Source organism: Platichthys flesus, chromosome 5 (genome assembly GCF_949316205.1).
Source record: "Platichthys flesus chromosome 5, fPlaFle2.1, whole genome shotgun sequence".
NCBI lineage: Eukaryota > Metazoa > Chordata > Actinopteri > Pleuronectiformes > Pleuronectidae > Platichthys > Platichthys flesus.
Window position 1 is genome coordinate 11,160,489 of NC_084949.1, and position 106,379 is coordinate 11,266,867.

The 106,379-nt window shown below is 40.5% G+C and overlaps 8 protein-coding genes and 5 non-coding genes across 18 annotated transcripts; 4 read left to right on the plus strand and 9 right to left on the minus strand.

The window, feature by feature from the left end:
* Positions 1-25,557: 25,557 nt before the first annotated feature.
* Positions 25,558-33,725, minus strand: caly (calcyon neuron-specific vesicular protein). 3 transcript variants are annotated; one of them, XM_062386995.1, is made up of 6 exons: positions 32,881-32,994; positions 30,593-30,736; positions 30,037-30,156; positions 29,395-29,508; positions 27,234-27,507; positions 25,558-25,667 (listed from the first exon to the last, which is right to left on the minus strand). In XM_062386995.1, exons 1-5 carry the CDS (start codon positions 32,959-32,961, stop codon positions 27,250-27,252), a joined length of 717 nt encoding a protein of 238 aa, XP_062242979.1. In that variant the 5' UTR covers positions 32,962-32,994; the 3' UTR covers positions 25,558-25,667; positions 27,234-27,249. The 3 variants fall into 3 exon arrangements, with proteins under 3 accessions (XP_062242979.1, XP_062242981.1, XP_062242980.1); XM_062386997.1 differs by lacking the exon at positions 32,881-32,994 and adding an exon at positions 33,486-33,725 and having other exon boundaries at positions 25,558-27,507; XM_062386996.1 differs by having other exon boundaries at positions 25,558-27,504; positions 32,881-32,995.
* A 6,650-nt stretch (positions 33,726-40,375) lies between these two features.
* On the plus strand, positions 40,376-42,252 carry LOC133953416 (trace amine-associated receptor 8b-like). The gene is made up of 2 exons (XM_062387334.1): positions 40,376-41,703; positions 42,242-42,252. Exons 1-2 carry the CDS (start codon positions 40,689-40,691, stop codon positions 42,250-42,252), a joined length of 1,026 nt encoding a protein of 341 aa, XP_062243318.1. The 5' UTR covers positions 40,376-40,688.
* Positions 42,253-44,819: 2,567 nt separating this feature from the next.
* On the plus strand, positions 44,820-46,422 carry LOC133953417 (trace amine-associated receptor 8b-like). The gene is made up of 2 exons (XM_062387335.1): positions 44,820-45,873; positions 46,412-46,422. The coding sequence occupies exons 1-2, from the start codon at positions 44,859-44,861 to the stop codon at positions 46,420-46,422; spliced, it is 1,026 nt and encodes a 341-aa protein (XP_062243319.1). The 5' UTR covers positions 44,820-44,858.
* Positions 46,423-48,833: 2,411 nt separating this feature from the next.
* On the plus strand, positions 48,834-50,584 carry LOC133953418 (trace amine-associated receptor 8b-like). The gene is made up of 2 exons (XM_062387336.1): positions 48,834-50,035; positions 50,574-50,584. The coding sequence occupies exons 1-2, from the start codon at positions 49,021-49,023 to the stop codon at positions 50,582-50,584; spliced, it is 1,026 nt and encodes a 341-aa protein (XP_062243320.1). The 5' UTR covers positions 48,834-49,020.
* A 2,611-nt stretch (positions 50,585-53,195) lies between these two features.
* Positions 53,196-54,233, plus strand: LOC133953419 (trace amine-associated receptor 13c-like). The gene has a single exon (XM_062387337.1). It carries the CDS (start codon positions 53,196-53,198, stop codon positions 54,231-54,233), a length of 1,038 nt encoding a protein of 345 aa, XP_062243321.1.
* Positions 54,234-55,191: 958 nt separating this feature from the next.
* nsmce1 (NSE1 homolog, SMC5-SMC6 complex component) lies at positions 55,192-60,318 on the minus strand. Of its 2 annotated transcripts, XM_062388708.1 has the most exons (9): positions 60,300-60,318; positions 59,610-59,739; positions 58,370-58,496; positions 57,785-57,906; positions 57,542-57,619; positions 57,025-57,171; positions 56,187-56,303; positions 55,506-55,632; positions 55,192-55,336 (listed from the first exon to the last, which is right to left on the minus strand). In XM_062388708.1, exons 2-9 carry the CDS (start codon positions 59,610-59,612, stop codon positions 55,302-55,304), a joined length of 756 nt encoding a protein of 251 aa, XP_062244692.1. In that variant the 5' UTR covers positions 59,613-59,739; positions 60,300-60,318; the 3' UTR covers positions 55,192-55,301. The 2 variants fall into 2 exon arrangements, with proteins under 2 accessions (XP_062244692.1, XP_062244693.1); XM_062388709.1 differs by lacking the exon at positions 60,300-60,318 and having other exon boundaries at positions 59,484-59,610.
* A 2,815-nt stretch (positions 60,319-63,133) lies between these two features.
* Positions 63,134-70,149, minus strand: vps37a (VPS37A subunit of ESCRT-I). Its single transcript, XM_062388001.1, has 12 exons — positions 69,672-70,149; positions 68,760-68,834; positions 67,766-67,883; positions 66,580-66,683; positions 66,153-66,360; positions 65,887-65,957; positions 65,664-65,791; positions 65,520-65,578; positions 65,341-65,409; positions 64,740-64,883; positions 64,523-64,611; positions 63,134-64,333 (listed from the first exon to the last, which is right to left on the minus strand). Exons 1-11 carry the CDS (start codon positions 69,779-69,781, stop codon positions 64,531-64,533), a joined length of 1,167 nt encoding a protein of 388 aa, XP_062243985.1. The 5' UTR covers positions 69,782-70,149; the 3' UTR covers positions 63,134-64,333; positions 64,523-64,530.
* A 1,525-nt stretch (positions 70,150-71,674) lies between these two features.
* Positions 71,675-71,890, minus strand: LOC133954543 (small nucleolar RNA U3). Its single transcript, XR_009920803.1, has one exon. It is a non-coding gene; the product is annotated as a small nucleolar RNA U3 (small nucleolar RNA).
* Positions 71,891-72,578: 688 nt separating this feature from the next.
* Positions 72,579-72,794, minus strand: LOC133954540 (small nucleolar RNA U3). The gene has a single exon (XR_009920800.1). It is a non-coding gene; the product is annotated as a small nucleolar RNA U3 (small nucleolar RNA).
* A 967-nt stretch (positions 72,795-73,761) lies between these two features.
* Positions 73,762-73,977, minus strand: LOC133954541 (small nucleolar RNA U3). Its single transcript, XR_009920801.1, has one exon. It is a non-coding gene; the product is annotated as a small nucleolar RNA U3 (small nucleolar RNA).
* Positions 73,978-74,661: 684 nt separating this feature from the next.
* LOC133954542 (small nucleolar RNA U3) lies at positions 74,662-74,877 on the minus strand. Its single transcript, XR_009920802.1, has one exon. It is a non-coding gene; the product is annotated as a small nucleolar RNA U3 (small nucleolar RNA).
* Positions 74,878-75,770: 893 nt separating this feature from the next.
* On the minus strand, positions 75,771-75,986 carry LOC133954530 (small nucleolar RNA U3). The gene has a single exon (XR_009920791.1). It is a non-coding gene; the product is annotated as a small nucleolar RNA U3 (small nucleolar RNA).
* Positions 75,987-77,018: 1,032 nt separating this feature from the next.
* micu3a (mitochondrial calcium uptake family, member 3a) lies at positions 77,019-105,695 on the minus strand. Of its 3 annotated transcripts, XM_062388989.1 has the most exons (15): positions 105,361-105,695; positions 101,026-101,173; positions 99,610-99,641; positions 98,986-99,064; positions 96,258-96,305; positions 95,115-95,197; positions 94,005-94,076; positions 92,371-92,412; positions 89,881-89,976; positions 83,019-83,113; positions 82,527-82,698; positions 81,134-81,242; positions 80,874-81,031; positions 79,496-79,560; positions 77,019-78,844 (listed from the first exon to the last, which is right to left on the minus strand). In XM_062388989.1, exons 1-15 carry the CDS (start codon positions 105,622-105,624, stop codon positions 78,838-78,840), a joined length of 1,470 nt encoding a protein of 489 aa, XP_062244973.1. In that variant the 5' UTR covers positions 105,625-105,695; the 3' UTR covers positions 77,019-78,837. The 3 variants fall into 3 exon arrangements, with proteins under 3 accessions (XP_062244973.1, XP_062244976.1, XP_062244974.1); XM_062388990.1 differs by lacking the exon at positions 77,019-78,844 and having other exon boundaries at positions 79,492-79,560; XM_062388992.1 differs by lacking the exons at positions 89,881-89,976; positions 92,371-92,412 and having other exon boundaries at positions 77,020-78,844.
* Between the last annotated feature and the right edge of the window lie 684 nt (positions 105,696-106,379).

Consider the following 106,379-nt stretch of genomic DNA (forward strand, 5'->3'; position numbering starts at 1 on the left):
AGAGGCTCCAAACTTCTGGTTAAGTTGCTGAACACTTCAACATTTCTGCAGGAAATTTTAGAAGCAGTCAAATTTCCATCTTAATAATTATTATTTAAATGTTCTGCTTCTGTCTACACCCTCTAGTCGTTCACCTTTCCTCCCATGAGGTGACTGGCACTCTCCATCTAACAGCAGTTTAAATAGCAGCTCTTTGGGTCGCTTCAGCGCTGTGGAAAAATATCTTTGACCTTTCATTTGACTTAACAAGTTGATCCAATCCACATCAGACTGGCTTCAATCCTGCACTTAAACGCTGGTTTGACATTCTCTGCCAAAGCCACTTCCTCTTGTGGCATCAGAGTGCTCAGTGTTGGATCGCCGGGTAATGAGGGAAATATTCTTGCCACGCTGAAGCGAAATGCCTTCATCATGGCTTCGCCTTTGGATCGTGTAAAAAAGCAATCAGAGGACGGAGTGTCCTGCGGCCTCACAGCTGTTGTTTTTTTTTAAACTCAAACCTAAACACAACAAGAGTTTATTTAACTTGTCTGTGATGGTTGAATTTGCATTTCAGACTGAAATCAATGATTGCTTATACACTGGTATATAACTTCAACAGTGTTACCCTCTTAAAGCGTCTTCAAAAACAGATGTTCCTCCTGAACTCTGCTTGCCAACAGAAATCGTTCAGAGGAAAAAACCACGAGAGGTGACAATGCAATTGGCAATCCCGTCTGGCTCGCGATCGGCCATAGAAATCCACATTCTTGAGGAAAGTCTAGAGACAATGCGAGTGGGCGAGTTAGGGTTGAGGGCTGGGGATGAGGAACTTTGTGTGGCTACTCCGCGGTCTCATTCACAAACCGAAGAATGTCACCGCAATCTCATACGCTCTTTGCAGCCAAAGCCCTGATACAGTGTACTTGAAAGAAAAGAAAAAAGAAAACCCAAAGCAGCAGCATCACTTTTCAATATTTTTTCACTGCTGGCTTCAATCCCGGCAATATGACTTACAGCAATTTACTAGGCATTATATGAAGTCTGTGCTTTTTTCACATCATAAAAATACATTAAGTGGTATTTAAACTATTTGAGGAAAAATTAAAATTGAATAATCACCTATATTCAGACTATAACTGAGATGATCCTCGACTCTTCAAAGTACTCACATTATCAGATTCCACTGAGTGACTCATGCATTAGTGATTTTTTAAGATTTGAAGATTTGCCTCAGAAAATACACGAAAAAAATAATCATCAGAATCAAAATGACAAAAATCTAGTTCCACATGATATACTTGTATTACAAGCTAAATCCTGCTCTCACACACACATTTAAATATACGACAATCTGAATTTTTTTTTTTTTTTCGAGAATCAGTTCCAGCTACAAAGCACATCTGAAAAATCCAATCAATTGATGTTATTTGTTACAGGACTCCCATATCTGGAGCACATGGAGTTTAAATTTGCTCAGACCACAACTTCCTCTAATTATTTTTATGTCAACAACTATAAGTCATTCGTTTCAGGCCTCATTTCTAAGTCTCACTCGTCACATACATCTCACAAGGGGATGAAAGCACTGTATGGACCCGGACTGGCAGTGCTTGTCCCATAGCAATAATGTTATTGCATGCACCAGAGGTCAGAACAAATGTGTGTGTTTGAATGTCCTGAGATTACAATTTCAAAGTTCTCCCCATGAGAGGTCGAACAATGGAGAGGGTGGGAAGTTAAAAAAGCGGGGTCTCTTTCAAATAAACAAGCATGGGTCGATCCTGAATGGAGCTGCGACCGAGCAGCCGGATTGGTTCTCAGAAGAGTGAGTGCTCTTCTCCTCCTCCACCCGGCTCCCAAACAAACTGATGTAGTAAACACAGCCAACCTGATAGAGCCTCACGACTGTAATTTAGCACTCTGCTCCATTTCACTGTCCCACCTTTTATCTCCTCTTGTGCTCGCCTTTCTCTCCGGCTGAACAGAGCGTGGACGGGAAAGTAGATGGGGGGTAAGAGCTCCCCTTTTTGTGCCATTGCTTAATGAGCCTGAAAATACAATTGCAGTGTTCTGACTGTGAAGGTAGCCTGCAGGCTGTAGTGTAAATTAGCAGCGCGAGGAAGCCCAGAGGGTTGAGTCTTGCTGAGCGGCCAGAATGGAGGGATGCGGTGAGAGGGGGAAAATCCTGTTAGGGCCGTGCCTGTGGAGGAATCGCGGTGGGGTTGTGAGCCGGTCGGAGCCGACAGGGCCACTTGTTGCCGCGGTGGACCTGCAGATCCATGGCAATCCCACTGCTGATGTGTCTGAACCACAGCCACGAGCAGTGGCACCCTTTATGTGACATGTCAGTTGTTTGTCACATCTCAAACCCATAATTCCAGTTAGCTCCACACAATGGCCCTTTTGTGCCGCTACTACAATCATCATTCAATTTAATTTTCTATTCTTCTGTAGGTGGCGAGGCGAGGCGGCGGCAGCGTGAGTCTCCCACATTGCATATGTCCTCTCACGAGCTCGAGGTGCTCTTTTGACCGCTCCGCTAGGCATCTGTTGCCCATAGCCTGCCCATATCTGCATTCTAATGCACATATCCTGCTGGGATGTTAACTTTAGGCCCTCAGTAATTGATGGCTTCCACACTTCAGCCGAGTCCCCCCTTTCTCCCTTCTCCCTGCCGATTGTTGGTATATCTCTGTGGTTTGGGGGTCTTTCAGTCACCTATTGTTCTTTTATGGGGGAATTATAATAGACTAAAGGAGAAGAAGAAAAGAGAAAGAGAGGAGGGGGCACAAGAGGGGAGGGGGAAGACTCGCTGCTGATATTTAGTGAACTCCGAAGGGGGAGTTTTCATTCTCATTCTGCAAGTTTGGCACATGCCTTCTGTTACTAAGTGGCAGTGCACTGAAAGAGCGCCTTGCATTTTCCATTCTGCGGCTCCGCTAGGTGCCTAGACTTACAACCCTGGCAGCTGTTGGGCCTTCTATGCAGCTATAGACTCCTCTCCACAGGTGAGCTCCCCTACCAAACTCCCAGTCTCCACTTCACTCAATAGGACCTTTTTCAAGTCCTTTATCAGTGGGGAGAAGGCTGACTTAATGTGTGTGCCACTCACAGAAGTGCAATTCATGCTCCTCAAGATTGCAAATAACGTTATCCATTGTGTTACACACGCAGTTCAATTTGGCGTCAGCGTGATTTAGATCTTGTTTGGGCAACGTTGTCTAAAGCTCATTTGGATCCAAGATGTTCACAAATTTAGTTTTTTTTAAATTTGTGTATACAGTTATTACAATATCCACAAACAAACACAAGCCTCACAGAAACAAACTCATTTTGTGGCAGGAGAGACTGTACATTTTCTGAGGCGTATCTGCAATAAACAAAAAGCTAATTTGTAGAAAAAGAGGAGCACAATTAAATACACACTTTTTGTAATTTCTTTCAAATTTGTCATGCTATATTGCTGTATACAGTTTGTGTTTATGTGATAGGCCAGTGGTTGAGGGTGTATTTCTATAAGGCCACAATTACTTTGAAAACTATGGGTTGGATCGGTAAACCGCTCTGAATGATGTTGTTGTTTTGGTTTGGGCATGTTTCAGCATCTTTCTTCCTTCGGAAATCAGTGGCAGAATACGCTCTTGTTTATTTTCTTCTTCTCTCCGTTTTTACTCTCTGTGATGTGAGCTGTTACATATTACTCCTGAGGTGTGGTGCCTCTTCCCTCAAAGGCCTCCACTGTTTCCCCCAAACTGCTGCCAAGCTGGGCTATCTATTCATTTGGTTACTTAAGTGTAATTGCTCCCCTTTGAAGCCTCAGAGAGGCAAATCATTTGCTTTGGCCCCGGGGCAGTAATGGTCACCGAGCCAGCGACCCCCTCCCAGTCCGAGAGCGTCGGAGGGACCGCGAGAGGCCAGCTCCCATACGGAGAAGAAATAATATGGCCAGGGCCGCTCAATTTCACCTCCCTTTTCATCCCATTCTTTGAAAACTTTTTATTAACAACAGCTTTCTCTCTCATACCGGGGCGCCAGGAGAGGGGAGGAGAGGAGGCAGGGAGGTGGGGGAGGGAGGGGGGGGTGATGGTGATGGTGGCATGAGAGGATATCGGCAGCAGGGGAGGGGAGGAGGGCGGAGGGGGTGCCTGTCCCCCTGTAGATGCCTGCTGGATTCTCACACACTCGCATGCACACACACTTACACGCACGTACACACACATGCACCCATACACACATCATCAATAGTGACAGGTCAAGGAGGCATTGAGAAAACAGCCTCCCCCTTCCCTCTCCCCCATGGTTCACACTGCTAAACAGGGACTCATGTTTCATATGCCACAGGCCTCAGTGCTCTCTCTCTCTCTCGCTCTCTCCACACGCACACAAACGCACACACATACACACACACACACACACACACACACACACACACACACACGCAGGGATGATCCCTTCTCCATCGCAGCATGTCATATTAAAAAAACTCCAGCTTGACTTGTATATATATACTGCTGTTTATATTGTATGTATCCATATACCTGCTTATCTCGTAATACATATGAGAATGTATCTGACTCGTTGCCAGGCCGCCCTCTTTCAACCTATGACAGGCCATGGTAACAAACAGCAACATGGTACACAAAGAGCCCATTTAATGCCGAAAATTACTCCACCACTTACTGTAATTGTCACAATTCTGAGCACATTGACATAGTAATCTCATAATAAGGTAATGGAGGCTGAAACTGTGTACAGGAGTGCGATTAGAAGAGTGAAGGAAAGTGAAAAAAGGGTTTAAAATGTCAGGGGATAACATTTCCCTGTCAGACAGACGGATGTTGCATATTGTGTGTTTGGGTTCTTGGAAGGTTGCGCTGATGAAACCAACCAGATGTATTTCACACCGATACCAGACCTTTGCTTTCTACTTTATGTCTGTGACTGAAAGGCTGGAAGTCACTTTTTTAAGAACAAGAATAGCACATTTCACAAAGAATGTATATAAGATTGTATTTGGACGCCACAGTGTGTAGAAAGAAAAAAAGATTGCTTCTAAACGTTGTCTTCAGGACGTCGTGGAGCCAAATCTATGTGGACAGGCGTCCATAAAAAGCCAACCTGCTTATGAATGCCGCATTTTCCTTGTATCATTTTGACTTTGAGGTTTTTAAGAGAGTAGCATTCCCTGCAGTCAAGCCAGATGGTAACAATTCTTAGACATATTACGAGCTGCTCTCTGCCAAATAGCATACCTTTGGGCTATGTTTTCAGTGGGCTATAAAAGCCAATAATGTAATTTTGATCTATTTTATCAGATATCACCCCGGCCTCGCTACGTTTATATAACACAAGGTTTAAAACGGGACAAGAATTCTCTCTGTTTTGCTTTTCACTCTGTAAGTGCACCGTTTTCAATATCCGACCCGCTGCGTGGCTTTGCTTGTTTGACTTCTGCGTCGGACTGAAATGTGCAGCGGGCCAAAACTGTGAGGTTAGCCTCCGTGTAGTCAGGCATATGGCACTGCGGCACGTGTAAAAATACACTTTACTATAGGTGCGTGGTTGTCCACAAAACGACTCGTGCAGCTCAGCGCGGAGAGAATAGGGGATTCTTTGTGCAGGCAGTTAAAAAGCTGCAGCCTTGACATCTCTTAATGTAACGATGACACGGTAGCAAACTACCTGCACCACACTCCCCAGCGGTCTCTCATCAGCTGCATGACTCAACGATGACCTTGAAATAACTTTCCAGCACTCCTCCAGACCCATTTAGGAAATCTTAAGGGACTGTCACATGTTTCAGTGTTCCATATGAGCTCCTATAACGCTAAACACACCTGAAATTCTGCATGAGCCTGCATAAACACACACACAAACACACACGCACACGCACACACACGCACACACACACACACACACACACACACAAACACAAACACACACTATAACACACGCACACACTCCACAGCAACAGGGCCAAGGGATTATAACCCATCTGCGGGCATTTCTCTCCCATAATGTCTCAAGAATGTAATTGCCCCAGAAAACAACCACAACAAGGTGGACAATCAAGGACATTAGCTCAGGTTTTCCATGGTGAAGCCTGTTGTTTTCCTCTCGTCCGATCACATGCACAACTGGAGGCCTGCTGTGGGGAATTACTCGCGCTAATGGCGCTACACACTTTTGTTGCAGGAAATCGGACAGCCGCACTGTAACTGCTAAAACGGTGATTAAAAAACCCAAATTGCATCATGATGTTGGGCAATTTAGCAGAGCGTGAGTAAAAAAAAAAAAGGGGAAAAAAAGGGTTCCAAATGAAGCGAAGGGGATTATTGACCAGTTATGGGGATGTGTAAACTTGTCTCATGCAGCTACAGCCCGGGCCTATTGGATTTCTGTTGGAAAATTATCAGACTTTAAAATAGCTTATCCGAATCCGACGTCAGCCAGTAAAGATTAATTAAAGATCGCAGTATTAACTCTGTAATTTGCTCGTCTGTGGGGTCATTAAGTGTCTCCCTGGTTCACTTTAATTGGATACAAACTGTAGTTAATGAGACAATAGTTAGCTGTAGTTACGCCTGGCTGGCTGTTGGCTGTCGACACATGCGAAGACAACACCGAGTCAATTTGAGATTTCTTTGTACTCTGCAGCTGAGAAGCAGCGGCAGAATCCTGTGTGCGATGAGTGTTTTACTTTGCTGTAAATTTCATGTAATTGAAGGTGGATTATGAATACCAAAGAGCTGAGGTACAAGAGATGATACGCTTGATGAAAAAGAGAGAATAGCTGATGTTGAATCAGTTAGGTGCCAGGGGTGAAAACAGAGGAAAACTGTTTGTGAGCTGCAGCAGCTTTTAATCATATCTGACCTCTTTGTAAAAACATGGCCTTAATTTAGAATCAGAGAGGGAAAAGTACAGCACTTTTATCTCTGTACAGTCATATCCCCTTGTTGCTTGCGGTGCTTGTTAAAAGCCATTTTCGATAACAAACATAATTTCCCTGTGATAAACTGAGTAAGACGAGGGGGGGGGGGGGGGGGGCCTTATTGAGTAGACTGCACAGAACTGTCTTTGTCTCTCGTCTTAAGCGGACAGTTACAAAGCCAAGCTTTCCCCCCGACGGCTGAAGTCGGAGTTAACTAAACAATTTTTTCCTCTTTTATCCCCCTTCTCTCTCTCTGTGAATTTGTGGTTGTGTGCAATCCTTTAACGAGCTCCATCTTTGACCTGGGTTGTATGTTTCCAGAGATGTCATGTCTTGTAAGTCAGGGAAAGACTTTAATGTCCACATGATTTAACATTAAAGCGAGGGATTCCAAAAGCGGGGCACGGTGCCAGGGAGGTAATAATATCTCCATAAATGAGAAATTGCAAATGCTAAATACATCCTACAGATCATGGGAACCGACTGGGAGCAGGGATATCAATCCACATCCAGGAGGCTTCTGTGTTTTTTACATATAAAAGCAGAATAACAGCATTGGCTCCACATTGCTGAGTCTTTCTTGTCTCACTTTCCTTCTGTCACGTGATTACTAAATGTGAACTTTCAAATGTGGATCTAAACAAGAAAAACATGATGTAATTGCCCAACAGGGATTTCAGTAACTCTATCCAAAATTAAAGCCACTATATTCAGCTTTTTTGTTTATATCAGGATTTTTCCTCCATGCAGCCCAGCTCCTTTTTTTTCTTTTACTGTAAATTTGTTCTGCGTGCTTCCTGTTAAAACACATGACTTAAGTCTTTATTCGTAAATTCAGATCATAAGGATGAAAAGAAATAGAAGGGAAGGAAAGAAAAGGGAAAAAAAAAAGGACTCTTAGAGACGGACTTTGGCTTGGGACCATAAGTGACATGCTTGCCACGGCATTGTTTGAGGTTTTTTTGACCTGTAATCAAATTTGGGAAGGTTTGGAAACCTATCGTCATGGTGTGCTCTCCAAGACAAAATGATGTCCAGTAAAAAAAAAAAACAAGGGGGGGGGGGGGGGGGGTAGAAGAAATAGTTTTGTATACATGTGCTTGTCCCGGAGAAAAAGCTCCTTTAAAAGAAATACGCTTCACAGAAAAAGCAATTTCCATGCACCATGAAAAACGTTCCTATTACAAATACAGTTGTTATGTCCTTAAATCTGTTTGTTTTGTCACAATGCTCCGGGGCTGTTTCTCTTTCAGGAACCCTGCTTCAATTAAGAGTGATGGAACACATGTGTCCCTTATCGGGGGCCAACATCTTCTACCGTTGGCCTTTGAAACGACACCGGCTCCGCGGGATAATTGGGTTTTGAAGGGGGGGGGGGGTTCTCCCGGGGTGCCGCTTCTCGTGCCTGTTGGCGAGGCTCAGCTGACACCCGTAGTGTCTATAGATTTGTTATAAGTGATCATAAGTGGTTGTGCATGTAGTGGTATAGCTGCGGGGATGAGAGTCTTCCCGCAGACCACGCAGCCCTCTTTTATGTGAGGCCCCTGGCACACAGGCAGAGACAGGCGCGGCCCCTCGTAGGTGTGCGGGTCTGATCAAATTATACGGTTGTGACTAAGTGCAGGTTCATCGCTGAAGGTTTACACTTTGTGCCGAATGGATGCGTGTGACGGTTGTGACTGAGTTTTTGTCAAAATGTCGACCTCACGTTAAAAAATGCACCGTTACAGAAGTATTACATATTTGTAAACATTGATTTTGATTTGATTTTGATGATTAAAGTAAAAATTACACAGCAAGAGCTCGATGCCTACTTGTACGATATACTCTGACACACACACACACACACACAAATGACTCAGCTGCTGCCCTTCATAAAGACATGATCCCCAAACCTCTGTCGACTTCCCACAATGGGCCAGTGTTTACTGTTCTGCTCCGTTTGAGTCACGTCAGGAAAACAACAATTTGCAGCCGTACTTGAACAAAAGACTTCATAATAAAAGCTTGTGACAGCGGGAAAACTGTTTTTTCTCTTGGCTTGCCGACTAAGAAGTGCAGGGGGAAAAAGATAAAAGTTTATCCTCCCCGTCGCAGAGGAGCCTATTGTGACAAGGCAGGCCGAGCAGAGTGGAAAAACCGATTCCCTGCAATCATCTCCTGTCGTCTTTTGTCTCCGCTTGGCACCACCTTGGCCCACACCCCAATCATCGCTGCGTGGATTCGCTCCTTTGAACAGACAAACTCATTTTAACCCTTTTTGACTTTGTTTATTTTCTTTCATATGCTGTGTTTATCTTCTTGCATATGCTTTACGGCGACTTAAAAGCTGCAAATTAGAAACTCAATCGCCGCGCTGTACCGAATAACCCGTGTGTGCGAGTCACTCACAAATACGCACGCTTTGACTTTTTTTCAAAGTCAGTTCAGCTAACTATGGAAACATCCTAAAGCGCTCTCATAATAGCTCGAGACTTAGAATAAGGTTTTACACCAGCAGAGCGAGGAGCTGCCCGGGGCTCAGAATAACTGCGTGAGCCATCAACAGGAAGAGGCTGCTTCATGACTACAGGCCCACAGCTTTAATTGGCCGTCTGCAGGAATTTCTGCTGTGGCAAAGTAATTGACCCACAGCTCCCTGGTGCTTTATCAACGCGGGGGAAATGCCACTGGGCCGATAACCAGCCAGCCTTGTAAACCAATCTATAACCAATGGCCAATTTGAAACACGTGTTATTGGCTATTTTACGACGGGTTCCGTCATCTACCTGACGGAGACGTTCTGGTGTAATGTACAAACCCTCTCAGGTTCACACGGCAACGCTCTCTCATTGACAAGCACCGACATGGTGGTAAGATGTAAGCCAGTTTGAGATAAAATGCAACCAATCATAATAATGTGTGGATGTGTATGTGTGTGTGTGTGTGTGTGTGTGTGTGTGTGTGTGTGGAGATAGTTTGTCTTTGCTGTGCCACTAGTGTTTGGTCTGGTGCTTTCTCATCCCAATAAAATAGAGATGAACACAGCAATGATAAAATAATTCTCTTAAAGTTCTAAGAGTGGCATTTTGTCACTTCTTTCCAGTAACTGCCTGCTCATATGATAATCCCCAGAACTCAATGTCAACTATTTACATGGGGGACAATTTCTTCTATAGTGTAGTAGTTGTTGTTACAGTTAGTAGTAATTAAAACACAACAATAAAATGTGTATATCTTCTTTTTTTAAAGTGTTTGGACAAAGACATTTTTTAAAAGAGAGTAATTAAATTGTGTTTTTGCCACAGTCAACAAATACTATGACATAGGTCAATGTCAAATGTTTCCTTCTCTTGATACTTTGTCTACTGCCAAGAGGTCTTGAGTCTGTTTCATATTTGCATTGGTGAGTGGTATTTTGTTCAGCAGGTACATTGACCTATAAATGGATCGAGAATTTGAGGTTTTTCATTATCGGAATGATGTGTTGTTGTGTGGAGGTAAAAAATATTGAGCAGCAACCAACATAATGTCAATAACTTGAGATTAAACTATGGTGATTTGTTTTTTTACACTGAATAAACAAAATACTTACATCATATATGTTTATTGCAATTGCAAACCTAACAAAAATAACCTGAAGATGATAAAGACAACTACTCCACAAACATCTGTCTGTCTCTTTGTCTGTCTTTATGTACGTATGAATATGTATGTATGTATGTACCTGTATGTACCTGTATGTATGTATGTATGTTTTTTTTACACTATCAGGCAATACAAGTTATGTCACTTGTGAGCGTTATCCAGTGAAACCAAAAGATCACAAGTGGTGTCTTAGGCATTCATGGTGGTTTAGTCAAATGTTTATTTATGGAAGCAGGATGACTAAAGACGGGATTGACTGGAGGTCTATAGATAAATATAATAAAGGCCATCATGCTTGATTGTTGTTGCTTTTTTGTGGTATTTCTGACAATAAGTTACATCTCACCAGTCTTGTCGCATGATATTCAATTGGTTGATTTCCTTTTAAGTGAATAATTAAAGATAATACCAAAGTTAATTGGAAAAATATGGACATGGTTTGCTAAACTAACACATTAAGTTAACAGAAGCTGTAAATGGCCTGCACCTGACCCGCTGCTCCGTGTCACCTTCGCGTCAACAGCGACACGTTGGGCCGACACGTGCTGCGAACACGATGTGATGAAAAGTCACGGCCGAGAGGGTCCGGCCCGCTCTCACAGACCAGCTATTCACTGAGCTTTCCCAGTTCGCCTGCGAAAAATGATGCCATCAAATCTCTGAGTGAGTGTGACAGGTCCTGATCGAAGCCAGCTGCCAATTAACTTAATGACGGGATCTATCACATTCAATTAGAGGGAGTCTATGAGTTGTCAATCCAGCTCGTTAAACAAAAACACAGGCAGAGAATGATCACTTTAGGAGGCATGTCTCTGTCTCTGTGATCCTTATCTGACGGGCCCTGCGTCCTATTTGAGGCAGTCGGCCCTGACAGGTCCCACGGATAAACTGCCGTATGAAAGGGGGTCACCTCAACCTCTGGAATCCATCGTCAACTTTCTGTCTCGCACAACTGACAAATGGTCTCCAGCAGCTTTAGAAAGGTATTCCCTGACGTGTGTCTGCAGATAGAACAAGGGAGAGAAACAAAGAGATGAAGCGAGAGAGTGAGAGGGAGAGAGAGAGCAAGAGAGAAAGAGAAAAAATGAGATAGAAGAGAGAGATGTTTAAGTGAGATAAGTGAACCAAAACAAAAAAAAAAGAATGGGAACCACTTTCCCTCAATTGGCTCCTTACTTTGGCAAAGGGCCTACTGTAATCCCCCAGAGGAGCTGCTATCTGGCAGGAGTTTGCTCCATGGTCAGTGTCTTTAACCCCAGATGATAACACTTAGCCCAGCCATAAAGAATAGGCCCTTTAACTGATCCATTAGCGTCCGATCCCCGAGAGTGAACCCACTGGTGTCTACTGAAACTTACCAGGAAGCCTTGAAGGAAAACAGCATGGCAGACATGCAGTGAGATCAAAGGCAAACCTCCCCCTTTCTCCTCCCGCGCCTCCCTCTTCTCCTCCCCCCTGGATCCAGCGCTCTCTCCCTCTCTCTGCCTATATCCTCCAGGAGTTTATCCACTTTATGCTTAAAAATGCATCTTTTCATCTCCCCCTCCACTAACCCGATGTTGTTCTAACTTGGGAATTAAGCATTTAATACAATTGTCTCGCCAATGTGCATGAATCAGGAAACACAAGCATTGCATTTTAGTGTGTGGACATGGGAAACAAGAGCTGGCTGCACCAGACGCACAATAGTTAGAACATAAGTTGGAGATTCATGCATCACAGGCTCCACTGTAAAAACTAGTTAATATGTAGAAATGAGCTGTTACAAAATAATGAAACACAGTAATAGGAGCAGCAGTAAAAGGTATGTAGATAGTCCAGCTGACAGAAGTATTCTCAGGTGCCAATACACCCCCCCACACACACACACAAACACACCAATTGTAGTTTTGTCTCTTTGTAATTATTTTATGTTTCCTTTCAGTTGTTATGTCCTCATTTAATTTACTTTCCTACAATAAATAATGACAGTATCCCCACAGGTTCATGGTCCCCTGTAAGTCTATTCTGATATGACCTCGTAACAGTGAAGGTAAGAAAGCTGTCACAACACAGCTGATGAGACGATTCAGGTGTTGTCATCAACCTGTACTCATTTGTCAACTACGTTCACAATCATGAAAAATTGGTTTGATCAGTGTCTCTGCACATGTTCAAGTAAAATAATGTTTGACAAAGTTTTCCCTTGGCCGGGTCGGACCAGTGTTTTTTGGGCCTAAACTGAACCAAATGTAAGCATAGTGATCACAAAACAATATCAAAGGTAATTACTGAAAATGCAATAACAGTTTTGGAAGGAACTAACATGGTTTAGTTTGGACCACTTGTCCTGAGCCATGATCGACAAACATCATCAATTTGTTTACTTTTTACTTTTTTATTTTTTTCATGTTCAGTTGTACAAGAACAGAAAATGAGGTCGAAAAAGACGAGATAACTTTTTCAGTGTTTTGAGGAAAAAAAACTTTTGAAAATTAAAGCTGAAATGTAGTTTTCACACATAAACTACCCTACACTAGTCTGACTCTCTTTCCCTCTCTATCACCTTCATACTGCCCCACCTCCCTCTCCTCCCTCTCTTTCACTCTATCTATGCGCTTCTCCTTGAAATTCCTCCTTAGCCTTTCCTCCCTTTTCTCCCATCGGCATCCTCTTTACTCCGTCTTTTCCTCTCCTGCCTCTATCATCAAAACTTCTTCCTCTCCCTCCCTAGGCCTCCCCCTACACACACAGCCCCCCCTTGCTCAGTCTGTCTCCTCAAAGGCCTCTTTCCTCCCTCTCTTTACTACCAACATCCCCCTGTCTTCCTCCCCCGATGTTTTCAATTTAGCGCCACTATGAACCAGTTCAGATTGTAACGCTATCAATTAGTCAGCGACCCCAGCACATTTATTTAATGGGGCCGGGAGTGAGCTTTGGTGATTTACAGGCTGCCAGGGAGATGTAAGGGAGAGATGTGCAGACAGGGGCTGATATGGTTTTTTTGGGGGTCTGTGGGAACAGAGCCTGTGTACTGTACACCTTAAGTATTTGGTCCTGCGGTGGAAGGTCCCTGTAGTAATGCGGTGAAACCTCCATAAGATGAAAAGGCTCAGAGAGGAGGAAAAGAAATGCAAATGAAAACGAGAAAATGCTCTTGAAGGCTAAATGCCTCTTTTCATATGTATTGGATTTCAACCACAGGCTTCTCTGTGCAAACTCTGCATTCTTCTGTTACACTACGAAATTGCTTTAAGATAAAAAATCAAACATACATGAGATATAAATACAACAAGAGGATTTTAAAAGAGAAAATACAACTCAAATCAAATTTGCTACATTTCTGACTTGTGGATGATGTGATGATTCTTTTGTAAACTCACCATTTTACTCCAACAATTTTAAAACCAGAAATTCATCATGGAAGATATCAATCTGATCATATAATGATGCTACCAGACAAGTTGTACATGCCAACTATTATTCTTAATATGAGCAAATCTCCTTTTTCTCTTGATATATAATATTTGTTAATTTGTCCACAAATTCGAAAATATAGTTGAGGATGAGTCGTGGTAGTCTCCTCCCATAAGATCAGACCTTTACGTATTCAGTGGGTTCATATTGCAATGTATTTACATGCAAACACACACACACACACACACACTCATGTCAGCGTTACCTGGTTTGTTAAAAAGATGGGTGTGTGTTTATCAGACGGCTGCAGGTAACACAAGGCCTTTTATCTTTTAGTATGTCCATCATCCAGCTTCATACAAAAGCTTCTTTTGTGGCCACAGTCCCACAAACAGACAGAGACAGTGTGGACAAAGCTAGGGAGTCGATAGTGATGTTTACAATAAATTACTGTAGTGTACTGTTTAGTACCAATACACAATGATGTGTAGATTTTTGTTAAGCTATTGCCATTAAGAAATTTTAAGTTTAATTTACATTTTTTATTCTAACTATTGACAACAGTCACACACACTTAGCAGTTTATTAGGTCCACATAGCTACTCTGAAATGGGGAAGACAAAGAAACAGTCCTCAGTAGGATACATGACTGTCAACAGGCAAAATGGTCAATGAATGAACACCTCTTCAAAACTGTTTCAATAAGACTGAATTTGGCAGAGGTTCAAATTAATTGAAGGGCTGTTAAATAACTCTGTGTTTGTTATACAGACCTAAAAAAGTGACAACTGAGTATGTTTCAATTATTTCCAGATGCAAAAACATAATTTCTTCAGTTATCTATTGCATTATGCAATAATATTTTGATGATTCAACATAAAAATGGAAATATTGAAGAGCAAATACCTCCATCAAGGGGGTTATTTTTCTCCCCTGGCCATTTGTTTGTTGTTTTCTTGCTGGTGTGGATCTGGATCAGCAGATGGATTCAGGAATTTGTAAGATTATTTTGTAAGAAAACATTGTAAGATGGGGCATTTTTTTCTTCGCCCGTTAAAATGTCAATCTATCATCAGTCCTATTTGTAATATTAATATTGTGCTGAACAAGTCTATTGCTAAGATCTCCCATTGGCAGCAGCGCTAACAGAAACAGACCTCAGTTGAGCAAACAAACATGTCAGACAATCAGATGTTCAAGATTTGTTAAATCTATTAAGATAAAATAATACTGAACTGTAGAATTATTGCAATAACTGTGACCATCCATCACATATCCCAATCCTGATACAGTTTTGAACCTCAGTGTTTGCAGAATTCACCAAACAGTTTTCTCTGTGCATTCAGGACTATTAGTTACTTTTCATGTACATTCTGTAAATGATTGTTACAAAGTCACTGTGATGTAATTTGGACAATTTTAGCAGAACTATTAGAACCAAAACTGTGAACATAGTTGCTATAAACTATTTGTGTGTGTGCAAGTGTGTGAGTGTGTGCGTGTGCCTGCGTGCATGTGCATGCGTGTGTGTGTGTGTTTTTGAATGCAGCAGTGCGGGGGACCAGCCTGGAATGGGAGAACCAGAGAGGGGTTTGTTGGCTTGTCAGTGCACACAGCCAATGACCTGTCGCCTGTCACCAAGTCCCCACCGTGTCTCTCAGTGTCTTCCTCTTAATTACCCATCATTCCTCTCGTGGCAAGGCCCCTCACAAATTACAGTGCATTGTCCCCCGGCGATCGGCCTGTCATCATGCGGCTCCACGTTTCAGAGCGAGGTTCATTGTGGACGGAGAGCAAAGCTGGGGGGCAGGGGAGGGACAACTACACACACACACATGCACAAACACACACAACGCATGCACAGGACCACTAATGTGTATCTGCCTGCACACTCACCGATTAATTTGAATAGATGTGCATGCAACAAAACCATTAGTGTGTTCACAGATACACACACATACACGCACACACACACACACACACACACACACACATACACACACACACACATAAAACACAGACACACAGACACACACACAGAGGCCAGGCCCATTAACTCTGGTGCCAGCTGACTCTGTGACCCAGACGGTTTTCTGCCATGTCAGCACGACCAAATGACAGTGCGAGGGTCCTAATATGTCCTGTCTCTCTCTCTCTCTCGCTCTCTCTCTTTCCCACACACACACACACACACACACACACACACACACACACACACACACACACACACACACACACGCATTAGATGTCTTCTCTGTCGATCAGCTACATGAGAACAGTGTCCATGTTCAGTGCAATGAAAGAACACGTCAGCCAGTGTGACAGTATCTCCCTGATGTGTTTTCATGGTTTTCGGTCGGTCACACAGACAGAGACAGACCTGTTAGCAGATTTATTTATCCTTGATATGAAAGTTCAATTCCTCATTTAATTGAGTTATTGGGTTTCCCGTTTCTAAAGATGCAGGAAGCTGCCTCGCATAAGACTGAGGAAGATATTCACCGTCCTCCATTGGGCCTCGCTGCAGCTCGGTTTATCTTGCACGACGAACCTCTGTGTCTGCCAAGCTGTTGCATCAGTCCAACGTTAAAAAGCCTTTTGAAAAACAAACACATAGTAAACTTTAATTGTAGGCATTTGCCTTGAGTACGACGGCTCGCAGTTTTACTGGTTCTCTATTATAACCCAAAATGCAGGCAAAAACACTAATTAATAATCACAAGCATATGCTGGCTGAAGTGTGGAATTCTTTTACTGTGGCATTAGGTGCAAATGAGATTAAAAGTGCAGTAATGGCAGCACAGACCCTGCATCCAGCACGATCCCTTCTCACTGCCCCTCGGCCTGTTTCTCTTGAAATACAGACCAAAATCGTTCCTTCCTAATCTCTGAGAAACCTAAGAACGTATGGTGCTTTTGGTCAGTTTTTCACTCAGGAGATTTTTTTTTGCCCTGCAGCGCTTCTGACATGACAAAGAAAAAGTGCCATGTGCATGAGGAGTTTAGCACCCCACAGCTCCCAAACAAATACCTCTTAATTAAAAGCAATTGGCCCTCCTTCCCCTCCGACCGCTGACTGGGACACATGAAAGCGTCGGTAATTGTAAGAGCTGCTGCGTTTATGGGGGGGTGGGGGGGGGAGATGAGTGAATATGAGGTGGCCGTAAAAAATAAAAATGGAATGCTCTCATTGAATTCAATGACTTCCTTCCTCTCGTTCCCTCTCTCTCTAGCTGCCTATGACGCCCGAGCTGGGAAGGAGAGGAGAGAAGAAAAAAAATCTCTCCATTTGGCACTGATTAGGGAAGACGCAAATTTGAAGGAGGGAGTTTGGAGACCACAGGGGTTACACACATGTATCTGAAGCCGCGACACTCCAGGCCCCCTCTAATTTAGATGTCTAAGAATTTGCCGTATGTGCTGCCTCATGCCAGTAAGTCTCAGCCTCACTGTAAATAAATGGCACAGGGCAGTGTGCAGTCACCCCCATTTGTAAGTCATTAAAATATTTCCTTTGTGACATATTAATTTGGCTGTAGCATCTGTGTCTCCTCGCCTGCGTGTGCGTGAAGGGAACTGAAGCTCTGCATGCTTGCTAACAATAGTTGTGAGTTTTTGTGTGGAATAGTTCCTGTTAAGATTCTGTGCTAAACGAGGATAAGATAGTGCAACACTTATTTTAACCATCTCCAACTGGCTCATTGGTGCAGAGAGGCTCATGTAGCAGTTCTTGATTAAAATAGCTACTTGCTTCTCTCAACTGGAGCTGCTTTCAGACGTGAACGCCAGAAAGAAACTGGGTCTAGACATTTCTCATTCGCACAAATAAAACACCAAAAAATATATCCAGCACAATCAAGTGAGGAGTGGCGTCTGGTTAGAGGACACGGGAGGCAGCACATTAAGCACAAGTTTTCTTTCTGTCTTCCTAAAATGACATCATCGTCCGTGTCGTTTACCTTTTTGCTTTCTTTTTTAATCCTGAAATATTTGTATGTTACTAGTTTAGCTTCATTTGCTTTTGAAACGTCATAAACAAGCCGATTCGCTCACTGCACATTTTCCAGATATTTTCCTGCTGTATTCTCACATGGGCTTACATTTTCTGGACATTTTACTAGGGGGCTGGCAAGAGATGTTCTGAAAAAGGTCTGCAGCAGCTGCCTCATACATTTAAGTTGCTGTTCATTGATTGATCAATTAATTGATTGATTGATTTTTTAAATCGTGTCATTTTGTGCTTTTGTCCTTTTTCTTAAGACGCCTTAAGAAAAAGGAAAAGGAAAAAAAGTAGGTTTTTAATTCTTGAAAAGGAAAGTTAAGAATGTTTAAACAGCAAAATTTGCATTATAGTAGACACATTTTTATGATAAGAATTTTTAGAAACATTTTAGAAAGTTAAGATTTTTCTCTAGATGGTTGAATACTGGATGTCGCAAAGAGACATATACTATTTATATTCTGTTATCGAGGTCCCTCTTGGGAAATATACTGCAAATATATATTTATTATTTTCCTAATCCACCTTGTTGAAGAGAAGAAAATCGTGGGAGATTAAAGTGTGCCACAGTTGGCAAACTATCTAGCTGAGCAAAAGCAAATCGATTTCAGCTTTACCTCTTTAAACTGGAACTAATTGAAATAGAATTCCTAGATCTCACAATCTCTTTCTGTCTGAGCTACAAACACGATGCTGATTTCCCTCTGTCTCTCTCTCTCTCTCTCTTCATGACCCTTATCTCTGTATCTTTTGGCCCCGCTGGGAGAATTATGGCCTTAATAACTTTCATTCGAAGCCCCTGTAGCATCAGTAAAATGTTTACTACGAGAACACAGCGAGGTCCTCTGGTGAAGCCATGCGTTCGTTACTGGGCCTTTGACTCAATTCAGTGTGTATAAATATATCCATTTCATTATGGAGGCCAAATATTTGTTTCAGCGGTTTTCCCCCCATATAATGTAAATTGCTGCAAGCTGTTGCATTTGGAAAATGTTTTCTCATAATGCTTTTCGGCCTTCACATAAATCACAGCTAAATGTTGCATTCAAATGACTACAGACAGGCAATTTATTCTTGGCTTCCCCTCGTCCCCCCTGAGAGAGGCTTGTGGCGAGCGGGTCGCTCCGGTTTTTAATAGCGACTGTCATTATTTGTTGACAGTTGCTCATCATCGTCTCCAAATTTATGGAGTTCTCCTGAAAGTATTCCATTGTTTTCTCCGCTACAGTCAAGTGAAGTGAGGGGTGAAAACATGTCAGGAATTGGGCCACTGTGAGGCAACGAGCACATGACATGACATCTTTTTTTACAGTGAGGTTAAGCGGGATTCTTATACTAACCGTCCTCTGGAGAATCTTCCTCAAGAGACATTCCTATAAATATCAATAACCTTTAAACAGAACTTATTTCCCTTTTTTCTTCACCGCTCCACCATTTAACAAGAAGCAGAGACGTGGAACACCACCTCTAATCAACAGTGACATTTTCATTAGCCTTTATAAAGCGGAGTAACGTAAATGGTTAATCATGTTAAGAAGATCCAGTGGAGTAGCTGTTGCCATCTAATAACAGAAAACCACGACTGTCCCGCGCAGTGTGAGTTATCGGTGCAGCTCTGTGTGTCAGGTTTAACTGAATCTCAGTGGGGTTCGCTGAGGATCGGCTCGGGGAGCGAGTGACCCAGAGTTTCCCCCTCTCAGGGAATCTGGGGAATCTGGGGAATCTGTCAGCTGAGTTAATCCTGCAAAAAGTCCTGCCTGTTAGGAGAAGTTCTGCATGATAATGACAATGTGGAGCAGAGGTGCAACCGATGATGTGTTTTCCAAAGTGCAACCACTTCTGATCGTGGCGTGGAGAAGTGGACCCACCTGCTGATGTGGGAAAAGCTTTTAATACAAGCTGCAGGTGGGGGAAAGACCTTTAAGTCCGGCTCCTTGTAGCAATTACATGCAGGATCTGTGGGATTTAAACGCACCTCCAATAAAGGTTGAGGACAGCACGCACTGCCTTTGAGCTCTTTACGGGAAGTAACTGTGGAAAAGTGAAAACACTTTAGGACAACAAGTTCTCAGCGATGTGATCAGAAAATTAGAACGTTGAAAAAATGAATTTGCATACTTACACGGAAACTAGATTAAAAAGTCTTACAATTTAGAAATGGCTCTAATCCGAATGTAGTGCAAACTAATTTAAAGACAATACAGCAAAAAAAACGTGTTTGTTTTCACTATAATGTGGATTAAATATATTAAATTAAATATATTTAACTTGTCGAGATTAGCAGCTGGTTCTGCATTAAAGCATTGCAGATGAAAGTGATGTCATTATGAGAGCATAACTCAAGACTTAAGAAAACTGTTTAGAAAAACATTGTTGAAATGTGTTGTTGTTGTGTAATGAATTAATCATGGGACAAACTAAGATACCATTGTGAGAGTCGTCTCATCGATCCTCACACAACAGATGTTTTTCTCCAGCTGCTGCTCTCTACTCAGTTGACCTATTTGTCGCGCCCATAATGTCGGGCTCACGATTTATTTGTGTGTTTGTTGAGCCTGTTTCAATTTCACTCGCATTTTACTTTTTGCATTAGTAAAGTAGACAGATAAACATACACAATTCAAAAGAGGAAAATTGTATTTATTATAGTGGGTAACCGGATTAGCATTAAAATTAGCAAAGAAAGACTAAATTACACTGAATGTATTTGCGGAGTCAATGAAAGGAAGAATTTGTTTGGTCACACATGTCATGACACTGGGAGTTTAACAATGTCGGCTACACAACAGCTGCCATAGAAGCTTTAAACTGCACTTTTCTTTTAAATGGCATTTGAAACAGCCTTTAAAGTGACATTAAAAAAAGTTAAACAAACAAATGATCATTGATGGTTTTCAGTGATTCCTTTTTTATGGGTTATGATGATATATGTCTTTTTTTTTTTCTTCTTTTTGTTTTTGGGAAGCCCAGATCCTGGACCGGGTCCCTGGAACATGTCAAGGATTAGAAACTCGTTGGGGGTTGTGAGATGTTGTCAGAGGTCCCAGAATCTGCAGCTGCACCCCGCCCTGCCCACTGGAACTGGTAAACTTGTCACATCCCTCAAAACTCTTCTTGAATTAACAGGCAGGAAGAAAAAGCATGAGAAACTTGATTCATTTTAAAGATTAAATTTCAGTTTTTCAACACAAATGTTTAGCCGAGGAGTTTAGTGTCAGTTTGTAAAGGACATTAGATGCAGACAAGTGGTCAATATTTGGAGGGAATGAAAGAGTAATATTATTTATTTGTTATTGCTACAGTCAAACAACTGTTGTGTATTTTCAGTCAGAGAGGAGATAAAGGGGGAACATGAGAGAACAGGAGATGTGATGATGATAATGAAGCAAAATAAATGTTCTCTAAACTGTGCGATAGAAACTAAACAATAGAAACTCACAATACATAAACAATATTCTAAACAGTATAGTCACTGGTCAAATATATATATATATATATATACTGTATATATAAATTATGTTATTTAGACAAATCCTCTATTTCAGACAATCATTTTTCATCAGTAAACTTCACGTTATATTATATATTTGATCAGTGGTGGCATCATAAATAGCTGTAATGCAGACAACAGATCAAATTAAATAATTGATTATCTTGTAGTGGAAGTATTAAAATAATGAATTAGCTGAATACCAGAAAACAAGAACAATATCATCAGAAAAGAGGATCTATATGTTGATTATAAATGCAAAATATTTCCAAAGTTCCGGCGGCTCAAATGAGAGGATTTGCTGCTATTCTTCATCTTATTAAAAACTGAATATTTGTCTGTTTATCCTAAAAAAGTATTTTAAGACATCAGCTTGGACACAGGAATCAACAGTCCTCACTACCATCTAATCCTTTATAGATCAAAACAGTAAGTGACAAAAAACAAGTCATGTTTCCTCTTTAGATGCTTTAAATGTCTGCTGATGAGTTCACTAATTTCCATGTGTAAAATCACATTAAGTCATATGAGCCATCTATCAACTCAATAAAAAGAAATCCCTCAACGTTATAGAAATGTTTTTGCACTCCCGTCACAATGATGTCAACATAGTGCAATAAAAAGTGGTGATGTTGATTAGCAGTGTGCTCACAGACAGTATATTCATCTTCATAAAAACACTTATACCACAACTCTGGTGTTACATGACACACGAACCAGAGCTCATGTCTGGATACATTTACAAACCATGTTGTTTCACAACTAAATGTGAAAACTCTTAGTAAATTTAACTTTGGTTTGAGTGAAAGTTTGAGATTTTTGTATTATTATTTTCTTAGAGTTCCCATCACTCAAACTGCATTTCTGCTCTATCACCTTCTGCATTTTGCTTCACATGCGAATCAGCTGATCAGTCATCCCCTGCTACGTCTTCGTCGGCCAATTCATAGATTCAACCGATCGCCATTAATCACCCTGTGACCTCCCTCTCAACCGGGCCCATCTAAAGCTCATTCATCCCCATTTGCCATGCAGCTCTGCGGGTCGATAATTGCCAAAGCAAAACACAGATTAAACCCAATTTGGAGGGTTTCGACTTGAAGCAGAGCAGAGACAACCAAGCTCTGGCTAGACTTGAGTTCACTGCGCTCTGGTCCACTCTGCCTGTCTGAGGCTGCTCCGGGAGGGGACCGCAAAAACTAAATCAAACCAGTCTGTTCTCTGTTTGTGTTTGCACGACTGTGTGTATATGTGTGTGTGTATGTGTGTGTGTATGTGTGTGTGTGTAAAACCCTGCAACAGTGCACATCTCCTTGCAATGCCATCACTAATAGAAACCAACTTCCAGCGATCAAACTCCATTTGTCTCATTAACCTATTAGCTTAGAGTTTAATTGCAGGATGTCGTAAAATGATTTGGTCTCTGAGTAATGACAATATTTCGGCTCCATAATGGCCAGAACAAAGCAAACAAAAGCTTAGCTAAGCACAGCCGCCCTTTTTTTCCTTCCCCACGGCAGGTCTGGGCCGCAGCTCTGGGCCTGTACCTCGCCTTGTCTGTCAGATAATTGTTTACTGGCGTGGTTTTCTTTGCGTGAGGGCGACATCACTGCAGGATAACAAACTAATAACCAATTTCATGGCTTTTGAGTCATTTAAAAAAGACCATTGCGAGGACCGACTTTGAAGAGCAACTGGGGACTGTGTGAACCAGAAAGTGTCAGTCCCTTGTGAAGTGAAAAAAAAAGGATATTAAGAAAACTCCCTCTGAAGGAGTTTAAGAAAACGTGATCCATTTAAACTCTGCTTATCAAACTCGTGGTTTCAAAAAGAAGTGAGAGGGGGATCACATTCCTCTCTGCAACCGTGGGAGATTTCCCCTAGGTGGCAGCGTAACTCATGAAACCTCCACCACTCTAACAACAACACAACATCACTCCAATTACAAACCCCATCAGTTATTCGTGCTTTTATTTGCTGTGCACGGCAACTAGTCTGGATGTCAGTGCGTCCAGGCGCTCTGTAAGTTATGATCAGCGGCTCTCGCTGCCCGCCCTTTAAACAGCAGCTCGATAGGATCTGTGAGGCGCGCTGGGCATGTATAGTGTTACTCCCATCAAAGGGGCCTGAATGGAGGATGATGTGTGTACTGCCTCTGCTTAGTGGAGGCATTTCCAGCTGGCGCCAGGGCAGAGGAAACCCACTGAGACACACAACAACACACACAGACACTGGGGTCAGCCTGGATTCACCCTCCTCCTCCTCCTCCTCCTCCTCCTCCATGCCTCTTGGCCTCCTCCTCTTCCTCTACTGAACTTCCTCTACTCGGCTTCTACCTTCACAATTTTCAGGGGGAGTTCAGGGGAAGGGGGACAACCTGCTATTTTACTGTTCAGATCTATTGTGCCATAAAGCAGGAAAATGGGGCTTGGCGGCTTTTACGTGACTACTCAAGTGATTTTACGTGATTTCCCCCCGGCCTTGAATCCAAGCCTTTCTGGCCCAACATGCGATGCCTTGACCAAGCATGGGATCTGTAAATGCTCTAATAAATATTTCTTAGCACTTTATTTAGTTCCATGCCCTGGGCCAACCGCGTCTAAAGCATGTCACCCAGTAACAGAGAAGGGAAGAATAAAACCCAACGGCTGCACAGGGCGTAATGTAGATTTAATTAACAAGCCAAGCATGGGCACGCAAACACACACACAAAAGGCATAAATACACACTCTAAAAGACACAGAAGCTCTAAGATGTGTGTGTGTGTTGAAACAAAGAAACTCGCACACTAACTTTCATGGCTCCAGGTTAATGATTTCATAGCCCCACTCACACACACATGCACACACACACTTCTAACAAGGCACCACTCACTGGCACAAACCCCTCCAGCCACACATCCCTGGGTTTGGAGCAATGGTGTGAAAATATGTGAGTGTAAATGAGATGCAGACAGGCTCACAGCAGTGAACCCAGCAAACAGCGAGAGGATGTGGCTTGGCTTTGAATTGCTAAACTAAAGTCGGAGAAGAAGGAAGGAATCATATTTTGAATTCTACGCATACTGATGATCTCCGAGCGACTTAGTGTAAAAGGAGTTTTTTCTTTGGCCGGTGATCCAAGATAAAAATCTATACTAAATAGAAAATGTCCCACAAGAACGCATGCATTGCCATCTTTGTCTTGTGTAGATCTGAGCACAGGAATCCACATCCTTAAACCAGTGCGGCACATACCTCCCCTTCCATGGCAGCTCAAATTCAATAAAGCCACATCAAACTGCACACGCTCACTGGTATCAGTCGGCTGATAATGTTTCTTTCACTCTAAAAATTCACCAAAGTGTTGAAGGTAAAAAAAGTAGCAGCTAAAGATTATACAAATACTCCACTATATGTTAAAGTCATGTTTTAAAAAATTTGACAGAGCAAAAGTATATTTTTTAAAGTTTTGTAATGAAAACATGTAGAAATATTCACTATGCAGAGCAGCCCCTGTCACTGTTATACAGATAAAGCTCAACTATATTAAACACAGTACCTCAAGAACGAGTGAGGTGAAAAACAAGTCAGGAACTAATTGATCATGACTCCTGCTGTCAATTTATTTGGATTTTTTGTAAATGTTAATCAAAAATGTAAATATTAATAAAATAACCAATTAATAATAAGTAATGATGGACTAGATGTAACTTCTGAGAATAATGTATCCCTTTATCTGTAAGGGCAGAAACAAGTTAATTAGTGATGAATTAGTAATTACTGAGTCAATTCACCGACCTCATTGACATACTGCACAGAGATAGTACCTCCTGCTGTTTTCATAAAACTTAAATTATCAACCAATTTCTCCATTCATTTCTGAAATACTGGAAAGTACTCGTCGCCCTAAGTGAACATAAGCAGTAAATATTTTTACAACCTGCCTTTATACTGTTAAATTAATTCACGTATATGTCATATAATGAGCTTATGTCCTTAGCTTCATTCAGCTACTGATGCTATGCTGAGGTGAGTTGTCAGGTTCCTATGAATCATTCTCATGAATCATCAGCCATCATTGAATCATTAAGTCATTACCGAGGCAGTGAATCTAAATCAATAGGGCTGATAGTGAACAACAGAAGTCAACACTTCAGGCTTTTATTTGTGTTCAGTCGGTGACATCAGAGCAGATGGGTCTGATGTAAGCGTTTGGCACTTGGACCCAGGGGGACAGGCTGTGCTGCACATTCATCTCTTCTCACATGAAGAGTTTGGTTTGTTAAAACATGGTAAGACAAAGAGAAGAGGTCAAAAGGCGTGAATCAAGACTTGCCAGGTTATATCATGTTATATCTGATAAGTTAAAAAAAATGCATGTTTAAAAGTTGTTCAAAAGAAGAATTTCACATGATAGGCTGGAACAGAATACTTTACAACATTTGCAAACACAGGTTTTCAATTGAAAAGACACTAAAATCAAAACACATGAATAGAAATAAATAGAACATTGTAACACTGTTGGTCGTACATTATAAGCAATGACTATAGTAGATCCTGCATGATTAAAGACGCTTCTTCATACATTCATATAAGGACCATAGTAACCCTGTGATCATTTAATTTACACATACTTAATAAAACTAGTAACTAAACGTGGACGGAGCTTCATTTGCTAGTTTTACACATAAGTTCACACATTAATATTATTTAGATATTTTTGTGACAATACATTAATGTCTCAAGTTTTATCCATAATTACAGTAGGCAGCAAACACATTATGTAAAAGAAGCTTCAAATGGAGTCTTGTACAGTGGCTTTGGAAAGTATATGCAGGCCTCTTTAATTACTGCACACTTTATCATTTAGTAGATTTAATTAAAAATTGATTAGATTTACTAGTGGATACTTTCCAGAGTCACTGTGTGAGTCTGCTTTAACGCACACAGACCGCTTGTGGTTGTGTAACTCGAGTCGCTCGGTATGTAAGAGCAGTACTTTCACTTGACTTTCATTTCACAGGACTGTAATTTGCAGTCGTGGGCTGATAAGATGTAGGATCAAATCATTTCAGCAAATATTAAAATCAACGGTTATGGCTCCTTGTTTTAATGGCTGAGGTGTGAGCACATTCCCGGCTGATCTCATATACACTCCCCTCCAAGACTAAATGAACAGACAGTGAGATAACAAGATGGAGCGATGAGGACAAACTCCGAGCGATCTCATTAAAAACTTGTTATCTTCACTTCTCGCTCGGAGCTCTCGCCTCGCTTCTCTTCTCGCACTTCCAAGTTTCTCCAACAAGCACACAAATCATGCAGTGTATTCACACACACTCGCACACTGCATATGAATGTAATGTGCATTGACAGTGTGTATATGTGCACACACACACACACACACAATGCAGATGGAGGCGTTTACACATGACTCAGTAACACTGCAAAAGTCAGCCACATTCTCCAACACTTTAATAACATGCCTGCCTCTAACCACAGCAACTCACAACACACACATACACACAGACACACAGTTACACACACACACACACACACGCACATGCACACACGTCGGGTATTAGCTTTTAAATATCATCTACTAGCTATTAAACCGATATTAGCTATTAAATATCAACATAACATAACTGGAATGAAGCTAAGTAAATTTGTGCTTTACGTTGTTGATTCAAAATTCTGACAGATATTCAAACATTTTTAAGGTGTAGGAGCACTACACACACACATTCACACACACATACACACACACACAAACACACACACGGCACTGCCCATCCTCATACGTCCTCCTCTAACACCTACATCTCCATCAGACCCTTCACTCCTCTCCCTCCAGTCCTCTTTTCAGCGGCTCGCTGCCTCGCTTCGCCACCTCGGCCTCCTTTAGAGAGCTGATGACTGGTAACCACGGTGATGGCAGCTCGGGTCCAGGCCTCTTGAGTTGACTGAGGGCAGCGTACAGCGTACAGCGGCTGGTGCCACTGGTGACGCCGGGCTCGTCCTGCTGCTGCTGCTGCTGCTGCTGCTGCTGCTCTGGGAAGTACATCTCCAGAGCTGTCGGGGAGCAGTGCTTCTGCTGTTACGACAGAAAGACAAGAATAACTTCATTTGTTGTCGTCAAGGGGACACACTGCTCTGAGATGAACAACACATGTCCACCACCGAATCAACAAAGAGTGCAGAACAGCTCCTGGTTTCAATTTGTGAGCAGTAATGATGATCAAACATGGAGATTACATTAGAAAATCTGACATAGTTTATGAAGCTCTAAGATGCAACACTTACTGAGCTCTCAATCTGCATAGAATATATTGTATCCTTGTGTATATGTCAGGGTCAGAACTTCAAAAAAGTCCCAGGGTAATAATTCCTGAAGCAGGAGCTTTGGTCTGTGCCGTTTACCTTGTTCACATTTTATACAGCAGCGTGCGCTCTCGAGAGCAGACTGGTTTTCCTTGACAAGGCCGTAGTAGAAATTTAACGCAGCATGTAAAAACTCTGACAGACTTTGTTTATCTTTGGTCACTTTACAGAAAAAAGTTCCAGAAAATAATTTTCAGCCGTGCTCAGGAGGTGATACAGATGAGAGAGGAAAAAGAAATCAAAAGATCAGACAACTGAAGCGTACGTCAAGGTTTACTGATGTTTTTCAAGAGCTTTGAATTGTGTCTCCTCAGCAGATTGAGTTTGCTCAGTCGCCCTGGGCTCAGCTCATTTCCAACGTCAAGAGTTAATTGTTGACTTCAGTTTCCTCTGTCAAACGATCTCCAAGGGCAAGAACGACCTTTCACCCTCAAATTAAAAGTTGATCCAGAAGATAACACACACGTCTGAAATCCACGTGGACGCATCACAGTGCAAGGAAAACGTCAACTGACTTGTATTTCCAGGTTTTTGAAGGTTTCACTTTGAAGTTCCTCTAATGGATCACTGACTGAGGTGACAGTGAAGTGAAAGATGCTCTGAGAAAACACATTCTAAAAACATACGGCTCATCAGAACACAACCAGTGGGAAACAAATGAGAACAAATGTTAAGATGTACAAGTTCTTCTCGTGAAAATCTCCTCAGATGACCAACACAATGTCCAGTCTGTTGTTGTTGTGTTTTGGAAAGAGCCCACTAACTCTGAGAGTTTCCCCCCCTCCGAGGATCCACTCAGGTCAGGTGACCTTGCCTCAGCAGCGAGCGGCCGGACCTCTCAAAAGCACAGCAGTGACTGAACGCCACCCTGCGTCCTCCATCCTCACTTCTCTCTCTCTCTCTTTTTATGTCTCCAACAACACATTAACAGGAAAGGAAAAAATGCTGAAAGCCACTGTAACCGGCAAAAACTTCAAAAGCCTTTGCCGGAAGGCCCCCTCCGCTCCCTCCCCCTTCCCTTCCTCGCTTCCCCCCTTACTGCTAGGCCTTTAATCACAGTTTAGTCACGCTCGGTCCTAATTAAAGACCCCTCCGCTTCACAGGCAGGCGTCCCAATCTCTGCCTGACCAGAAAGCGGGCTACGTCGCTCCCTCTCTCTTCTCCCTCTTCCTTCCCTCCCTATGTGTCTCCCAGTCTCTCATGTTCCTCTGCGAGACCGACTCTTCAGCTGCGATGCATGGCAGCGTCGACTCCGTACGCCATGTCGACAAGGTGTCAGTTGGAGATAATGAGTGTTGGTCTTCCTGAATCCTCCTGTACGTGACTGATGTGAGGGCGTGTGGAGAACCAAGCACCAGAAGAGCTGCATTGTGGGCTGTTAAAGTACTTTTATAGTAGGTGCTGCAGTGGGTGCTGCACAGACGCGATCTGGTTGATGTAATAAGAAGAAGTTTGACCACATGAGAGCAAAGTAGCCAAAAGATATTTAGATTAACTGTCTTTGCATTAAAACCCGCATATATATATTTTATGTGTGTGTGTGTGTGTGTGTGTGTGTGTGTGTGTATGTGTGTGCGTATTTGTGTGCGTGTGTGTATACCTTCAGGATAAAACCCTCTGGGCAGGTAAGTTGGTCGTACCACATTGCCTTGTACATGAGCAGGAGGAGCAGGCTGGTCAAGAAGGCCAGAGTGATGAGGATCAGACCTGTGATCTGGACGACAACAACAGACAAATGAACACACACATACATAAAATATAGATACATAAACAACACTCCAGTAAAAAGCACCATCAATGCTGGAAGTATATAAGTATATATATATAAGTATATATATATATGTATATGTATATGTATATATATATATATATATATATATATATATACATATGTATATATATATATTTGTCATTGTCAATAAATGCCAAAAGACAAGATCCTGCACTTTCTGATTACCCTACCTTGTCTAAGTCCTGACTCCAGTTGTCCCTTACATTGATGTAATTCTCAAAAAAAGGCAATTCATATAATTTTTTTATTTAAAAACATCTGGACATTGTTCTATTCTGCAAATGTTAGTCAAGCAGAAGAAAACTTTATGTTTGCTGGGGACTATTTCAGGTACAGATGAATTTGGTGCCTCAGTGAGTATATAAGGATTAATTTTTCATGGCACTGACAATGCCAAAATTTAGGATTATCCTTAAATAAGAATTGTGTAGATATCCTGTTGTTCGTCACCTTAATTTTCTCTGAAACATCACTGTAGAAGTTAATGTTCAGTTTCTTGATGTTCGGCAGGTACAGCTTGTTTTTCTTCTCCTGCTGCAGCTGGTACTGTGTCGTCGTCTTCACAATGATCTGAACAGGAAACAATGGACTGTCAATGACTACTGGTAAAAAACAACTCTGAACTCCTGATCAGGATTAATTCATTCGACATTACAGTCGCAAAGCGTTCACCACAGATCGAGTGAGCTCCGACCCACTGAAACCACTGCTCTGCATGTTGAGAAGTTCATGTGCATCATTTGTAAAAGGATGGAGATTAAGTCAACACTTTAAAAACATAAAAAGAAAGTGTTTATTATTTGCTTTCTTTATCCAATTTGCATTCAAAGAGGAGCTCACACTGTGTGGGCTGATGCTACCGTTTTTACATTACATAAGGAAAAGGTGAGTATACCCACAGCAATTTTATTATGTTAGTCATTTCTGTAATGTAATGGATGGTATTTCAGAGGAAACATGGTGGGCAGGCACATTTAAGAACACACAACCAACAGGCTGTATTTACCTTGTCCGCGAACGGCTTCTGTAGCTGGTTGACCTCCAGGGGCGTGATGAGCGGAATGTTATCAAAGCCGTCGTCCGCAGACGGCTGCTTCTCCAGCTTCTCAGGCTTCTCAGACAGATTGCTGCCCAGCTTCACCATGGCTGCCTGGAAACAGAAAGCAGGGATGGAACAGACTGATTGGGTCAGACTGACTCAGACTCTGTTTAATGAAATGTGACAGCAGTGTGTGTAGAGCTGAAGATTCTGCCAGGACATGGAGGAAAGAGGAGAATCGAAAAGGCGAAAATATTTCTGAAAACAACATTTTGGTCTGAGCCATCATAGGAGAAATGTTACATGGAATGGCATGAAGTTGTGTGCAGGCATTTTTCATATGATCTCATATGGATTAAACAAATAATATATATCATTGTTAATAAGTGAGCTTTGTAAAGTAAGAGTTGTTTTTTGTTACAAGCTAGCAGACCCAGGCTATTTTCCCTAGTTTTCACGCCAAACTAAGCTAATGGCAATATTGATCATTGAGACCAAAAAATGTAATTTAGCAAACAAGCAAATTTTTAGGTATTTCTTTAATAAACTGTCTTGTATATAATTCAATGAGTTTGTGTTGAGCAGAATTCCAATTATGCAACTTAAAATAATAAAAACTTTAAGTTTGGAGCCATAGTGGAGCCTGTTGGCTCCTCTGACCAATCATGGTCAGAGGAGCGTTTTCAGTGGCAGTCTCCTGTCATTGTCATGCTCATCGGAAAGGCTGAGGAGGTCCTTTGTCCCCAGAGCCATTCGGCTTCATAACGCCACACAGAGGGAGAGTGGGGGGGAGAGATCTTCCCGGCATGAAATGACAATATTCGTGGCACCTATTGCACTTCTGTCCGTCCTGGGAGAGGGATCCCTCACATGTGGCTCTCTCTGAGGTTTCTACGTATTTTTACCTGTTAAAGGGTTTTTTCGTAGTTTTTCCTTACTCTTGTTGAGGGTTAAGGACAGAGGGTCTCACGCCCTGTCACGCCCTGTTATAGCCCATGAGAAGAATTGTAACTTGTGAATATGGGCTATACAGGTAAAATTTGATTGATTGATTGATTGATTGATTGATTGATATTCCTATATATTTATATATATATATATATTTCTGCTGTTTTTATAATATAGATACAGTTTATATTTTGTTGTACTATCCACTCCAGCACAAAATCACTTTAAATACTAGACACTGACACAATCACATCATTGCGTTCCATACCTGTATCTGTATATATGCTCTCCGTATGTGATATATGTGATTTATGTGATTTATGTATATATGTCAGTGATGTGTTAAGTGTACAAGCTACTGGATGATCTGAATTTCCCTCGGGATTAATAAAGTATCCATCTATCTATCTATCTATATATGTTTATGTATAATATGAATAGAATCCATCTTGCAACTAAGCCCCAAACTCTTTCACCAATGTCTTTTAATGTTTTGACGCACTCCCCCATCTCTGCTCCGAACGCCTATTTACTTTATTCTATTTTGTCTCCTCCATCGAATGATCATCTAAAAGTGGAGGGAAGAGGTGAGGAGCCACTTATCTCATTCACACAGTGGAACACAACACCTTCCCCCAGCCAAGGACCCCACGGGCCCACTGACGCCAATGACTCACAATGATGACACACACACCAGCAGAGCTACAGTCTTTATGCAGAGGGAGAAATCCCAGGTGAACAGGAGATGTGCTTTTGATAAAGGAGATAGGATCATTATCACAGGCCACCGGACAGATGCAGTACATAACTACTGTATATGTGTGAGTGTGATAGGCTCTGTTTAAGTTGAATGGGCTTTTTGATGATGTTATCATTCAAGAATAATCCCCTCTATGTTGGAAAACACTCTTAATCTATTATACAAGATTATTTTGCTAAAACCCGTATCTTTATTAATTTTTCACAAGTTAGAGAGCAGCTTGTGTCAGTTGAATCCAAAGTACATTACTCAAGACAACACTGTCCTTGGCCAGTGGGCGTTTGAAGTGGTCATCTGCGCAGACCCCCCCCCCCCCCCACACACACACACACATTTGTGGTGTGGGTACGATGAATCATCCTGAATCTGGGATGAACAGGCGAGCGCTGCTGCTGTCACTCAGACAGGAAACAGGTCCGGCAGCGGAAAGAGCTGCACGATGATGACATCTTTCAAAATGCTCAGCCACTGACTTTGCATCACATTGCATCCACTGTCAAATACTGATGATATCAGAATGACGCATGATTTGACGAGGTTAACCCACCTTGATACCTTCACATGTATTCCTACCCAGGCACAGCTTTCTGAAGAGGAACATATGAACGGCTGTAGGAGCTGTTTGCATTCTGCACTTCCCAAGTTCCTCATGCTTCACTGCCCATGCATATTTGAACTTGCTGCATTGAGGACTGCTGCAACAACACACACAGGCTGTGTGAGCAGAGAGCCACACAGAAACACACACAGAAACACAAACACACACACACTAACACACACACACAGCAGCAACAGCAGTCTTTCATGAAAAAGGGTAAAACCACATCATTGTGCGTCTGAAATAAAGTAAGAACCCATTTTAGAACATGCAGTCCACACAGGGGGGGGGGGGGGGGGGGGGTTTGAGACTTGTGGAATCAATCACATCAACTTACAGCTCGACATCCAAAATGTGAAATCGGTGAATAACCTCTCAGTTAATGTGAGATGCGTGTATTCTCTAAAGTAGATGACAAAATAACGAGTGGCTGCATGAGATCCCTTCATGACATCCTGCACAGAAACACCTCACTCGGTCAAACGCTGCGCAGCTGTCCGCGCTCTTCACGTCTGCAGCACAATCCACGAAGAAAACATTCGAGACGAACTTACTGTGGCTTTGCTCTCCGCTTCCTCTCTGCTTCTTCTCTGCTTCCTCTCTCCTTCCTCTCGCCTGTGGATGGTAGGGTCGCCGCGCACGGATGCTGCTGCCGCGGGGACGCGCTGTGAACGTCGGTTGCCGTGGTGATGCGAGATCCGCGGCAGGCCCGCGCATGTGATCGCGCCCGGAGCGGCTCCGTCCTGCGGCGGAGGAGCGGCGGCGCAGCGCGGACGGATGCGCGTCTCGTCCACGGCTCCAGCGACGGGACCGCGTGGCCCCGCAGGAAATTTGCGTTTCGTCAGCGGGACACGATCACGCGGGTGTTTATCGCCGCGGAGAGTTTGTCGTCAGCAGTGAGGCTCGACGGCGCGGTGTGTGTCTTTAAATGGAAACACACACACACACACACCAGTCCAATACTTAGAATAAGTTATCAAACAATTTATTTATCAGCTGCAAAGTATTCAAGTGTTGTGAATTTATACTGGAATATAGAAACCCATGGGGCATAGATTAAAAGTAATGCAAGACAAAAGGTTAGGCCATATTTAAACTGTATAGAGGAGAAATGGTGGTTGGATTTATTTAATACTATAAATTTGAAACTGTCAACACAAATCTTGTGTTTTGAATTATTTATGGATATAAGAGCCCACCTTTCCTGATAGTTTGTTTAGTGACGTCCAAACTGAGTTCAACCTTTTATTCAACGCAAATATCTGGACGGTTCAAATTTGTTAATGTTCGATTTTTTTTAATCCACAGCATCACGTTTATTTTTGAGTCTGCTCACCTGCAAAGTGCTGGAAAGCAACTTAACTCAGCTTTGAAGTACTTTTACTTTAGTTTACTTTACTTGTCTATTTACTCTCTACTCCAATAATTTTCTGATTTATTTCAGTGTACCTTCTACTTTATTATTACTAAGTTCCCTTAACCACGGATACATTTAAAAATGCTATTGTTTAGCTGTGTGCAGAAAGGAAGGCTTTTCTTCCAACTACATTGAATGACATGTTTGTTAAATGTAGGATTAAAAGTGAAGTGTTGCCCTCATATTTATTAATGTCTAACATTGTTTATAATATGAAATCAATCTCATTAATTATTACAATTTACATAAACTATATGATCTACGTATACATTAAACGGCTACTGAGAGAGTATAGTGAATATTTAAAAATAACATTTACATTCAGCCAAAATATTAAAGTGTAGACTACATAATAACAATTCATTAATATAATTCTGCACAGGGGCCATTTAGCATAGTGAGAGTGACTAAATTTAACTTTTTAACATTTTCCTGCTTATACCTCAGTTTTTTTCCTAAAGTAGAGTTATGAATTGTATTTTTACTCTGAGTTATTGTTTATTTTGCTCAAGTCAAAGACGCCCGATGCTTTGGTTGACTAAAGTTTTCACACCAAAACTCATGTGATGTTTTGAGAAAGTGATACCTTCTGGCACAAACAAAATTATCTAGACGTCTTGGAGTATTATTTTACACACATTTACCTGCAAGTCAAAATCCCAGAGAGGTTAAAATAAAGTTCTGAGGTTTCAAAACAAGAGTTTGTAATTATGGACAGAGGTCAAAGGTCAGCAATAACAGCTATCACAGGACCTCGATGACCTGAGGATTTTTCAAAGATGCGTTAAAGCATCGGCGTGTTTCTGGGTTATTCACCCCTGAACGAGGAATGGATGAGCTGTGAGAAAGGGTGAGGTGGAGCAGCTCATCGAGGGGGTTTTAAATGCACGATGAAGTAAGAGACATTTCTGAGCACGTATTCATGTGTATGCGAGTGTGAGACAAGCCTGTGTTCCAGAGAGAAAGGATGTGTCGGAGAATGAGTGGGAAGACGGAGCCAGGCTCGTCTGCAGATTCAGATCAACCTTTTCATGGAAAGAGGAGTCACGCTGTTTCCCTCTTTGGCCGTGACTGACTGTATGAATTCATTATGCCTTAAGGGGAGCACTCGTCCAAAAATCAGCACAGAAACCCCCGCGCCCCCCTGCCAACCCATCAATTGGGCCTACATTTATTATTTTGACCTTTCCTTTGGGGGGTGGGGGGTAGGGGGGACATCAAAGTAGATCCTCGCCCCGTTCCTCTGTGAGGAGACGGACGTGTCATCCTCACAGTGTGAGCGGCAGACTGCTGGCCTGCACTCGTTTTGTTGTCAGTGAAGACTAGAGACTAGAGAGTCTGGGTCAACATAATTAAAATGAGAATCAATTAGGCCGTAGTGTGTGGAACAAAAAAAACACTGGATGAAACCAGGCATGTTTCTATTTGTGGGCATGCAAGTGTTTACTTGTGTGTGACCCTGTGTTTATTAAACTTTTCCTGATCATACTCCCTGATGATATTCCACATTTTCATTTAGATAAGCATCAGTCAACTTTCTGTCAAAAACGTAAGCCTTCCACACTGTGATATTTTTTCCTGTTCTTTATTATAAAAAAAAAGAATGAATCACATTTGTTCTAGAGAGTCAAAGAGAACTTTCATTACTGGTAATTCAATTTTCTGAGGAAGGACGGATGAAGAAGTTTCTGTTGGTCCAGTTCCCCACAGGCTCCACATGTATTTAGCTTTAAAGTGTGGCAAAGCGATTTTTTGACATTTGAAGGTGAGTTCATTATAAAATAAAATAGAGAAAAGGTTATAGCTTTAAAACACAAAAATCAGATCATATTATATAAATGTATTCCTACGATATAATTTAAAATTGTATAGTGTGACAAAGCTTATAGTTTTGCTCAATTTAAAGAGTGAATTTTATGAAGTGAATTAAATTGCTTGTTTTGACCTCGAGCAAACTGTGGATTAAGAGAGTTTGTGTAGTTTTATTTGAGGCAGAGCAGTGACAATGTGGTGAAATGAAAAAGAAGATCAGACGTTGGGGTTCACCATAAAATAATAAAGACACAGTGCTTCCTTGTGTCTCCAGTGTTTGAGCAACACATAGTGAAAGACTTGTTTTCATACACAGGATACAAATATGAAAAGACCTCCCCTTGAACACAAATTTATTTATTTAAAAAATATTTTACATCAGGTTGGTGTTAGTTATTTTGGTTATGCTGAAGTTTTGCTCATGTTTATTTTTGCTTAACAGTTACCCTGGGGCCTCCTCCTCCATATAGGACCTATTAGATGATATTCATTTTCATACAAATATTCTTCCTGGAGATGAGATGTATTGATTGGTTGACTGCAGCTTCTATGTTATCAAAATGCCCAGTGCTCATGACCTGGGAGGAAACTGGGTGAAGTAAGAGGAACATCTATGACACTGCTCAGCAGAAAAAAGGTTGAGAAAACCAAACAGTACAGATACAATCTAGACCCTCATTATTAGACCACATCTGTACATGTCAGTGAATTAGACTTTAAGTGAAGTAAGGTACACATATCAACATTTTAGGAGTCTCTAAGCTGTAATTCTGGAAACATAAGACACTGGAGCATGATCTGCCCATTGCATCAAGAGTAAGATATAGAGTCCCTTCCCCTGTGGCCCCTTCCCTGTTTACATTTCTCCTCTGCCATCCACCCTTCAATCTTCTTCTCTCAGCCACAGCACTCATCATCTATGCCTTCCCTGCTGGACGGAAATCTTCTAAACAGCATCGTCCTCTTCCCACAGAACATTTCTCCTCTCTTTAAATATCCCATCTGTCTCTCTTCCTCCGTGTCCCTCTCAGCATTCACTCCTCCTCATCTTCCTCACTCCGGTACAAGGACACCACGGCTCATTGCTTTCCCAATTTAAGGCTTAGATAAGTGAAACTGTAGCAGTGGCCGAACACAGTATATGAATGAGCTGAATGCCTGAAATGGAGTCATGGAGACACATATGCTTGACGGGCCTTCACATGCTTTTACGTGAAGTGATACTTTATACTGGTAATGTTTCTAAACTGTCCTCTAAATATTATCAGTTATTTTAACCTCACACTTTGAATTTTACAGTATTACAGTTTTTCTTTTAGCTTCACGACGCTGATGGCTCTAACCGGTTTTCTTTCTGCTTCCTGTTCGCCGCACAGGTTGCAACAAACATCATAATGTGATTATTAACTGTGGATTATATAAGATGGGACCACTTAGTAAAATATACAAAATAGATTACGGAAAAATGCACAAATTAATCTTGGGCAGAAATGTAACTATATATTAATCAAAGTGGTTGACATGCTGGAGCAGATGTGTCTTAAAAAGTTGGTTTCTTTTAAATAGAGGAGCACATTTCAAGAAGTTGTCAAAGCTAATTAGATCAGTTTCAACTGCTTTACCAACAGGGCCATCTAGTGTCTGAATATTAAAATGACAGCCTTCAGTTCATCCATGTGAGAAGGGCCCTGGCGTTTTCTTCTTCAGCAGATGGCAACACAACATCAGTAATAACAGTGATCCAGCATGTTACCATAGTGTATAATGGGACAATGTGAAAATAATAGTAAGTTATCTTTGCAACACTTAAAATAAGGATATTAATATGATTGGCCAATTTATTATTAAGATTTTTTATTAAGACCCATTTATTCATCCCAAACACATGCACAGACACGCAAAGGCACACTCATGCAGGTAGGGAAATTTAATCTCTGCTTTTGACCCATCTGGTGCAGGACACACAGAGCAGTGAGCGACCATGTACGGCGCTCGGGGAGCAGATGTTGGGGGAGTAAGGTGCCTTGCTCAGGGGCACTAGACAGGGTAGGGAGAGTCTTGGATTTTTGGACAGATCAATCCAGGTTCGTCTTTTGTTGAGATTATAATTATAAGATTGACAAACTAATTCATTTCAAACTAAAATGTCTCTCTTCTGTATCTTCACCAAGGCCCACCAGTCCCTCTATGAGACATTTAAATCTGTAACGTGTGCATTTTTGTTGGGTCCGCACCAAATTGTATCAAATGTGTTAAACTAGTTTAAGTTAAAGTAATTGGCCAAACTTGTAGCCACATTAATATCAGGGTAGACGTTGGTACCTCAGAGGATAAATTAGTTTCAACAAAGAAAAACAAACATTGAGGCTGATGGCTGTGTTCTTTACCACAGGGGCATGTTCACACATCAAACCACAGGTGAATTCCAATCAAAGCTGTGAAAAAACACAAGTTAACATCAACACATGATGCAACTATCTCCTTTGCAGATGTGAGCCAAGAGCACAGCCAGCTCCGAAAACAACAATTTACTTTTTGATCTATTACTTATGTTTCTTTAATCCATTTCTTTTGCCATCGATTTCAAATGAAGTTGTATTTTTGTCCTTTGTATTATATTTTGTATTATATCAACAGCTGTATATGATTTTAATGCAACTGATAATTCTGCTTGTTGCCTTTGATGTTTTGTTTTCTTGTTTCTATTTGTCCTTTTAATGAGGCACTTTGTAACAACCGTTTTGGAAAGGTGCTTTACAAATAAAGTTATCATTTGGGCCCGAGCACTGACAGGCCCTGACAGACAGTGAGGCCCTATTGAAATTGTAAGGATTATTATTATTATTTTTCAGGCAAATGAATTGGCTTTTTTTTGCAAGGATCAAATTCTTGCAAAAATTTGCAGATATTAGAAAGTGCTGAAAAGACACAAACACAAAGTTGATGCCAAAATACTCATTTACTGGCTGATGCGACCCACATAAGCAGAAACATATACAGGTCGCCTGTTCATTAGGTGAATTCTCTACATAAAGAGACTCAATAAAAGCCGCCAGAGCTGAAGCTCACATCTGAACCAATCTGTGTCGAGATAGATAAACATCCTGGTTACTAATTAGATGGTAACTGGATTGAATTCATACCACACTTCTCTGGTGGTGTAGTCCACTCAAAGCACTATGCAGTACAAGCCATATTCTACAATTCACATGAATTCATACAGTGTTACTTTATGCTGAGCTTTTTCTATCACAGACACCATTCACACACCACTCACTTAGCTGACAGGGATAATTTGTGGATCACTATAGTATCACTAAGAAAACTTGTACACTGGAGCAGCGGGTAATAGACACACCAACAAATACACACACATCAGTGCCTTGCTGAATGCTCATATTTCCTCGGATCTTTGTACCTGGCCTGTGAGGGTCGTCTTGAAGCCTGAGACCTTTCCTACAGCGCCCAAGCTGCCATTCAATAGGCATCTGTAACACAGACTATATATGCAGCTGCCTTATTTGAGACACAAGGGTGAAAAAGTCAAGGTCTGCAGTCAAACATGATTCCTGAGGCTTCTCTATGGTTTGGACTGGACTGGTGTGGAAGGAGTCAGTGACGGTTGTGGACAAAGAGGTGTGAAGCATCTGTAAAACCACCAGAGCTATGAATACACCTCCTGACTGTTTTGTTGGGTCACCTGGGCCTTTCTTGGTGAAACATCTCATGTAGTGGAACCAATCAAAAGTGGACAACTTTTCCAGACTGGCCCTGAATGCTGACCGCTTAAATCAGTGCATTTGTTCATTTCTTTGCGTGTCTCTGTCTGTTAATTATCAGGATTACGCAAAACCTACTTAAAGGATTACCCTGGAAATTAAACCAATAAAATGTTGTTGTGGATCTAAATCACTGTGATATCGTTTCATTGAGGGATAGGGCCTTTTTCAACATTTTGTAGTATTTGTCAAGAATTTGTACAGAAAATATTCATTGATTCGTACTATAATCTGTGTATTTAATCAATCAAATAAGATCAGACGCAAATCCACAGATTTATCTAGTTGGTAAGAGCCTCAACAATTCATCAAGATTGTCTACAAAGAACAGTGGATCTGATTTTAAAATCCTACTTTTGAAAAACTGTTTAAAATGAAAACATATATCTTAAAACAAAGAAAGGTTTTCCATCAGTTAAAAGAAAAACACTCCAGGTTGCATCAAGAGACAGGGTGGCCAGAGGAGAGCAGGAAAAGGAAGGAGGGAGGGTGGAACAAAACAAGAGGTGATGAAGAAGAGGGGGATGATGAGGAACGTAAGAAACAAATAAGCTGACAGTGGAGGGAGGAGAAATAAGGAGGATGTTTGAGTGAAAGTTGACAGACTCGAGTGAGGAGAGGCCGAAAAGAAGAGTGATGAAGAGGAGGAGCACAGGGTGTTGTCACAGATAAAGGAGCTGCACAATGGTGCGATGAGAGAAGCTGCTTGAGCCCAGCAGCATCAGGTCACCAGCTCTCCTCAGCTCTGGATGATGGATGGTCTGGAGGCTGCAGAGCTCTGCTACCCTCAGCTCCTCAACTCCTCCTGCAGGCGATCTACTCGTCCTCGCACGGAGGCCCTCCTCCTCTACGCGCTGCTCTCCTCCATCACCGTGCTCACGATAGCCCTCAACCTGCTGGTCATCATCTCCATCTCTCACTTCCGCCAGCTCCACACCCCCACCAACCTGCTCCTGCTCTCCCTGGCCGTCTCAGACCTCCTCGTGGGGCTGCTGGTGATGCCGGTGGAGATGGTGAGAGTCATAGAAAGCTGCTGGCGGCTGGGCGAGGTCATGTGCGCCCTGATCGACATCATCAGCTTCACTCTCACCTCGGCCTCGGTGGGGAACATGGTGCTCATCTCCATCGACCGCTACGTGGCCATTTGTCACCCTCTGCACTACAACAACAAGATCACCCGCAGCAGGATCGAGGTGTGTGTGTGTCTGTGCTGGGCCTGCTCGCTCCTCTACAGCGGGCTGATCCTGAAGGACCACCTCAGGCAGCCAGACAGACACAGCTCCTGCTACGGGGAGTGTGTGGTGGTGATCAACTTTGTCTCCGGTGCGGTCGACCTGGTGATCACTTTCATCGGCCCGAGCTCGGCCATCGTCCTACTGTACATGAGAGTGTTTGTTGTGGCGGTGTCTCAGGCGCGTGCCCTGCGGTCTCATATTACAGCTGTTGCAGGCGGTTCAGTGACGGTCACGGCCAAGAGGTCAGAGAGGAAAGCAGCCAGGACTCTGGGTGTGGTCATACTGGTGTTTTTGATTACCTTCTGTCCGTACTATTACCCGTCTCTTGCGGGAGAGGACACCACAAACAGTGCGTTAGCTTGGCCCATCGTGTCCTGGCTACTGTATTTTAATTCCTGTTTGAATCCACTCATTTATGCCTTTTTCTATCCCTGGTTTAGAAAATCAATCAAAATTATTGTCACCCTAAAGATATTGAAACAGCATTCCTCTCAGGAAAGTGTACTATTAAGTCAGAGCATAAACACAGGTTGTGATTTAGGTTGTTTGCTTCCACTGACATTTTGCATGAATATAAATTGAAAAAAGATGGTACTTTCCTAAGAGCATCTCAGTGTCAGAAATAGATTGTAACTGTCGTCCAGAAAATGAGTCAGCAATCAGAAGTGTACGTCATTCAAGAAATAACATTTGGTGATTCATTAGAACAAAACTTGAGATTTGAATGAGAAAAGAGTCACTGATTGAATTATTCAGAAATAGAACGTGTTTATTACAGCAAAAAATCTGTCGATCATTATCACGATAAATTTTACGTTATTTATTTAAAGACTAAAGACAGATTTTTGCTCCTGAGTGAAGGTGGTGATTTTAAATTCTTCTTTACGACCAGAGTATAACAAACACTTGATTAACAGCAAAACAAACAGAGGTATAATTAGGTGTTGTACCCCCTGACTGCGCTAACATAATAATGAGCTTTATAACGTTATATATGTTGGATTTTTGTTATATTGCTTTTGAGGAAATTTGTGTTACAATAATTGTGCATATTGTTTATTGCCCAGCCCAGGTGTGATTATATATGTTTTTGAGTATATGTAATACAGCCACTATTGACTTTAAAGATAATGTATAATATATATAATGTGTGAACATGCTCTTAATACGTATTATCTGCAGTGGTTTGAATGTGTCATGTTGTTGCATTTAATTGTATAACAAATATTGAGTTTAGCAACATGAAAACAGCAAATAGTAATTTTTTCTTAAAAGTTGAGTTCTGTAAAATAAAATCTCATCAAATAAAACATGGAGAAAATGTTCTCCTACCCTTTAAGGAAAATGTATTTAATAATCATGTCAGCAATTCTACACAGGATTGTCAAATGAATCACCATAATTCAGTAGAAATGCAAAACTGATATCAAAACAAGTTTTAGATTTATTTTTTTAGCTGCATTTCTAAATCTAGTTTAACAGCAGATTATCTGTTGCATCTCTTCTGGTTTCGTAAAAATATCTCTTTATAATACGACCAGATTTTTTGTCTGATCAAGAGTCTAGTAAGAAGGTGTGACAAGTGCACACCTTACAGTTATAGTTGCAATTACAGTTGTGTGTTAATATATATATAATAAAGACATTTCCAAGGAACACATTGTCACTTATTTTTGTAAAAATAAAGGAAAAACCTTTATTATATCACTCTGGTTTATTATAAAATTATAAAAATATAACACATTTAATAACAGAAATACAATCGGATGTTTGAGCCCTTATTTCCTGGATTGAGACCTGGGTCGTCTGATGTCTGTGAAGAACAGAATAATTTGTGATTTTAAGTATTATGTCTTTCTTAAAAATTCAAATAAATAATAATGTGAAATCTCCTGGGTATGGATCAGGGTGAGGCAGGTGTGTAACAATAAAATATATTGGAACATGCAACAACATTCACAAGTAAATGTAAATGCAAATACCAGGGATTTCATGAGGCCAGAATTCATCACAAGCTGGACACCGCGGCTCGGATCTTCCTTTAAAGTATCTGGCCACACACGGGGTGTGGATCTTTATGCCACAGACAGGATTTTCACAGATTTGGCTCTGAAAAACACACAAACCAGATTATAATAATTCAGTGAGTAAACCCATGGCAAATAAGATAAGGTTTTACAAATTGAAGTAAAACAATTTTTTATTTAACTTTCTTTTTAAATCGGCTTTATATGAATGAGTTTTTCTGTTTCTCAGAATGTGCACCGAGTTAGACTCCTCCATTTATCATCACACCCAAAATAAGGTTATTAATGTCCAAAAATATAATCTGTGAATATAATCATGTAACTATAATATAAGAAAAATTAATTCTCAGCAGTTTCAATAGGCATCTGTAACAGACTATATATATGCAGCTGCCTTATTTGAGACACAAGGGTGAAAAAGTCAAGGTCTGCAGTCAAACATGATTCCTGAGGCTTCTCTATGGTTTGGACTGGACTGGTGTGGAAGGAGTCAGTGACGGTTGTGGACAAAGAGGTGTGAAGCATCTGTAAAACCACCAGAGCTATGAATACACATCCTGACTGTTTTGTTGGGTCACCTGGGCCTTTCTTGGTGAAACATCTCGTGTTGGTACAGGGGATCCAATCCAAAGTGGACAACTTTTCCAGACAGGCCCTGAATGCTGACCGCTCAAATCAGTGAGTTTGTTAATTTGTTTGCTTGTCTGTTCGTTAATTATCAGGATTACGCAAAACCTACTTAAAGGATTACCCTGGAAATTAAACCAATAAAATGTTGTTGTGGATCTAAATCACTGTGATATTGTTTCATTGAGAGATAGGGCCTTTTTCAACATTGTTGTAGTATTTGTCAAGAATTTAGCTGCAGGGGACAAACACTCACCTGTGAAGTCTGGAATGAAATAGCTTCTGCTACTGCTACTGCTACTGCTACCTTAATGAAATAATCAAATGTTTGGTTTATAAATGGCTAAAAATTATGAGAAATAACCACTTCTAAGAGCAATAGTTGAAATTATCAAATTGGTAGTTTTGTGTCATCAGCAGAAATCAATGTTTGAGGTATATTCATTTAAAATAGAAAAAAAGCAGCAAATTTTACTTGTACAGAAAATATTTATTGATTCGTACTATAATCTGTGTATTTAATCAATCAAATAAGATCAGACGCAAATCCACAGATTTATCTATTTGGTAAGAGCCTCGACAATTCATCAAAATTGTCTACAAAGAACAGTGAATCTGATTTTTCAAAATCCTACTTTTGAAAAACTGTTTAAAATGAAAACATATATCTTAAAACAAAGAAAAGTTTTCCATCAGTTAAAAGAAAAACACTCCAGGTTGCATCAAGAGACAGGGTGGCCAGAGGAGAGCAGGACAAAGAAGGAGGGAGGGTGGAACAAAACAAGAGGTGATGAAGAAGAGGGGGATGACGAGAAACATAAGAAACAAATAAGCTGACAGTGGAGGGAGGAGAAATAAGGAGGAGGTTTGAGTGAAAGTTGACAGACTCGAGTGAGCAGTGGCCGAAAAGAAGAGTGATGAAGAGGAGGAGCACAGGGTGTTGTCACAGATAAAGGAGCTGCACAATGGTGCGATGAGAGAAGCTGCTTGAGCCCAGCAGCATCAGGTCACCAGCTCTCCTCAGCGCTGGATGATGGATGGTCTGGAGGCTGCAGAGCTCTGCTACCCTCAGCTCCTCAACTCCTCCTGCAGGCGATCTCCTAGTCCTCGCACGGAGGCCCTCCTCCTCTACGCGCTGCTCTCCTCCATCACCTTGCTTACGATAGCCCTCAACCTGCTGGTCGTCATCTCCATCTCTCACTTCCGCCAGCTCCACACCCCCACCAACCTGCTCCTGCTCTCCCTGGCCGTCTCAGACCTCCTCGTGGGGCTGCTGGTGATGCCGGTGGAGATGGTGAGAGTCATAGAAAGCTGCTGGCGGCTGGGCGAGGTCATGTGCGCCCTGATCGACATCATCAGCTTCACTCTCACCTCGGCCTCGGTGGGGAACATGGTGCTCATCTCCATCGACCGCTACGTGGCCATTTGTCACCCTCTGCACTACAACAACAAGATCACCTGCAGCAGGATCGAGGTGTGTGTGTGTCTGTGCTGGGCCTGCTCGCTCCTCTACAGCGGGCTGATCCTGAAGGACCACCTCAGGCAGCCAGACAGACACAGCTCCTGCTACGGGGAGTGTGTGGTGGTGATCAACTTTGTCTCCGGTGCGGTCGACCTGGTGATCACTTTCATCGGCCCGTGCTCGGCCATCGTCCTACTGTACATGAGAGTGTTTGTTGTGGCGGTGTCTCAGGCGCGTGCCCTGCGGTCTCATATTACAGCTGTTGCAGGCGGTTCAGTGAAGATCACGGCCAAGAGGTCAGAGAGGAAAGCAGCCAGGACTCTGGGTGTGGTCATACTGGTGTTTTTGATTACCTTCTGTCCGTACTATTACCCGTCTCTTGCGGGAGAGGACACCTCAAACAGTGCATCAGCTTGGCCCATCGTGACCTGGCTACTGTATTTTAATTCCTGTTTGAATCCACTCATTTATGCCTTTTTCTATCCCTGGTTTAGAAAATCAATCAAAATTATTGTCACCCTAAAGATATTGAAACAGCATTCCTCTCAGGAAAGTGTACTATTAAGTCAGAGCATAAACACAGGTTGTGATTTAGGTTGTTTGCTTCCACTGACATTTTGCATGAATATAAATTGAAAAAAGATGGTACTTTCCTAAGAGCATCTCAGTGTCAGAAATAGATTGTAACTGTCGTCCAGAAAATGAGTCAGCAATCAGAAGTGTACGTCATTCAAGAAATAACATTTGGTGATTCATTAGAACAAAACTTGAGATTTGAATGAGAAAAGAGTCACTGATTGAATTATTCAGCAATAGAACGTGTTTATTACAGCAAAAAATCTGTCGATCATTATCATGATAAATTTTACGTTATTTATTTAAAGACTAAAGACAGATTTTTGCTCCTGAGTGAAGGTGATGATTTTAAATTCTTCTTTACAACCAGAGTATAACAAACACTTGATTAACAGCAAAACAAACAGAGGTATAATTAGGTGTTGTAACCCCTGACTGCGCTTACATAATAATGAGCTTTATAACGTTATATATGTTGGATTTTTGTTATATTGCTTTTGAGGAAATTTGTGTTACAATAATTGTGCATATTGTTTATTGCCCAGCCCAGGTGTGATTATATATATTTGTGAGTATATGTAATACAGCCACTCTTGACTTTAAAGATAATGTATAATATATATAATGTGTGAACATGCTCTTAATACGTATTATCTGCAGTGGTTCTAATGTGTCATGTTGTTGCATTTAATTTTATAACAAATATCGAGTTTAGCAACATGAAAACAGCAAATAGTAAATTTTTCTTAAAAGTTGAGTTCTGTAAAATAAAATCTCATCAAATAAAACGTGGAGAAAATGTTCTCCTACCCTTTAAGGAAAATGTATATAATAATCATGTCAGCAATTCTACACAGGATTGTCAAATGAATCACCATAATTCAGTAGAAATGCAAAACTGATATCAAAACAAGTTTTTGATTTATTTTTTTAGCTGCATTTCTAAATCTAGTTTAACAGCAGATTATCTGTTCCATCTCCTCTGGTTTCATAAAAATATCTCTTTATAATACGACCAGATTTTTTGTCTGATCAAGAGTCTAGTAAGAAGGTGTGACAAGTGCACACCTTACAGTTATAGTTACAATTACAGTTGTGTGTTAATATATATAATAAAGACATTTCCAAGGAACACATTGTCACTTATTTTTGTAAAAATAAAGGAAAAACCTTTATTATATCACTCTGGTTTATTATAAAATTATAAAAATATAACACATTTAATAACAGAAATACAATCGGATGTTTGAGCCCTTATTTCCTGGATTGAGACCTGGGTCGTCTGATGTCTGTGAAGAACAGAATAATTTGTGATTTTAAGTATTATGTCTTTCTTAAAAATTCAAATAAATAATAATGTGAAATCTCCTGGGTATGGATCAGGGTGAGGCAGGTGTGTAACAATAAAATATATTGGAACATGCAACAACATTCACAAGTAAATGTAAATGCAAATACCAGGGATTTCATGAGGCCAGAAGTCATCACAAGCTGGACACCGCGGCTCGGATCTTCCTTTAAAGTATCTGGCCACACACGGGGTGTGGATCTTTATGCCACAGACAGGATTTTCACAGATTTGGCTCTGAAAAACACACAAACCAGATTATAATAATTCAGTGAGTAAACCCATGGCAAATAAGATAAGGTTTTACAAATTGAAGTAAAACAATTTTTTATTTAACTTTCTTTTTAAATCGGCTTTATATGAATGAGTTTTTCTGTTTCTCAGAATGTGCACCGAGTTAGACTCCTCCATTTATCTTCACACCCAAAATAAGGTTATTAATGTCCAAAAATATAATCTGTGAATATAATCATGTAACTATAATATAAGAAAAATTAATTCTCAGCAGTTTCAATAGGCATCTGTAACAGACTATATATATGCAGCTGCCTTATTTGAGACACAAGGGTGAAAAAGTCAAGGTCTGCAGTCAAACATGATTCCTGAGGCTTCTCTATGGTTTGGACTGGACTGGTGTGGAAGGAGTCAGTGACGGTTGTGGACAAAGAGGTGTGAAGCATCTGTAAAACCACCAGAGCTATGAATACACATCCTGACTGTTTTGTTGGGTCACCTGGGCCTTTCTTGGTGAAACATCTCGTGTTGGTACAGGGGATCCAATCCAAAGTGGACAACTTTTCCAGACAGGCCCTGAATGCTGACCGCTCAAATCAGTGAGTTTGTTAATTTGTTTGCTTGTCTGTTCGTTAATTATCAGGATTACGCAAAACCTACTTAAAGGATTACCCTGGAAATTAAACCAATGAAAAGTTGTTGTGGATCTAAATCACTGTGATATTGTTTCAATGAGAGATAGGGCCTTTTTCAACATTGTTGTAGTATTTGTCAAGAATTTAGCTGCAGGGGACAAACACTCACCTGTGAAGTCTGGAATGAAATAGCTTCTGCTACTGCTACTGCTACCTTAATGAAATAATCAAATGTTTGGTTTATAAATGGCTAAAAATTATGAGAAATAACCACTTCTAAGAGCAATAGTTGAAATGATCAAATTGGTAGTTTTGTGTGACCAGCAGAAATCAATGTTTGAGGTATATTCATTTAAAATAGAAAAAAAGCAGCAAATTTTACTTGTACAGAAAATATTTATTGATTCGTACTATAATCTGTGTATTTAATCAATCAAATAAGATCAGACGCAAATCCACAGATTTATATATTTGGTAAGAGCCTGAACAATTCATCAAGATTGTCTACAAAGAACAGTGGATCTGATTTTTCAAAATCCTACTTTTGAAAAACTGTTTAAAATGAAAACATATATCTTAAAACAAAGAAAAGTTTTCCATCAGTTAAAAGAAAAACACTCCAGGTTGCATCAAGAGACAGGGTGGCCAGAGGAGAGCAGGAAAAGGAAGGAGGGAGGGTGGAACAAAACAAGAGGTGATGAAGAAGAGGGGGATGACGAGGAACATAAGAAACAAATAAGCTGACAGTGGAGGGAGGAGAAATAAGGAGGATGTTTGAGTGAAAGTTGACAGACTCGAGTGAGCAGTGGCCGAAAAGAAGAGTGATGAAGAGGAGGAGCACAGGGTGTTGTCACAGATAAAGGAGCTGCACAATGGTGCGATGAGAGAAGCTGCTTGAGCCCAGCAGCATCAGGTCACCAGCTCTCCTCAGCGCTGGATGATGGATGGTCTGGAGGCTGCAGCTCTCTGCTACCCTCAGCTCCTCAACTCCTCCTGCAGGCGATCTACTCGTCCTCGCACGGAGGCCCTCCTCCTCTACGCGCTGCTCTCCTCCATCACCTTGCTCACGATAGCCCTCAACCTGCTGGTCGTCATCTCCATCTCTCACTTCCGCCAGCTCCACACCCCCACCAACCTGCTCCTGCTCTCCCTGGCCGTCTCAGACCTCCTCGTGGGGCTTCTGGTGATGCCGGTGGAGATGGTGAGAGTCATAGAAAGCTGCTGGCGGCTGGGCGAGGTCATGTGCGCCCTGATCGACATCATCAGCTTCACTCTCACCTCGGCCTCGGTGGGGAACATGGTGCTCATCTCCATCGACCGCTACGTGGCCATTTGTCACCCTCTGCACTACAACAACAAGATCACCCGCAGCAGGATCGAGGTGTGTGTGTGTCTGTGCTGGGCCTGCTCGCTCCTCTACAGCGGGCTGATCCTGAAGGACCACCTCAGGCAGCCAGACAGACACAGCTCCTGCTACGGGGAGTGTGTGGTGGTGATCAACTTTGTCTCCGGTGCGGTCGACCTGGTGATCACTTTCATCGGCCCGAGCTCGGCCATCGTCCTACTGTACATGAGAGTGTTTGTTGTGGCGGTGTCTCAGGCGCGTGCCCTGCGGTCTCATATTACAGCTGTTGCAGGTGGTTCAGTGACGGTCACGGCCAAGAGGTCAGAGAGGAAAGCAGCCAGGACTCTGGGTGTGGTCATACTGGTGTTTTTGATTACCTTCTGTCCGTACTATTACCCGTCTCTTGCGGGAGAGGACACCTCAAACAGTGCGTCAGCTTGGCCCATCGTGTCCTGGCTACTGTATTTTAATTCCTGTTTGAATCCACTCATTTATGCCTTTTTCTATCCCTGGTTTAGAAAATCAATCAAAATTATTGTCACCCTAAAGATATTGAAACAGCATTCCTCTCAGGAAAGTGTACTATTAAGTCAGAGCATAAACACAGGTTGTGATTTAGGTTGTTTGCTTCCACTGACATTTTGCATGAATATAAATTGAAAAAAGATGGTACTTTCCTAAGAGCATCTCAGTGTCAGAAATAGATTGTAACTGTCGTCCAGAAAATGAGTCAGCAATCAGAAGTGTACGTCATTCAAGAAATAACATTTGGTGATTCATTAGAACAAAACTTGAGATTTGAATGAGAAAAGAGTCACTGATTGAATTATTCAGTAATAGAACGTGTTTATTACAGCAAAAAATCTGTCGATCATTATCACGATAAATTTTACGTTATTTATTTAAAGACTAAAGACAGATTTTTGCTCCTGAGTGAAGGTGGTGATTTTAAATTCTTCTTTACGTCCAGAGTATAACAAACAATTGATTAACAGCAAAACAAACAGAGGTATAATTAGGTGTTGTACCCCCTGACTGCGCTTACATAATAATGAGCTTTATAACGTTATATATGTTGGATTTTTGTTATATTGCTTTTGAGGAAATCTGTGTTACAATAATTGTGCATATTGTTTATTGCCCAGCCCAGGTGTGATTATATATGTTTTTGAGTATATGTAATACAGCCACTATTGACTTTAAAGATAATGTATAATATATATAATGTGTGAACACGCTCACAATACGTATTATCTGCAGTGGTTTGAATGTGTCATGTTGTTGCATTTAATTTTATAACAAATATCAAGTTTAGCAACATGAAAACAGCAAATAGTAAATTTTTCTTAAAAGTTGAGTTCTGTAAAATAAAATCTCATCAAATAAAACGTTGTGGAGAAAATGTTCTCCTACCCTTTAAGGAAAATGTATATAATAATCATGTCAGCAATTCTACACAGGATTGTCAAATGAATCACCATAATTCAGTAGAAATGCAAAACTGATATCAAAACAAGTTTTAGATTTATTTTTTTAGCTGCATTTCTAAATCTAGTTTAACAGCAGATTATCTGTTGCATCTCCTCTGGTTTCATAAAAATATCTCTTTATAATACGACCAGATTTTTTGTCTGATCAAGAGTCTAGTAAGAAGGTGTGACAAGTGCACACCTTACAGTTACAGTTACAATTACAGTTGTGTGTTAATATATATATAATAAAGACATTTCCAAGGAACACATTGTCACTTATTTTTGTAAAAATAAAGGAAAAACCTTTATTATATCACTCTGGTTTATTATAAAATTATAAAAATATAACACATTTAATAACAGAAATACAATCGGATGTTTGAGCCCTTATTTCCTGGATTGAGACCTGGGTCGTCTGATTTCTGTGAAGAACAGAATAATTTGTGATTTTAAGTATTATGTCTTTCTTAAAAACTCAAATAAATAATAATGTGAAATCTCCTGGGTATGGATCAGGGTGAGGCAGGTGTGTAACAATAAAATATATTGGAACATGCAACAACATTCACAAGTAAATGTAAATGCAAATACCAGGGATTTCATGAGGCCAGAAGTCATCACAAGCTGGACACCGCGGCTCGGATCTTCCTTTAAAGTATCTGGCCACACACGGGGTGTGGATCTTTATGCCACAGACAGGATTTTCACAGATTTGGCTCTGAAAAACACACAAATCGGATTATAATAATTCAGTGAGAAAACCCATGGCAAATACGATAAGGTTTTACAAATTGAAGTAAAACAATTTTTTATTTAACTTTCTTTTTAAATCGGCTTTATATGAATGAGTTTTTCTGTTTCTCAGAATGTGCACCGAGTTAGATTCCTCCATTTATCATCACACCCAAAATAAGGTTATTAATGTCCAAAAATATAAATTGTGAATATAATCATGTAACTATAATATAAGAAAAATTAATTCTCAGCAGTTTCAATAGGCATCTGTAACAGACTATATATATGCAGCTGCCTTATTTGAGACACAAGGGTGAAAAAGTCAAGGTCTGCAGTCAAACATGATTCCTGAGGCTTCTCTATGGTTTGGACTGGACTGGTGTGGAAGGAGTCAGTGACGGTTGTGGACAAAGAGGTGTGAAGCATCTGTAAAGCCACCAGAGCTATGAATACACCTCCTGCCTGTTTTGTTGGGTCACCTGGGCCTTTCTTGGTGAAACATCTCGTGTTGGTACAGGGGATCCAATCCAAAGTGGACAACTTTTCCAGACAGGCCCTGAATGCTGACCGCTCAAATCAGTGAGTTTGTTAATTTGTTTGCTTGTCTCTGTTCGTTAATTATCAGGATTACGCAAAACCTACTTAAAGGATTACCCTGGAAATTAAACCAATAAAATGTTGTTGTGGATCTAAATCACTGTGATATTGTTTCATTGAGAGATAGGGCCTTTTTCAACATTGTTGTAGTATTTGTCAAGAATTTAGCTGCAGGGGACAAACACTCACCTGTGAAGTCTGGAATGAAATAGCTGCTGCTACTGCTACTGCTACTGCTACCTTAATGAAATAATCAAATGTTTGGTTTATAAATGGCTAAAAATTATGAGAAATAACCACTTCTAAGAGCAATAGTTGAAATGATCAAATTGGTAGTTTTGTGTGACCAGCAGAAATCAATGTTTGAGGTATATTCATTTAAAATAGAAAAAAAGCAGCAAATTTTACTTGTACAGAAAATATTTATTGATTCGTACTATAATCTGTGTATTTAATCAATCAAATAAGATCAGACGCAAATCCACAGATTTATCTATTTGGTAAGAGCCTCGACAATTCATCAAGATTGTCTACAAAGAACAGTGAATCTGATTTTTCAAAATCCTACTTTTGAAAAACTGTTTAAAATGAAAACATATATCTTAAAACAAAGAAAAGTTTTCCATCAGTTAAAAGAAAAACACTCCAGGTTGCATCAAGAGACAGGGTGGCCAGAGGAGAGCAGGAAAAGGAAGGAGGGAGGGTGGAACAAAACAAGAGGTGATGAAGAAGAGGGGGATGACGAGGAACATAAGAAACAAATAAGCTGACAGTGGAGGGAGGAGAAATAAGGAGGATGTTTGAGTGAAAGTTGACAGACTCGAGTGAGCAGTGGCCGAAAAGAAGAGTGATGAAGAGGAGGAGCACAGGGTGTTGTCACAGATAAAGGAGCTGCACAATGGTGCGATGAGAGAAGCTGCTTGAGCCCAGCAGCATCAGGTCACCAGCTCTCCTCAGCGCTGGATGATGGATGGTCTGGAGGCTGCAGAGCTCTGCTACCCTCAGCTCCTCAACTCCTCCTGCAGGCGATCTACTCGTCCTCGCACGGAGGCCCTCCTCCTCTACGCGCTGCTCTCCTCCATCACCTTGCTCACGATAGCCCTCAACCTGCTGGTCATCATCTCCATCTCTCACTTCCGCCAGCTCCACACCCCCACCAACCTGCTCCTGCTCTCCCTGGCCGTCTCAGACCTCCTCGTGGGGCTGCTGGTGATGCCGGTGGAGATGGTGAGAGTCATAGAAAGCTGCTGGCGGCTGGGCGAGGTCATGTGCGCCCTGTCCTACATCATCGGCTTCACTCTCACCTCGGCCTCGGTGGGGAACATGGTGCTCATCTCCATCGACCGCTACGTGGCCATTTGTCACCCTCTGCACTACAACAACAAGATCACCTGCAGCAGGATCGAGGTGTGTGTGTGTCTGTGCTGGGCCTGCTCGCTCCTCTACAGCGGGCTGATCCTGAAGGACCACCTCAGGCAGCCAGACAGACACAGCTCCTGCTACGGGGAGTGTGTGGTGGTGATCAACTTTGTCTCCGGTGCGGTCGACCTGGTGATCACTTTCATCGGCCCGTGCTCGGCCATCGTCCTACTGTACATGAGAGTGTTTGTTGTGGCGGTGTCTCAGGCGCGTGCCCTGCGGTCTCATATTACAGCTGTTGCAGGCGTTTCAGTGACGATCACGGCCAAGAGGTCAGAGAGGAAAGCAGCCAGGACTCTGGGTGTGGTCATACTGGTGTTTTTGATGACCTTCTGTCCGTACTATTACCCGTCTCTTGCGGGAGAGGACACCTCAAACAGTGCGTCAGCTTGGCCCATCGTGTCCTGGCTCCTGTTTAATTCCTGTTTGAATCCCCTCATTTATGCCTTTTTCTATCCCTGGTTTAGAAAATCAATCAAGATTATTGTCACCCTAAAGATATTGAAACAGCATTCCTCTCAGGAAAGTGTACTATTAAGTCAGAGCATAAACACAGGTTGTGATTTATGTTGCTTCCACTGACATTTTGCATGAATATAAATTATTTTCATTGATGGTACTTTCCTAAGAGCATCTCTGTGACAGAACTAGAACTAGATTGTAACTGTCATCCAGAAAATGAGTCAGCAATCACAAGTTTAGGTAATTTAACAAATAACATTTGGTGATGCATTACAACAAAACTTGAGATTTGATTGAGAAAGAGTCATTGATGGTATTATTTAGTAATAGAATGTGTTTATTAGAGCAAAAAAATTATCACTATAAATTTCACATTATTTATTTTAAGAGTAACGACAGATTTTTGCCCCTGAGTGAAGGGGGTGATTTTAAATGTTGTTATATTGCTTTTGAGGAAATTTGTGTTACAATAATTGTGCATATTGTTTATTGCCCAGCCCAGGTGTGATTATATATGTTTGTGAGTATATGTAATACAGCCACTTTAATGATAATGTATAATATATATATAATGTGTGAACACGCTACAATACGTATTATCTGCAGTGGTTTGAATGTGTCATGTTGTTGCATTTAATTTTATAACAAATATTGAGTTTAGCAACATGAAAACAGCAAATAATAATTTTTCTTAGAAGTCAAGTTCTGTAAAATTAAATCTCATCAAATAAAACGTTGTGGAGAAAATCCCTTTAAGGAAAAGTATACAATTATCATGTCAGCAATTCTACTTCTCTTCTCTATTGTCAAATGAATCACCATAATTCAGAAGAAATGGAAAACTAATATCAAAACTTTTTTTTAGCTGCATTTCTAAATCTAGTTTAACAGGAGATTATCTGTTGCATCTCCTCTGGTTTCATAAAAATATCTCTTTATAATAGGACCAGAATTTTTGTCTGATCGAGAGTCTAGTAAAAAGGTGTGAGAAGTACACACCTTACAGTTACAGTTACAGTTGTGTGTTAATATATATATAATAAAGACATTTGCAAGAAACACATTGTCACTTATTTTTGTAAAAAAATAAATAAAAGGAAAAACCTTTATTATATCACTCTGGTTTATTATAAAATTATAAAAATATAACACATTTAATAACAGAAATACAATCGGATGTTTGAGCCCTTATTTCCTGGATTGAGACCTGGGTCGTCTGATTTCTGTGAAGAACAGTATAATTTGTGATTTTAAGTATTATGTCTTTCTTAAAAATTCAAATAAATAATAATGTGAAATCTCCTGGGTATGGATCAGGGTGAGGCAGGTGTGTAACAATAAAATATATTGGAACATGCAACAACATTCACAAGTAAATGTAAATGCAAATACCAGGGATTTCATGAGGCCAGAAGTCATCACAAGCTGGACACCGCGGCTCGGATCTTCCTTTAAAGTATCTGGCCACACACGGGGTGTGGATCTTTATGCCACAGACAGGATTTTCACAGATTTGGCTCTGAAAAACACACAAATCAGATTATAATAATTCAGTGAGAAAACCCATGGGAAATAAGATAAGGTTTTACAAATTGAAGTAAAAAAAAACTAAATAATTGTAATCACGTATTCATACGTATCCATATATATATATATATATATATGGATACGTGATTAAAATGATTTAGTTTTTTTTACTTTAATTTGTAAAACCTTATCTTATTTGCCATGGGTTTTCTCACTGAATTATTCTATATATATATATATATATATATATATAAATAAAATTCATTAATTTGACTTTCTTTTTAAATCGGCTTTATATGAATGAGTTTTTCTGTTTCTCAAAATGTGCACCGAGTTAGATTCCTCCATTTATCATCACACCCAAAATAAGGTTATTAATGTCAAAAAATATAAATTGTGAATATAATCATGTAACTATAATATAAGAAAAATGAATTCTCAGCAGTAAGGTTTATCTAGATAACAAGCACACTTCTCTACTTGATTCAGGGATTAACATAGGGTGATGAACTTGATCAACAACAGACAAACAGAGGAGACCTTTACCTGGAGAGCGATGTTGTGACAGATTTGACAAACTTTGACCTGCTCTTGGTGCATTGTGCGGATGTATGGCTCCATCTCTATGATACATCTGGTGGACAAGGTGTATTCACCACATTTCTAAATGAAGGAACGGTAAATGATCACACATTAAATAAACCAGTATGAAGTTGGAGCAAAAAATGGTTAGGTCCAACAGAGTGGTTACATTTGATCAGATTAACAGAGGATTTATTGGTAGATAACATTCATTTAGAACAGAAACATATTGTTGTTGTTTGTTTTGACCCATTTCTCATTTTGGAAAGGAACTCAGTTCCATCCTCCAAAAACTAGAGTATCCTTGAACTTAACTACTGTTAATGTTGCATGACTGAAATTCCACCTTAAATGCTAAACAGACTAAATGTATACAGTTCTTCTCTACTATTATCAACTGCTAAGAGCGCTTTACATCACAAGCCACATTCAGCCATTAACACACACCATTCATACTGAGGCAGTTTCAGGGGTAAATTCAGCATCTTGCCCAAAGACCGGAGGCGACGGGGATCGAACCACCAACCCTTTACAATGGTAATATGGTTAACAAAGCTACCTGAATACGTTTATGATAATCTTAGAGACTGGCTAGCTGAAAGATAGCCCAACAAAGATAAACTTGCTTTACAATAACAAATGCAGCTGATTTGAAACTCTATGAAAGTGCTGAAAACCCTTGTGAAACCATAATGCTCTGTCCACACGAAAAGTGGGAAGAGTGCTTTGAAAACGTAACAGAGATAATATGACTTAAATTAGATTTTCACAAATTGGGTGGAAATGGTGTTCAGTGCTGCACCTCATTGAGCCATTGGTCGTGCACCAGTCGGTTCAACAGGTGCTCCGTCTCACTCTTCTTCAGCTTCTTGCTGGTCAGGGTGTCTGCACTGTTCAGGATGTCGGTGGAGGAGGCCTTGCCATCCTCAGAACCCACGATCAGGTCGATCTGAGTCGGAACAGCTCAAGTTATTCACACACTCTCGTGGAGTAAACAGGGACATGTTTCATCGCCATGTGTTTGAGAACAACAAACGTAACCGAAAATAGCTACATATTTGCTCCCAACAGATTCATTTCTGGTACCTTTGTACATGTGACCAGTTTTCTCAAACATCAGCTGCCACTAAGCTCTGCCTCGTTCCTTCTTTTCCTTAATGCAGTGAGGACGGGTAACTTGTTTAATATGTCAGTCGATTTCAATACAAAGGATATAAATCATTATGGGACTGTTGCCATGGATTGCATTACAGTGTGCAATGGTTTCAGTTATTTCAGGTGTGACAGTCTGCTTTGGGGATCTCCTTCAGTGAACTCACCGTTTTCCTGAACAGCTCCAGCTCGTTGTCGGCATAATCTGATGACATCCTGGTGATGTCAGTGTCAGCCATGTTCACCTGGACCGGATTAGAGTAAAACTGAGGTTAATAACACCTCAGTTTATCAATTGTCTTTTCACATGATGGCTTTGTAAAATTAGTTTATGGATTTTTGCAATTGTTGTTGTCCATTTGTTGTCCCTCTGAAATAAAAGCCAAGTACAGGAATTAAATGAGACGAACCAGGGCGTAGTATTGTTGACCATTATCTTCCGACACCCCTTTTCTAATTTGCATGAACATGGGCTGCAGCTTTGAGTTGATGGTATCGATGAAACTGTCCAGTTGGTCAGCATTGTACTGAGCTGCAAAAAAAGAAAAAAAGGTCAACGATCACAAAAAACCTGGCTGGCAAATCATGACTTCAACTTCAGTGTCAGAAGTAAATACAGTTATGCAAAAAAAGTTACGTCAGTTTAAAGAAAATGCAAATTACAGTAGTAAATAAAATACACAGGAAACTTCCTGGATCCACTGCCCTGGACTTTTACTTCTTTTACTTTTCACACCATGGTTTATATCATTATGTAAGGATATATATATTTCTGGTAGATTCAAGATAGATTAAGATAATAAAATAAAGGCAAATGAATGGCCAGCAATGTGTTCATGAAAATGCAGTTGACATATTTTACATCAGAGGCAAAGGAAACAGTCTATCTATCTATTCTTGTCATTCAGAAATCTGTTTGCTATGAAACCTGTCTCCTGACACACAGGAGCATGTTGATCTATTGTAGAGTAAAGATACATTTCTAAATAACTCACTGTTTTGTGTTTCACAGCAATGCTTGTAAAGTGTCTGTGCTCTTTGCTCATCCACAATGCCATTGGTCATCATGCATTGCAGAAGCCTTCGATGGCTGTCTCCCATCTGCTGGGACATATCTCTGGACTGTAGAGGAGAGAAGTTAATGGTGGTTACACAGCCTCAAATTCACAATATATAGGAAAATAATTATAAAAGTCAAACAGGCTCAGTGAACTCAACAATCACATGGTTTCACAATGCACACAGAGAATCCTACAGAGGCTGGTCACAAACACATTTCAGGGCAAAATAGGAAAAGTAAGTTGAAGTTGAAACCTCAGCATTCACTGTTTCCTGTTTCTCCATAATCACAATTTTGTACTTTTGTTTGTATACAGTGAAAGTAAACAGAGTGTCTTTGAGGTTTAAACACTCGGTCAAAACAACATTAGAGCAGGAACTAAAAATTTCATTAGTAATTAAATCTGCCTAATTTCTGGATGTATTGCTTGTTGCTAATTGTCTTATTTAGATGTCCTGTTTTGTCCAACAACCAGCAGTCCACACCATAGGCTATTCAACTATTGTACAGTATAGTCATGCTATGATGGAACCTAAACCTGATGCTTTCCAGCTTGGCTTATACAATTACTAAAACTACTAAAATTACTAAAACAAGTACTTACCTGTTACAGATTAATTACCTTTCAATCATTTTGTGATAAATTATTGTAACTATCAGCAAGAACCATGGCCGTGAGGAACTCTAATAAGAGCATTTATATTTCTATTATATGTTGTTGAATTACCTATTGAGTTAAAATAATAATTATTGCTATAATAATAACAATAATCTACAGTCAACAGAGAAGATGGACAGATGTTAGATTGCTCACATTATTTACACATAGCTGTCTGTCCCCCAGAAAGACCACGAGTTAAACCAACACTTCTCTGGAACCGTTTTAAACCGAACTGATCAACCCTCCCATTCGCTTGAAGACGTTGTACTACTCTGCATTAGTTTAACTCGGGTTAGCGAGGCCATCCCACTGACAACAGACAGAGCCGCGATGGTAACTGTTTTCAAACCCATGAGCCTCACAGGCAGTTAGCTAACAGTTAGCTAACCTGCGCCACAGCCTGGACCGCACCACTTAACAACTGTTCAACTCTTCAAGGTTTAATTCAGGCTGGTTTGCAGTGTCACTGTTTGACAGAACGAAGTAAATGAAGATTATTCGTGAACAACTTTACCATCTTCAGCTCTGCTCCCACAGTGAGCGTCTTCCGGTCCGTGTCCCGCCTCCTGCTTCTTCTCCTCCTCTGAGCAGAGTTCAGCTAGATTGAGACGAGCGGGGAATTATCGCCACCTGCTGTGTAGGAGCTGTAGGCACATTTGGAGGTGTCACCTGAAGTCCACAGTTTTCACTGTGGAATAGATCATTTCAGGATACTTCAAGTACTTTAAAAACAGTTTGCTCAATAATTTCATAGAGAGACTGATATGCCTGTGTTCAGGACCTCCCTGACTACCTACATACATGAGTATCAAACATTTTTACTGTATAGATTTGGAGATTTTTCAAAGTTATCTCCAACATGTGTACAATCAAATCAGTTCATTTCTGAATATTTCAAAGTTCTATAAAAATACTTAAGTCAATTAGTTCAGAGAATGACTGATATGCCTTTGTTCAGGACCTCTCTGACTACCTACATACTGAATATTAAACATATTTACTGTACACATGTTGGACTTTACTCTCTCAATCTTTACAGTAAAAATGTCTGCAATCATTTTTTTTTCCAACTGCAATACGCTTCCGTAGTAGAAAGCTAATTTGTTCTAAACATATTTAGGGTGTTTTTTCTCACTTTTTGTACATCCTACAGCGATAACGTCATTTAGCGACTTTTGGGCCAGCCAATAGCTACTTTCCTTACACAGGAGTTGGCAACACTGCGTGTAGGATTCAAACTACAACTCGTTCACGTTTCCGCCGACTCTTGAGGTGAGTTCGTCACGTGGTGTAGATTTGTTGTTCGCCAGGCGCACAGACAGACGGAGCCGGTACCGGAGAACACGCAGGGGCCGCCGGGTACCCGCTCCTTTCCGCCTTTCGCGCTCACTCCAGCACCGGCGTTTGTTGTTCTCCTAATCTCCTCCAGGCAGATTCATGCCGTGTGCGTGATGCCGAGCAGCAGCGACTCCGACCCAGGAGAAGGCCCCCTTCATCTGCAGCAGAAAAAAAAAGGTGAGGCCCCCGGGGTCGAGCACCACCTGAGCTCCCGAGCCCTTCAGGTCCCAGCCCGGCACCAGTCCCCCTGCAGCCCCTCTCTCTCTCTCACGCGCACGCACGCACGAACACAAGCGCACGCGCACACACACACACACACACACACACACACACACACACACACACACACACACACACACACACACACACACACACACACACACACACACACACACACACACACACACACACACACACACACACCTCCATGAGTCTGGAGGTGTGGTCATCACTTTTTCTAATTTCATAACAATAATAGCTTTTTATTGTGTGTAGCACTTTTAACACTGCACAGATACATAGAACTTACTAAGTAGTATAAATAAAGCTGATGTAGAGTCCACATCATATTCAAATGTACATGTTCATCACACAAATAAGATAACTGTGTCACAATCAAGTCCATTAAGTTGTACACACTCATAGATGTCGGCCCTTCATCAACTTCCAGGAATTATCCTCTGAGAAAACACCAAGACTGTCATAAAATTAATATCTCGGGCTAGAGCGGTCGTCCTCTGACCAGAAGGTTACCAGTACAATCCCAGTCTTCACCATTTCTTCACCAGTAGGCTTCTGTGCAGCATGTGCGCAATGGGCTTCTGCGCAGATGTGCGTAGTAGACCTCTGCGTAGATGTTCGCAGTGGGCTTCTGCGCAGCATGTGCAGAAGTCCATTGCCCATTTTTTTTAATTTTTTTTATTTAATTTAATTTAATTTAATTTTTAATTACATTTTTTTTTTATATATATATTAAATTTGTCATCATCATCATCATTTCTCCGCCCTGTTTCAGGGGTAATTGATGCTGGTCTTGGCAGGAGATTATGTGTGTGCGTGTGTGGCCGCGGAGCCTCCCGGTTCTTCCCGGTGCGAACAGCCCAAGTATTTAACATGGGCGAGGAAAGGAAGTGGACCGCTTTTCACAGCGCTTCTACCTCCGGTAAGTCCCCGGTGTTAGAGGATGATGGTGTGACTTAATGTACTGTTTTAAATTGCATGTTTCACGTCATGAGAAATCAGTCTCCTATGTCGCCTGTACCAGGAGCCGCCCCTGTCACTGGTTATCTTGGCTCGCTGTCTGGCCGGTAACCAGCCGACGGACCGCTCCGTGAATAAGGAGGAGGAGATGTTTCTTTACTTGGAATGCGGCCACTTCATTTCTCGGATATACAGCAGGAGCAACACTGGCATCACCTCTAGGTGGTCCGTCACTTCTCGTTATACACACACTTTTAGCGTCTTGACCCACAATACCCAGCTGCACTACGTCACACACTACAAACTTTCCTTAAAGGGGCAGGTCATACCTGCAACACAACAGCTCTCGGTCTCATATACAGATGGCAAGAGAAAGCAGAGAGGGATTTTTACACACTGTCTGATAAAGATTCCAACAGTAAAGGCAAGGGGTAGTGATGAATAAGGTTTTTTTTAACAAGTTAAGTCTTTCATTCTCACTTTCCACCTTAAAACCATGAAATGAACTGAACTATGAACTAGTTCAGGATTTAAATGGTGAACTATGAACGTGAACTATTCATGTTTACGTGTATGAACTGATATTTGAACTAGTTCATGAGAGGTGTAAACTTGCACAACACTGCTTTTGGCTTAATAACTCAATTCATTCTTTTGAGCTTTTTTCCCTCCCGGCCTATCTGAATTCTGTTATGTTGATACAGTGCTACATAGAAGTTCTGTCAAACTTCATTTAATTTTGCATTCTCAAACTCAATTGTGTCGCTGATGTAAACGGTTACAGCTCCTAGTGGCACTGGGGTCTAAAAATATTAGAAGGGTCTTGAAAAGTATTGAATTTAATCTCAGGATGTAGAGAATCTATAATCATGTGATGGGTATATACATTTTTAAAGCAAATACAATCATGGGAAAGCTATAACATGTGGCTGGTATATAATCATGTGGCAGTTATAGCAGAGAAAGGATATCCAATTAGTTTATGATCCTATGGAGGCAGCTATTGGTTACTTATCATGTATATAGGTACTCTCAGTTCTCTACTCACTTGGTTGCGTCACGTGTTTAAGCAGTACAAATTATTACAAAAACTTTAACTTTAATGCACCCGAGGTTTGACTTGTTATGAAGGTGTGAACCTGCTCCTTTGTCAGATGAAAGCACGACTGAATAACAACTGGAACGATTGGTTAGAAATATGAAATAAAAATCATTAATATTATGTAAGGTTTTTAAAACCTTTAGCCAAAAACAACACCCCTTTATAGGTTACCATAAGACACACTGCAGTTATAAGCAGAGTTACCTAGTACTTACAAATCAGCCCATAATGTAGGACCTTTTTATGAATCCATAAATGTGCAATCAATACAAATGCTTATAGAAGCATAATTTCCCACACAATGACACTGTAAAGATATTATGTTAGAGGTATGTGGTATAGGGTCAAAGTATTAATAATTCTCTGAGATTTGTTAATAAGAAGTAAAACAACCCAGATTTATTCTAAATTCTTTATTACTTTAACAAATTAAATAGGAACATATAATACAAGGTGTCTGAGTCTTTGATTACAATATAGCCTATTATTAACACTATTTAAATACAGTATCCAATGTCATCAACTTTTATGGCAGCATTTCACCTAATATTCCGCACCTATGTCCTAAATCTTCTGAGGCTCTTCAAACACTTCAAACTCAAATGACGTGATAATAAAAAAAAAGGTTGGGTCATAATGATGCTAATCAGTGAAAAACCATCAGTGTGTTATACAAATACAAAAATGATTTGATTATTGTAAAACATGTGGAATTTAGATAGTGTTATCAAACCGTTTATATATTTTACAGTACTCTGACTCCCCCCTTAAGCTGATTGTAATCAACTTTATATATAGTAAAACTGATCAATGTGTTGTTGTAACACAGACTATATATATAAAAACCACAAGCTTTGACAGTAACTGAAGAATACACATGATTGTTCTGTTATTTTGTTTATGTCGAACTAGAAACAAATTTCTAAAAACATTCAATAGATAAATGAACACGGGTCAAATCAAATTATTCTTGATGTGCAAACACACTGATGTTAAAGAGGTTTTCCCGAAATTGCTCAAGGGGAAACTGCAGTTTACATTTCCACACCCCAAGTTAAAAACCCTGCCCCGTCCTTGCAAGGACCTGACAAGATCTCAGGGACTGAAAAACCCGACATCACTGTTATCACAGTTCATCTATAAATGACATGTACTTAGTCATTGCATGAAAAGATGTAAGACTGGGAATACTGTCCTAAGAATTGTATACTGCCATCCTGTCAAAAGTGTTCATATCATCAACGACCCTGATCCGTTGCACCAAAAATGACACAGATCCTGGACAGAAAAGTCAGAGACATAACAAATTATCCACAATGTGATCAATCCTTAGTAATGTGGTGGAACCGCTAGGCATGTGTCCACCACTCTTCCAGTCTCTGCCTCCCTGTCGTGACTTCCCAGCTCTTCCATCCTTGCTCTCACACGGTCAAACATTACCGTAACGAACTCAACAGGCGGCTTCTTTTTTTTAGCCCACCATTGTCATCAGCAACTTTCTATATCTTCAAAGTGCCCCATTTGACTCAGTGTGCTTCCTCCTCCCTAGTGTCTTTATCCTTTTAGTTGGCAGCAGTAGGCTGAGAAAACACCAAAACCTGAGGAAGGTAAGAAGTGGAATGAACAGATGACAACGACAAATGGTGGTAAGTTGAGTTAAAAGTTAATAGCACGAGTTCTGCTTGTTGTGCAACAGTCAGCTGAGAGACACCAGTTTCCCTATGCTCTGTCTATCAGTTGATTTGTTAGATTGTGCGCATGAGTGTTTGCTGATGTGTTTGATGTACCTTGTGCTCTAGTGGCTGGTAGGAAACTGTCCATGTGTGCTGATGGACTGTTGCAACTTCTCCTCTTTGGCCCTTCTGCTGTGGCAAAGCTGTTGAAAAACAAGAGCCATCAAACACATTACTTCCACTTGTGTTGTGAACTTCCCTTGTGCTAACATTCAGACTGACAATGTAACACAACTGTCGTCACACAAAAACTGCAGATCAGGTCTCCCACCGTTCTCTTCTCCATGAAGCCGGCCAGGAATTCGTCTATTTCTGAACGTCCCTCCAGGAAGTTTTCAGCCGTCTCCTCTGACTCCTCCTCAGCCTGGTGGGCCGCAACTTTTAACCGAGCCTGTAAAGTACTAAGACTGCAACTCTAGCAGGGGATTACAGACACTTAGATAAGAAACAAAGCATAGGATTCAGATTCAGTTTAAGCATTTTTGGAATGGTCTCTTCAAAGTCTTAAATACTCATCTGGTTTCCTCAATTTGACAGTAACAACAATGCTGTCTTAGATTTCTCATACCAGACAACTACATTCATTTGGGCTTCTACAATTCAGGTAACAAACCATATTTGCTTAGTTCTAACTCCAAAAATTTAAAGACAAAGCCAGATGGCTCACAAAAACATCTGGCCAAAAGACTACAGTTGGAAATTAGTCAGTTTGCCAACACTGACAGCTTTACAGGAAGGTTTATAAATGGGTGTTTAAATTAAAAATGTAATGAAACATCAATTTGAAAGCAGGTCAATCAACGGGTCATAAGAAGCTTCCATGCAATAATGTCACTGTTGCCAATCATAGTGTGATGAGTGAAGCCTCTTACATCACTGAGTTCATGCTGTCTCTGCGTCTTCGTCTCAAAGTCCGACTTCATCTGAGTTAGCTGTTCATACTGTGAACACAACAGACAAACCACCACAACGTTAACTGCCAGATAATTGCCTGAGTGGGTATGTTGTGTATTTGTGTGCATATAAAAAGGAGCTGATATAAGAACAAAACCTTGTAAAGCATTTCTTGGCGTTTCCCTTCCAATTGTGGCTCCATCTGAAGGTTTTTCTCTGTAAATGACAAAAAAAAAATTAAGTTGAGAGGAGCTCAACTTCACTTTCATGACAGGCCTATAAGGCAGGAGGACAAACTTACTAGCCATGCCCACTATGCTGTTGACCAGCTCTTCTTTGTCGCCTGTGATCTGCTTGAGCTGTGGCAAACTCACAAAGAACTCCAGGAGCAAGTCTTCATTTTCAGACAGGTCTGACAGCGAAGTCAGACTGAGATGAACAAGAGAACGATAGACATCAATAATCAGTACAAAATAATCCACATTATAACATTTAAATTAAAAAAATATTTTAGAAAACTTTACTTCATGTCACTGAGTTCAGAGAAAGTCTCTGGAATTTCCGGCATCCTGTAATTATGTTCGTTCAGTCCAGCCTGAGAAAGAAAAGAGGGCTTGTGAACACATCATGTACTTGAACCTGCTTCTATGAAAGAACCTGATTGTGTGAACTTGATTAAATTGCAGGAACCATATTTTTTTCTATTCTGATTTATATGGCCTCTCTTGAATTTACAACTTAAAGCTCACATGATGGTCCCTGTGGGTCTGTTTGTCGGTGTGCAGTGTACCTGTAGGTCTCCTGTAGGTACGGGCAGTGGCAGATCAGAAATCAGTCCGTATGGAGCTGGAGCACGAGGCAGCATGTGAGCGCTGTCGACCCCTGGGTGAGGCATGGGAGCTGCTCCAGGAGATGGCGTCTGACTGGGACCCACGTGTCTATGACCATAGTGGAAAGCCTGAGTGGGGTAAGGCTGAATTGATGGCTTGTACAAATTGCTGAGATTCATGGAGGGGAAAAAGAGAAAGATAAAAAAGATTAATGTACGAAAGCATAAGACACGTGATCAAATATATTTATTGAGAACATCAGCGATAAATATTCATTTTTATAAGCTGGGACTTTATTTGTTATGACCTGATTTTAATCATTAGTTAAATAACAAGTGTGTATATGTGTTTGCTGTTATTAAGTTAAAATATTGAGATTAAACTCACTATGGAAAGCCAGCAGCACCAGTGGACATCAAAGCAGGAGGACTTTTCCAGAACTCGTCCAACAGACTCTGAATGACCTTACCCAGATCTGAGTGCATCCCAAACTACAGCACGCACAACCAAACAAATTCACAAGAGGAGGGTGAGAACAACAGTACAGAAAAAGCTCAAGCATGACCTAACAAATACTTGAAATAAGTGATGTTTTTTTGAGGGAGAAGAAAGAAGCAAAGGAACAATCAAGACATTTATTGATTAACTGTCAAACACAAGTTTACAGTTGTCCAGTAATCAGATTTCTTCACAAAACGCAATCACTATTGTGATCAGGTATTTGAAATATACCATGTTTATTGATTTGTGTAGAAAAACTACATCAACATTTTAGTGAAGAAACTTAGATAAGAAGTTGGCTTTGGTTCACAAATGAGAGACAATGGTTGGGATGTTGGAACCATTCACAAAGGAGATAAAAAACAAACTATACTGTACATTTCTTAAAAGCATTATATTATGAACACTTTGTTCTTGGTCAGAACACTTGTGTGCTGAAAACAAAAGCAAATTTTAATTTTAACTTCACAATGGACTGAATCTTGCAAAGGTCTTCTGTTTGTCTCTAGTCATTTCAGTGTCAGTCAGATGTATCTAGTTGTGAAGCTGAAGTACAACATTCAGTCCACCTTCCCCGCTATTTAAAAATCATAATACTACTACTGACTAAATCTGTATTAGTGTATACATTACCATACACCATGATCATCTACCCAGCCAACAAAAAGGCCAACAGTGACCTATAGGGTTAAGATAGAACAACTAAGCATTTATGTGCCGCACCTAAACCAAATGAAGTTGCAAAGTTAAAATCAATTCACAATAAGACTTGTTTTAGTTTAGGACGTCATCATCAGTGACCATATTGGTTTCACTCTTCTTCTTGCTTATGTCCGACAGTACTGTGAGAAAAAACAAAAAAACAAAACAACACCCTGGGTTGTGTTTTTATACATATTGTCATGCATATCTCCCCCACCGAGAAAAGCTGTCACCAATCAAAGACCTGACTAAATACACACCCAAAGATCTCCTTCCCTTCAACATTCCAGCAAACGCCTGAAGAAACCACTGGTGAAAACCACCAGCTTCACCAAATCAATCAAAATCCAAAGTTTGGAAAATTACTTACATTGGTGATGAGTGAACTATTGATCATGGTGCCATTATTGCTGTCAACTAAATGATGTCCGACAGGGGGATAGACACTGACCACTGGCTTCTCCTGAGGGAACTGTGGCGGTAGCAGACTGAAAGAAAGAAGAGAAAATTGCATAATTGTGCCATATAATCTTGAAGAACTGACTAAAAATGTACTCAAATAATATAACTTTTTCAAGCTGTAACCCATCGCTTAAGAAGTTGTGGGCTATAATGGATTAACTAAGTGTGGAAAAGAGGCAACTTTGGAATAGGGAGCCTGTGTGGGTTAATAAGTGTCAAACTACTAGGGAGTTATTTATGAGCAAACCTTCCCTTTAGACTAAGGAACATGTTCTGAATAAGAAAGACTTATTGTAGAGTTATTTAGACACTATTAACATTTGCAGCTTTGTGTTTTGTTACATGCGAATAGAACATATTTATTAAGTGTTATGAAGGGAGAATGACTCTGCTTGTGGTACTACCACCTTATAAAAAGGCCCATACTGAGAAAAGCATATTAAGATTGTAATTCATGTACAAAAACGTCCTTACTTACAATCAATAAACAGTATTTAAGAAGTTATTGATGCCAAAATTCTGAAAACGTCACAGTACTTTTTAACTGTAGTGTAGGTACAAGACAATACATGGGCACTGGTCAGAGGTTCTTGGGACCTGTGGTTAGGGTTTGCTTTGTGTTAGTTTGGTTTGTTCAGGAGTTTGAGATATATATTTAGACAGAGTGACAGAGACGAGCAGACACACACACGCGTATGTTGTATGCTCAAACATTTTTGAAAAATGGGATTCATTGTTTTGTTTTTTGCCGAGGTATGAAATTGGGTATGGAGAATCATGGAAATGTCATTGTATAGGTATTGATTACAGTGTTATACTGAGGTTACAGAAGATGATTAAGTGAAGCAGACCCACCATCTGCTTTCGATGCTCTCACTGTGACTGTGTAAAAATTGACTCACATGTTGACATTAATGGTGGAGTTGTTGACGGTGAATGGTATTCTGTACTCCACATCCTTCTGGATCTCTGCAACGCTGAGGAGAAGGAGAAACGCAACAATGTCAGGATGTGTAATCTAGAATATGTGGTCATGTCTGCCAAAGATTACAATAACTTGCTTTGTGTTTTCCATGTGTTTGGGGATTCTGCTAGATTGAAGAGAGATTAATCAGAGGAAATCTTTAAATCGTAAACCGTAACCTGGGACATTTAACAGTGTAATGTTATTCTGACCGTTCCATTAATATATGTACTGAAACTTTCAATACATGTGAAGATAAAGAAAGCAAGTCACTGTGAGGACAGAAGCTACTTGGTAAACAAAGGCTAATACTTTAATCCCCCCATCTAGTGAGCTAGCTCCTTGTAAAAGTGCATGCGTAACAAGTTGTCTTGTCAGACAATGGTATGATCATAGGACAGGGTGACGCCACAACGCGTGTCAACGGCTCTAAAAAAATAGGCAACGTCACGGTCCCTGTATGACTTCATTAGCTAGTTAGCTAACCCAGCTCCTCGAGCTAACCATGTCAGGATAGTTAGCTCGAGGAGAGGTTAGCTCTCACAAGTCACTCAACTCAAACACCCACACGGAGAGGGGTGATGGTTTACGCAACTAAACAAACAAGTGACTAATGTGGCAGTAAACACATGACATATTATAAAATGCCTGTCAGATTTGTATAAGCCTAGCCTAGCGTGTTTATTGTGATTTAGCTGAGAGCCAGGTGACTAGCTAAGCTAGGTAAACCGATTAAACTGACATAGATTGAGTGATCGGGAAACCCTATGGTGGCCGTATTCCATGCGGGCAAGCTAACTAGCAGCACCGGGGTCTGGTTGGTGTAGCCGCCGGTGGCTGCGCTCGTTACCTGGGGTGGGCGGCTTTGAGCGACTCGACCTGCCGCTGTCTTTGTTGCTGTAGGCTGTTGAGAGGAGGGAGAGGTCCGGAGCCTTTGGACGAGGGGAAGAGCCAGTTCATCCTCTCCTGGCGAGAGACCGAGCACTGGACCCGACGAGAGAAGAAGCTACAGGCCGAGGACAGCACCCGGAGAGGAGATGGTAGAGAGAGTGAGCATGGAGAGCGCACGAAGTGGAGTTCAGCGATGCTAACGCACAGTTAGCTCGCCGGATAAACACCCTGGTTTGTTGTCCCCACGAGCTTTTCTCTGTAGTAACAGTACAAACTCAGATGGCATAGCCCCGTCAAATCCGTTCTATCTCCGCGGGCTGGACCGTAGATGGTGTACTGTCACCAGGTGACGGGTGACGGGTGATTACAGCTACAGGAAGACAACAAGCTTGCGAGTAAAAGCTTGATCAACTTATTTACGTCCTACGTACCGCAGCGAGTTGACGTCACAACTGGCTTCCTGTTTTCAACCTTAGAGTAGGGCTCATGTATCCTGCTTCAACAATCCCTCTTTACCAACAATCAATAACGGCCTCAGTGTGTATAGAAGACTGGGATCACTCATTATGTGTAAGGAAACGTCAGGTTTTATTTGGACATAATCATCATAATAATTTACTTTTACTACAGGGCTGCTGGTTTGTCTAATGCATTTCATTCAATACAAGTCAGATTATGTGCTAAACTGACTGTCAGTCGCGACAGAACCGACAGATAGACATTGTGTTGTAGACAGCAGAATAAACAAAGAAAAGGATCTTTCACCCGAGTTTGAATGTTTACCTGATGAATTTACGTCACAAACAAATGGTCGCAACACTTTGCGTTTCAAAATCCATAAAAATAAATTCAATAACTTGAAGGAGTGCTCCATTATTATAGTGTTGAATTATATATATATAAGTACATAAATACCCGTATTAAGTATAGTATGTTTTCTTATATCGAGGCTCCTTTTTATTACCTCCTTCAAGGAGTTTGTTTGCATGTTGTTAAAGGGAAAACACAAACAAAACTGGACAAAAACTTGTAATCTCTCGAGTAGAATTAATACATTATGCCCTGTCTTTGCATGCTGCTCCACACCTCACCTGTATATCATCCAGAGGATTTGTTGCTGTTGTGAACAAGTCTGAGCAATAAACCATCCAGCCCAGACCCAACTCCAGCAATCTATCAGGAGGAAACACAGCCTGAGATTCACAGGAAAATCATTCTCACTCAGGGTTCATTATTTTCCGTAACGTATAGAGGTACATTCAATTTGATGAATCAAAAAGTTTCATAAAGCAGCTGCTTTGGAAGATTTGGATTTGCATGTGAAAGAATAGTGTGACCCCCACTGTCCTAACACCTTTCACACCCTGTGTCTTGTGAGAGGAGCCAGAGGGGGCTGAGCAAATCAATTCAATGCATTTAGCTTCACGATGTGATAAGAACAGTAGAGTATCAAATCTATGTATTGTGCTTTATATATATTGCGTCGGCCACAAATGTGAAACACTTAACCGTGTAAAAAATGTCAGTGGCACATCTGAATTTGGAGCTAACAGAATGAAGTCTCATGTGGCCTGAGGGATCAAATGTGACTGTGATTCATCTTGGGCACATTCTCAACTCAATTCACAGCTGTCCACATGTAATTAAAGTGCTCATGATGCATGTCAATCCCAAATCTCAACAAGTTAAAATACATGCCACACATTGACTTTTGCATGAGTATATCTATAACTAAAGCATTTGCACCAACACTGATGAATATATTACATATATTAAAGACAACAATATACTACCACTCTGATAATGTTCTCACCCTCTATGTCCCGCAAAGACAATTTCAATAAACTTCATTAGGCTATATTGCTTTTAGTTATAACTTTTTGATAATTGTACCAGTACACCATTGCGCTGTAAGAACAATGAGTTCTACTAGATGATTTATTTTTTACATTTATTTAGAGAACCACTCTGATCATATTCTCACCCTCTATGTCCCACAAGGAGACAAAGAACGGTCATCAAAGACACAGGACATATGAACTGAATCACTATCCAGTGTCCGCTTCACGCTCAGGAGAGAATATAACAGCTCATCATCGTAGTTAGCGAGACCAAACAGTTTAGAAACACATTTCTCAAGTCAAAAACTATAGAAATGATCCCTGAAAGTATAGTCTTAATTCGAATGAGGGTGAGAAAAGGACCAGAGTCACAAGACAGTCTCTCTCAGTCAGGGTTCAGAGCTAGGCTCCACATGCTCCCCCAGCCATGCGGCTTTATGTAAATAACAAGACACAGAGCAGTGCAGAACAACCAATCACAGCCTGAGTCTGACAGCATGGCTCTCACCAGACGGCCCACAGGAGAGAAGAGCAGCACTGACATAAACAGAAATTCTGTCTGTTGAAAGTTATTACATGAAGAAGAAAAAAACTGACATGTTGTCATGTGACAACAACATTTTGTAAGAGTTGAAAGTAGAGGCAAGACTAAAAGGCTAATTACTCTTACTGACTGTAAGAAGTAACACAGGCCATGTTTTATTTCCATTGAACATTAATGTACGTATAGGCCTTTTCCTCTTTCTTTTTATCTGATTTATTTTGTAATTTTCATTAGACTTCTTCTATCCTTTAGATCACTACATTAACGATTTAGTCCTCGGCATGTTTTTGTAATTCAGTGTCAATCCTGCCTGTTTCGATAATAGACGGTTGAAACAAATAATGTTTTACATCTGAGATAACCTAAAGATTTTTTTTTATGAAGGCTGGAACCAAACAACTCAAGTTACATTACAGTACTTCAACCACATTTAATCCTTTATAATGCAAGTAATAATTTATCATAGACATAGATTTAGAGAACCACTCTGATCATATTCTCACCCTCTATGTCCCACAAGGAGACAAAGAACGTTCATCAATGACAGAGGACATATGAACTGAATCATTATCCAATGTCCGCTTCACGCTCAGGAGAGAATATAACAACTCATCATCGTAGTTAGCGAGACCAAACAGTTTAGAAACACATTTCTCAAGTCAAGTACTATAGAAATGATCCCTGAAAGTATAGTCTTAATTTGAATGAGGGTGAGAAAAGGACCCAGTCTACAGCACAACCACTTTGACTCACGGTTTCCTCTTAAAATATACGGCTGAAACAAATTCCAGAGGTCCCTAAATAAAGCACATCCTTCACAGAACCAGGTTATAACAGTTTAAACCTGAAGTGAGGTCAAAACCAATGATATAATGTTAGCTTACAGTGGCCGCATACCCACAATGCATTGCGGATTGAGCCATAATGTATTTTGTGATTTTGTTGATTGTTTACAGCGCTGTAATGGTAATACAGATAAGTTTTCCCCCATCAAAATCATTAATTATTCTCTTTGAAATCAATAAAAACATCTCACAACGTTATAGAAAATTAAAGAAAAAAAATCCTGGATACGCCACCTGACAAAGTATTTGCATAGCTCGATCTATTATTGCACTATTCTGGTATACACTGCAGTTCATATCCTATCTACCTCAATCTTTGTTTTGATTGTGCACAATTTTGTGAACTGATATGTCACTTGAGCAGGGAATATGTTGAGTGTGTTACTTATATGTTGAGTACTTACATATTTACATCGGGGATCAGAGGGAAACAGCATTTCAATCCTGTCTTTGTCCTGTACACATGGCAGAGTCGACATTTAAGTTGACCGTCCCAAGGAATTTTATGGTTCCTGTTATGTAAGTAAATCAGAATTTGACCCTACACAACAATATAACTCTCCATAATAAATTCACTCCAATGTTAACCATAGCCAGGTAATGACACACAACCTTCACATAACAGAGAAAAAACATCAACATCAATGTGTGACCTAAAGTAGAAATAGGTTACTATGACTGACTGTTACAATAAACTTTATTTGGACATATTCCTTCTATTCATATCTTTAGAAAACTTTAGTAGAATGCACTTAAATTACCTAACCATAACATGACTATTTGTCATAGATAATTTATTATTTAACAGTTATTTAGAGAACCACTCTGATCATATTCTCACCCTCTATGTCCCACAAGGAGACAAAGAACGGTCATCAAAGACACAGGACATATGAACTGAATCATTATCCAATGTCCGCTTCACGCTCAGGAGAGAATATAACAGCTCATCATCGTAGTTAGCGAGACCAAACAGTTTAGAAACACATTTCTCAAGTCAAAAACTATAGAAATGATCCCTGAAAGTATAGTCTTAATTCGAATGAGGGTGAGAAAAGGACCAGAGTCACAAGACAGTCTCTCTCAGTCAGGGTTCAGAGCTAGGCTCCACATGCTCCCCCAGCCATGCGGCTTTATGTTAATAACAAGACACAGAGCAGTGCAGAACAACCAATCACAGCCTGAGTCTGACAGCATGGCTCTCACCAGACAGCCCACAGGAGAGAAGAGCAGCACTGACATAAACAGAAAGCTTATCTGTTGAAAGTTATTACATGAAGAAGAAAAAAACTGACATGTTGTCATGTGACAACAACATTTTGTAAGAGTTGAAAGTAGAGGCAAGACTAAAAGGCTAATTACTCTTACTGACTGTAAGAAGTAACACAGGCCATGTTTTATTTCCAGTGAACATTAATGTAAGTTTAAGCCTTTTCCTCTTTCTTTTTATCTGATTTATTTTGTAATTTTCATTAGACTTCTTGTATTCTTTAGATCTCTACATAAACGATTGGGGACACATGTTTTATTATTCAGTGTCAATCCTGCCTGTTTCCATAAGCAACTGCTGCAATAAGCAATGTTTAACAGCTGATTTGACCAAAAAGAGTGTTTTTGTGAGGACTGCAACCACACAGTTCAAATTACATTACAGTACTCAAACCATATTGAATCCTTTCAAATGCATGTATTAATTTATCATAGACATAGATTTAGAGAACCACTCTGATCATATTCTCACCCTCTATGTCCCACAAGGAGACAAAGAACGTTCATCAATGACAGAGGACATATGAACTGAATCATTATCCAATGTCCGCTTCACGCTCAGGAGAGAACATAACAGCTCATCATCGTAGTTAGCGAGACCAAACAGTTTAGAAACACATTTCTCAAGTCAAGTACTATAGAAATGATCCCTGAAAGTATAGTCTTAATTGAATGAGGGTGAGAAAAGGACCCAGTCTACAGCACAACCACTTTGACTCACGGTTTCCTCTAAAAATATACGGCTGAAACAAACTCCAGAGGTCCCTAAATAAAGCACATCCTTCACAGAACCAGGTTATAACAGTTTAAACCTGAAGTGAGGTCAAAACCAATGATATAATGTTAGCTTACAGTGGCCGCATACCCACAATGCATTGCGGATTGAGCCATAATGTTTTTTGTGATTTTGTTGATTGTTTACAGGGCTGTAATAGTAATACACATAACAGTTTGTCCCCCATCAAAATCATTAATTATTCTCTTTAAAATCAATAAAAACATCTCACAATGTTATAGAAAATGAAAAACAAAAACCAGGATACCCCACCTGATAAAGTATAAGTAAAGCTCAATCTATTTTTGCACTATTCTGGTTTACACTGCAGTTCATATTCTATCCTCCTCAATCTTTGCTTTGATTGTGCAAAATGTTGTGTACTGATATGTCACTGGAGCAGGGAGTATGTTTGAGTGTGTTACTTATATATAGAGGACTTTCATGTTTATACCGGGGATCAGAGGGAAACAGCATTTCAATCCTCTCTTTGTCCTGTTCACATGGCAGAGTTGACATTTAAGTGAACTGTCCCAAGGAATTTGATGGTTCCTGTTATGTAAGTACATTTTAATTATACCCTACACAACAATATGACTCTAATAAATTCACTCCAATGTTAAATATAGTCAGGTAATGACACACAACCTTCACATAACTGATGAAGTAACATCAAAATCATAGTGTGACCTATAGTAAAAATAGACAATAGACCTTATTACGGTGAATTGCTTCTATGTATAAAATTCAATCATATTAATTATTTTTCACATTTATATAGAGAACCACTCTGATCATATTCTCACCCTCTATGTCCCACAAGGAGACAAAGAACGTTCATCAATGACAGAGGACATATGAACTGAATCATTATCCAATGTCCGCTTCACGCTCAGGAGAGAATATAACAACTCATCATCGTGGTTAGCGAGACCAATCACTTTAGAAACACATTTCTCAAGTCAAGTACTATAGAAATGATCCCTGAAAGTATAGTCTTAGTTTATAAACGGGTGAGAGCAGGACCGCATCTATAGCCCAACCATTTTGACTCAGAGGTTCCTCTTGTCGAATAAGACCCAAAAGACAACGTATAGGTCCCCAAACAAAGCACAACCTTCACATAACAACGTTATAACAGTTTAAACCTGAAGTGCGGTTAAAACCAATGATTTAATGTTAGCGTACAGTGGCTGAATACCCACAATGCATTGCGGATTGAGTCATAATGTATTTTGTGATTTTGTTGATGTTTACAGGGCTGAAATAGACAACAACTCGGGCAGTGATCGGACTGTCTGGAGTCATCCAAATAAGATGACAAGAGTCGCGCTTTAAGTGTCAATACTAACACTTGTCTGGTTTTAAAGTGTTAGACATAGAGCGGTCCGTCGCTTGAAAGGTTCCGTGTAGAAAGCACACGAAGAAGGAATGTTCCGCTCACAACTTCAGCGATAGCGCCGCTCAGTTCGACAACTCTCAGATCCAATGACATTGAACATGTCTGTACAGGTGATATCAACACGTTGAGTTTCCAACATAGACACAGAGGGAATAGGCTAATATAAATTGTTCTGAATTGAATACTTCTGTCCATTCCATTGTGAAGCACTTTGTAACCTTGTTTAGATAAGTGCCACACAAATGAAGTTATATTATTGTTATTGTCATATTATCAATATCCCTACATGACATCGAAAACAGCCCAACGTGTATTTTAACACCGGGTTTCCCCAATGATTCGTCTGGGTGTGGTTAGTCCATTTCGACACAAGATGGCAGCATTTGTCCAGCTAACAGTTGCACAGGTCAGGGGAATTCATGCTAATGTGTTCGTCCATTAAGATCCATATACATAACGCGAACATACACAGTAAACAAAAAAGCAAACACAACTATAACGACTCAAACGTCAAGAGCCGGGCTTCTATTTACTTAGCAGAGGTTAGCATTTAGAGCTAATGAGGCTCCTCTGTCTCCTGTGAAAACTTCCTCTGAAACGACACGACTTCCAACACAACCTACTCACCCACAAAGAAGATGTGAAACTGCTGCACAAGTTTTGCCTTTCAAGCATTTTAATTCCTCCGTACGCATTAGCACAGGTGCAGCATCTCCATCACACACCTCTTCTAGTTAAGTGGTTATGTTACATGGCAGTGCGCATGCGCAGTGAGTAGCACGGCTCTCTCGCGTGATCCCAAAATAATGTCTTAATGCACAGTGTGACAAATACACAAAGACAAAGAGAACCATTAACATTATGTCCAATAACTTGACACAAACTTTATTTACACATTACAACTCGGAATATAATATTTTTCTTTTTTATCTTTGGTCAAGTCATTGGAAATTGATTTTCAGGAAGATATTAATATATAACAACATTAAAGGTTTGGTGATTTAAATCACACATAGTATTTATAACAGAGTTATTGCACTTGTTTTGCAGTTTTTCTTTTAAATACACAGTGATGATAATTGCTGGGAGAGTCTGGTTTGTTACGTGACAGTTTGCAGATGTAAAAGATAAATTAAAGGAAAAACCTATGTAAGTAATTTAGTAAGGTGTGGGTTGCCATAATAACTTCATAACACCTTGGCATTGATGCTACTAGATGGACAGAGTTCTTTTAACAGATAGTTCCTCATTTGGTGTCATGATGATAGTGAGCGAGACGCTGTTTAACACATCAATCCAAAATCTCTCAGTCTGAGATGTGGTGACTGTCAAGGTCAAGTCTTCACAGTGCCCTATGGATGGATGCATTGCCATCCTATTCCTCCACTATTTCTTCTGGTTTTTCCTTTATTTCATCACATCTGTATATCATACATGCATCAAGGACTCTTAAACACAAATCAAGTCAAGACAATAACGTTAGAAGCTGGTGAAGATATTGAAATTACTAAAAAAATATCTCTTTCCTCGTCTGTAGCCAGCTGTCACATTCAGGTCGAAGACATACCAAGTTCTGTGGTATTATACGTATATTATATACTTCCTATTTGTAGCAACAGTGTTTAGATGCAGTCATTGAAAATCAAAGAAAAACTCTACTGGCTGCATCGGATTACACTAAATAACAAAGTTAAAAAAACTGAGATGATTAAAATGAGATTTAAACAAAACATAAAAAATATGATGTATACAGCAAATTTTGTGTTAAGCAATTTGTATAAATATGATTTTATATCCATTTCATATAGATAACATCAGCATGACACTGATTTTATAATAAAATCATTGTTGTGCTCTCTTGGTTTTTAGATTGTAGTGCAGCAGTTTAACAGATTAAAAGAAAATAATATAGCTTTGACTACAACTGGTCACATAAATACACAATTATAACGTAAGGATTCCTTTCAGTTGGTCTTGCTTGGTCATATCTATATAATAAATGACTTAACATTTTATGCTGGTCACATTCATTATCTAGAATAAAAAAAATCAGTTGCAGTTTCACTAACTGCTGTGGTGGTGCCATGCTTGTACAATGAAGCTGAATTGAATGCCACTTTGTCAGTAAGCTCTGTCAATCATACTTGGAATAAGGAGAAGAGGGAAAACAAGAAGCATGTCATGTTGCTTATCATCAGCATACTACTACAGTCATGCTTGTAGGGTTATTTTTTATTTTGAGATGTGTCCTGCTAACTCAGGCTACTGCCTTTAAAAGTCAGACCTCAGTCATCTTGCTCTAAAAAAAATCGTCTTCCTTCAGGTTTTCTTCCGCAGTCTGTCTGCGGCCACTTCTACGACTTCTCCTTGTACCTCCTCCAGAGCCGGTGAACTTGTCTCCTGGCCTCAGAGTGAACGCAGCTGGAGAAGGTGGTGTAGTGTTGACCCTTCACCTGGTGCACACAGAACAAAGGGAGACAAAGTCATGTTTGGAGGCAGAAGTCTTTTAAAATGTGATTTCCATGATGATGGTGTTTCTTTATCTCGTCCGCGAGGAAGTGAGGAAGAAGGTTTCAAGAGCTCAACAACACTCTGAGTACTCTATAGTTTTAAATTTGCTGGATTCTCCATAAATAAAGTATCCTGAAACTCTGTATGCCTACAGGTGCAGAATGGTGTGATGTAGAAAATGTGTTTTTAGTGAGTGAAAATACATATTTCCACATTATATCAATGCACTGCACTAGGACCAGGCAGCGACTCTAGACCAATATCACATCATTTAAAAAAGGTGAGTGACTGTTTGAAGATTAATATCATATTACCCTTTGCATTCAGATATTTACAGAAGCCAATGAACTGTGGTAAGTAAGTTGTACATTCGTGGACTTGCTTTACTTTCCGAATATAATAGAAAGAAAACAACGTTTACATTTAATAAACTCATTTAATCCTGTCATGATGCTGCTGATAAAGATCGAATGGTATAGTAGAGGAAAGATGAAGTATTAATGTGACTGCTGCTGTTATTACTTTCTCATAATCAAACTGTAGCTATAATGGCAATCTCACTGGTTCTGTAGTTGGTTGTTGTTAGTAATACTTATCTGCTGGCCAGCTCCTTCTTCAGACAGGATTTAAAGGAGACGAATCGTGCAACAGCTTTGTAGCCCTGAGAGGTCACGAGAAAGACATTGTGACAGAGTAAAACACACATACAGAGGAGGAAAGCAGGAAAGATGCAGGAGAGAGAAAAGAGGGAGAGGAGGGGGGCAAATGAGGATGGAGAAGAAGGTGTCCATGTTAGGATGATGGCAGAAAAACAGAGAGGGGCGAGAAGAATTGAAGTGTAGCAAAGACAAAGGGAGATGAAGAAGGACAACTTTGTTAAGAAGCCAAGGCTGTGAGGCCAAGACAGAATCAGAAATACAACTTACAACTTGACTTTTCTGCAGTGTAACTGATGCTTGCTGAATATCAGGAAAAGTGTTTGCAAGTCAGGCAATTGTTTCACCTGTGCTGAAGTGAAGGCTGTGAATTGTAGCGCTGTATACAAATACCCCACTAGAGGGCAGTATTCCTTATTGGGGACAGTTCCACTCCATGACAGTTGAAACAATGAAAAAGCTCCAAACCTTCTCAATACTGTGCAGGTTAGGGTTTTATATATCACTTCCACTACAAGTAAATGCATTTAGCACTTGTATTTTGAACTCATGTTATTCTAATCAATCACTAATCAATCACATAATCCATTTCCTGTCGTTACTTTGATTCGTTTGCAGTGGCACAGGGGCAATTATAGCATTTATGAATTACAAATTAAAAAATATTTGTAACTGTAGAGGCTATACATCAACTGGATCACTGGAGTTTGAACCAACGTAGCCCTTTTTATGATAAAGCAACCTATAAGGTTGTTGTTTCAATGCTGGTGGTTTGTTCTGCTCGGATTATTTGCTTCTTTAAAAATAAAGTTTTCTGAAAATGTGTCGACTCCTGACACAGAAATCCAGCACAGGTAAACAACATGTCTTTGGAGTGGAGCTTTGGTAGTTGTACAGTTTCCTCCTCACTCACTCTCCTAATATTAAATATAAATAAAACAGTTCAAAGATTAAAAGCACTTTTCTAAGACTGGTAATTAAGGTTCAGTGTGAAGGACTTAGGGGATCTATCGGCAGAAATGGGATTTTAATAAGTGTAAAATCACCCAAACAGTATTATTGGTTACAGTAGAATTCGGTCTTTATAGTTTGCCATGTTCCAATATCATGTTTCTACAGTATCTAAGGACAGACAAACCCAACATTGGCACTAGAGGGGGGATCTCTCATAGTAACATTACCACTATTGGTTCCCCACACCTTGGAAGGGGAGATAGCTGAGTGCAGTTGGTTGCAATATGCAACAACACAGCTAGATGTCACTAAATCCTACCCCCTAATCTCAATCTCCATATTTCTCCTGTGCACGGCCCCTCACCCTGCCTCCTCTGTGCAGCCGGTCCTTCATGATGCCGATGAACTCCTTGTAGGAGAGCTGATCGTCGTGATCTACGTCAAAAATCTTGAAGATGGTGTTTACAAGGTGACGTGTCAGCTTCAGCCCAGTGGCTACATACACTGCTCTTGCAAATTCATCTGGTGGAAGAGAAAAAAATATATATTTTGATTTAAATCGGAAAAATCCGTGAGTGTGACCCTCAGTGCCTGCCGCACTAGTTCCCACCGATCTCTTCCTACCTTGTCCAATTGAGCGAGAGGCAAAGTTATACATCTGCATGGCGATGGCGAAGTCCTCAAGGTTGTTGAGGAACTGGAAGAAGGATCTGAACTCGTCGAAGGTGATTCCCTGAAATGCCAGAGGCGAAACCAAAGTTAGACTCTCAGCAGCCCAGAAAGTAAATAAAGGCAGAAGACGGACAAAATATTATTTTGAAATTGATGATAATGACTGTTTCAGAGCAGGCGGCCATCCTGACAGACATGCTTACTTCATTCCTTCAGCTCTCATCTGAATTGTTAACTCACCAAAATAATAAGGAAAAAAACACTCAGCATCAAGAGATCCCATGAAATAGTGAAATGAATGACACGGTAAGCCATTAATGAAGGGTTGTATGTGCATGATATGGGAAAATAAACAGCAGCCTTCTTGCAGTGTGTCATAACCCGGAAGTAGCTGCATACAGTGATAAGATAAAGCCACACTTGGCTGGAAGGTCAGACACATGTGACTGTACAGTGTAGATGTGACTGTAAAGCCAGATGATTTCCTTTATGTAAAGATATTGTGCTTTCAATAACATGTAAGTGTTGTGATGACCGCCACATGCCGTGTGCTATGAATCAAGATCCAACCTACTACATTGAAAATCTAGATTAGTAACAGATGGTACACATTCAAGAATAATAAAGACATTGAGTTATCGTAGGTTTACAGGAAAATATGCAGATCAAAAATAGCGTACAAGCAGTCAAGCCAACCCTTATGTGGCCACACAAACAAGATGGCGGCCTAAAGTAGCAGGAGAGACAGAACGTATTCGCAGGCTGCGTGTCGCACGATGCAGAGACCAACCTCCTGCTTCTCCCACAGCATGAAGAGGAAAGACGGGAGGGACAGAAAGATAGAGTTGGGTTGCATAAAGAGTACAGAAAGACAGACAGAAAGACAGACAGACAGACAGACAGACAGACAGACAGACAGACAGACAGACAGACAGACAGACAGACAGACAGACAGACAGACAGATAGATAGATAGATAGATAGATAGATAGATAGATAGATAGATAGATAGATAGATAGATAGATAGATAGATAGATAGATAGATAGATAGACAGACAGATAGATATTGCTGAAAGTGCTGTAAGTGTTTGTGGTAGTGTGTTTTGTCAAGTGAGGCAGTGGAGCGTTAAAGTGTGGAGAGTCACAACAGCCTCAGGCAGAGACAGCGGTGGGAAATTACGGACGCACAAGATGGCTAGAAGGCAGGGACACACAGAGAGGAGGAAGAAGAGATTGGACAGATGGATAAAAGACGAGAAAATGTATCTGGTGTTATCTTAAGTAAAGCGTATGACTCTCAAGTTTCACCTGTCAGAGTAAAATAAGTACAGAGTATGTACTGCACCTTCTCATCAGGTATACACTGGCGGACGTTCTCCAGGTAGGCGCTGATGTTCTCCACATTGGTGAAGCGCAGGAGGATTTTTGCAAAGTCTTCCTCGCTGATGGTGGTCATTCCTTTAGAGTAGGTCAGAAACTCAATTTCCAACACTTCTGTCTGCAGGTTGTCCATAAACCTGAAGAGGAGAAGATGGACCATTCCATTTTGGCAATAAAGTAGCATGTTTTTAACATTTGGGATTAGTTTGAGTCTTTGTATCAATCTTATTATGATGTCCAGTGAATATATCCACCAAGGAGAGTATGTTTTCACCATCTGGTTTGTAAGCAAGATTTACACAAGAAAGGCTGAGTGGATTCTGTGAAATCGGATAATGCAAAATGTTTTTTCCAACATTCTTTCACTATTGTCCCAGGGAATAATTAATGGGTCTTGATTTAACACATGTGACACATTTTGGGCCTTGGCGGAGGACTGAGTCCCATCACTTCGTACCTGTAGAAGTCATCAAACGTCAGCTCTGCCTTCCCTTTCTTCCCAAAGAAATGGACCAGCAGGGTGGTGTCGATTGTAATAGTCTCATCTGCTCGCTAAAAATCATCACAGAGGGAGGAATAACAGAGAGGATCAATGAGTGGCTGCTGATCAACTAATCAATGTGATTGGAGGAGAAGCAGAGGGCAGGATAAGTCGATCATCAATCAAATATAGAGACTGTGGTGCCAGCCGAGTAGGAAGCGGGTTTATGCTGCACCTTCTGCACACGTGCAGCATAAACCCGAATAAGCTCAGACAGACGATAAGCCAACTTCGTGACATCAACATACCAGTCTAGGCAGCAATAAGTTTCAAGTTCAACCTGATCAATAGTATCATTTCAGTAAAATTGAGTATGAGCAAAAAATGTAAATGGTTTAAATGTTTCTGTCGAGAGTCAAGATCACCTGCATCAGTGATTTGATCAAAGCGAAAGGTACTAGGCTGAATTCTCTCCCTGCAGCCTAGACTGGTGAGGAGTGTTGCTGTAGCAGCATGAAACAGAAACAACGACAGGAGGAGAATTCAGGTTGCAGCAGAGCATAGACAAAAAGACAGGGACAGACAGATGTCAGCAAGGCTGTAGACGAGAGGGAAAGAAGACATGTGGAAGAGCGAGACAGGCACACACCGAACACCAAGCTGGCACAGTGACATAGAGCACACAGGCACATTGAAGCCACCACATCTCATGCATTTGTCTGCAAATGGCATATCACCACACCCGAACAGAACCTCAAATCAGAAAAAAGCAGTCGTTCAAAAAATATATAAAAACCCAGATAAGCACAAATGCAGAGAATGTGAGGGGATTCCACCTTTTTCCATCAAACGATGTCAATCATGGGTGCGTTTACATGTCTGTCGGTCTTACATCCTGGTCATTTAAAGCCCTTTTAATAGGCTTTGTCCTGTTTATGCTATTTGTTTATGCTGTGATTTAACACTGAGTACGATGAGATCATTTTTTAACCTCACAGTTAAAGTGTGTAGTTCTCAATGTCTATCTTAGAAAAAGGTGACTGTGCTTTTGGGCAATTCCGGAAAAAAAGAAAAAGGTCAGCCAGCATCAGGGCAAAAAGAAATGACTTCAACAGCTCGTCTTTTTTTACTCTCTCCCTGCCATGCCCCCACCCAGCCAACCTCCCCCAGCCTCTGTCCAATCCAGGGCCATGCTGAGGAATATGCAGACATCAGATCGGGGGAAATCTCATGTCCCTCTATAAGGAGGAAGAGCATTTTGTGCCATTTCCATCAGCATCATCAAAATAATCATCATCGCCACAATGCCATTCAAGGTTCTACCTCAAGGGTAAAATCCTAAAATCCGATGTGGGATGGGAAGAAATTGTCAAACAAGATAACAGAGGTTTACAAAAACAAAAAAGAAGATGTGTTTTTTTTTGTTTTGCTTGATTGGTGTACTATTTATATCAGAAATGTGCAAAGCTGCAGGATAATAACAGAGAGAAAACTGTGCATAGTGACCTGGGTGACTGTGTAAAGTTCAAGTTAAGGTAAAAATATACTGAAGATTATATTGGCGATATATTACATATGGCTGTGATAGGTGACTAAAATGTAAAGTCGATCGATCACTAGTTCCACCTTTTTGTTATTTAACTTAACTTCTCCCCAATTTATGCTACATGTTTTTTGCACTCACAGATTTGTCAAGATAGAAACATTTTAAATGATTTTATGGGACAGGGGAAATCTTTTTGTGTTTCTATCCTAACTTGTTGATCACATCTTCTTAGGTTGGGAGAGATGGTTGATTGATGAACTAAAAAGCCCACTGGAAAAAGTCCATTGTGTAGGTAAGCATTAAGAGGAGTCAGCTAAATCAGGTTATTGATCTCAGTCTTAGATACTTGCATGCACACTGGTAATATTCTCTAGACTGTGAGATGTAGCAGATCAAATATTTGGAAATTCCAAATAGAGTGCTCTCATGTCAATTTTGCGGTAATAGATGCAGTCTGGTAACTCTGAGACAAAAAGTTAAAGTTAACTCTGTTTTCGGACCAAGAATGTTAGAGTGACACCCAGTGTCTGTTTCTGATTCTCGCTGCAGTGTGGTATTTCAGTCTTTGATTATGGACAAAGGAGGATTTCCTTCATATAAACACAGACATATCATTTCAGTGACTTGTTTTGTGTGTCTCACATACTCACGGGTCTTATAATTAACCCCCTGATTACGGACAACGGGACAAAACACTTTTTGCTCTTTTAACTTAAAACTGACTCATAACTTTTGCCTTCATGACACATGAGCTGTTCATAACATCTAGACAGCATCCAGGTGGTGTGTGTTTGCCCCTATGGAAGGCTTTCCCTATTCCCAAGTTTATTTTATAATGTAAAACTATTTGATGTGTTTCTCAGAAAACAAGATAACCATTTGTTTATGTTTGGTAAAATGTGATAAATGGATTCACAATTAATTCGATCGTTGCCTAATCACTGTTGCAGTGCGTTTTATGCTTTGTCCGATACTGACTGATAAAGCAGCAGTAACAGCTGAAGGTCACAGAAGCTGTTAATCCCAAACTAATTTACTTTGACTTTACTAAGTCGTTACAGTAAACAAGTACAAAAATTTAAGTTTGGTTTTTGGCCTCCTGGAAAATAAAGCTCCAATATTCACAACATTCTAGCTCCATTTTGGGCTCCATCAGCTCTTGAGCTTTCTATCTGTCTCTTTAGCTGTTTGATGCTTCATGTTCTATCAAGCCTGCAGCAGCTGGAAAGAAGGTTGATGAGACCAAAATAGTCGACTTTGGTCCATAAGACCAAAAGAATGAGCTCAAAGGTTCTTAAATACTTTGTAGAACTGAGGGGAAACTGTCGAGTCATATTTTTAGTGGGCTAATGATTACAAGGAAAACATTTCATATTAAAAAAAATAATTTGAGCCATTGTTAATATACTACAATCGATTAGTACAGCTTTAAGAAGTAATAAATTAATAACTGATGCAACTAATAAGCATACAGTAGTTATAGGATACATAATCTATTAGAAAGGTTTTTATTCATGTATCAATGATTTATTTTAAATTAAGACGAAAAGTTCAGGATTTTTCCTTTGTCTATACATTATCAGTTATTTTTTTCCGGCCTTTATTTCCCCTAAACTAAATGATAGTCAAGCTATCAAGCTACTGGTATTAATATTGACCGTTCATGAACCCATGTCAGTCTAACTTGACGTAATCCCGACCTGATCATAACAAGTTTATCATTCCTGGAAGTGTGAGCAGCGGTGTGAGCTCATCATCCCAGTGAGGACTTAATGGTTACCACGCCCACAAGGCACGAGCCAACACCTGGTGCATGCATGTGCCTATTTGTCTATCTGCGTATGTGTGAGTGAGTGTGTGTGTGTGTGTGTGTGTGTGAGAGCTTTGATCACGGAGTCAAAGTTAAAAACAGTCATTACTGATGTAAACACTAAACAGTCTTCCTCACCTGTGAGTAACACCTCAGAGGAAGAGCTCAAGTCAAGTCAGTCAGACTGTCGGTCAGTCCCACCTTCCATGGTAAAAAACACCTCCCCCTCCTTTCCCTCCCCATGACCTGTTCTTCTCTCCCCTCCTGTGCCCCCCCCACCTCTGCTCTTTACCTCCCAGCCTCTCTCTATCTCTCTTTTATCTCTTCTTTCCCCTCTTACCTGGCTCCCGATCTGATTACCCTGATCTCCCTTCTCCTCGTAACCGTCAGTGCCTCCTTCACCTGACAAACATGGAGGTGATTTGCTCTTTCCCTCCCCCCTCTCTGCCTGTCAGTCACTCCCTTCTTCTCCAGACAAAAGCAAAGAGGTATAATGGTGACTAATCTGTTGAGTAAACACATCTTTGTCTAAATACAACCTGTTTCTTTCTTTTCCCCTAAATGTGCTTCCCTAACCCCCCCGCCCCACACTCCCACTTTGTTCCTGAACATTTGTTCTCTCTGCTGACCTGTGTCATCTCCTTTGGGCCTCTCTCACCTGTTTGTTGTCTCTGTGATTTTATCTCTTCCTTTTTCTACACCCTGAGGTTTTCCCACTTATTGGATCTGACAGATCTTTATTTCGCTTTTGGCTTCTACTGTCACCACTGCCTCACTTTTTTGGTTTTGTTTAATAATCCTAACACGTATTTCGTAATCCCGAACACTTTCGACGTCTCGGTTATTCTTCCTTTATATTTCCCTGCCTCCCCCTCTTTGTCTGATTCGTCCCCTCTGTCCGTCTGACATCCCGGCAGATGAAAGGCTGCTCGGTGTAAATACAAGGTCAGCCCCATTACACTCCACTGTCATTACCGCCACCTCAGCTTCCGCTGCTACCACAGTGAACAGTCTGTCATTAGTCAGCTAGCCTGCTAGCGCTGTGCTAACTGCTATTAATCGTTACCTGCACCATCACCTTATGTTACACATATCAGCGGTGCACATGAACAAACCACAAAAAGGTCAAACTTAATAGGAGTTTTCTAAATATTGGAACAAGATAAGATTCACATGTTTGTTTGTTTCTTTGCTTGTAACAGATCTTTACACATTCTAGTGGAGTGGCTCTATGTCTGTCCATCGTTTGGTAAGTCCAACAGATAGAAAAATCTTAATATATGAAAGGTTATTTTATAGACGTATTTGTGGCCCATACATAGACTGTATATAAAGATGGATAACTCATCTCCACTTTCTCCCACTATCCAGAAATGAAGCCAAAACATCCCAGATAAGAATGCTGCCATCTTGTGCTGCTGACGTCATTTGGAGACAGAGTATGCAGTGACGACTGTGGGATGAAGCCGTGATATTGAAGTCCCACTGATACACATCGCTCGACCATTTATCTATTCACCCGGGTTTTAAATCATCAAATATCGCAAACAGAATTTACTTGAATCAACCCTTATCGGTGTGATTATTGACAGATACCATCATTGGGAAATAACATATAAATATCTATTTTGGTGTATTGTTCCATACTCTAACAAAGAGGAGGCAGGGTTTATGAACTTTACTTGCAGCCAGCCACCAGGGGGTGATCAAGATGCTTTGGCTTCACTTTTGGGGAGCTGTCATGTCATCCTTCTTCATATTGAGTCTGACCCTAACCCTTTATCACAAGGGTGATATGTTTAGTTTTCTTTCAGTGACAAATCAATTTGGCTATTGGATTGCTAACCACGGCACATCATGTCCTCTTCTGACTGAACTGTTTTTTTGGTGAACCCTTTCCTTAGCATGAATTGCCACGATCGGGTAAAAGATTCAATTTATGCAAAACTTGTTTCCTGACTACAGTCTAGCTGACACACCCATCAGGCTCAACTGTTCTCTGTGTTTGGTGTTGATTAGAAAGTGTTAGCTAAGATGGAGAACATGGTAAACATTAGCCCTGGTAAACATTAGCATGTTAGTATTGTTGTTGTGAGCAGGTTAGTATGCTAACGTTAGTGTTTGGCAGCATAAGACCTACAAACAGCCTCACAGAGCTTGTTACATAACTCTTTGTCTTGTTTTCCTATTAATTCTGTACTAGATTTCTTAAATGTGATAAACCTAAATAATAAATAACACGTTAGCTGTATTATCTTTGAGGTGGAAGCTTTCAAGAGTTAATTGAATGTATCAATAGTCTTCTAGCCACATGTCACAGGTCACCACTTAGAGTGAATTGCTCAAGCCAGTGATAAATTATGTATAAATATTTCTAAATGCATTTCAAAGTATAAAAGCAAGAGATAACTGTACTGAGTGAGTGGTGCTAATGATCAAGGTTTTTGTATGTGCTCTGCAGTCAGCCTTCTTATTATCATATACCCGCGTCATTAAACATGTTGTGGAGTAAAGTGAATATGATCTGACCACGAAGATACAACACTGGCCACAACACGGCACAGATAACAAGGCACAGATACACATACAAAAGCAGAATAACAGAAGGCAGGTTAGAAACAGAACAGGCTATTACTGTATGGACATTACAACGTCTTTCTTCTAACTAATGTTTGTGGATCAGTGCTGTATTGACAGCACACTACACCAAAAACAAAGAGTTAATTTCTTCAAACAAATAATCATTTAGAACAAATATAAAGAAAAGGCATCCTGTTATATTTGTTCATCAGAAAATAAATGGGTTAGGGAGGAGGAAGCTGAGTTTATTGCAGATCTCATGCAAAGTAATAGGTCAGTCAAAGAGAGATAAAAATGGTTTTGCCATAAATTTATCTAAATATTAGAAAAAGATCAATGTGATGGACATGAGCGAAACAAGTATTTTAGCTCATCCAGAACAAATTAATTTCAGGAAACCTATGGATTTGTATAACACAGAATGTGGTAGGACAAAATAGAGGGATGCCGGAAAAGATAATGAGGAATCCTAAATCTTAAATATCATTGTGAAAAGGAAGACAACAAGATGACAGATGAGTCTACAAACATCATCACTATCAAGCCAAACCAGAATGAAAGAGTTAAGATGAACAGAACATTTTTCTATAGGTCCACATTGACAAAAAACGTTCTTTCTCTTTTAGACATGAACATATGAACACTAAGGCAAGTTAAGGTATAATTGTTTGCCTTATTTATGCCTTCGATGCTTACATGTCAAGTAAAGCTTTTATTTTGCAGGTTTCATTTTATTTCATAACTTTTCCTTTCCTATTCTGGCCAAGCTTGATGTAGCTACATTACTCTGAGCCTACAGGGATATTTGGAGGATCTACACAATCTAGAGGGATCTGAAGGATGAAGAGTGAAGGGTGAAGGAGGAAATGATAAAGGGACAGAGGACAGTTGGGTCTATGTACCTCGGCCAGGTCAGAAAACAGGACTTGACTGGCACTTCGCCTCAGAACGTCCCAGTAACTCCGCGCCATAAACTCCTGACTGTCTTTTTTAAGCACCTGTGGGAGCGGTCAAGCAGGGCCATCTTATTTTGAAATTAAAACAGATACATATACAGCATATGAATGAACAGTGTTAAACACAGTAGCAATCATGTGTAAAAAATACTGAATCCGGATCTACCCATTATGAGAGACCATTATGCTAAACAAGGCAGAACATATAGTATAGTGAATAGTAATAAGACTGGGGAAGGGCAGAAAGTAGGATAAAATTATTTATATTGATCTGACCTAAAAAAAACAGAATTCAGCAAAAGTTTTTTTTTGTGCAATATTTGATTCTACTGTAAAATTAAACCATTCGCTTAAATTCAGAAAAATATGTTCACATACGCAAAAAGATAACCTATGGATTATTGATGGGGACTCTGCTGTCATGTTTCTATAATTAAATCACTAAATCTACCATGTCGTTACGTTGCCTTTGTGCTGAGTCAGCAGTGAATACACAAATAAAATGAAATTGTGTATCTAATTAATCTCGGTGGCAAATGCGCAATTTTTACACCCTAAAAAGGTTTCCCCACAACGAGCCCATTAATCTATAGCTCCCCACGTTGGAAAAAGACGACAAACCAACCAACCACAGTGTTGAGCTCCCTGACCACCCAGCTCGTCCTTCTCTCAAGGGAGGAGGCAGCAGCAGCCATTTTAACATGACCCTGCACCGCTTTTAACTTCACAGTGACAATGCAGCCATCCATCACAACACTGACAGGACCAGGAGCATGTGTGTGTGTGTGTGTAAAAGACAGATAGAAAGAGAGAGAGAGAGAGAGAGAGAGAGAGAGAGAGAGAGAGAGCTCTCATAGTCCAAATAAAGACTAATGGTTGGGCAGGTCGTGGACAGTAGCCTATATGTCCCCATAATGGATTTTCCACACTGTCCTCTATCTCCATCAGGGTGGGCATGCTTCAACAGTGGACGTTGTGTCTCAAGTGAACATTTGTTTGAAATAATATTTGAACATAAAGTGTCCAAACTTTAAATACATTATTTCTTGCTAGTTTAATTTTGACAGTTATTTTCAGCCTAATTTGGTATGTTATAATCATTGTATAGAAAACGCATGTATATTGGATTTTCTTCAATAGAAAAAAGTATACATTTTATTATAAATCATTCGAAAAACCATCACCTCAAAAATAGACAAATGTAACTTGTTGGCCTTCTTTAGAGTATAAATGTGAATGTCCAGAAGACAAAACCTCCCTCAAAATGTTTTTTCACAAAATCTCCACAGCGCTAACACGGACACACACACGCACACACAAACAAGACGTGTCTAAAATTTACCCCATCTGATTGTGTTTAGAGTTCCGAGTGTCTCAAATCATTCTAAATTACATCACTCTCTTATTCGTAAGAGTCCATTCCTCCTGACCCCTTAAATCTATTCCCCTTTTTTATGCTATCTCTCTCTCTCGCCATTCATCCCACCCTCGATCAATCACTGACCAGCAGACCTGACAGATGGACACCCTGTCTTTAATTGAATCCATCCTTTCAAAGAACCTATGGGCACATTTTACTTCGAAAAGAGAGACATGGACGGGGGCAGGGTTGAGGCTTTGAGATATGTGCATTACACAGTCCTATTGATATCCCTATGTTATTGTCATTTACATCTGCAAAGGCTTCCAGATTTCATTATAGCCAGGTGCCTTTGAGGTTGTGAAGCTGGTGATAAACTCACGAAGAATCACTTGTTATATGAATCTGTTATAGGTCTAATAACTACAGTCACCACATCTCTCTTCATTATATATCTCTATGTCTCTACTATACTGTCATAATTAGTCACAACGATTTACTTTTAGTGTAAACAGACCAATTGGAATTGCATATTTTGCTTTATTGCCCAGTCTGATAACCAGTAGGCTCAAGTTACATCACATTAATTAGTGAGCTTTATCGGTGCCTATAAACTGACTGAGCCCAGTAAGATGTTTTTAGCTGTTTCCCGTATTCATGCTAAGCTAAGCTAACTGGCTATGGCTTCTTAATCAGCAGAAAGATAGGAGAGTCGTATCATATTCATCACCTAACTTGAAAGCAATAGGAGAAACATTTAATTTTTGTATTTATTATACTTAAGTAGAGAATTATCTTTATCATAAAAATGGGTAAAAAAAACACTAGAAAATATTACAGTCGGTTTTTAATCAGTCAAACACAGAGTGGATAAAAGTTTGCTGATATTTCATATTTAAAATGCTAAACATATTTATTTATTATATATGCCTCACCATGTCAACACATTTGATTTGTATGGATTCAATTGACAAGTAAAACTCCTCTTTCTTTCACATGAAAACACAAAGTTTGTTCCTTTAACATCTTAAGAAAAGCAGAGAGGACACTAAGGGGATATGGTTTTGGATACATACGCTGTTCATGGGGGCAACCTGATATCCATAGAGCTGCATACTCTAACACACAGAGAGAGACATGAGGAAGAGAAGGTCAGAGCATGCAGCCAGAGAGAAGGAGGAGTAGAGAGGAGGAGGAGGAGAGAAGGTAAAAGACATGTTAGTACATGCAAGGAAAGAGGCTGTGGATACACTTTGCAGAGAGATGTGTTCTTTTAAACACATCTGTGATTACATTTCAGAACCACACGCACACAAATACACACTGAGTTACAACACTACACTGCACTTCCCAGAGGTCGGTAGTGTCAAACTGTGAGTGTGGTTGACACCTAACTTTGAGCCTGTTAATTTCTGTGGATTTATTTCCGGTCTCTTCAGCAGTGGTGGATTTCACTGGTTTGTTAGCATGATTACATATAAACCACTGGACAGATTAACACAAAACCTATGGGGAGGATGTGGTATGGATCAGGAAAGAACCCAATCATAATTGGGTGCGTATCTTGGGGCAGATCCAGGATCTTTGCTCCGCTTTCTTTACTATTGTGATATAAGGAATTTTCAACATTTTTCAACATGTTGATATTTATGAGAATAACTACAGAATCTTGAAGACGTATATCAGGCATGTCTGAATTTAGTGAATTTAAATGAGGTTTCATAAGGAGACTGTTGAGCCTTGATGGAGGTTTGCACTCTACTGATTGTAGTTTAATTGTACATTTTTCAAATTCTTGGAAAAAGACAAACTTAGACCTTCCAATGCATGTTTCTAATTATGAGGGTATCTCTAGATCAGCTGATTGATCAAAGGTCAGGATTTTTTTTTTAAACAAAATATCTCTGCAAATAATAGTTACAATAGTTATAATAGACTTATATCGATAGTGTCGTCCTGAAGAGGTCACAAATAAGCGATATAGCACGAGCATGTAGGGTATGCATTTCCACTTGAACGCTTTTCATTGAGAGTAATAATAATAAAACCAGTGATGGAATGATGCAGTTGAATAAATCAAGGTGACCAGGGCTGTTCCTAAATGTCGACCACAGTTTTGCTGAGAGAGACACATCGATTTGAGAGTGTATCGGATATAACAGTAGGGACAACCATCAGTACACATTCAGATCACAGCACCTAACACAGTGTCAGAAAGAGATTCTATAAGGCAGCATGCAATCCAACTTGGTCACATGATGGGTTTAAATGTAAGTAACACCTGATTCAATACAGACGAGAACTAACTTGGGTGATGACGTGTCATTTTCAATACACCCACATTCACAGTTTGACGCAGCACTCACCTTACAGAGGTGACATGAGAAGTGCTGTGCCACAATATACACATGGATGTATTCAAATGCCATTTGTAGAGGCAAGTTACAGAAACAGTAAGGTTAACTTTTCACTGGTAAATAAAAATAAAACCTCAATAAAACAGAGCGTTTTGTTATTCAGCAATATTAAACACTGACAATAGCAACATCACTGGAGATTGTATACATCTATAACCCACTTGTATCCATCACACACACACGCACACACACACACACACACACACACACACACACAAACACACACACACACACACACACCTACACACACACAAACAGACACAGACACGCACACTCTGGTCCTGTGTTCTTACCAACTGTGCTGACTTTTCAGCATCTCCCTTCCTTCCCTTCTTCTCGTTTTTCTTCCGGAAGATCTCCTGAAGCTGTAACGAGAGTAAGAATCAGGATCTCTTTGACGATTCAAAGTCAGATCTAAAGCTCCGTTTGAAGCTTAAATGCTCAAGTGTGAAACATCCACTGGGTTCACAGGGTCAGTGACTCGTTCAGACTGGTCTGTGATGGGATTCCAGCACCGCTCTTTCGACTTAATGACTATGAGAGTGTTGGTTTACTAGTTTGGTTTCGGATGAGACTTATTTTCACAGATATAGGAGAAGCCCATTGATCAATACAAAATCATGCGGCAGGAAACAACTTTAGCTGCACAGAAATCACTATCAGGTGAGTGGTTGTTGATTTTATTTTACTTTCAGAGCACGTTGAGCTCTTACATATTTTTCATTGTGCATAAACAGGACCTTGCTACCGCAGCTCCATCCTCCCAGTAACTGATTTGCAGAATCTAGCTCTAAATGCACAAAATGGCAGCGTTCATTTCTGGATAGTGGGAGGAATTTTAGGTGCATCATCCATCTTTATACACAGCCTGATCTGCATTAAGTCAAATACTCTGCTCATTTGACCACATGTGTCACTAGCCGGCAAAAATCAAAGCCTACTGCCGAAGCCGTAATGTGGGATTTTTTTTTGTTTTCCACACCTGTCTGGTCCCACAGGGTTTTCCACCACTACCACCCACTCCCACTGATGCACCATCCCACTCCCACCAGCCTCCACAGAGACACTGAATCGAAATCAGACATTTTAAATGCTTTAAAGTTGAAAACAATAGCTACAGCTTAAGGTGGATGGAATAAAAGGAAGGTAAAAACATGTTTTATTTTGTTCATGTTCTCTCTATAAGAAAATATACAAATAAGATGATAGTAATATACTCCACCTCTTTCCCAAAGTCGCACCAACAACCCTTAGAGGATAAGTGTGAGACTAATTATTAACACTGATTATTATATTAAAACCTTCACAACACTTCTCTGTTGTGATAGGGGCAGAAAGAGATGTGAATATTATAACATGGAAATTCAGCCAAGGGAGGATTTTCTCTCAGTATCACGACTCACCACCAAGAACTCCCTCTTGTCCACCATCTGGTTGCCGTCTGCATCAAACATATTGAAAGCAATCTTGAAACCAGCATGGGGCTCTGGAAAACAGAGAGGAGAGCACATAGGGTGAGTGTGAGCATGTGTTAAAGGTAATTCTGAAACCAGAAATAGAAGAAGTGGCATATAGGACAAGACAGGAGGGGGGGGGGGGGGGGGGGGGGGGGATTAATCTACAGTTTACAGGACTGTGAGCTAAATGTATACACCCCATGCAACTGGTCATACATGTATTTTAGATTAGCTTCCTTTCTCTCTCTCTCCCCCTCTGAATTTAAATGAACATACATTAAATTGATCAGACAGAAATATTAAAATCCCTCTGCAGTTTCTTGATTAATGTGGTCATGATTAATGGCTGCTCTCTCGTTTTATGCGGACACACACTGAGGTAAAGCAGATGCCAAAACTGGGCCAGTAATTTTTCATTTCAAATTTCCCTAGAGAAAAGACTTAAATTTCTGGTTTCCGACAGCAGGAGAAGAAGACATTGAAAAAAGTATTTTTCTTTCTTTTTCTGTGTCTCTTAATTTCTCTTGTACCCTAAGGGCGAGGGGAAATCCACCAATGCTGCGTCATAATTGTGTCTTGTTAAGTCCTGGGTGGGCCCGAGCACAGTTCAGATCGTGCACCGTAGCTCCACTGACTTTGTTCTCTTTAAAGGAGGGATAGTTTATACTACTGAGGGAAAGAGAGAGGATGATATAAGAGGGATGTGTAGAGAGAAACTGTCGGGCATACACTGAAAGGAGTCAGTCGTATTTAGCGGATTTACTGGTACACTGCGTATACCGGCAAATTTTGGTGTAAAAGAGGAATAAAGCTGCTTTCAGATATGCACATTTTCCTGAAATTATCAAGAGGAGCTGTATGTGTAAACGCAAATGTCTGATTCGCTTTCTCCAGACATATGTCATGTCCTGCCCTAAGGTCCTGCCTCCAACAAGTTGTATCCAGACGTTGTGAACGTGTCTAATCCGGACAATCTCCTGCTGTGTTGTTCACATGTGAAAGGCAAAGTCCTCATAGCGTCTGGGTAGTTGGGTCTGCATATTATCTGGACTTTGTTCATGTCTTAGAAAACGTGTTGAGCAGACTCACTTGTCAGGATGCAGAGCAGGAACAGGTACTCTGTGTAGGAGATGATGCCTAGAAACGAGGCCAGGAATAGAGACAGTTAAAGAAAAGGTCAAACACACCCAATGTTTACAGATGTTCAAAGACCGTGGGCCTCCTGACACTGACACACACACACACACACACACACACACACATACACACACACACACACACACACACACACACACACACACACACACACACACACATAATCCTTCCTTTCATGAAGATAGCATCTTTAAATGTGTCTTCTTCAAGCTGAGCTGCCGAAAGCTATTAGGCCACACACCGTTTCTTTTCCTACACCCCAAGTGTCCAGAGTAAGACACTGGTTTGCAGGGGTGTGATGAGTGTGTGTGTGTGTGTGTGTGTGTGTGTGTGTGTGAGTGTGTGTGTCTGTGTTTGGATAAGCAAGTGAAAAATGTTTTAGGAGGTGATCCTTCCTTGCCTCAGGCCCATTTAGAAATCTGTATAGCTCCATCTCATCTCTCTCCCTCTTTGTCGCTCTGTGTCTGATCGTTCAGATAGTTCAGGGTGACTCGCTTGAGTGTTACGGGAGACTGCTTTCCCATGTGTGTGTTTATGTGTGTGCATGTGTGTGTGTGTAGGTGAACAGGACACTATTCGAAGCCATGTGAGCCTTGTGTTTTCCTGATGCATGACTGCTTTGAGTAGAAGAGAGAGCTGGTTCGGGATTGAATTCTCTTTTCTCTGTGTAGACTGAACTGTGCAAAGACTCTGTAACTGCTCAGGTTTCGACAACTCATTCTGTATGTTTTAACTCTCACACTATCGCTCATATATCAGTGAACTACAGTAAATAGTTGATTATCTTTGATGTCATGAAGGAGAAACAATTATCATTACAAACGAAATGTCCATTTTAATTATCTTTATATATTATTTTAAACATTTTAATCTTTTATTTACTTATTGTTCCGATTATTTAGTTCTTACATTGTAACATTTAAGGGAAGCCTAAAAATGTCTTTATTGTTGTCATGAATCTGTATTATTTTTCATTAAATAGGAGTTTAACATTAGAGTTAAACTTCTCGTGAAAAAATATACGTTCTATTTGTGTATGGCTGTTCTCTCAATATAAATATATGAATATATTGCTGTATAACCTCCCTGAACTGTTGTATAACATTCCTGAGCTTTTTCGTAGTTTAGAGGGGTTCAAAAAGTGTTCAAAAATCCACTTCATATGACGGACATATTCATATAATTCCCTGTAATAATTAAGTGCTCCTCATTTATATCTCACTGAGAATCAACCGGAGTCTAATCAGCTCAGTCAGTTCATGCAAGTTACCAGTCAGCTAACCACATGAAATGTAACAGGTTAACTTGATTGGCACATTTTATAATCATTATCACCATGATATATCACAGTGTTGAACACATTCAATGTTTCTAAAGAAATGTAAAAACATTACTGTCACTATTTAAAACATTAACAACCAATACTGACATGCTGTGCAGCCCCCCCGCCCCCCCACACACACACCTAGAGAGAGACACTTATGTTCTGGCAAAGCTACATTCCTCAGTTTGACAGACAGCTCTGTTATTCTCAGCAATCCAAGGCAATTCCAAGGACCTCAACTGTCCTCGCTCATCATGGCATGAATAGGAGAGCATGTTCAGACATAAGCGTGCGCACAAACACACACTCAAACACAGACACTCACACATTTACAGATTTTTCACACAACTTATATCAGAGACCAAATTGGAGGAAAACTGACACTGACACTGAAAAAAATATGAGAATAAGCACTGAAGAAAACAACACACTATCCATTTCCAACGATTCCAGGCCACGTTCTGTTCGTGGAGCGGTGAGAGTGTGTGTTTGTGGACTTGACTATATGCCTCAAGCAAATATATACTTTAATAGACATGCAATGTCTATAAAATCAAACAAACTCTCTCTTTTCCTTTATATAATAAGAATTTATCTACATCTCTCCACTTCTCCTTTCATCCATTCCACTTCCTCCCTCCTCTGGTCTCTGTCTTTTCCTTTTTCCCAATCATGATAGAGGTAGGGAGGGGATTCACCACACAGGGTGTGATATATTTAGCATATCCTAGTGTGTGTCTCTGTGTGCGTGTGTGATTATCACCATGGGGACTCACTCTCAAACTGTTTGAAACCTGTGTTACACTCTCCAGAAACAAACGGTTTACAAGGAGAGGAGAGGAAAGAAGAGGAGAGGAGAGGAGAGGAGAGGAGAGGAAAGAAGAGGAGAGGAGAGGAGGTTTATTTTCAGTGTTTTCAGCAGGTTGTTTGGCCAACCCTCGGATTAGAGCCACCTACAGTGACACACACACACACACAAGTTCACAGGTACTATTTAGTCACACCTCAGCAGGTAAGCACTGGTGCACATGAACACATGAAACCGTACTGAAAAGCTGCAAAATGTACAAACTGCAATAAATCTAAATCTTGAATACCCTCACTGACTCCAAATTGACACAAGATTCAAATTATAAATATAATAAATGTAAACTGCAATGGCAAAAACCTAAACCACTGACATTCACTGACCTTTTCATTATCTGACTGCTGCTTATTTACTCAGATAACAAATAAAGCAGGGTTTAAGAGTCTTAAATTATATTAGTGTGAGTGTGAGTGTTTGTGTCAGTGCGTGTGCATGTGTGTGTGTGTGTGTGCGTGTGTATGCTCTCCGACCTCGTTCTTTCAGGTTGCGGAACAGTTTAGAGGATCCTCTCCATACTGCGGGAGTGTCTGACAGGATCTTCTCCAGCTCCTGACGAAAACAAACACACATGATAAACATACAGATTCACAAGTAGATACACTGTAAAGACACAATCCTCACATTCAAACTTCAAATTTCATGTATGAATGTCAATTAATACTGTGTGAAAAGAAAAGATAAGAATGAGATGGATGATCAATTAAGTGACATTCATGGCATATTGTTTGAACACATCTAGTGTATAACTGCATTTATTTATATATCATATTTGTTAAAGTAAAAATGTGTATCATCCTCCCAGTGAACTGTCTAACAAACTGAAAATAGACATCAATCCAACTGAACTGTCAATCATTGCAACTCTGTGTTTCTGCTGGTGGCAGCATTAAATGCTATCATCCTGTAATTCCCCACAAATACTTACAGTGGATACATGCACTGACGTGAAAATTTCACATTTAAATAAACAGCTCTTCGTGGAAAGCCTGGATTTAACCTGCATCCTACACAAAGCCAGCAACAGATGTAACATGCAGCAGATGCCTGCAACATGGAGGAGCAGAAGAAAGCAGCACTAAGCGTGTGTCTCCCACCTGTTTGGTCAGGGACCTCCAGGGCCTCTTGTCTGCCAGGGAACGAGAGACAAAAGAGAGGAGAAGAAGGAGAGAAAGAGGAGAGGAGTTTGGGTGGGCTCAGTCAGATAGCATCTGTATGATCTAGAAATGGGTCTAAATGTGCCGGGGTACAGTCACAACACACATACACACACACACACCGACACACACCAACACAGACACCAACACACACAGACACACTCGCTGTATATACAGTGTCATCATCACAGAGCCATTTGTACTGTCTAAAGTGCCCCGTGCTTGTCTTTGTAGTTTGTGGAATGTCCCTGTAAGAGCATGCAGTACTTTTGCTCTGTTTTATACAACAAAGTTCATCTAATTCGACTTCAAAGGGCGCATTAGAGGATGTCGGCTGCTGAGAGGCTTTGTGCGACTGTATCGTGTGTCAGTGAGCCGCAGTAGATGTAAACACACACATACAGGTGCACAGTTTGCACGCAATACAATCACATGGCAGCCGAAGAAAGGAATGGTAGCCTTTTTGGACGGGCGCTTGTGATAATCTCAACCTGTGAGGACATTTTCAAACACACACCAGTGTAAGTGTGCATGTGTGTGTGTGCATGTGTGTGTGTGTGTGTGTGACTAACATTAACCTCAGACTAAACAACAGCGGTAAAGCCATCTGCTTTGAGGCTAGCTGGCGAGGACTAATCTGTTTCGACTGGCAGAGGGCTGACAGAAAAAGCAGAGACCTTTTGAAACCATGGATTTTGAAGAGTTTTACATCGTCTCAGTCAAACACATAGATCTATTTTTAATGTTGGAGCTGACATCCACATTGGGGAATCAAATTTAGATCACAGATGGAGATCTACAAACTCAAACACATCAAATCTAGTGAGTTATCAAAGGCACTTATAGAGGCATATTTACAAAAAGAAAGGCCAGTCTCTAAATGTGGAAACTAGAAATGTAACTAAACTTTAATATTTGGATCATATCAGTTATCCGATGAAATATCAATGTTTCAGGTTAGTTTTGTCAGGGAAATAGAAACTTACTGTATGATGATGCCAAAAAATAAACATCTAGATAGAGTCCAGCAGAATGTTACAGAGGGAAAACACAAGTGTTCCGATCTAAACCTGCCTTTATAAAATGGGACTGTTTGTTTGGCCTGTGGTGATGCTGGTTGACTTTTCTTTCTAAAACTGTAAAAGGGACCTGCAGTAACTGAGCTGATGGATACATTCTTTATACATTTTCAAACTCTAATTCACATTATTTTGTACACTGTACATAAACAGCATGTACTCTAATCAGTACTCTAAACAGTGAATAGAAAGACCATTCACTTTATTATTGCTCTGTTTCAGGTCAAGAGTTTTGAACATGAGAGTGGAAGGTGATTTGTGCGTCTGTGATACTTACTTCTTGGTTCATTCATGGTGACCGACTCGATGAAGTTCTGCGGGGTCATGTACAGCTGCCCGTCATACTCCGCTGAGCTGAACATGCGGAAACGATGCTCGTGGGACGACATGTACACGTCTCCGTCTTCAAAGTCAAACGGACGTCCCTGCAGACATCAGCAAGAGTCAAAGCAATCACACATATACCACTTTCTGCAATATTAATACGCGACTGACATTTAGTTGATCACATTCGCTGCGACTTCTCCAGCTGTGAGAGCTTTCTGTGAAGACAGAGCGCTGTGCCACTCATGCAGACGGCACAGATTAAACACGATGTGCCTCTCCACTGCTTTTGAACCTCCGTAATGAGGAGATCCATCTATTCTTGGCATCAACTCTCCCCATTTAGCTCCGTGAGATTATAAATAGAGTCAGCACCTCTGGCACAGTGCAATCACGGAACAGGGACACACACACGCACACACACGCACGCACACAAACTCATGCATACACACTTTCTACTTGATTAGCATCTTTCTCTCAGAAGCCAGCGCTTCAACTTGATTAGCTGCAGTGTGGGAGAAGTGCTACGCCGACAGATCGTGCTGCATGGAGCTGTGTAATTAGCAGAGAGCGTTCCAAATTTAACCCTGTTTAGCTGCAGGGCCCGGTGCACCGAGGTTCCTCCTCAGCTCAGCTAACATGCTAATGAGCGCACGGATTCATTCATAAAGCTTTGAAGCTGCCTTCACCGAGGGGGCTTTTGAACGCAGGAATAGGAGATGAGAGTTGGGCTTCATAGGAATGCACTGTAATCAAGGGGAAGAGCACAGTTACTCTCACTAATGAATGAAGTTTACAGAGTTCTGCAAAAAGGAAACTTGGTTCACAGGCCGTGTGCTGCACAATGTGATGGAATCTGAATGCAAGATGTTACCCAAAGCTAAACCTGTTCCTGTTGCCTTGTCTTGTTTTCCTGGCTGCTCGGCAGATGCTCCAGGTGTTTTCCCCTCAGGCAACCCAGTATTCTCTGTGCACAGCTGCAGCTCTTTCATCCATCTCCTGGGTTTTCTCACAGCCACACTCTGCGAACTCTAATCCTCCAGAGTTCCCTCCTGACATCAGACCACCTAAATTACAGCTACACCTAACCAGGTAAAGCCTTGAGAAAAGTCATCTTCATTCTGAGGTGTCATAAGTTGCTAACACTGTTCGTAATACAACGTTTCCAAATAGGAGGAAGCCGTTCACAACTGGTCTAATGCTGAACCATGGGCTTTCTGACTGTGCTCTTGAAAGGGAACTTCACCAATTTTAAACATCAAAGTCTATTTATTGTCAGGCAGTGCTATACATGTGAAAAAAGTTGTGTAAAGCCATTTTCTGGCTGTAGAGAGAGCTGCGCAAACATCTGATAATTGCCTCCAGTGATGTCACTTGAGGCTAAGGGTGTAACTTTTGTGAAACTGCGATCAAACGGCCACAACCTCAGACAGGACGGTGTTAGTGTGATACCCTAACACCCACCTGCTGTCACTACTGCAGCTGCAGCCTGTTGAGCTCTCAGTACCTTATAAATGTAACAGAACTAATTTTTCATTTCACACTTAACACTAAAAATTGGTCAAAGGGAAAGCTGTATGTATATTTGATAAATATTTGGTCCAGTCATGATTGAGTGGTTGCACCTGCAGTAAAGGTTAGGCTTATTTAGCTGTGGATGGACAATAACCAAGAGATTGCAGAACATCAGGGCACATTTAAGTTAGTGTGGCAATATTTTGGTTAAAAACATGTTTAAAGGTTCAGTTAGTACGATTTTGGTGTAAAGGATCTATTGGTAGACATTTTATATAAAATAACCCTAGTAATGTTGTGACTTTAGTGTTTCGTCTAAATTAGACAAATTGTTGTTTTCTTTACTTTACTTTCAAACTGAACCCCTCTTGAGTTGTTATGACATCTGAAAGCTACCACAGGTTCTCTTTAATGTTTGGAGGGGGAGGGCAAGGCAAGGGGGTTTTCAGCTGCAACATGCAACTTCACCACTAGATGTCACTAAATTGTACACACTAAACCTTTAAATAACAAAAATGTATAAAGTCAACCATGAATTATTAAATATTACTACCTACTTGAAGTCTCTTCTTAAGTCTTGACTAGCCTGTGCAAAGTTTGGCCGTGTCCATGTTCTTTAGGCCTAGTCCCAAGCCAATGGCTGTTGTAAGTAAGTCTATGACATCAGGGTTTCTACCTCAACTGACCCTTTTGTGTTTCCTGCCAGCACAGTGTTCTTGTTACCTGAATCCTTATTGGCGACCTTTTACTGAGTCATACAAGACTGTTTTTCATTTTCCCTCACTGGAGCTATCCTGTTCCCACGTTGAGTTGCTGATTTGTCAACAGGTTCAACTGTCAGGTAGCCTGACTCTCCATCTCCATCTTCTACTCTGGCTAACCCTCTGTCATCCTGGTTTCCCTGCAAGCAGCTCTTCTATCCCAGGCAGTTTAGAAGATTCAGCTTTCCATATAAAACCTGTATATTCCTCACATTATTAGCTAGCAGTTTTATGATGGCTTTTAGATTGATTTACTACCTAACAATAAGCAAATGCTCCCAGTTCAATTCAGCTGGTTTACAAATAATTGCAAATCACTGCAGGTCTCCAACAGCTTAGCCATTGCAAAATAGTAGAGTGTGGTACAGTTTTACACACGGAACATGCAGCTGAAAAATCCATCACAGAGTAAGCACATGACTGAAACTCATGGTCCAGCTGTGGACCTATGTTGAATGGAAGTTAATGTGAAAGGAGATCGACCGAACAGATGTAGGATGAAGCTGTGCGATCTGTGTTTCTGAACAAGCCACAGTCCCCGATGTATAAAAGATCCTCTTTTTCTTTCATTTTCTACTCTCCTTTGCTTATCACTAACGACTCTTCTGACTGTGACTTTATCACTTTGATGATGGAGCACTATCCACACTAGTATAACTCATAACTTTATCATAATACGTTTGAAAGGGACATGTGAGTTTTGAAAGAAATGAACCATTGATTAGCTGATACAAGTTTTATGGCTTTATTTTTGTACATTCGGATTTGATGCTCATAATGATAGTCATCTTTTCATTCTGAAAGAATTAGTAAAGATTTGATATAAATATGTACAGAAATACAGGCATGTACAAGCACATTAATTTAATGTATAGATTTTAACCTGGGGCTGCAATTCAAAACTTAACCTGAGCAATTAATCTGTTGAATGTTCTCTTTTGTCCATACGGTCTATAAAATGACAAAAAATATTTCCTCCATTTTCAGATTACTACCACATAAGAGAATCAGATATCACATAATAAAAATAATGACTCTGGAGCTGAGGAAACTATTTTTTCTTAAAAAAACTTTGTTTGAACTGTGGTTCTTATACTTATTTCATGTTGTGCTACTTTACATCTCGACTCCAACACATTTGAAGAGAAATGTTGTAGTTTTATTTAACATCTAAAGTTACTTTTCAGTTGAAAATTTTTGCTTCAAAATATAATTAACAAATAAATTATGATGAAGCCATAATTATTTAAAATTAACCTCACCTTTACAAGCAAAAGTAACGCTTATAAATGAATTAAATCATAATTACTCTCAAACAATAAAATCTACATTACTGTGAAAACTTTTTTCAGGTACTTTAGACTTTTAGATTCTTATCTATTACACACATTTCCATCATTAAGTTGTCTGACACTGATACTTACAAGTATGATGAGTTTACTTTCAGTGCCTAAAACCTACACACTATTTTATATTGTTCTGAACATGGATTTTGCACTTTTACTCTTGGTACTTTAAGTACATTTTTCTGCTTATACTGAACCTGTGTAAAAGTGTTGAAAGCACAACTTTGACTTGTATTCGAGTATTCCTACATTATGATATCCAATGCCTCACCACTGTCATCCTGCTCACACACATCTGCACCCAGCTGCCCTGGCAGTGGCATCCTCGTCTTGTTGTCATTTCAGCACCAGCTCGAGAGGAGAGCGCCAGGCCTGGACGTGCGCGCGCACGTGGTTTAGCAGCCAAGCAGTGAGACACAGTTTCCAGTGGGTGAACTGGGGATGAATGACACAGTGTGTCCGCTCAGAGGAAAACATACACACACTGCCAGCCACAGAGCAGAGGTGGGCCCGTGTATCTGCGCCTAGAGGAGGGACATACTCTTTGCGCTCGGTGTTTTCACTTCCTCACTGAGGCCCTCAATGTTGAGGACTTTTAAATGTGACCACAGACTCAGCATCAGCCCTGCAGCTCTGGTGCTCTAGTAAAGACTGTGGGCCTCCTACCTTCTCCTTCGCCTGGACTCGGGGGATGGTCGGCAGTAAATCGTTGATGCTGTGTCTCTCCATCCTCTTCCTGCCTCTGCCGCTCGTCATGTCGCTGTAGAGGTAGAGAGCCACGGCACCTCCCGCCGCGACACACATCCCGACCGCCACACAGCCCCGGACTCTCCCTCCACCGGGCCTCTGACCACCGACCAGCTCTGTTCTCCTCGCCGACCAGAGGTTCAGCTTCCCGGCCAGAGCTGCCACTCTGCGGAAAGCGGCCATCGCTGCTGCTGCTTCTGCTGCTGGTTGTTGTGGTGGAGACGCTGCTGCTGCTGCTGCTGTGATTATTGTAACTTTAGGGGCAGGACTCAAATATCGCGTTCACACGCTTTCATCGCGAGATGTGCAGCCTCTGTGTTGATGCTGAGGCTGACAGTCTCACACAGAGAAGTGTGAGGGTTTGATGGTTGACTGAGTGATGGTGAATGTCCATGATAAAGCTGTGTGAGCTCAGCTCATCTAGCAAACAAGTATCATGAAGGCTTTATTATTATATCATATCCCCATGAGGCATACATGTGCTGAACTTGTGTTATACAAGTGTCATACAGCCATGAATCAGATATGGCATTTAGAATAAGGTGAAACATTGTATATATAATTATATATACAGAAACGCTCAGCCTAAGATATGAGAATTGCACACTGCCAGGGGGTCTGTTAAAAGTGTCCAGATTCTTCCACTTAACTGTTAATGATATATTGGTATTCATGGTGAAAATTTTCTTAACATATTTCCAATATTCAAGACTTTTATCTTCAATGTGTACAAGTGTAAAAACATAGGCTGTGCCAAATTGATCCAAGGGACTTACATAAGGGAGTCCCCAAAATATTTTGTAGTGGGCTGAAAGAAAAGGTGAGAGTTACACATTTCGTATTAATGTAATGGAGCAAATATCACAGTCTGAAATAAGGTCAGGTTTAAGTATGAGGTGATCTGAAATGGAAATACTCACATAAACAATATACATTTG

Coding starts and splice junctions, on each gene's coding strand:
- caly (XM_062386995.1), bottom strand. CDS start 32,961: ATGCAAACAGCTCCTACAGCCGTTCATATGTTCCTCTTCAGAAAGCTG. Junction 30,737..32,880: donor ATACATGTGAAGGTATCAAG/GTGGGTTAACCT, acceptor TTCTGTTTCCAG/GCAGCCATGGTGAAGCTGGG. Junction 29,509..30,036: donor ATGTTTCAGAGAAAATTAAG/GTGACGAACAAC, acceptor GTTGTCGTCCAG/ATCACAGGTCTGATCCTCAT.
- LOC133953416 (XM_062387334.1), top strand. CDS start 40,689: ATGATGGATGGTCTGGAGGCTGCAGAGCTCTGCTACCCTCAGCTCCTC.
- LOC133953417 (XM_062387335.1), top strand. CDS start 44,859: ATGATGGATGGTCTGGAGGCTGCAGAGCTCTGCTACCCTCAGCTCCTC.
- LOC133953418 (XM_062387336.1), top strand. CDS start 49,021: ATGATGGATGGTCTGGAGGCTGCAGCTCTCTGCTACCCTCAGCTCCTC.
- LOC133953419 (XM_062387337.1), top strand. CDS start 53,196: ATGATGGATGGTCTGGAGGCTGCAGAGCTCTGCTACCCTCAGCTCCTC.
- nsmce1 (XM_062388708.1), bottom strand. Junction 57,907..58,369: donor TTGCTGTGAAACACAAAACA/GTGAGTTATTTA, acceptor CTTTTTTTGCAG/CTCAGTACAATGCTGACCAA. Junction 57,172..57,541: donor TGGAGCTGTTCAGGAAAACG/GTGAGTTCACTG, acceptor GTTCCGACTCAG/ATCGACCTGATCGTGGGTTC.
- vps37a (XM_062388001.1), bottom strand. CDS start 69,781: ATGAACTGGCTCTTCCCCTCGTCCAAAGGCTCCGGACCTCTCCCTCCT. Junction 65,579..65,663: donor CAGCATAGTGGGCATGGCTA/GTAAGTTTGTCC, acceptor TGTCATTTACAG/AGAAAAACCTTCAGATGGAG. Junction 65,410..65,519: donor GCCAAGAAATGCTTTACAAG/GTTTTGTTCTTA, acceptor TTGTGTTCACAG/TATGAACAGCTAACTCAGAT.
- micu3a (XM_062388989.1), bottom strand. CDS start 105,624: ATGGCCGCTTTCCGCAGAGTGGCAGCTCTGGCCGGGAAGCTGAACCTC. Junction 94,077..95,114: donor ACAAGAGGGAGTTCTTGGTG/GTGAGTCGTGAT, acceptor CTCTCGTTACAG/CTTCAGGAGATCTTCCGGAA. Junction 79,561..80,873: donor GGCTGCACAGAGGAGGCAGG/GTGAGGGGCCGT, acceptor GTGACCTCTCAG/GGCTACAAAGCTGTTGCACG.